Raw genomic sequence first — 144,179 nt, 5'->3', positions numbered from 1 at the left:
GTAATTGATTGTTTACCTCGGGAAACGTGGAGCGAAAGCCATCCATTGTCAGGAAAAGATCATTTATAGTCACTCATGCCTAGAAAAGCCTTATTACTCGGTTTAAATGCTTTTATAATCCCATTATTGAATTTATTTTGAAATGTTTTTACATTTTTGATTAAAACAGATTGTAATTGATTGTTTGCCTCGGGAAACATGGAGCAAAAGCCATCCATTATCAAGAAAAGATCATTTAGAGTCACTCATAACTAGAAAAGCCTTATTACTCGGTTTTAATGCTTTTATAATCCCATTATTGAATTTATTTTGAATTTTTTTTTACATTTTTTGATTAAAACAGATTGTAATTGATTGTTTACCTCGGGAAACATGGAGCGAAAGCCATCCATTGTCAGGAAAAGATCATTTATAGTCACTCATGCTTAGAAAAGCCTTATTACTCGGTTTAAATGCTTTTATAATCCCATTATTGAATTTATTTTGAATTGTTTTTACATTTTTTGATTAAAACAGATTGTAATTGATTGTTTGCCTCGGGAAACGTGGAGCAAAAGCCATCCATTGTCAAGAAAAGTTCATTTATAGTCACTCATGCTTAGAAAAGCCTTATTACTCGGTTTAAATGCTTTAATAATCCCATTATTGAATTTATTTTGAATTTTTTTTACATTTTTGATTAAAACAGATTGTAATTGATTGTTTACCTCGGGAAACATGGAGCGAAAGCCATCCATTGTCAGGAAAAGATCATTTATAGTCACTCATGCTTAGAAAAGCCTTATTACTCGGTTTAAATGCTTTTATAATCCCATTATTGAATTTATTTTGAATTGTTTTTACATTTTTTGATTAAAACAGATTGTAATTGATTGTTTGCCTCGGGAAACGTGGAGCGAAAGCCATCCATTGTCAAGAAAAGTTCATTTATAGTCACTCATGCCTATAAAATCCTTAATACTCGCTTTAAATGCTTTTATATATCCATAATTGAATTTAATTTGAATCTTTTTACATTTTTTGATTAAAACAAATTGTACTTGATTATTTACCTCGAGAAACGTGAAGCGAAAGCCATCCATTGTCAAGAAAAGATCATTTATAGTCACTCATGCCTAGAAAAGCCTTATTACTCGGTTTAAATGCTTTTATAATCCCATTACTGAATTTATTTTGAAATGTTTTTACATTTTTTGATTAAAACAGATTGTAATTGATTGTTTGCCTCGGGAAACGTGGAGCAAAAGCCATCCATTGTCAAGAAAAGATCATTTAGAGTCACTCATAACTAGAAAAGCCTTATTACTCGGTTTAAATGCTTTTATAATCCCATTATTGAATTTATTTTGAATTTTTTTTTACATTTTTTGATTAAAACAGATTGTAATTGATTGTTTACCTCGGGAAACATGGAGTGAAAGCCATCCATTGTCAAGAAAAGATCATTTATAGTCACTCATTCCTAGAAAAGCCTTATTACTCGGTTTAAATACTTTTATAATCCCATTATCGAATTTATTTTGAATTGTTTTTACATTTTTTGATTAAAACAGATTGTAATTGATTGTTTGCCTCGGGAAACGTGGAGCAAAAGCCATCCATTGTCAAGAAAAGTTCATTTATAGTCACTCATGCGTATAAAATCCTTAATACTCGCTTTAAATGCTTTTATAATTCCATAATTGAATTTAATTTGAATCTTTTTACATTTTTTGATTAAAACAAAATGTAATTGATTATTTACCTCGAGAAACGTGAAGCGAAAGCCATCCATTGTCAAGAAAAGATCATTTATAGTCACTCATGCCTAGAAAAGCCTTATTACTCGGTTTAAATGCTTTTATAATCCCATTATTGAATTTATTTTGAATTTTTTTTACATTTTTGATTAAAATAGATTGTAATTGATTGTTTATCTCGGGAAACGTGGAGCGAAAGCCATCCATTGTCAAGAAAAGATCATTTATAGTCACTCATGCCTAGAAAAGCCTTATTACTCAGTTTAAATGCTTTTATAAGCCCATTATTGAATTTATTTTGAATTTTTTTTACATTTTTGATTAAAACAGATTGTAATTGATTGTTTATCTCGGGAAACATGGAGCGAAAGCCATCCATTGTCAAGAAAAGATCATTTATAGTCACTCATGCCTAGAAAAGCCTTATTACTCGGTTTAAATGCTTTTATAATCCCATTATTGAATTTATTTTGAAATGTTTTTACATTTTTTGATTAAAAGAGATTGTAATTGATTGTTTGCCTCGGGAAACGTGGAGCAAAAGCCATCCATTGTCAAGAAAAGATCATTTAGAGTCACTCATAACTAGAAAAGCCTTATTACTCGGTTTAAATGCTTTTATAATCCCATTATTGATTTTATTTTGAATTTTTTTTTAACAGTTTTTGATTAAAACATATTGTAATTGATTGCTTACCTCAGGAAACATGGAGCGAAAGCCATCTATTGTCAATAAAAGCTCATTTATAGTCACTCATGCCTAGAAAAGCCTTATTACTTGGTTTAAATGCTTTAATAATCCCATTATTGAGATTATTTTGAATTTTTTTTAACATTTTTGATTAAAACAGATTGTAATTGATTGTTTATCTCAGGAAACGTGGAGCGAAAGCCATCCATTGTCAAGAAAAGATCATTTATAGTCACTCATGCCTAGAAAAGCCTTATTACTCGGTTTAAATACTTTTATAATCCCATTATTGAATTTATTTTGAATTGTTTTTACATTTTTTGATTAAAACAGATTGTAATTGATTGTTTGCCTCGGGAAACGTGGAGCAAAAGCCATCCATTGTCAAGAAAAGTTCATTTATAGTCACTCATGCTTAGAAAAGCCTTATTACTCGGTTTAAATGCTTTAATAATCCCATTATTGAATTTATTTTGAATTTTTTTTACATTTTTGATTAAAACAGATTGTAATTGATTGTTTATCTCGGGAAACGTGGAGCGAAAGCCATCCATGGTCAAGAAAAGATCATTTATAGTCACTCATACCTAGAAAAGCCTTATTACTCGGTTTAAATGCTTTTATAATCCCATTATTGAATTTATTTTGAATTTTTTTTACATTTTTGATTAAAACAGATTGTAATTGATTGTTTATCTCAGGAAACGCGGAGCGAAAGCCATCCATTGTCAAGAAAAGATCATTTATAGTCACTCATGCCTAGAAAAGCCTTATTACTCGGTTTAAATGCTTTTATAATCCCATTATTGAATTTATTTTGAATTTTTTTTAACAGTTTTTGATTAAAACAGATTGTAATTGATTGTTTGCCTCAGGAAACATGGAGCGAAAGCCATCCATTGTCAAGAAAAGTTCATTTATAGTCACTCATGCTTAGAAAAGCCTTATTACTCGGTTTAAATGCTTTAATAATCCCATTATTGAATTTATTTTGAATTTTTTTTACATTTTTGATTAAAACAGATTGTATTTGATTGTTTATCTCGGGAAACGTGGAGCGAAAGCCATCCATTGTCATGAAAAGATCATTTATAGTCACTCATGCCTAGAAAAGCCTTATTACTCGGTTTAAATGCTTTTATAATCCCATTATTGAATTTATTTTGAATTTTTTTTACATTTTTTGATTAAAAGAGATTGTAATTGATTGTTTGCCTCTGGAAACGTGGAGCAAAAGCCATCCATTGTCAAGAAAAGATCATTTATAGTCACTCATGCCTAGAAAAGCCTTATTACTCGGTTTAAATGCTTTTAGAATCCCATTATTGAATTTCTTTTGACCTTTTTTTACATTTTTGATTAAAACAGATTGTAATTGATTGTTTATCTCGGGAAACGTGGAGCGAAAGCCATCCATTGTCAAGAAAAGATCATTTATAGTCACTCATGCCTAGAAAAGCCTTATTACTCGGTTTAAATGCTTTTATAATCCCATTACTGAATTTATGTTGAATTTTTTTTACATTTTTGATTAAAACAGATTGTAATTGATTGTTTATCTCGGGAAACGTGGAGCGAAAGCCATCCATTGTCAAGAAAAGATCATTTATAGTCACTCATGCCTAGAAAAGCCTTATTACTCGGTTTAAATGCTTTTATAATCCCATTATTGAATTTATTTTGAAATGTTTTTACATTTTTTGATTAACAGAGATTGTAATTGATTGTTTGCCTCTGGAAACGTGGAGCAAAAGCCATCCATTGTCAAGAAAAGATCATTTATAGTCACTCATGCCTAGAAAAGCCTTATTACTGGGTTTAAATGCTTTTATAATCCCATTATTGAATTTATTTTGAATTTTTTTTACATTTTTGATTAAAACAGATTGTAATTGATTGTTTATCTCGGGAAACGTGGAGCGAAAGCCATCCATTGTCAAGAAAAGATCATTTATAGTCACTCATGCCTAGAAAAGCCTTATTACTCGGTTTAAATGCTTTTACAATCCCATTATTGAATTTAATTTGAATTTTTTTTTACATTTTTTGATTAAAACAAATTGTAATTGATTGTTTGCCTCAGGAAACATGGAGCGAAAGCCATCCATTGTCAAGAAAAGTTCATTTATAGTCACACATGCTTAGAAAAGCCTTATTACTCGGTTTAAATGCTTTAATAATCCCATTATTGAATTTATTTTGAATTTCATTTACATTTTTGATTAAAACAGATTGTAATTGATTGTTTATCTCGGGAAACGTGGAGCGAAAGCCATCCATTGTCAGGAAAAGATCATTTATAGTCACTCATGCCTAGAAAAGCCTTATTACTCGGTTTAAATGCTTTTATAATCCTATTATTGAATTTATTTTGAAATGTTTTTACATTTTTTGATTAAAACAGATTGTAATTGATTGTTTATCTTGGGAAACGTGGAGCGAAAGCCATTCATTGTCAAGAAAAGATCATTTATAGTCACTCATGCCTAGAAAAGCCTTATTACTCGGTTTAAATACTTTTATAATCCCATTATTGAATTTATTTTGAATTGTTTTTACATTTTTTGATTAAAACAGATTGTAATTGATTGTTTACCTCGGGAAACATGGAGCGAAAGCCATTCATTGTCAAGAAAAGTTCATTTATAGTCACTCATGCCTAGAAAAGCATTATTACTCGGTTTAAATGCTTTAATAATCCCATTATTGAATTTATTTTGAATTTTTTGTTTACATTTTTGATTAAAACAGATTGTAATTGATTGTTTATCTCGGGAAACGTGGAGCGAAAGCCATCCATTGTCAAGAAAAGATCATTTATAGTCACTCATGCCTAGAAAAGCCTTATTACTCGGTTTAAATGCTTTTATAATCCCATTATTGAATTTATTTTGAATTTTTTTTACATTTTTGATTAAAACAGATTGTAATTGATTGTTTATCTCGGGAAACGTGGAGCGAAAGCCATCCATTGTCAAGAAAAGATCATTTATAGTCACTCATGCCTAGAAAAGCCTTACTACTCAGTTTAAATGCTTTTATAAGCCCATTATTGAATTTATTTTGAATTTTTTTTACATTTTTGATTAAAACAGATTGTAATTGATTGTTTATCTCGGGAAACGTGGAGCGAAAGCCATCCATTGTCAAGAAAAGATCATTTATAGTCACTCATGCCTAGAAAAGCCTTATTACTCGGTTTAAATGCTTTTATAATCCCATTATTGAATTTATTTTGAAATGTTTTTACATTTTTTGATTAAAACAGATTGTAATTGATTGTTTGCCTCGGGAAACGTGGAGCAAAAGCCATCCATTGTCAAGAAAAGATCATTTAGAGTCACTCATAACTAGAAAAGCCTTATTACTCGGTTTAAATGCTTTTATAATCCCATTATTGAATTTATTTTGAATTTTTTTTTACATTTTTTGATTAAAACAGATTGTAATTGATTGTTTACCTCGGGAAACATGGAGTGAAAGCCATCCATTGTCAAGAAAAGATCATTTATAGTCACTCATTCCTAGAAAAGCCTTATTACTCGGTTTAAATACTTTTATAATCCCATTATCGAATTTATTTTGAATTGTTTTTACATTTTTTGATTAAAACAGATTGTAATTGATTGTTTGCCTCGGGAAACGTGGAGCAAAAGCCATCCATTGTCAAGAAACGTTCATTTATAGTCACTCATGCCTAGAAAAGCCTTATTACTCGGTTTAAATGCTTTTATAATTCCATAATTGAATTTAATTTGAATCTTTTTACATTTTTTGATTAAAACAAAATGTAATTGATTATTTACCTCGAGAAACGTGAAGCGAAAGCCATCCATTGTCAAGAAAAGATCATTTATAGTCACTCATGCCTAGAAAAGCCTTATTACTCGGTTTAAATGCTTTTATAATCCCATTATTGAATTTATTTTGAATTTTTTTTACATTTTTGATTAAAACAGATTGTAATTGATTGTTTATCTCGGGAAACGTGGAGCGAAAGCCATCCATTGTCAAGAAAAGATCATTTATAGTCACTCATGCCTAAAAAAGCCTTATTACTCAGTTTAAATGCTTTTATAAGCCCATTATTGAATTTATTTTGAATTTTTTTTACATTTTTTGATTAAAAGAGATTGTAATTGATTGTTTATCTCGGGAAACGTGGAGCGAAAGCCATCCATTGTCAAGAAAAGATCATTTATAGTCACTCATGCCTAGAAAAGCCTTATTACTCGGTTTAAATGCTTTTATAATCCCATTATCGAATTTATTTTGAATTTTTTTTTACATTTTTTGATTAAAACAGATTGTAATTGATTGTTTACCTCGGGAAACATGGAGCGAAAGCCATCCATTGTCAGGAAAAGATCATTTATAGTCACTCATGCTTAGAAAAGCCTTATTACTCGGTTTAAATGCTTTTATAATCCCATTATTGAATTTATTTTGAATTGTTTTTACATTTTTTGATTAAAACAGATTGTAATTGATTTTTTACCTCGGGAAACGTGGAGCGAAAGCCATCCATTGTCAAAAAAAGTTCATTTATAGTCACTCATGCCTATAAAATCCTTAATACTCGCTTTAAATGCTTTTATATATCCATAATTGAATTTAATTTGAATCTTTTTACATTTTTTGATTAAAACAAATTGTACTTGATTATTTACCTCGAGAAACGTGAAGCGAAAGCCATCCATTGTCAAGAAAAGATCATTTATAGTCACTCATGCCTAGAAAAGCCTTATTACTCGGTTTAAATGCTTTTATAATCCCATTATTGAATTTATTTTGAAATGCTTTTACATTTTTTGATTAAAACAGATTGTAATTGATTGTTTGCCTCGGGAAACGTGGAGCAAAAGCCATCCATTGTCAAGAAAAGATCATTTAGAGTCACTCATAACTAGAAAAGCCTTATTACTCGGTTTAAATGCTTTTATAATCCCATTATTGAATTTATTTTGAATTTTTTTTTACATTTTTTGATTAAAACAGATTGTAATTGATTGTTTACCTCGGGAAACATGGAGTGAAAGCCATCCATTGTCAAGAAAAGATCATTTATAGTCACTCATTCCTAGAAAAGCCTTATTACTCGGTTTAAATACTTTTATAATCCCATTATCGAATTTATTTTGAATTGTTTTTAAATTTTTTGATTAAAACAGATTGTAATTGATTGTTTGCCTCGGGAAACGTGGAGCAAAAGCCATCCATTGTCAAGAAAAGTTCATTTATAGTCACTCATGCCTATAAAATCCTTAATACTCGCTTTAAATGCTTTTATAATTCCATAATTGAATTTAATTTGAATCTTTTTACATTTTTTGATTAAAACAAAATGTAATTGATTATTTACCTCGAGAAACGTGAAGCGAAAGCCATCCATTGTCAAGAAAAGATCATTTATAGTCACTCATGCCTAGAAAAGCCTTATTACTCGGTTTAAATGCTTTTATAATCCCATTATTGAATTTATTTTGAATTTTTTTTACATTTTTGATTAAAACAGATTGTAATTGATTGTTTATCTCGGGAAACGTGAAGCGAAAGCCATCCATTGTCAAGAAAAGATCATTTATAGTCACTCATGCCTAGAAAAGCCTTATTACTCAGTTTAAATGCTTTTATAAGCCCATTATTGAATTTATTTTGAATTTTTTTTACATTTTTGATTAAAACAGATTGTAATTGATTGTTTATCTCGGGAAACGTGGAGCGAAAGCCATCCATTGTCAAGAAAAGATCATTTATAGTCACTCATGCCTAGAAAAGCCTTATTACTCGGTTTAAATGCTTTTATAATCCCATTATTGAATTTATTTTGAAATGTTTTTACATTTTTTGATTAAAACAGATTGTAATTGATTGTTTGCCTCGGGAAACGTGGAGCAAAAGCCATCCATTGTCAAGAAAAGATCATTTAGAGTCACTCATAACTAGAAAAGCCTTATTACTCGGTTTAAATGCTTTTATAATCCCATTATTGAATTTATTTTGAATTTTTTTTTACATTTTTTGATTAAAACAGATTGTAATTGATTGTTTACCTCGGGAAACATGGAGTGAAAGCCATCCATTGTCAAGAAAAGATCATTTATAGTCACTCATTCCTAGAAAAGCCTTATTACTCGGTTTAAATACTTTTATAATCCCATTATCGAATTTATTTTGAATTGTTTTTACATTTTTTGATTAAAACAGATTGTAATTGATTGTTTGCCTCGGGAAACGTGGAGCAAAAGCCATCCATTGTCAAGAAACGTTCATTTATAGTCACTCATGCCTAGAAAAGCCTTATTACTCGGTTTAAATGCTTTTATAATTCCATAATTGAATTTAATTTGAATCTTTTTACATTTTTTGATTAAAACAAAATGTAATTGATTATTTACCTCGAGAAACGTGAAGCGAAAGCCATCCATTGTCAAGAAAAGATCATTTATAGTCACTCATGCCTAGAAAAGCCTTATTACTCGGTTTAAATGCTTTTATAATCCCATTATTGAATTTATTTTGAATTTTTTTTACATTTTTGATTAAAACAGATTGTAATTGATTGTTTATCTCGGGAAACGTGGAGCGAAAGCCATCCATTGTCAAGAAAAGATCATTTATAGTCACTCATGCCTAAAAAAGCCTTATTACTCAGTTTAAATGCTTTTATAAGCCCATTATTGAATTTATTTTGAATTTTTTTTACATTTTTTGATTAAAAGAGATTGTAATTGATTGTTTATCTCGGGAAACGTGGAGCGAAAGCCATCCATTGTCAAGAAAAGATCATTTATAGTCACTCATGCCTAGAAAAGCCTTATTACTCGGTTTAAATGCTTTTATAATCCCATTATTGAATTTATTTTGAATTTTTTTTTACATTTTTTGATTAAAACAGATTGTAATTGATTGTTTACCTCGGGAAACATGGAGCGAAAGCCATCCATTGTCAGGAAAAGATCATTTATAGTCACTCATGCTTAGAAAAGCCTTATTACTCGGTTTAAATGCTTTTATAATCCCATTATTGAATTTATTTTGAATTGTTTTTACATTTTTTGATTAAAACAGATTGTAATTGATTTTTTACCTCGGGAAACGTGGAGCGAAAGCCATCCATTGTCAAAAAAAGTTCATTTATAGTCACTCATGCCTATAAAATCCTTAATACTCGCTTTAAATGCTTTTATATATCCATAATTGAATTTAATTTGAATCTTTTTACATTTTTTGATTAAAACAAATTGTACTTGATTATTTACCTCGAGAAACGTGAAGCGAAAGCCATCCATTGTCAAGAAAAGATCATTTATAGTCACTCATGCCTAGAAAAGCCTTATTACTCGGTTTAAATGCTTTTATAATCCCATTATTGAATTTATTTTGAAATGCTTTTACATTTTTTGATTAAAACAGATTGTAATTGATTGTTTACCTCGGGAAACGTGGAGCAAAAGCCATCCATTGTCAAGAAAAGATCATTTAGAGTCACTCATAACTAGAAAAGCCTTATTACTCGGTTTAAATGCTTTTATAATCCCATTATTGAATTTATTTTGAATTTTTTTTTACATTTTTTGATTAAAACAGATTGTAATTGATTGTTTACCTCGGGAAACATGGAGTGAAAGCCATCCATTGTCAAGAAAAGATCATTTATAGTCACTCATTCCTAGAAAAGCCTTATTACTCGGTTTAAATACTTTTATAATCCCATTATCGAATTTATTTTGAATTGTTTTTACATTTTTTGATTAAAACAGATTGTAATTGATTGTTTGCCTCGGGAAACGTGGAGCAAAAGCCATCCATTGTCAAGAAAAGTTCATTTATAGTCACTCATGCCTATAAAATCCTTAATACTCGCTTTAAATGCTTTTATAATTCCATAATTGAATTTAATTTGAATCTTTTTACATTTTTTGATTAAAACAAAATGTAATTGATTCTTTACCTCGAGAAACGTGAAGCGAAAGCCATCCATTGTCAAGAAAAGATCATTTATAGTCACTCATGCCTAGAAAAGCCTTATTACTCGGTTTAAATGCTTTTATAATCCCATTATTGAATTTATTTTGAATTTTTTTTACATTTTTGATTAAAACAGATTGTAATTGATTGTTTATCTCGGGAAACGTGAAGCGAAAGCCATCCATTGTCAAGAAAAGATCATTTATAGTCACTCATGCCTAGAAAAGCCTTATTACTCAGTTTAAATGCTTTTATAAGCCCATTATTGAATTTATTTTGAATTTTTTTTACATTTTTGATTAAAACAGATTGTAATTGATTGTTTATCTCGGGAAACGTGGAGCGAAAGCCATCCATTGTCAAGAAAAGATCATTTATAGTCACTCATGCCTAGAAAAGCCTTATTACTCGGTTTAAATGCTTTTATAATCCCATTATTGAATTTATTTTGAAATGTTTTTACATTTTTTGATTAAAACAGATTGTAATTGATTGTTTGCCTCGGGAAACGTGGAGCAAAAGCCATCCATTGTCAAGAAAAGATCATTTAGAGTCACTCATAACTAGAAAAGCCTTATTACTCGGTTTAAATGCTTTTATAATCCCATTATTGAATTTATTTTGAATTTTTTTTTACATTTTTTGATTAAAACAGATTGTAATTGATTGTTTACCTCGGGAAACATGGAGTGAAAGCCATCCATTGTCAAGAAAAGATCATTTATAGTCACTCATTCCTAGAAAAGCCTTATTACTCGGTTTAAATACTTTTATAATCCCATTATCGAATTTATTTTGAATTGTTTTTACATTTTTTGATTAAAACAGATTGTAATTGATTGTTTGCCTCGGGAAACGTGGAGCAAAAGCCATCCATTGTCAAGAAACGTTCATTTATAGTCACTCATGCCTAGAAAAGCCTTATTACTCGGTTTAAATGCTTTTATAATTCCATAATTGAATTTAATTTGAATCTTTTTACATTTTTTGATTAAAACAAAATGTAATTGATTATTTACCTCGAGAAACGTGAAGCGAAAGCCATCCATTGTCAAGAAAAGATCATTTATAGTCACTCATGCCTAGAAAAGCCTTATTACTCGGTTTAAATGCTTTTATAATCCCATTATTGAATTTATTTTGAATTTTTTTTACATTTTTGATTAAAACAGATTGTAATTGATTGTTTATCTCGGGAAACGTGGAGCGAAAGCCATCCATTGTCAAGAAAAGATCATTTATAGTAACTCATGCCTAAAAAAGCCTTATTACTCAGTTTAAATGCTTTTATAAGCCCATTATTGAATTTATTTTGAATTTTTTTTACATTTTTTGATTAAAAGAGATTGTAATTGATTGTTTATCTCGGGAAACGTGGAGCGAAAGCCATCCATTGTCAAGAAAAGATCATTTATAGTCACTCATGCCTAGAAAAGCCTTATTACTCGGTTTAAATGCTTTTATAATCCCATTATTGAATTTATTTTGAATTTTTTTTTACATTTTTTGATTAAAACAGATTGTAATTGATTGTTTACCTCGGGAAACATGGAGCGAAAGCCATCCATTGTCAGGAAAAGATCATTTATAGTCACTCATGCTTAGAAAAGCCTTATTACTCGGTTTAAATGCTTTTATAATCCCATTATTGAATTTATTTTGAATTGTTTTTACATTTTTTGATTAAAACAGATTGTAATTGATTTTTTACCTCGGGAAACGTGGAGCGAAAGCCATCCATTGTCAAAAAAAGTTCATTTATAGTCACTCATGCCTATAAAATCCTTAATACTCGCTTTAAATGCTTTTATATATCCATAATTGAATTTAATTTGAATCTTTTTACATTTTTTGATTAAAACAAATTGTACTTGATTATTTACCTCGAGAAACGTGAAGCGAAAGCCATCCATTGTCAAGAAAAGATCATTTATAGTCACTCATGCCTAGAAAAGCCTTATTACTCGGTTTAAATGCTTTTATAATCCCATTATTGAATTTATTTTGAAATGCTTTTACATTTTTTGATTAAAACAGATTGTAATTGATTGTTTACCTCGGGAAACGTGGAGCAAAAGCCATCCATTGTCAAGAAAAGATCATTTAGAGTCACTCATAACTAGAAAAGCCTTATTACTCGGTTTAAATGCTTTTATAATCCCATTATTGAATTTATTTTGAATTTTTTTTTACATTTTTTGATTAAAACAGATTGTAATTGATTGTTTACCTCGGGAAACATGGAGTGAAAGCCATCCATTGTCAAGAAAAGATCATTTATAGTCACTCATTCCTAGAAAAGCCTTATTACTCGGTTTAAATACTTTTATAATCCCATTATCGAATTTATTTTGAATTGTTTTTACATTTTTTGATTAAAACAGATTGTAATTGATTGTTTGCCTCGGGAAACGTGGAGCAAAAGCCATCCATTGTCAAGAAAAGTTCATTTATAGTCACTCATGCCTATAAAATCCTTAATACTCGCTTTAAATGCTTTTATAATTCCATAATTGAATTTAATTTGAATCTTTTTACATTTTTTGATTAAAACAAAATGTAATTGATTCTTTACCTCGAGAAACGTGAAGCGAAAGCCATCCATTGTCAAGAAAAGATCATTTATAGTCACTCATGCCTAGAAAAGCCTTATTACTCGGTTTAAATGCTTTTATAATCCCATTATTGAATTTATTTTGAAATGTTTTTACATTTTTTGATTAAAACAGATTGTAATTGATTGTTTGCCTCGGGAAACGTGGAGCAAAAGCCATCCATTGTCAAGAAAAGATCATTTAGAGTCACTCATAACTAGAAAAGCCTTATTACTCGGTTTAAATGCTTTTATAATCCCATTATTGAATTTATTTTGAATTTTTTTTTACATTTTTTGATTAAAACAGATTGTAATTGATTGTTTACCTCGGGAAACATGGAGTGAAAGCCATCCATTGTCAAGAAAAGATCATTTATAGTCACTCATTCCTAGAAAAGCCTTATTACTCGGTTTAAATACTTTTATAATCCCATTATCGAATTTATTTTGAATTGTTTTTACATTTTTTGATTAAAACAGATTGTAATTGATTGTTTGCCTCGGGAAACGTGGAGCAAAAGCCATCCATTGTCAAGAAACGTTCATTTATAGTCACTCATGCCTAGAAAAGCCTTATTACTCGGTTTAAATGCTTTTATAATTCCATAATTGAATTTAATTTGAATCTTTTTACATTTTTTGATTAAAACAAAATGTAATTGATTATTTACCTCGAGAAACGTGAAGCGAAAGCCATCCATTGTCAAGAAAAGATCATTTATAGTCACTCATGCCTAGAAAAGCCTTATTACTCGGTTTAAATGCTTTTATAATCCCATTATTGAATTTATTTTGAATTTTTTTTACATTTTTGATTAAAACAGATTGTAATTGATTGTTTATCTCGGGAAACGTGGAGCGAAAGCCATCCATTGTCAAGAAAAGATCATTTATAGTAACTCATGCCTAAAAAAGCCTTATTACTCAGTTTAAATGCTTTTATAAGCCCATTATTGAATTTATTTTGAATTTTTTTTACATTTTTTGATTAAAAGAGATTGTAATTGATTGTTTATCTCGGGAAACGTGGAGCGAAAGCCATCCATTGTCAAGAAAAGATCATTTATAGTCACTCATGCCTAGAAAAGCCTTATTACTCGGTTTAAATGCTTTTATAATCCCATTATTGAATTTATTTTGAATTTTTTTTTACATTTTTTGATTAAAACAGATTGTAATTGATTGTTTACCTCGGGAAACATGGAGCGAAAGCCATCCATTGTCAGGAAAAGATCATTTATAGTCACTCATGCTTAGAAAAGCCTTATTACTCGGTTTAAATGCTTTTATAATCCCATTATTGAATTTATTTTGAATTGTTTTTACATTTTTTGATTAAAACAGATTGTAATTGATTTTTTACCTCGGGAAACGTGGAGCGAAAGCCATCCATTGTCAAAAAAAGTTCATTTATAGTCACTCATGCCTATAAAATCCTTAATACTCGCTTTAAATGCTTTTATATATCCATAATTGAATTTAATTTGAATCTTTTTACATTTTTTGATTAAAACAAATTGTACTTGATTATTTACCTCGAGAAACGTGAAGCGAAAGCCATCCATTGTCAAGAAAAGATCATTTATAGTCACTCATGCCTAGAAAAGCCTTATTACTCGGTTTAAATGCTTTTATAATCCCATTATTGAATTTATTTTGAAATGCTTTTACATTTTTTGATTAAAACAGATTGTAATTGATTGTTTGCCTCGGGAAACGTGGAGCAAAAGCCATCCATTGTCAAGAAAAGATCATTTAGAGTCACTCATAACTAGAAAAGCCTTATTACTCGGTTTAAATGCTTTTATAATCCCATTATTGAATTTATTTTGAATTTTTTTTACATTTTTTGATTAAAAGAGATTGTAATTGATTGTTTATCTCGGGAAACGTGGAGCGAAAGCCATCCATTGTCAAGAAAAGATCATTTATAGTCACTCATGCCTAGAAAAGCCTTATTACTCGGTTTAAATGCTTTTATAATCCCATTATTGAATTTATTTTGAATTTTTTTTTACATTTTTTGATTAAAACAGATTGTAATTGATTGTTTACCTCGGGAAACATGGAGCGAAAGCCATCCATTGTCAGGAAAAGATCATTTATAGTCACTCATGGTTAGAAAAGCCTTATTACTCGGTTTAAATGCTTTTATAATCCCATTATTGAATTTATTTTGAATTGTTTTTACATTTTTTGATTAAAACAGATTGTAATTGATTTTTTACCTCGGGAAACGTGGAGCGAAAGCCATCCATTGTCAAAAAAAGTTCATTTATAGTCACTCATGCCTATAAAATCCTTAATACTCGCTTTAAATGCTTTTATATATCCATAATTGAATTTAATTTGAATCTTTTTACATTTTTTGATTAAAACAAATTGTACTTGATTATTTACCTCGAGAAACGTGAAGCGAAAGCCATCCATTGTCAAGAAAAGATCATTTATAGTCACTCATGCCTAGAAAAGCCTTATTACTCGGTTTAAATGCTTTTATAATCCCATTATTGAATTTATTTTGAAATGCTTTTACATTTTTTGATTAAAACAGATTGTAATTGATTGTTTACCTCGGGAAACGTGGAGCAAAAGCCATCCATTGTCAAGAAAAGATCATTTAGAGTCACTCATAACTAGAAAAGCCTTATTACTCGGTTTAAATGCTTTTATAATCCCATTATTGAATTTATTTTGAATTTTTTTTTACATTTTTTGATTAAAACAGATTGTAATTGATTGTTTACCTCGGGAAACATGGAGTGAAAGCCATCCATTGTCAAGAAAAGATCATTTATAGTCACTCATTCCTAGAAAAGCCTTATTACTCGGTTTAAATACTTTTATAATCCCATTATCGAATTTATTTTGAATTGTTTTTACATTTTTTGATTAAAACAGATTGTAATTGATTGTTTGCCTCGGGAAACGTGGAGCAAAAGCCATCCATTGTCAAGAAAAGTTCATTTATAGTCACTCATGCCTATAAAATCCTTAATACTCGCTTTAAATGCTTTTATAATTCCATAATTGAATTTAATTTGAATCTTTTTACATTTTTTGATTAAAACAAAATGTAATTGATTCTTTACCTCGAGAAACGTGAAGCGAAAGCCATCCATTGTCAAGAAAAGATCATTTATAGTCACTCATGCCTAGAAAAGCCTTATTACTCGGTTTAAATGCTTTTATAATCCCATTATTGAATTTATTTTGAATTTTTTTTACATTTTTGATTAAAACAGATTGTAATTGATTGTTTATCTCGGGAAACGTGAAGCGAAAGCCATCCATTGTCAAGAAAAGATCATTTATAGTCACTCATGCCTAGAAAAGCCTTATTACTCGGTTTAAATGCTTTTATAATCCCATTATTGAATTTATTTTGAAATGTTTTTACATTTTTGATTAAAACAGATTGTAATTGATTGTTTATCTCGGGAAACGTGGAGCGAAAGCCATCCATTGTCAAGAAAAGATCATTTATAGTCACTCATGCCTAGAAAAGCCTTATTACTCGGTTTAAATGCTTTTATAATCCCATTATTGAATTTATTTTGAATTTTTTTTACATTTTTGATTAAAACAGATTGTAATTGATTGTTTATCTCGGGAAACGTGAAGCGAAAGCCATCCATTGTCAAGAAAAGATCATTTATAGTCACTCATGCCTAGAAAAGCCTTATTACTCAGTTTAAATGCTTTTATAAGCCCATTATTGAATTTATTTTGAATTTTTTTTACATTTTTGATTAAAACAGATTGTAATTGATTGTTTATCTCGGGAAACGTGGAGCGAAAGCCATCCATTGTCAAGAAAAGATCATTTATAGTCACTCATGCCTAGAAAAGCCTTATTACTCGGTTTAAATGCTTTTATAATCCCATTATTGAATTTATTTTGAAATGTTTTTACATTTTTTGATTAAAACAGATTGTAATTGATTGTTTGCCTCGGGAAACGTGGAGCAAAAGCCATCCATTGTCAAGAAAAGATCATTTAGAGTCACTCATAACTAGAAAAGCCTTATTACTCGGTTTAAATGCTTTTATAATCCCATTATTGAATTTATTTTGAATTTTTTTTTACATTTTTTGATTAAAACAGATTGTAATTGATTGTTTACCTCGGGAAACATGGAGTGAAAGCCATCCATTGTCAAGAAAAGATCATTTATAGTCACTCATGCCTAGAAAAGCCTTATTACTCGGTTTAAATACTTTTATAATCCTATTATCGAATTTATTTTGAATTGTTTTTACATTTTTTGATTAAAACAGATTGTAATTGATTGTTTGCCTCGGGAAACGTGGAGCAAAAGCCATCCATTGTCAAGAAACGTTCATTTATAGTCACTCATGCCTAGAAAAGCCTTATTACTCGGTTTAAATGCTTTTATAATTCCATAATTGAATTTAATTTGAATCTTTTTACATTTTTTGATTAAAACAAAATGTAATTGATTATTTACCTCGAGAAACGTGAAGCGAAAGCCATCCATTGTCAAGAAAAGATCATTTATAGTCACTCATGCCTAGAAAAGCCTTATTACTCGGTTTAAATGCTTTTATAATCCCATTATTGAATTTATTTTGAATTTTTTTTACATTTTTGATTAAAACAGATTGTAATTGATTGTTTATCTCGGGAAACGTGGAGCGAAAGCCATCCATTGTCAAGAAAAGATCATTTATAGTAACTCATGCCTAAAAAAGCCTTATTACTCAGTTTAAATGCTTTTATAAGCCCATTATTGAATTTATTTTGAATTTTTTTTACATTTTTTGATTAAAAGAGATTGTAATTGATTGTTTATCTCGGGAAACGTGGAGCGAAAGCCATCCATTGTCAAGAAAAGATCATTTATAGTCACTCATGCCTAGAAAAGCCTTATTACTCGGTTTAAATGCTTTTATAATCCCATTATTGAATTTATTTTGAATTTTTTTTTACATTTTTTGATTAAAACAGATTGTAATTGATTGTTTACCTCGGGAAACATGGAGCGAAAGCCATCCATTGTCAGGAAAAGATCATTTATAGTCACTCATGCTTAGAAAAGCCTTATTACTCGGTTTAAATGCTTTTATAATCCCATTATTGAATTTATTTTGAATTGTTTTTACATTTTTTGATTAAAACAGATTGTAATTGATTTTTTACCTCGGGAAACGTGGAGCGAAAGCCATCCATTGTCAAAAAAAGTTCATTTATAGTCACTCATGCCTATAAAATCCTTAATACTCGCTTTAAATGCTTTTATATATCCATAATTGAATTTAATTTGAATCTTTTTACATTTTTTGATTAAAACAAATTGTACTTGATTATTTACCTCGAGAAACGTGAAGCGAAAGCCATCCATTGTCAAGAAAAGATCATTTATAGTCACTCATGCCTAGAAAAGCCTTATTACTCGGTTTAAATGCTTTTATAATCCCATTATTGAATTTATTTTGAAATGCTTTTACATTTTTTGATTAAAACAGATTGTAATTGATTGTTTGCCTCGGGAAACGTGGAGCAAAAGCCATCCATTGTCAAGAAAAGATCATTTAGAGTCACTCATAACTAGAAAAGCCTTATTACTCGGTTTAAATGCTTTTATAATCCCATTATTGAATTTATTTTGAATTTTTTTTTACATTTTTTGATTAAAACAGATTGTAATTGATTGTTTACCTCGGGAAACATGGAGTGAAAGCCATCCATTGTCAAGAAAAGATCATTTATAGTCACTCATTCCTAGAAAAGCCTTATTACTCGGTTTAAATACTTTTATAATCCCATTATCGAATTTATTTTGAATTGTTTTTACATTTTTTGATTAAAACAGATTGTAATTGATTGTTTGCCTCGGGAAACGTGGAGCAAAAGCCATCCATTGTCAAGAAAAGTTCATTTATAGTCACTCATGCCTATAAAATCCTTAATACTCGCTTTAAATGCTTTTATAATTCCATAATTGAATTTAATTTGAATCTTTTTACATTTTTTGATTAAAACAAAATGTAATTGATTATTTACCTCGAGAAACGTGAAGCGAAAGCCATCCATTGTCAAGAAAAGATCATTTATAGTCACTCATGCCTAGAAAAGCCTTATTACTCGGTTTAAATGCTTTTATAATCCCATTATTGAATTTATTTTGAATTTTTTTTACATTTTTGATTAAAACAGATTGTAATTGATTGTTTATCTCGGGAAACGTGAAGCGAAAGCCATCCATTGTCAAGAAAAGATCATTTATAGTCACTCATGCCTAGAAAAGCCTTATTACTCAGTTTAAATGCTTTTATAAGCCCATTATTGAATTTATTTTGAATTTTTTTTACATTTTTGATTAAAACAGATTGTAATTGATTGTTTATCTCGGGAAACGTGGAGCGAAAGCCATCCATTGTCAAGAAAAGATCATTTATAGTCACTCATGCCTAGAAAAGCCTTATTACTCGGTTTAAATGCTTTTATAATCCCATTATTGAATTTATTTTGAAATGTTTTTACATTTTTTGATTAAAAGAGATTGTAATTGATTGTTTGCCTCGGGAAACGTGGAGCAAAAGCCATCCATTGTCAAGAAAAGATCATTTAGAGTCACTCATAATTAGAAAAGCCTTATTACTCGGTTTAAATGCTTTTATAATCCCATTATTGATTTTATTTTGAATTTTTTTTTAACATTTTTTGATTAAAACATATTGTAATTGATTGCTTACCTCAGGAAACATGGAGCGAAAGCCATCTATTGTCAATAAAAGCTCATTTATAGTCACTCATGCCTAGAAAAGCCTTATTACTTGGTTTAAATGCTTTAATAATCCCATTATTGAGATTATTTAGAATTTTTTTTAACATTTTTGATTAAAACAGATTGTAATTGATTGTTTATCTCAGGAAACGTGGAGCGAAAGCCATCCATTGTCAAGAAAAGATCATTTATAGTCACTCATGCCTAGAAAAGCCTTATTACTCGGTTTAAATACTTTTATAATCCCATTATTGAATTTATTTTGAATTGTTTTTACATTTTTTGATTAAAACAGATTGTAATTGATTGTTTGCCTCGGGAAACGTGGAGCAAAAGCCATCCATTGTCAAGAAAAGTTCATTTATAGTCACTCATGCTTAGAAAAGCCTTATTACTCGGTTTAAATGCTTTAATAATCCCATTATTGAATTTATTTTGAATTTTTTTTACATTTTTGATTAAAACAGATTGTAATTGATTGTTTATCTCGGGAAACGTGGAGCGAAAGCCATCCATGGTCAAGAAAAGATCATTTATAGTCACTCATACCTAGAAAAGCCTTATTACTCGGTTTAAATGCTTTTATAATCCCATTATTGAATTTATTTTGAATTTTTTTTACATTTTTGATTAAAACAGATTGTAATTGATTGTTTATCTCAGGAAACGCGGAGCGAAAGCCATCCATTGTCAAGAAAAGATCATTTATAGTCACTCATGCCTAGAAAAGCCTTATTACTCGGTTTAAATGCTTTTATAATCCCATTATTGAATTTATTTTGAATTTTTTTAACAGTTTTTGATTAAAACAGATTGTAATTGATTGTTTGCCTCAGGAAACATGGAGCGAAAGCCATCCATTGTCAAGAAAAGTTCATTTATAGTCACTCATGCTTAGAAAAGCCTTATTACTCGGTTTAAATGCTTTAATAATCCCATTATTGAATTTATTTTGAATTTTTTTTACATTTTTGATTAAAACAGATTGTATTTGATTGTTTATCTCAGGAAACGTGGAGCGAAAGCCATCCATTGTCAAGAAAAGATCATTTATAGTCACTCATGCCTAGAAAAGCCTTATTACTCGGTTTAAATGCTTTTATAATCCCATTATTGAATTTATTTTGAATTTTTTTTACATTTTTTGATTAAAAGAGATTGTAATTGATTGTTTGCCTCTGGAAACGTGGAGCAAAAGCCATCCATTGTCAAGAAAAGATCATTTATAGTCACTCATGCCTAGAAAAGCCTTATTACTCGGTTTAAATGCTTTTAGAATCCCATTATTGAATTTGTTTTGACCTTTTTTTACATTTTTGATTAAAACAGATTGTAATTGATTGTTTATCTCGGGAAACGTGGAGCGAAAGCCATCCATTGTCAAGAAAAGATCATTTATAGTCACTCATGCCTAGAAAAGCCTTATTACTCGGTTTAAATGCTTTTATAATCCCATTATTGAATTTATTTTGAATTTTTTTTTACATTTTTTGATTAAAACAGATTGTAATTGATTGTTTACCTCGGGAAACATGGAGCGAAAGCCATCCATTGTCAGGAAAAGATCATTTATAGTCACTCATGCTTAGAAAAGCCTTATTACTCGGTTTAAATGCTTTTATAATCCCATTATTGAATTTATTTTGAATTGTTTTTACATTTTTTGATTAAAACAGATTGTAATTGATTGTTTGCCTCGGGAAACGTGGAGCAAAAGCCATCCATTGTCAAGAAAAGTTCATTTATAGTCACTCATGCTTAGAAAAGCCTTATTACTCGGTTTAAATGCTTTAATAATCCCATTATTGAATTTATTTTGAATTTTTTTTACATTTTTGATTAAAACAGATTGTAATTGATTGTTTATCTCGGGAAACGTGGAGCGAAAGCCATCCATGGTCAAGAAAAGATCATTTATAGTCACTCATACCTAGAAAAGCCTTATTACTCGGTTTAAATGCTTTTATAATCCCATTATTGAATTTATTTTGAATTTTTTTTACATTTTTGATTAAAACAGATTGTAATTGATTGTTTATCTCAGGAAACGCGGAGCGAAAGCCATCCATTGTCAAGAAAAGATCATTTATAGTCACTCATGCCTAGAAAAGCCTTATTACTCGGTTTAAATGCTTTTATAATCCCATTATTGAATTTATTTTGAATTTTTTTAACAGTTTTTGATTAAAACAGATTGTAATTGATTGTTTGCCTCAGGAAACATGGAGCGAAAGCCATCCATTGTCAAGAAAAGTTCATTTATAGTCACTCATGCTTAGAAAAGCCTTATTACTCGGTTTAAATGCTTTAATAATCCCATTATTGAATTTATTTTGAATTTTTTTTACATTTTTGATTAAAACAGATTGTATTTGATTGTTTATCTCAGGAAACGTGGAGCGAAAGCCATCCATTGTCAAGAAAAGATCATTTATAGTCACTCATGCCTAGAAAAGCCTTATTACTCGGTTTAAATGCTTTTATAATCCCATTATTGAATTTATTTTGAATTTTTTTTACATTTTTTGATTAAAAGAGATTGTAATTGATTGTTTGCCTCTGGAAACGTGGAGCAAAAGCCATCCATTGTCAAGAAAAGATCATTTATAGTCACTCATGCCTAGAAAAGCCTTATTACTCGGTTTAAATGCTTTTAGAATCCCATTATTGAATTTGTTTTGACCTTTTTTTACATTTTTGATTAAAACAGATTGTAATTGATTGTTTATCTCGGGAAACGTGGAGCGAAAGCCATCCATTGTCAAGAAAAGATCATTTATAGTCACTCATGCCTAGAAAAGCCTTATTACTCGGTTTAAATGCTTTTATAATCCCATTATTGAATTTATTTTGAATTTTTTTTTACATTTTTTGATTAAAACAGATTGTAATTGATTGTTTACCTCGGGAAACATGGAGCGAAAGCCATCCATTGTCAGGAAAAGATCATTTATAGTCACTCATGCTTAGAAAAGCCTTATTACTCGGTTTAAATGCTTTTATAATCCCATTATTGAATTTATTTTGAATTGTTTTTACATTTTTTGATTAAAACAGATTGTAATTGATTGTTTGCCTCGGGAAACGTGGAGCGAAAGCCATCCATTGTCAAGAAAAGTTCATTTATAGTCACTCATGCCTATAAAATCCTTAATACTCGCTTTAAATGCTTTTATATATCCATAATTGAATTTAATTTGAATCTTTTTACATTTTTTGATTAAAACAAATTGTACTTGATTATTTACCTCGAGAAACGTGAAGCGAAAGCCATCCATTGTCAAGAAAAGATCATTTATAGTCACTCATGCCTAGAAAAGCCTTATTACTCGGTTTAAATGCTTTTATAATCCCATTATTGAATTTATTTTGAAATGTTTTTACATTTTTTGATTAAAACAGATTGTAATTGATTGTTTGCCTCGGGAAACGTGGAGCAAAAGCCATCCATTGTCAAGAAAAGATCATTTAGAGTCACTCATAACTAGAAAAGCCTTATTACTCGGTTTAAATGCTTTTATAATCCCATTATTGAATTTATTTTGAATTTTTTTTTACATTTTTTGATTAAAACAGATTGTAATTGATTGTTTACCTCGGGAAACATGGAGTGAAAGCCATCCATTGTCAAGAAAAGATCATTTATAGTCACTCATTCCTAGAAAAGCCTTATTACTCGGTTTAAATACTTTTATAATCCCATTATCGAATTTATTTTGAATTGTTTTTACATTTTTTGATTAAAACAGATTGTAATTGATTGTTTGCCTCGGGAAACGTGGAGCAAAAGCCATCCATTGTCAAGAAAAGTTCATTTATAGTCACTCATGCCTAGAAAAGCCTTATTACTCGGTTTAAATGCTTTTATAATTCCATAATTGAATTTAATTTGAATCTTTTTACATTTTTTGATTAAAACAAAATGTAATTGATTATTTACCTAGAGAAACGTGAAGCGAAAGCCATCCATTGTCAAGAAAAGATCATTTATAGTCACTCATGCCTAGAAAAGCCTTATTACTCGGTTTAAATGCTTTTATAATCCCATTATTGAATTTATTTTGAATTTTTTTTACATTTTTGATTAAAACAGATTGTAATTGATTGTTTATCTCGGGAAACGTGGAGCGAAAGCCATCCATTGTCAAGAAAAGATCATTTATAGTCACTCATGCCTAAAAAAGCCTTATTACTCAGTTTAAATGCTTTTATAAGCCCATTATTGAATTTATTTTGAATTTTTTTTACATTTTTTGATTAAAAGAGATTGTAATTGATTGTTTATCTCGGGAAACGTGGAGCGAAAGCCATCCATTGTCAAGAAAAGATCATTTATAGTCACTCATGCCTAGAAAAGCCTTATTACTCGGTTTAAATGCTTTTATAATCCCATTATTGAATTTATTTTGAATTTTTTTTTACATTTTTTGATTAAAACAGATTGTAATTGATTGTTTACCTCGGGAAACATGGAGCGAAAGCCATCCATTGTCAGGAAAAGATCATTTATAGTCACTCATGCTTAGAAAAGCCTTATTACTCGGTTTAAATGCTTTTATAATCCCATTATTGAATTTATTTTGAATTGTTTTTACATTTTTTGATTAAAACAGATTGTAATTGATTGTTTGCCTCGGGAAACGTGGAGCGAAAGCCATCCATTGTCAAGAAAAGTTCATTTATAGTCACTCATGCCTATAAAATCCTTAATACTCGCTTTAAATGCTTTTATATATCCATAATTGAATTTAATTTGAATCTTTTTACATTTTTTGATTAAAACAAATTGTACTTGATTATTTACCTCGAGAAACGTGAAGCGAAAGCCATCCATTGTCAAGAAAAGATCATTTATAGTCACTCATGCCTAGAAAAGCCTTATTACTCGGTTTAAATGCTTTTATAATCCCATTATTGAATTTATTTTGAAATGCTTTTACATTTTTTGATTAAAACAGATTGTAATTGATTGTTTGCCTCGGGAAACGTGGAGCAAAAGCCATCCATTGTCAAGAAAAGATCATTTAGAGTCACTCATAACTAGAAAAGCCTTATTACTCGGTTTAAATGCTTTTATAATCCCATTATTGAATTTATTTTGAAATTTTTTTTACATTTTTTGATTAAAACAGATTGTAATTGATTGTTTACCTCGGGAAACATGGAGTGAAAGCCATCCATTGTCAAGAAAAGATCATTTATAGTCACTCATTCCTAGAAAAGCCTTATTACTCGGTTTAAATACTTTTATAATCCCATTATCGAATTTATTTTGAATTGTTTTTACATTTTTTGATTAAAACAGATTGTAATTGATTGTTTGCCTCGGGAAACGTGGAGCAAAAGCCATCCATTGTCAAGAAAAGTTCATTTATAGTCACTCATGCCTATAAAATCCTTAATACTCGCTTTAAATGCTTTTATAATTCCATAATTGAATTTAATTTGAATCTTTTTACATTTTTTGATTAAAACAAAATGTAATTGATTATTTACCTTGAGAAACGTGAAGCGAAAGCCATCTATTGTCAAGAAAAGATCATTTATAGTCACTCATGCCTAGAAAAGCCTTATTACTCGGTTTAAATGCTTTTATAATCCCATTATTGAATTTATTTTGAATTTTTTTTACATTTTTGATTAAAACAGATTGTAATTGATTGTTTATCTCGGGAAACGTGGAGCGAAAGCCATCCATTGTCAAGAAAAGATCATTTATAGTCACTCATGCCTAGAAAAGCCTTATTACTCAGTTTAAATGCTTTTATAAGCCCATTATTGAATTTATTTTGAATTTTTTTTACATTTTTGATTAAAACAGATTGTAATTGATTGTTTATCTCGGGAAACGTGGAGCGAAAGCCATCCATTGTCAAGAAAAGATCATTTATAGTCACTCATGCCTAGAAAAGCCTTATTACTCGGTTTAAATGCTTTTATAATCCCATTATTGAATTTATTTTGAAATGTTTTTACATTTTTTGATTAAAAGAGATTGTAATTGATTGTTTGCCTCGGGAAACGTGGAGCAAAAGCCATCCATTGTCAAGAAAAGATCATTTAGAGTCACTCATAACTAGAAAAGCCTTATTACTCGGTTTAAATGCTTTTATAATCCCATTATTGATTTTATTTTGAATTTTTTTTTAACATTTTTTGATTAAAACATATTGTAATTGATTGCTTACCTCAGGAAACATGGAGCGAAAGCCATCTATTGTCAATAAAAGCTCATTTATAGTCACTCATGCCTAGAGAAGCCTTATTACTTGGTTTAAATGCTTTAATAATCCCATTATTGAGATTATTTTGAATTTTTTTTAACATTTTTGATTAAAACAGATTGTAATTGATTGTTTATCTCAGGAAACGTGGAGCGAAAGCCATCCATTGTCAAGAAAAGATCATTTATAGTCACTCATGCCTAGAAAAGCCTTATTACTCGGTTTAAATACTTTTATAATCCCATTATTGAATTTATTTTGAATTGTTTTTACATTTTTTGATTAAAACAGATTGTAATTGATTGTTTGCCTCGGGAAACGTGGAGCAAAAGCCATCCATTGTCAAGAAAAGTTCATTTATAGTCACTCATGCTTAGAAAAGCCTTATTACTCGGTTTAAATGCTTTAATAATCCCATTATTGAATTTATTTTGATTTTTTTTTACATTTTTGATTAAAACAGATTGTAATTGATTGTTTATCTCGGGAAACGTGGAGCGAAAGCCATCCATGGTCAAGAAAAGATCATTTATAGTCACTCATACCTAGAAAAGCCTTATTACTCGGTTTAAATGCTTTTATAATCCCATTATTGAATTTATTTTGAATTTTTTTTACATTTTTTGATTAAAAGAGATTGTAATTGATTGTTTGCCTCTGGAAACGTGGAGCAAAAGCCATCCATTGTCAAGAAAAGATCATTTATAGTCACTCATGCCTAGAAAAGCCTTATTACTCGGTTTAAATGCTTTTAGAATCCCATTATTGAATTTCTTTTGACCTTTTTTTACATTTTTGATTAAAACAGATTGTAATTGATTGTTTATCTCGGGAAACGTGGAGCGAAAGCCATCCATTGTCAAGAAAAGATCATTTATAGTCACTCATGCCTAGAAAAGCCTTATTACTCGGTTTAAATGCTTTTATAATCCCATTACTGAATTTATGTTGAATTTTTTTTACATTTTTGATTAAAACAGATTGTAATTGATTGTTTATCTCGGGAAACGTGGAGCGAAAGCCATCCATTGTCAAGAAAAGATCATTTATAGTCACTCATGCCTAGAAAAGCCTTATTACTCGGTTTAAATGCTTTTATAATCCCATTATTGAATTTATTTTGAAATGTTTTTACATTTTTTGATTAAAAGAGATTGTAATTGATTGTTTGCCTCTGGAAACGTGGAGCAAAAGCCATCCATTGTCAAGAAAAGATCATTTATAGTCACTCATGCCTAGAAAAGCCTTATTACTGGGTTTAAATGCTTTTATAATCCCATTATTGAATTTATTTTGAATTTTTTTTACATTTTTGATTAAAACAGATTGTAATTGATTGTTTATCTCGGGAAACGTGGAGCGAAAGCCATCCATTGTCAAGAAAAGATCATTTATAGTCACTCATGCCTAGAAAAGCCTTATTACTCGGTTTAAATACTTTTATAATCCCATTATTGAATTTATTTTGAATTGTTTTTACATTTTTTGATTAAAACAGATTGTAATTGATTGTTTGCCTCGGGAAACGTGGAGCGAAAGCCATCCATTGTCAAGAAAAGTTCATTTATAGTCACTCATGCCTAGAAAAGCCTTATTACTCGGTTTAAATGCTTTTATAATCCCATTATTGAATTTATTTAAATTTTTTTTAACAGTTTTTGATTAAAACAGATTGTAATTGATTGTTTGCCTCAGGAAACATGGAGCGAAAGCCATCCATTGTCAAGAAAAGTTCATTTATAGTCACTCATGCTTAGAAAAGCCTTATTACTCGGTTTAAATGCTTTAATAATCCCATTATTGAATTTATTTTGAATTTTTTTTACATTTTTGATTAAAACAGATTGTATTTGATTGTTTATCTCAGGAAACGTGGAGCGAAAGCCATCCATTGTCAAGAAAAGATCATTTATAGTCACTCATGCCTAGAAAAGCCTTATTACTCGGTTTAAATGCTTTTATAATCCCATTATTGAATTTATTTTGAATTTTTTTTACATTTTTTGATTAAAAGAGATTGTAATTGATTGTTTGCCTCTGGAAACGTGGAGCAAAAGCCATCCATTGTCAAGAAAAGATCATTTATAGTCACTCATGCCTAGAAAAGCCTTATTACTCGGTTTAAATGCTTTTAGAATCCCATTATTGAATTTGTTTTGACCTTTTTTTACATTTTTGATTAAAACAGATTGTAATTGATTGTTTATCTCGGGAAACGTGGAGCGAAAGCCATCCATTGTCAAGAAAAGATCATTTATAGTCACTCATGCCTAGAAAAGCCTTATTACTCGGTTTAAATGCTTTTATAATCCCATTATTGAATTTATTTTGAATTTTTTTTTACATTTTTTGATTAAAACAGATTGTAATTGATTGTTTACCTCGGGAAACATGGAGCGAAAGCCATCCATTGTCAGGAAAAGATCATTTATAGTCACTCATGCTTAGAAAAGCCTTATTACTCGGTTTAAATGCTTTTATAATCCCATTATTGAATTTATTTTGAATTGTTTTTACATTTTTTGATTAAAACAGATTGTAATTGATTGTTTGCCTCGGGAAACGTGGAGCGAAAGCCATCCATTGTCAAGAAAAGTTCATTTATAGTCACTCATGCCTATAAAATCCTTAATACTCGCTTTAAATGCTTTTATATATCCATAATTGAATTTAATTTGAATCTTTTTACATTTTTTGATTAAAACAAATTGTACTTGATTATTTACCTCGAGAAACGTGAAGCGAAAGCCATCCATTGTCAAGAAAAGATCATTTATAGTCACTCATGCCTAGAAAAGCCTTATTACTCGGTTTAAATGCTTTTATAATCCCATTATTGAATTTATTTTGAAATGTTTTTACATTTTTTGATTAAAACAGATTGTAATTGATTGTTTGCCTCGGGAAACGTGGAGCAAAAGCCATCCATTGTCAAGAAAAGATCATTTAGAGTCACTCATAACTAGAAAAGCCTTATTACTCGGTTTAAATGCTTTTATAATCCCATTATTGAATTTATTTTGAATTTTTTTTTACATTTTTTGATTAAAACAGATTGTAATTGATTGTTTACCTCGGGAAACATGGAGTGAAAGCCATCCATTGTCAAGAAAAGATCATTTATAGTCACTCATTCCTAGAAAAGCCTTATTACTCGGTTTAAATACTTTTATAATCCCATTATCGAATTTATTTTGAATTGTTTTTACATTTTTTGATTAAAACAGATTGTAATTGATTGTTTGCCTCGGGAAACGTGGAGCAAAAGCCATCCATTGTCAAGAAAAGTTCATTTATAGTCACTCATGCCTAGAAAAGCCTTATTACTCGGTTTAAATGCTTTTATAATTCCATAATTGAATTTAATTTGAATCTTTTTACATTTTTTGATTAAAACAAAATGTAATTGATTATTTACCTAGAGAAACGTGAAGCGAAAGCCATCCATTGTCAAGAAAAGATCATTTATAGTCACTCATGCCTAGAAAAGCCTTATTACTCGGTTTAAATGCTTTTATAATCCCATTATTGAATTTATTTTGAATTTTTTTTACATTTTTGATTAAAACAGATTGTAATTGATTGTTTATCTCGGGAAACGTGGAGCGAAAGCCATCCATTGTCAAGAAAAGATCATTTATAGTCACTCATGCCTAAAAAAGCCTTATTACTCAGTTTAAATGCTTTTATAAGCCCATTATTGAATTTATTTTGAATTTTTTTTACATTTTTTGATTAAAAGAGATTGTAATTGATTGTTTATCTCGGGAAACGTGGAGCGAAAGCCATCCATTGTCAAGAAAAGATCATTTATAGTCACTCATGCCTAGAAAAGCCTTATTACTCGGTTTAAATGCTTTTATAATCCCATTATTGAATTTATTTTGAATTTTTTTTTACATTTTTTGATTAAAACAGATTGTAATTGATTGTTTACCTCGGGAAACATAGAGCGAAAGCCATCCATTGTCAGGAAAAGATCATTTATAGTCACTCATGCTTAGAAAAGCCTTATTACTCGGTTTAAATGCTTTTATAATCCCATTATTGAATTTATTTTGAATTGTTTTTACATTTTTTGATTAAAACAGATTGTAATTGATTGTTTGCCTCGGGAAACGTGGAGCGAAAGCCATCCATTGTCAAGAAAAGTTCATTTATAGTCACTCATGCCTATAAAATCCTTAATACTCGCTTTAAATGCTTTTATATATCCATAATTGAATTTAATTTGAATCTTTTTACATTTTTTGATTAAAACAAATTGTACTTGATTATTTACCTCGAGAAACGTGAAGCGAAAGCCATCCATTGTCAAGAAAAGATCATTTATAGTCACTCATGCCTAGAAAAGCCTTATTACTTGGTTTAAATGCTTTTATAATCCCATTATTGAATTTATTTTGAAATGCTTTTACATTTTTTGATTAAAACAGATTGTAATTGATTGTTTGCCTCGGGAAACGTGGAGCAAAAGCCATCCATTGTCAAGAAAAGATCATTTAGAGTCACTCATAACTAGAAAAGCCTTATTACTCGGTTTAAATGCTTTTATAATCCCATTATTGAATTTATTTTCAATTTTTTTTTACATTTTTTGATTAAAACAGATTGTAATTGATTGTTTACCTCGGGAAACATGGAGTGAAAGCCATCCATTGTCAAGAAAAGATCATTTATAGTCACTCATTCCTAGAAAAGCCTTATTACTCGGTTTAAATACTTTTATAATCCCATTATCGAATTTATTTTGAATTGTTTTTACATTTTTTGATTAAAACAGATTGTAATTGATTGTTTGCCTCGGGAAACGTGGAGCAAAAGCCATCCATTGTCAAGAAAAGTTCATTTATAGTCACTCATGCCTATAAAATCCTTAATACTCGCTTTAAATGCTTTTATAATTCCATAATTGAATTTAATTTGAATCTTTTTACATTTTTTGATTAAAACAAAATGTAATTGATTATTTACCTCGAGAAACGTGAAGCGAAAGCCATCCATTGTCAAGAAAAGATCATTTATAGTCACTCATGCCTAGAAAAGCCTTATTACTCGGTTTAAATGCTTTTATAATCCCATTATTGAATTTATTTTGAATTTTTTTTACATTTTTGATTAAAACAGATTGTAATTGATTGTTTATCTCGGGAAACGTGGAGCGAAAGCCATCCATTGTCAAGAAAAGATCATTTATAGTCACTCATGCCTAGAAAAGCCTTATTACTCAGTTTAAATGCTTTTATAAGCCCATTATTGAATTTATTTTGAATTTTTTTTACATTTTTGATTAAAACAGATTGTAATTGATTGTTTATCTCGGGAAACGTGGAGCGAAAGCCATCCATTGTCAAGAAAAGATCATTTATAGTCACTCATGCCTAGAAAAGCCTTATTACTCGGTTTAAATGCTTTTATAATCCCATTATTGAATTTATTTTGAAATGTTTTTACATTTTTTGATTAAAAGAGATTGTAATTGATTGTTTGCCTCGGGAAACGTGGAGCAAAAGCCATCCATTGTCAAGAAAAGATCATTTAGAGTCACTCATAACTAGAAAAGCCTTATTACTCGGTTTAAATGCTTTTATAATCCCATTATTGATTTTATTTTGAATTTTTTTTTAACATTTTTTGATTAAAACATATTGTAATTGATTGCTTACCTCAGGAAACATGGAGCGAAAGCCATCTATTGTCAATAAAAGCTCATTTATAGTCACTCATGCCTAGAAAAGCCTTATTACTTGGTTTAAATGCTTTAATAATCCCATTATTGAGATTATTTTGAATTTTTTTTAACATTTTTGATTAAAACAGATTGTAATTGATTGTTTATCTCAGGAAACGTGGAGCGAAAGCCATCCATTGTCAAGAAAAGATCATTTATAGTCACTCATGCCTAGAAAAGCCTTATTACTCGGTTTAAATACTTTTATAATCCCATTATTGAATTTATTTTGAATTGTTTTTACATTTTTTGATTAAAACAGATTGTAATTGATTGTTTGCCTCGGGAAACGTGGAGCAAAAGCCATCCATTGTCAAGAAAAGTTCATTTATAGTCACTCATGCTTAGAAAAGCCTTATTACTCGGTTTAAATGCTTTAATAATCCCATTATTGAATTTATTTTGATTTTTTTTTACATTTTTGATTAAAACAGATTGTAATTGATTGTTTATCTCGGGAAACGTGGAGTGAAAGCCATCCATGGTCAAGAAAAGATCATTTATAGTCACTCATACCTAGAAAAGCCTTATTACTCGGTTTAAATGCTTTTATAATCCCATTATTGAATTTATTTTGAATTTTTTTTACATTTTTGATTAAAACAGATTGTAATTGATTGTTTATCTCAGGAAACGCGGAGCGAAAGCCATCCATTGTCAAGAAAAGATCATTTATAGTCACTCATGCCTAGAAAAGCCTTATTACTCGATTTAAATGCTTTTATAATCCCATTATTGAATTTATTTTGAATTTTTTTTAACAGTTTTTGATTAAAACAGATTGTAATTGATTGTTTGCCTCAGGAAACATGGAGCGAAAGCCATCCATTGTCAAGAAAAGTTCATTTATAGTCACTCATGCTTAGAAAAGCCTTATTACTCGGTTTAAATGCTTTAATAATCCCATTATTGAATTTATTTTGAATTTTTTTTACATTTTTGATTAAAACAGATTGTATTTGATTGTTTATCTCGGGAAACGTGGAGCGAAAGCCATCCATTGTCATGAAAAGATCATTTATAGTCACTCATGCCTAGAAAAGCCTTATTACTCGGTTTAAATGCTTTTATAATCCCATTATTGAATTTATTTTGAATTTTTTTTACATTTTTTGATTAAAAGAGATTGTAATTGATTGTTTGCCTATGGAAACGTGGAGCAAAAGCCATCCATTGTCAAGAAAAGATCATTTATAGTCACTCATGCCTAGAAAAGCCTTATTACTCGGTTTAAATGCTTTTAGAATCCCATTATTGAATTTCTTTTGACCTTTTTTTACATTTTTGATTAAAACAGATTGTAATTGATTGTTTATCTCGAGAAACGTGGAGCGAAAGCCATCCATTGTCAAGAAAAGATCATTTATAGTCACTCATGCCTAGAAAAGCCTTATTACTCGGTTTAAATGCTTTTATAATCCCATTACTGAATTTATGTTGAATTTTTTTTACATTTTTGATTAAAACAGATTGTAATTGATTGTTTATCTCGGGAAACGTGGAGCGAAAGCCATCCATTGTCAAGAAAAGATCATTTATAGTCACTCATGCCTAGAAAAGCCTTATTACTCGGTTTAAATGCTTTTATAATCCCATTATTGAATTTATTTTGAAATGTTTTTACATTTTTTGATTAAAAGAGATTGTAATTGATTGTTTGCCTCTGGAAACGTGGAGCAAAAGCCATCCATTGTCAAGAAAAGATCATTTATAGTCACTCATGCCTAGAAAAGCCTTATTACTGGGTTTAAATGCTTTTATAATCCCATTATTGAATTTATTTTGAATTTTTTATACATTTTTGATTAAAACAGATTGTAATTGATTGTTTATCTCGGGAAACGTGGAGCGAAAGCCATCCATTGTCAAGAAAAGATCATTTATAGTCACTCATGCCTAGAAAAGCCTTATTACTCGGTTTAAATGCTTTTACAATCCCATTATTGAATTTAATTTGAATTTTTTTTTACATTTTTTGATTAAAACAAATTGTAATTGATTGTTTGCCTCAGGAAACATGGAGCGAAAGCCATCCATTGTCAAGAAAAGTTCATTTATAGTCACACATGCTTAGAAAAGCCTTATTACTCGGTTTAAATGCTTTAATAATCCCATTATTGAATTTATTTTGAATTTCATTTACATTTTTGATTAAAACAGATTGTAATTGATTGTTTATCTCGGGAAACGTGGAGCGAAAGCCATCCATTGTCAGGAAAAGATCATTTATAGTCACTCATGCCTAGAAAAGCCTTATTACTCGGTTTAAATGCTTTTATAATCCTATTATTGAATTTATTTTGAAATGTTTTTACATTTTTTGATTAAAACAGATTGTAATTGATTGTTTATCTTGGGAAACGTGGAGCGAAAGCCATTCATTGTCAAGAAAAGATCATTTATAGTCACTCATGCCTAGAAAAGCCTTATTACTCGGTTTAAATACTTTTATAATCCCATTATTGAATTTATTTTGAATTGTTTTTACATTTTTTGATTAAAACAGATTGTAATTGATTGTTTACCTCGGGAAACATGGAGCGAAAGCCATTCATTGTCAAGAAAAGTTCATTTATAGTCACTCATGCCTAGAAAAGCATTATTACTCGGTTTAAATGCTTTAATAATCCCATTATTGAATTTATTTTGAATTTTTTGTTTACATTTTTGATTAAAACAGATTGTAATTGATTGTTTATCTCGGGAAACGTGGAGCGAAAGCCATCCATTGTCAAGAAAAGATCATTTATAGTCACTCATGCCTAGAAAAGCCTTATTACTCGGTTTAAATGCTTTTATAATCCCATTATTGAATTTATTTTGAATTTTTTTTACATTTTTGATTAAAACAGATTGTAATTGATTGTTTATCTCGGGAAACGTGGAGCGAAAGCCATCCATTGTCAAGAAAAGATCATTTATAGTCACTCATGCCTAGAAAAGCCTTACTACTCAGTTTAAATGCTTTTATAAGCCCATTATTGAATTTATTTTGAATTTTTTTTACATTTTTGATTAAAACAGATTGTAATTGATTGTTTATCTCGGGAAACGTGGAGCGAAAGCCATCCATTGTCAAGAAAAGATCATTTATAGTCACTCATGCCTAGAAAAGCCTTATTACTCGGTTTAAATGCTTTTATAATCCCATTATTGAATTTATTTTGAAATGTTTTTACATTTTTTGATTAAAACAGATTGTAATTGATTGTTTGCCTCGGGAAACGTGGAGCAAAAGCCATCCATTGTCAAGAAAAGATCATTTAGAGTCACTCATAACTAGAAAAGCCTTATTACTCGGTTTAAATGCTTTTATAATCCCATTATTGATTTTATTTTGAATTTTTTTTTAACATTTTTTGATTAAAACATATTGTAATTGATTGTTTACCTCAGGAAACATGGAGCGAAAGCCATCTACTGTCAATAAAAGCTCATTTATAGTCACTCATGCCTAGAAAAGCCTTATTACTTGGTTTAAATGCTTTAATAATCCCATTATTGAGATTATTTTGAATTTTTTTTAACATTTTTGATTAAAACAGATTGTAATTGATTGTTTATCTCAGGAAACGTGGAGCGAAAGCCATCCATTGTCAAGAAAAGATCATTTATAGTCACTCATGCCTAGAAAAGCCTTATTACTCGGTTTAAATACTTTTATAATCCCATTATTGAATTTATTTTGAATTGTTTTTACATTTTTTGATTAAAACAGATTGTAATTGATTGTTTGCCTCGGGAAACGTGGAGCAAAAGCCATCCATTGTCAAGAAAAGTTCATTTATAGTCACTCATGCTTAGAAAAGCCTTATTACTCGGTTTAAATGCTTTAATAATCCCATTATTGAATTTATTTTGAATTTTTTTTACATTTTTGATTAAAACAGATTGTAATTGATTGTTTATCTCGGGAAACGTGGAGCGAAAGCCATCCATTGTCAAGAAAAGATCATTTATAGTCACTCATACCTAGAAAAGCCTTATTACTCGGTTTAAATGCTTTTATAATCCCATTATTGAATTTATTTTGAATTTTTTTTACATTTTTGATTAAAACAGATTGTAATTGATTGTTTATCTCAGGAAACGCGGAGCGAAAGCCATCCATTGTCAAGAAAAGATCATTTATAGTCACTCATGCCTAGAAAAGCCTTATTACTCGGTTTAAATGCTTTTATAATCCCATTATTGAATTTATTTTGAATTTTTTTTAACAGTTTTTGAATAAAACAGATTGTAATTGATTGTTTGCCTCGGGAAACATGGAGCGAAAGCCATCCATTGTCAAGAAAAGTTCATTTATAGTCACTCATGCTTAGAAAAGCCTTATTACTCGGTTTAAATGCTTTAATAATCCCATTATTGAATTTATTTTGAATTTTTTTTACATTTTTGATTAAAACAGATTGTATTTGATTGTTTATCTCGGGAAACGTGGAGCGAAAGCCATCCATTGTCAAGAAAAGATCATTTATAGTCACTCATGCCTAGAAAAGCCTTATTACTCGGTTTAAATGCTTTTATAATCCCATTACTGAATTTATGTTGAATTTTTTTTACATTTTTGATTAAAACAGATTGTAATTGATTGTTTATCTCGGGAAACGTGGAGCGAAAGCCATCCATTGTCAAGAAAAGATCATTTATAGTCACTTATGCCTAGAAAAGCCTTATTACTCGGTTTAAATGCTTTTATAATCCCATTATTGAATTTATTTTGAAATGTTTTTACATTTTTTGATTAAAAGAGATTGTAATTGATTGTTTGCCTCGGGAAACGTGGAGCAAAAGCCATCCATTGTCAAGAAAAGATCATTTAGAGTCACTCATAACTAGAAAAGCCTTATTACTCGGATTAAATGCTTTTATAATCCCATTATTGATTTTATTTTGAATTTTTTTTTAACATTTTTTGATTAAAACATATTGTAATTGATTGTTTACCTCAGGAAACATGGAGCGAAAGCCATCTACTGTCAATAAAAGCTCATTTATAGTCACTCATGCCTAGAAAAGCCTTATTACTTGGTTTAAATGCTTTAATAATCCCATTATTGAGATTATTTTGAATTTTTTTTAACATTTTTGATTAAAACAGATTGTAATTGATTGTTTATCTCAGGAAACGTGGAGCGAAAGCCATCCATTGTCAAGAAAAGATCATTTATAGTCACTCATGCCTAGAAAAGCCTTATTACTCGGTTTAAATACTTTTATAATCCCATTATTGAATTTATTTTGAATTGTTTTTACATTTTTTGATTAAAACTGATTGTAATTGATTGTTTGCCTCGGGAAACGTGGAGCAAAAGCCATCCATTGTCAAGAAAAGTTCATTTATAGTCACTCATGCTTAGAAAAGCCTTATTACTCGGTTTAAATGCTTTAATAATCCCATTATTGAATTTATTTTGAATTTTTTTTACATTTTTGATTAAAACAGATTGTAATTGATTGTTTATCTCGGGAAACGTGGAGCGAAAGCCATCCATTGTCAAGAAAAGATCATTTATAGTCACTCATACCTAGAAAAGCCTTATTACTCGGTTTAAATGCTTTTATAATCCCATTATTGAATTTATTTTGAATTTTTTTTACATTTTTGATTAAAACAGATTGTAATTGATTGTTTATCTCAGGAAACGCGGAGCGAAAGCCATCCATTGTCAAGAAAAGATCATTTATAGTCACTCATGCCTAGAAAAGCCTTATTACTCGGTTTAAATGCTTTTATAATCCCATTATTGAATTTATTTTGAATTTTTTTTAACAGTTTTTGATTAAAACAGATTGTAATTGATTGTTTGCCTCGGGAAACATGGAGCGAAAGCCATCCATTGTCAAGAAAAGTTCATTTATAGTCACTCATGCTTAGAAAAGCCTTATTACTCGGTTTAAATGCTTTAATAATCCCATTATTGAATTTATTTTGAATTTTTTTTACATTTTTGATTAAAACAGATTGTATTTGATTGTTTATCTCGGGAAACGTGGAGCGAAAGCCATCCATTGTCAAGAAAAGATCATTTATAGTCACTCATGCCTAGAAAAGCCTTATTACTCGGTTTAAATTCTTTTATAATCCCATTATTGAATTTATTTTGAATTTTTTTTACATTTTTTGATTAAAAGAGATTGTAATTGATTGTTTGCCTCTGGAAACGTGGAGCAAAAGCCATCCATTGTCAAGAAAAGATCATTTATAGTCACTCATGCCTAGAAAAGCCTTATTACTCGGTTTAAATGCTTTAATAATCCCATTATTGAATTTATTTTGAAATGTTTTTACATTTTTTGATTAAAAGAGATTGTAATTGATTGTTTATCTCGGGAAACGTGGAGCGAAAGCCATCCATTGTCAAGAAAAGATCATTTATAGTCACTCATGCCTAGAAAAGCCTTATTACTCGGTTTAAATGCTTTTATAATCCCATTACTGAATTTATGTTGAATTTTTTTTACATTTTTGATTAAAACAGATTGTAATTGATTGTTTGCCTCGGGAAACATGGAGCGAAAGCCATCCATTGTCAAGAAAAGTTCATTTATAGTCACTCATGCTTAGAAAAGCCTTATTACTCGGTTTAAATGCTTTAATAATCCCATTATTGAATTTATTTTGAATTTTTTTTACATTTTTTTATTAAAACAGATTGTAATTGATTGTTTATCTCGGGAAACGTGGAGCGAAAGCCATCCATTGTCAAGAAAAGATCATTTATAGTCACTCATGCCTAGAAAAGCCTTATTACTCGGTTTAAATGCTTTTATAATCCCATTATTGAATTTATTTTGAAATGTTTTTACATTTTTTGATTAAAAGAGATTGTAATTGATTGTTTATCTCTGGAAACGTGGAGCGAAAGCCATCCATTGTCAAGAAAAGATCATTTATAGTCACTCATGCCTAGAAAAGCCTTATTACTCGGTTTAAATGCTTTTATAATCCCATTATTGAATTTAATTTGAATTTTTTTTTTCACATTTTTTCATTAAAACATATTGTAATTGATTGTTTACCTCAGGAAACATGGAGCGAAAGCCATCTACTGTCAATAAAAGCTCATTTATAGTCACTCATGCCTAGAAAAGCCTTATTACTTGGTTTAAATGCTTTAATAATCCCATTATTGAGATTATTTTGAATTTTTTTTAACATTTTTGATTAAAACAGATTGTAATTGATTGTTTATCTCAGGAAACGTGGAGCGAAAGCCATCCATTGTCAAGAAAAGATCATTTATAGTCACTCATGCCTAGAAAAGCCTTATTACTCGGTTTAAATACTTTTATAATCCCATTATTGAATTTATTTTGAATTGTTTTTACATTTTTTGATTAAAACTGATTGTAATTGATTGTTTGCCTCGGGAAACGTGGAGCAAAAGCCATCCATTGTCAAGAAAAGTTCATTTATAGTCACTCATGCTTAGAAAAGCCTTATTACTCGGTTTAAATGCTTTAATAATCCCATTATTGAATTTATTTTGAATTTTTTTTACATTTTTGATTAAAACAGATTGTAATTGATTGTTTATCTCGGGAAACGTGGAGCGAAAGCCATCCATTGTCAAGAAAAGATCATTTATAGTCACTCATACCTAGAAAAGCCTTATTACTCGGTTTAAATGCTTTTATAATCCCATTATTGAATTTATTTTGAATTTTTTTTACATTTTTGATTAAAACAGATTGTAATTGATTGTTTATCTCAGGAAACGCGGAGCGAAAGCCATCCATTGTCAAGAAAAGATCATTTATAGTCACTCATGCCTAGAAAAGCCTTATTACTCGGTTTAAATGCTTTTATAATCCCATTATTGAATTTATTTTGAATTTTTTTTAACAGTTTTTGATTAAAACAGATTGTAATTGATTGTTTGCCTCGGGAAACATGGAGCGAAAGCCATCCATTGTCAAGAAAAGTTCATTTATAGTCACTCATGCTTAGAAAAGCCTTATTACTCGGTTTAAATGCTTTAATAATCCCATTATTGAATTTATTTTGAATTTTTTTTACATTTTTGATTAAAACAGATTGTATTTGATTGTTTATCTCGGGAAACGTGGAGCGAAAGCCATCCATTGTCAAGAAAAGATCATTTATAGTCACTCATGCCTAGAAAAGCCTTATTACTCGGTTTAAATTCTTTTATAATCCCATTATTGAATTTATTTTGAATTTTTTTTACATTTTTTGATTAAAAGAGATTGTAATTGATTGTTTGCCTCTGGAAACGTGGAGCAAAAGCCATCCATTGTCAAGAAAAGATCATTTATAGTCACTCATGCCTAGAAAAGCCTTATTACTCGGTTTAAATGCTTTAATAATCCCATTATTGAATTTATTTTGAAATGTTTTTACATTTTTTGATTAAAAGAGATTGTAATTGATTGTTTATCTCGGGAAACGTGGAGCGAAAGCCATCCATTGTCAAGAAAAGATCATTTATAGTCACTCATGCCTAGAAAAGCCTTATTACTCGGTTTAAATGCTTTTATAATCCCATTACTGAATTTATGTTGAATTTTTTTTACATTTTTGATTAAAACAGATTGTAATTGATTGTTTGCCTCGGGAAACATGGAGCGAAAGCCATCCATTGTCAAGAAAAGTTCATTTATAGTCACTCATGCTTAGAAAAGCCTTATTACTCGGTTTAAATGCTTTAATAATCCCATTATTGAATTTATTTTGAATTTTTTTTACATTTTTTTATTAAAACAGATTGTAATTGATTGTTTATCTCGGGAAACGTGGAGCGAAAGCCATCCATTGTCAAGAAAAGATCATTTATAGTCACTCATGCCTAGAAAAGCCTTATTACTCGGTTTAAATGCTTTTATAATCCCATTATTGAATTTATTTTGAAATGTTTTTACATTTTTTGATTAAAAGAGATTGTAATTGATTGTTTATCTCTGGAAACGTGGAGCGAAAGCCATCCATTGTCAAGAAAAGATCATTTATAGTCACTCATGCCTAGAAAAGCCTTATTACTCGGTTTAAATGCTTTTATAATCCCATTATTGAATTTAATTTGAATTTTTTTTTTCACATTTTTTCATTAAAACATATTGTAATTGATTGTTTACCTCAGGAAACATGGAGCGAAAGCCATCCATTGTCAAGAAAAGTTCATTTATAGTCACTCATGCTTAGAAAAGCTTTATGACTCGGTTTAAATGCTTTAATAATCCCATTATTGAATTTATTTTGAATTTTTTTTACATTTTTTTATTAAAACAGATTGTAATTGATTGTTTATCTCGGGAAACGTGGAGCGAAAGCCATCCATTGTCAAGAAAAGATCATTTATAGTCACTCATGCCTAGAAAAGCCTTATTACTCGGTTTAAATGCTTTTATAATCCCATTATTGAATTTATTTTGAAATGTTTTTACATTTTTTGATTAAAAGAGATTGTAATTGATTGTTTGCCTCTGGAAACGTGGAGCAAAAGCCATCCATTGTCAAGAAAAGATCATTTAGAGTCACTCATAACTAGAAAAGCCTTATTACTCGGTTTAAATGCTTTTATAATCCCATTATTGAATTTATTTTGAATTTTTTTTTAACATTTTTTTATTAAAACAGATTGTAATTGATTGTTTACCTCAGGAAACATGGAGCGAAAGCCATCCATTGTCAAGAAAAGATCATTTAGAGTCACTCATAACTAGAAAAGCCTTATTACTCGGTTTAAATGCTTTTATAATCCCATTATTGAATTTATTTTGAATTTTTTTTACATTTTTGATTAAAACAGATTGTAATTGATTGTTTATCTCGGGAAACGTGGAGCGAAAGCCATCCATTGTCAAGAAAAGATCATTTATAGTCACTCATGCCTAGAAAAGCCTTATTACTCGGTTTAAATACTTTTATAATCCCATTATTGAATTTATTTTGAATTGTTTTTACATTTTTTGATTAAAACATATTGTAATTGATTGTTTGCCTCGGGAAACGTGGAGCAAAAGCCATCCATTGTCAAGAAAAGTTCATTTATAGTCACTCATGCCTATAAAATCCTTAATACTCGTTTTAAATGCTTTTATAATTCCATAATTGAATTTAATTTGAATCTTTTTACATTTTTTGATTAAAACAAAATGTAATTGATTATTTACCTCGAGAAACGTGAAGCGAAAGCCATCCATTGTCAAGAAAAGATCATTTATAGTCACTCATGCCTAGAAAAGCCTTATTACTCGGTTTAAATGCTTTTATAATCCCATTATTGAATTTATTTTGAATTGTTTTTACATTTTTTTATTAAAACAGATTGTAATCGATTGTTTGCCTCAGGAAACGTGGAGCAAAAGCCATCCATTGTCAAGAAAAGTTCATTTATAGTCACTCATGCCTATAAAATCCTTAATACTCGCTTTAAATGCTTTTATAATTCCATAATTGAATTTAATTTGAATCTTTTTACATTTTTTGATTAAAACAAAATGTAATTGATTATTTACCTCGAGAAACGTGAAGCGAAAGCCATCCATTGTCAAGAAAAGATCATTTATAGTCACTCATGCCTAGAAAAGCCTTATTACTCGGTTTAAATGCTTTTATAATCCCATTATTGAATTTATTTTGAATTGTTTTTACATATTTTGATTAAAACAGATTGTAATTGATTGTTTGCCTCGGGAAACGTGGAGCGAAAGCCATCAATTGTCAGGAAAAGATCATTTATAGTCACTCATGCCTAGAAAAGCCTTATTACTCGGTTTAAATGCTTTTATAATCCCATTATTAAATTTATTTTGAAATGTTTTTACATTTTTTGATTAAAACAGATTGTAATTGATTGTTTACCTCGGGAAACGTGGAGCAAAAGCCAACCATTGTCAAGAATAGATCATTTAGAGTCACTCATGCTTAGAAAAGATCATTTAGAGTCACTCATAACTAGAAAAGCCTTATTACTCGGTTTAAATGCTTTTATAATCCCATTATTGAATTTATTTTGAATTTTTTTTTTACATTTTTTTATTAAAACATATTGTAATTGATTGTTTACCTCGGGAAACATGGAGCGAAAGCCATCCATTGTCAAGAAAAGTTCATTTATAGTCACTCATGCGTAGAAAAGCCTTATTACTCGGTTTAAATGCTTTAATAATCCCATTATTGAATTTATTTTGATTTTTTTTTTACATTTTTGATTAAAACAGATTGTAATTGATTGTTTATCTCGGGAAACGTGGAGCGAAAGCCATCAATTGTCAAGAAAAGATCATTTATAGTCACTCATGCCTAGAAAAGCCTTATTACTCGGTTTAAATACTTTTATAATCCCATTATTGAATTTATTTTGAATTGTTTTTACATATTTTGATTAAAACAGATTGTAATTGATTGTTGGCCTCGGGAAACGTGGAGCGAAAGCCATCAATTGTCAGGAAAAGATCATTTATAGTCACACATGCCTAGAAAAGCCTTATTACTCGGTTTAAATGCTTTTATAATCCCATTATTAAATTTATTTTGAAATGTTTTTACATTTTTTGATTAAAACAGATTGTAATTGATTGTTTACCTCGGGAAACGTGGAGCAAAAGCCAACCATTGTCAAGAATAGATCATTTAGAGTCACTCATGCTTAGAAAAGATCATTTAGAGTCACTCATAACTAGAAAAGCCTTATTACTCGGTTTAAATGCTTTTATAATCCCATTATTGAATTTATTTTGAATTTTTTTTTTACATTTTTTTATTAAAACATATTGTAATTGATTGTTTACCTCGGGAAACATGGAGCGAAAGCCATCCATTGTCAAGAAAAGTTCATTTATAGTCACTCATGCGTAGAAAAGCCTTATTACTCGGTTTAAATGCTTTTATAATCCCATTATTGAATTTCTTTTGAATTTTTTTTTACATTTTTGATTAAAACAGATTGTAATTGATTGTTTATCTCGGGAAACGTGGAGCGAAAGCCATCCATTGTCAAGAAAAGATCATTTATAGTCACTCATGCCTAGAAAAGCCTTATTACTCGGTTTAAATACTTTTATAATCCCATTATTGAATTTATTTTGAATTGTTTTTACATATTTTGATTAAAACAGATTTTAATTGATTGTTGGCCTCGGGAAACGTGGAGCGAAAGCCATCATTTGTCAGGAAAAGATCATTTATAGTCACTCATGCCTAGAAAAGCCTTATTACTCGGTTTAAATGCTTTTATAATCTCATTATTAAATTTATTTTGAAATGTTTTTACATTTTTTGATTAAAACAGATTGTAATTGATTGTTTACCTCGGGAAACGTGGAGCAAAAGCCAACCATTGTCAAGAATAGATCATTTAGAGACACTCATGCTTAGAAAAGATCATTTAGAGTCACTCATAACTAGAAAAGCCTTATTACTCGGTTTAAATGCTTTTACAATCCCATTATTGAATTTAATTTGAATTTTTTTTTACATTTTTTGATTAAAACAAATTGTAATTGATTGTTTGCCTCAGGAAACATGGAGCGAAAGCCATCCATTGTCAAGAAAAGATCATTTATAGTCACACATGCTTAGAAAAGCCTTATTACTCGGTTTAAATGCTTTAATAATCCCATTATTGAATTTATTTTGAATTTCTTTTACATTTTTGATTAAAACAGATTGTAATTGATTTTTTATCTCGGGAAACGTGGAGCGAAAGCCATCCATTGTCAGGAAAAGATCATTTATAGTCACTCATGCCTAGAAAAGCCTTATTACTCGGTTTAAATGCTTTTATAATCCTATTATTGAATTTATTTTGAAATGCTTTTACATTTTTTGATTAAAACAGATTGTAATTGATTGTTTATCTTGGGAAACGTGGAGCGAAAGCCATTCATTGTCAAGAAAAGATCATTTATAGTCACTCATGCCTAGAAAAGCCTTATTACTCGGTTTAAATACTTTTATAATCCCATTATTGAATTTATTTTGAATTGTTTTTACATTTTTTGATTAAAACAGATTGTAATTGATTGTTTACCTCGGGAAACATGGAGCGAAAGCCATTCATTGTCAAGAAAAGTTCATTTATAGTCACTCATGCCTAGAAAAGCCTTATTACTCGGTTTAAATGCTTTAATAATCCCATTATTGAATTTATTTTGAATTTTTTTTTTACATTTTTGATTACAACAGATTGTAATTGATTGTTTATCTCGGGAAACGTGGAGCGAAAGCCATCCATTGTCAAGAAAAGATCATTTATAGTAACTTATGCCTAGAAAAGCCTTATTACTCGGTTTAAATACTTTTATAATCCCATTATTGAATTTATTTTGAATTGTTTTTACATTTTTTGATTAAAACAGATTGTAATTGATTGTTTGCCTCGGGAAACGTGGAGCGAAAGCCATCCATTGTCAGGAAAAGATCATTTATAGTCACTCATGCCTAGAAAAGCCTTATTACTCGGTTTAAATGCTTTTATAATCCCATTATTGAATTTATTTTGAATTGTTTTTACATTTTTTGTTTAAAATAGATTGTAATTGATTGTTTGCCTCGGGAAACGTGGAGCGAAAGCCATCCATTGTCAGGAAAAGATCATTTATAGTCACTCATGCCTAGAAAAGCCTTATTACTCGGTTTAAATGCTTTTATAATCCCATTATTGAATTTATTTTGAAATGTTTTTACATTTTTTGATTAAAACAGATTGTAATTGATTGTTTGCCTCGGGAAACATGGAGCAAAAGCCATCCATTATCAAGAAAAGATCATTTAGAGTCACTCATAACTAGAAAAGCCTTATTACTCGGTTTAAATGCTTTTATAATCTCATTATTAAATTTATTTTGAAATGTTTTTACATTTTTTGATTAAAACAGATTGTAATTGATTGTTTACCTCGGGAAACGTGGAGCAAAAGCCAACCATTGTCAAGAATAGATCATTTAGAGACACTCATGCTTAGAAAAGATCATTTAGAGTCACTCATAACTAGAAAAGCCTTATTACTCGGTTTAAATGCTTTTATAATCCCATTATTGAATTTATTTTGAATTTTTTTTTTACATTTTTTTATTAAAACATATTGTAATTGATTGTTTACCTCGGGAAACATGGTGCGAAAGCCATCCATTGTCAAGAAAAGTTCATTTATAGTCACTCATGCGTAGAAAAGCCTTATTACTCGGTTTAAATGCTTTAATAATCCCATTATTGAATTTATTTTGAATTTTTTTTTACATTTTTGATTAAAACAGATTGTAATTGATTGTTTATCTCGGGAAACGTGGAGCGAAAGCCATCCATTGTCAAGAAAAGATCATTTATAGTCACTCATCCCTAGAAAAGCCTTATTACTCGGTTTAAATGCTTTTATAATCCCATTATTGAATTTATTTTGAATTGTTTTTACATTTTTTGATTAAAACAGATTGTAATTGATTGTTTATCTCGGGAAACGTGGAGCGAAAGCCATCCATTGTCAAGAAAAGATCATTTATAGTCACTTATGCCTAGAAAAGCCTTATTACTCGGTTTAAATACTTTTATAATCCCATTATTGAATTTATTTTGAATTGTTTTTACATTTTTTGATTAAAACAGATTGTAATTGATTGTTTGCCTCGGGAAACGTGGAGCGAAAGCCATCCATTGTCAGGAAAAGATCATTTATAGTCACTCATGCCTAGAAAAGCCTTATTACTCGGTTTAAATGCTTTTATAATCCCATTATTGAATTTATTTTGAATTGTTTTTACATTTTTTGTTTAAAATAGATTGTAATTGATTGTTTGCCTCGGGAAACGTGAAGCGAAAGCCATCCATTGTCAGGAAAAGATCATTTATAGTCACTCATGCCTAGAAAAGCCTTATTACTCGGTTTAAATGCTTTTATAATCCCATTATTGAATTTATTTTGAAATGTTTTTACATTTTTTGATTAAAACAGATTGTAATTGATTGTTTGCCTCGGGAAACATGGAGCAAAAGCCATCCATTATCAAGAAAAGATCATTTAGAGTCACTCATAACTAGAAAAGCCTTATTACTCGGTTTTAATGCTTTTATAATCCCATTATTGAATTTATTTTGAATTTTTTTTTACATTTTTTGATTAAAACAGATTGTAATTGATTGTTTACCTCGGGAAACATGGAGCGAAAGCCATCCATTGTCAGGAAAAGATCATTTATAGTCACTCATGCTTAGAAAAGCCTTATTACTCGGTTTAAATGCTTTTATAATCCCATTATTGAATTTATTTTGAATTGTTTTTACATTTTTTGATTAAAACAGATTGTAATTGATTGTTTGCCTCGGGAAACGTGGAGCGAAAGCCATCCATTGTCAAGAAAAGTTCATTTATAGTCACTCATGCCTATAAAATCCTTAATACTCGCTTTAAATGCTTTTATATATCCATAATTGAATTTAATTTGAATCTTTTTACATTTTTTGATTAAAACAAATTGTACTTGATTATTTACCTCGAGAAACGTGAAGCGAAAGCCATCCATTGTCAAGAAAAGATCATTTATAGTCACTCATGCCTAGAAAAGCCTTATTACTCGGTTTAAATGCTTTTATAATCCCATTATTGAATTTATTTTGAAATGTTTTTACATTTTTTGATTAAAACAGATTGTAATTGATTGTTTGCCTCGGGAAACGTGGAGCAAAAGCCATCCATTGTCAAGAAAAGATCATTTAGAGTCACTCATAACTAGAAAAGCCTTATTACTCGGTTTAAATGCTTTTATAATCCCATTATTGAATTTATTTTGAATTTTTTTTTACATTTTTTGATTAAAACAGATTGTAATTGATTGTTTACCTCGGGAAACATGGAGTGAAAGCCATCCATTGTCAAGAAAAGATCATTTATAGTCACTCATTCCTAGAAAAGCCTTATTACTCGGTTTAAATACTTTTATAATCCCATTATCGAATTTATTTTGAATTGTTTTTACATTTTTTGATTAAAACAGATTGTAATTGATTGTTTGCCTCGGGAAACGTGGAGCAAAAGCCATCCATTGTCAAGAAAAGTTCATTTATAGTCACTCATGCCTATAAAATCCTTAATACTCGCTTTAAATGCTTTTATAATTCCATAATTGAATTTAATTTGAATCTTTTTACATTTTTTGATTAAAACAAAATGTAATTGATTATTTACCTCGAGAAACGTGAAGCGAAAGCCATCCATTGTCAAGAAAAGATCATTTATAGTCACTCATGCCTAGAAAAGCCTTATTACTCGGTTTAAATGCTTTTATAATCCCATTATTGAATTTATTTTGAATTTTTTTTACATTTTTGATTAAAACAGATTGTAATTGATTGTTTATCTCGGGAAACGTGGAGCGAAAGCCATCCATTGTCAAGAAAAGATCATTTATAGTCACTCATGCCTAGAAAAGCCTTATTACTCAGTTTAAATGCTTTTATAAGCCCATTATTGAATTTATTTTGAATTTTTTTTACATTTTTGATTAAAACAGATTGTAATTGATTGTTTATCTCGGGAAACGTGGAGCGAAAGCCATCCATTGTCAAGAAAAGATCATTTATAGTCACTCATGCCTAGAAAAGCCTTATTACTCGGTTTAAATGGTTTTATAATCCCATTATTGAATTTATTTTGAAATGTTTTTACATTTTTTGATTAAAAGAGATTGTAATTGATTGTTTGCCTCGGGAAACGTGGAGCAAAAGCCATCCATTGTCAAGAAAAGATCATTTAGAGTCACTCATAACTAGAAAAGCCTTATTACTCGGTTTAAATGCTTTTATAATCCCATTATTGATTTTATTTTGAATTTTTTTTTAACATTTTTTGATTAAAACATATTGTAATTGATTGCTTACCTCAGGAAACATGGAGCGAAAGCCATCTATTGTCAATAAAAGCTCATTTATAGTCACTCATGCCTAGAAAAGCCTTATTACTTGGTTTAAATGCTTTAATAATCCCATTATTGAGATTATTTTGAATTTTTTTTAACATTTTTGATTAAAACAGATTGTAATTGATTGTTTATCTCAGGAAACGTGGAGCGAAAGCCATCCATTGTCAAGAAAAGATCATTTATAGTCACTCATGCCTAGAAAAGCCTTATTACTCGGTTTAAATACTTTTATAATCCCATTATTGAATTTATTTTGAATTGTTTTTACATTTTTTGATTAAAACAGATTGTAATTGATTGTTTGCCTCGGGAAACGTGGAGCAAAAGCCATCCATTGTCAAGAAAAGTTCATTTATAGTCACTCATGCTTAGAAAAGCCTTATTACTCGGTTTAAATGCTTTAATAATCCCATTATTGAATTTATTTTGAATTTCTTTTACATTTTTGATTAAAACAGATTGTAATTGATTTTTTATCTCGGGAAACGTGGAGCGAAAGCCATCCATTGTCAGGAAAAGATCATTTATAGTCACTCATGCCTAGAAAAGCCTTATTACTCGGTTTAAATGCTTTTATAATCCTATTATTGAATTTATTTTGAAATGTTTTTACATTTTTTGATTAAAACAGATTGTAATTGATTGTTTATCTTGGGAAACGTGGAGCGAAAGCCATTCATTGTCAAGAAAAGATCATTTATAGTCACTCATGCCTAGAAAAGCCTTATTACTCGGTTTAAATACTTTTATAATCCCATTATTGAATTTATTTTGAATTGTTTTTACATTTTTTGATTAAAACAGATTGTAATTGATTGTTTACCTCGGGAAACATGGAGCGAAAGCCATTCATTGTCAAGAAAACTTCATTTATAGTCACTCATGCCTAGAAAAGCCTTATTACTCGGTTTAAATGCTTTAATAATCCCATTATTGAATTTATTTTGAATTTTTTTTTTACATTTTTGATTAAAACAGATTGTAATTGATTGTTTATCTCGGGAAACGTGGAGCGAAAGCCATCCATTGTCAAGAAAAGATCATTTATAGTAACTTATGCCTAGAAAAGCCTTATTACTCGGTTTAAATACTTTTATAATCCCATTATTGAATTTATTTTGAATTGTTTTTACATTTTTTGATTAAAACAGATTGTAATTGATTGTTTGCCTCGGGAAACGTGGAGCGAAAGCCATCCATTGTCAGGAAAAGATCATTTATAGTCACTCATGCCTAGAAAAGCCTTATTACTCGGTTTAAATGCTTTTATAATCCCATTATTGAATTTATTTTGAATTGTTTTTACATTTTTTGTTTAAAATAGATTGTAATTGATTGTTTGCCTCGGGAAACGTGGAGCGAAAGCCATCCATTGTCAGGAAAAGATCATTTATAGTCACTCATGCCTAGAAAAGCCTTATTACTCGGTTTAAATGCTTTTATAATCCCATTATTGAATTTATTTTGAAATGTTTTTACATTTTTTGATTAAAACAGATTGTAATTGATTGTTTGCCTCGGGAAACATGGAGCAAAAGCCATCCATTATCAAGAAAAGATCATTTAGAGTCACTCATAACTAGAAAAGCCTTATTACTCGGTTTTAATGCTTTTATAATCCCATTATTGAATTTATTTTGAATTTTTTTTTACATTTTTTGATTAAAACAGATTGTAATTGATTGTTTACCTCGGGAAACATGGAGCGAAAGCCATCCATTGTCAGGAAAAGATCATTTATAGTCACTCATGCTTAGAAAAGCCTTATTACTCGGTTTAAATGCTTTTATAATCCCATTATTGAATTTATTTTGAATTGTTTTTACATTTTTTGATTAAAACAGATTGTAATTGATTGTTTGCCTCGGGAAACGTGGAGCGAAAGCCATCCATTGTCAAGAAAAGTTCATTTATAGTCACTCATGCCTATAAAATCCTTAATACTCGCTTTAAATGCTTTTATATATCCATAATTGAATTTAATTTGAATCTTTTTACATTTTTTGATTAAAACAAATTGTACTTGATTATTTACCTCGAGAAACGTGAAGCGAAAGCCATCCATTGTCAAGAAAAGATCATTTATAGTCACTCATGCCTAGAAAAGCCTTATTACTCGGTTTAAATGCTTTTATAATCCCATTATTGAATTTATTTTGAAATGTTTTTACATTTTTTGATTAAAACAGATTGTAATTGATTGTTTGCCTCGGGAAACGTGGAGCAAAAGCCATCCATTGTCAAGAAAAGATCATTTAGAGTCACTCATAACTAGAAAAGCCTTATTACTCGGTTTAAATGCTTTTATAATCCCATTATTGAATTTATTTTGAATTTTTTTTTACATTTTTTGATTAAAACAGATTGTAATTGATTGTTTACCTCGGGAAACATGGAGTGAAAGCCATCCATTGTCAAGAAAAGATCATTTATAGTCACTCATTCCTAGAAAAGCCTTATTACTCGGTTTAAATACTTTTATAATCCCATTATCGAATTTATTTTGAATTGTTTTTACATTTTTTGATTAAAACAGATTGTAATTGATTGTTTGCCTCGGGAAACGTGGAGCAAAAGCCATCCATTGTCAAGAAAAGTTCATTTATAGTCACTCATGCCTATAAAATCCTTAATACTCGCTTTAAATGCTTTTATAATTCCATAATTGAATTTAATTTGAATCTTTTTACATTTTTTGACTAAAACAAAATGTAATTGATTATTTACCTCGAGAAACGTGAAGCGAAAGCCATCCATTGTCAAGAAAAGATCATTTATAGTCACTCATGCCTAGAAAAGCCTTATTACTCGGTTTAAATGCTTTTATAATCCCATTATTGAATTTATTTTGAATTTTTTTTACATTTTTGATTAAAACAGATTGTAATTGATTGTTTATCTCGGGAAACGTGGAGCGAAAGCCATCCATTGTCAAGAAAAGATCATTTATAGTCACTCATGCCTAGAAAAGCCTTATTACTCAGTTTAAATGCTTTTATAAGCCCATTATTGAATTTATTTTGAATTTTTTTTACATTTTTGATTAAAACAGATTGTAATTGATTGTTTGCCTCGGGAAACGTGGAGCAAAAGCCATCCATTGTCAAGAAAAGATCATTTAGAGTCACTCATAACTAGAAAAGCCTTATTACTCGGTTTAAATGCTTTTATAATCCCATTATTGAATTTATTTTGAATTTTTTTTACATTTTTGATTAAAACAGATTGTAATTGATTGTTTATCTCGGGAAACGTGGAGCGAAAGCCATCCATTGTCAAGAAAAGATCATTTATAGTCACTCATGCCTAGAAAAGCCTTATTACTCAGTTTAAATGCTTTTATAAGCCCATTATTGAATTTATTTTGAATTTTTTTTACATTTTTGATTAAAACAGATTGTAATTGATTGTTTATCTCGGGAAACGTGGAGCGAAAGCCATCCATTGTCAAGAAAAGATCATTTATAGTCACTCATGCCTAGAAAAGCCTTATTACTCGGTTTAAATGCTTTTATAATCCCATTATTGAATTTATTTTGAAATGTTTTTACATTTTTTGATTAAAAGAGATTGTAATTGATTGTTTGCCTCGGGAAACGTGGAGCAAAAGCCATCCATTGTCAAGAAAAGATCATTTAGAGTCACTCATAACTAGAAAAGCCTTATTACTCGGTTTAAATGCTTTTATAATCCCATTATTGATTTTATTTTGAATTTTTTTTTAACATTTTTTGATTAAAACATATTGTAATTGATTGCTTACCTCAGGAAACATGGAGCGAAAGCCATCTATTGTCAATAAAAGCTCATTTATAGTCACTCATGCCTAGAAAAGCCTTATTACTTGGTTTAAATGCTTTAATAATCCCATTATTGAGATTATTTTGAATTTTTTTTAACATTTTTGATTAAAACAGATTGTAATTGATTGTTTATCTCAGGAAACGTGGAGCGAAAGCCATCCATTGTCAAGAAAAGATCATTTATAGTCACTCATGCCTAGAAAAGCCTTATTACTCGGTTTAAATACTTTTATAATCCCATTATTGAATTTATTTTGAATTGTTTTTACATTTTTTGATTAAAACAGATTGTAATTGATTGTTTGCCTCGGGAAACGTGGAGCAAAAGCCATCCATTGTCAAGAAAAGTTCATTTATAGTCACTCATGCTTAGAAAAGCCTTATTACTCGGTTTAAATGCTTTAATAATCCCATTATTGAATTTATTTTGAATTTCTTTTACATTTTTGATTAAAACAGATTGTAATTGATTTTTTATCTCGGGAAACGTGGAGCGAAAGCCATCCATTGTCAGGAAAAGATCATTTATAGTCACTCATGCCTAGAAAAGCCTTATTACTCGGTTTAAATGCTTTTATAATCCTATTATTGAATTTATTTTGAAATGTTTTTACATTTTTTGATTAAAACAGATTGTAATTGATTGTTTATCTTGGGAAACGTGGAGCGAAAGCCATTCATTGTCAAGAAAAGATCATTTATAGTCACTCATGCCTAGAAAAGCCTTATTACTCGGTTTAAATACTTTTATAATCCCATTATTGAATTTATTTTGAATTGTTTTTACATTTTTTGATTAAAACAGATTGTAATTGATTGTTTACCTCGGGAAACATGGAGCGAAAGCCATTCATTGTCAAGAAAACTTCATTTATAGTCACTCATGCCTAGAAAAGCCTTATTACTCGGTTTAAATGCTTTAATAATCCCATTATTGAATTTATTTTGAATTTTTTTTTTACATTTTTGATTAAAACAGATTGTAATTGATTGTTTATCTCGGGAAACGTGGAGCGAAAGCCATCCATTGTCAAGAAAAGATCATTTATAGTAACTTATGCCTAGAAAAGCCTTATTACTCGGTTTAAATACTTTTATAATCCCATTATTGAATTTATTTTGAATTGTTTTTACATTTTTTGATTAAAACAGATTGTAATTGATTGTTTGCCTCGGGAAACGTGGAGCGAAAGCCATCCATTGTCAGGAAAAGATCATTTATAGTCACTCATGCCTAGAAAAGCCTTATTACTCGGTTTAAATGCTTTTATAATCCCATTATTGAATTTATTTTGAATTGTTTTTACATTTTTTGTTTAAAATAGATTGTAATTGATTGTTTGCCTCGGGAAACGTGGAGCGAAAGCCATCCATTGTCAGGAAAAGATCATTTATAGTCACTCATGCCTAGAAAAGCCTTATTACTCGGTTTAAATGCTTTTATAATCCCATTATTGAATTTATTTTGAAATGTTTTTACATTTTTTGATTAAAACAGATTGTAATTGATTGTTTGCCTCGGGAAACATGGAGCAAAAGCCATCCATTATCAAGAAAAGATCATTTAGAGTCACTCATAACTAGAAAAGCCTTATTACTCGGTTTTAATGCTTTTATAATCCCATTATTGAATTTATTTTGAATTTTTTTTTACATTTTTTGATTAAAACAGATTGTAATTGATTGTTTACCTCGGGAAACATGGAGCGAAAGCCATCCATTGTCAGGAAAAGATCATTTATAGTCACTCATGCTTAGAAAAGCCTTATTACTCGGTTTAAATGCTTTTATAATCCCATTATTGAATTTATTTTGAATTGTTTTTACATTTTTTGATTAAAACAGATTGTAATTGATTGTTTGCCTCGGGAAACGTGGAGCGAAAGCCATCCATTGTCAAGAAAAGTTCATTTATAGTCACTCATGCCTATAAAATCCTTAATACTCGCTTTAAATGCTTTTATATATCCATAATTGAATTTAATTTGAATCTTTTTACATTTTTTGATTAAAACAAATTGTACTTGATTATTTACCTCGAGAAACGTGAAGCGAAAGCCATCCATTGTCAAGAAAAGATCATTTATAGTCACTCATGCCTAGAAAAGCCTTATTACTCGGTTTAAATGCTTTTATAATCCCATTATTGAATTTATTTTGAAATGTTTTTACATTTTTTGATTAAAACAGATTGTAATTGATTGTTTGCCTCGGGAAACATGGAGCAAAAGCCATCCATTGTCAAGAAAAGATCATTTAGAGTCACTCATAACTAGAAAAGCCTTATTACTCGGTTTAAATGCTTTTATAATCCCATTATTGAATTTATTTTGAATTTTTTTTTACATTTTTTGATTAAAACAGATTGTAATTGATTGTTTACCTCGGGAAACATGGAGTGAAAGCCATCCATTGTCAAGAAAAGATCATTTATAGTCACTCATTCCTAGAAAAGCCTTATTACTCGGTTTAAATACTTTTATAATCCCATTATCGAATTTATTTTGAATTGTTTTTACATTTTTTGATTAAAACAGATTGTAATTGATTGTTTGCCTCGGGAAACGTGGAGCAAAAGCCATCCATTGTCAAGAAAAGTTCATTTATAGTCACTCATGCCTATAAAATCCTTAATACTCGCTTTAAATGCTTTTATAATTCCATAATTGAATTTAATTTGAATCTTTTTACATTTTTTGATTAAAACAAAATGTAATTGATTATTTACCTCGAGAAACGTGAAGCGAAAGCCATCCATTGTCAAGAAAAGATCATTTATAGTCACTCATGCCTAGAAAAGCCTTATTACTCGGTTTAAATGCTTTTATAATCCCATTATTGAATTTATTTTGAATTTTTTTTACATTTTTGATTAAAACAGATTGTAATTGATTGTTTATCTCGGGAAACGTGGAGCGAAAGCCATCCATTGTCAAGAAAAGATCATTTATAGTCACTCATGCCTAGAAAAGCCTTATTACTCAGTTTAAATGCTTTTATAAGCCCATTATTGAATTTATTTTGAATTTTTTTTACATTTTTGATTAAAACAGATTGTAATTGATTGTTTATCTCGGGAAACGTGGAGCGAAAGCCATCCATTGTCAAGAAAAGATCATTTATAGTCACTCATGCCTAGAAAAGCCTTATTACTCGGTTTAAATGCTTTTATAATCCCATTATTGAATTTATTTTGAAATGTTTTTACATTTTTTGATTAAAAGAGATTGTAATTGATTGTTTGCCTCGGGAAACGTGGAGCAAAAGCCATCCATTGTCAAGAAAAGATCATTTAGAGTCACTCATAACTAGAAAAGCCTTATTACTCGGTTTAAATGCTTTTATAATCCCATTATTGATTTTATTTTGAATTTTTTTTTAACATTTTTTGATTAAAACATATTGTAATTGATTGCTTACCTCAGGAAACATGGAGCGAAAGCCATCTATTGTCAATAAAAGCTCATTTATAGTCACTCATGCCTAGAAAAGCCTTATTACTTGGTTTAAATGCTTTAATAATCCCATTATTGAGATTATTTTGAATTTTTTTTAACATTTTTGATTAAAACAGATTGTAATTGATTGTTTATCTCAGGAAACGTGGAGCGAAAGCCATCCATTGTCAAGAAAAGATCATTTATAGTCACTCATGCCTAGAAAAGCCTTATTACTCGGTTTAAATACTTTTATAATCCCATTATTGAATTTATTTTGAATTGTTTTTACATTTTTTGATTAAAACAGATTGTAATTGATTGTTTGCCTCGGGAAACGTGGAGCAAAAGCCATCCATTGTCAAGAAAAGTTCATTTATAGTCACTCATGCTTAGAAAAGCCTTATTACTCGGTTTAAATGCTTTAATAATCCCATTATTGAATTTATTTTGAATTTTTTTTACATTTTTGATTAAAACAGATTGTAATTGATTGTTTATCTCGGGAAACGTGGAGCGAAAGCCATCCATGGTCAAGAAAAGATCATTTATAGTCACTCATACCTAGAAAAGCCTTATTACTCGGTTTAAATGCTTTTATAATCCCATTATTGAATTTATTTTGAATTTTTTTTACATTTTTGATTAAAACAGATTGTAATTGATTGTTTATCTCAGGAAACGCGGAGTGAAAGCCATCCATTGTCAAGAAAAGATCATTTATAGTCACTCATGCCTAGAAAAGCCTTATTACTCGGTTTAAATGCTTTTATAATCCCATTATTGAATTTATTTTGAATTTTTTTTAACAGTTTTTGATTAAAACAGATTGTAATTGATTGTTTGCCTCAGGAAACATGGAGCGAAAGCCATCCATTGTCAAGAAAAGTTCATTGATAGTCACTCATGCTTAGAAAAGCCTTATTACTCGGTTTAAATGCTTTAATAATCCCATTATTGAATTTATTTTGAATTTTTTTTACATTTTTGATTAAAACAGATTGTATTTGATTGTTTATCTCTGGAAACGTGGAGCGAAAGCCATCCATTGTCATGAAAAGATCATTTATAGTCACTCATGCCTAGAAAAGCCTTATTACTCGGTTTAAATGCTTTTATAATCCCATTATTGAATTTATTTTGAATTTTTTTTACATTTTTTGATTAAAAGAGATTGTAATTGATTGTTTGCCTCTGGAAACGTGGAGCAAAAGCCATCCATTGTCAAGAAAAGATCATTTATAGTCACTCATGCCTAGAAAAGCCTTATTACTCGGTTTAAATGCTTTTAGAATCCCATTATTGAATTTGTTTTGACCTTTTTTTACATTTTTGATTAAAACAGATTGTAATTGATTGTTTATCTCGGGAAACGTGGAGCGAAAGCCATCCATTGTCAAGAAAAGATCATTTATAGTCACTCATGCCTAGAAAAGCCTTATTAGTCGGTTTAAATGCTTTTATAATCCCATTACTGAATTTATGTTGAATTTTTTTTACATTTTTGATTAAAACAGATTGTAATTGATTGTTTATCTCGGGAAACGTGGAGCGAAAGCCATCCATTGTCAAGAAAAGATCATTTATAGTCACTCATGCCTAGAAAAGCCTTATTACTCGGTTTAAATGCTTTTATAATCCCATTATTGAATTTATTTTGAAATATTTTTACATTTTTTGATTAAAAGAGATTGTAATTGATTGTTTGCCTCTGGAAACGTGGAGCAAAAGCCATTCATTGTCAAGAAAAGATCATTTATAGTCACTCATGCCTAGAAAAGCCTTATTACTGGGTTTAAATGCTTTTATAATCCCATTATTGAATTTATTTTGAATTTTTTTTACATTTTTGATTAAAACAGATTGTAATTGATTGTTTATCTCGGGAAACGTGGAGCGAAAGCCATCCATTGTCAAGAAAAGATCATTTATAGTCACTCATGCCTAGAAAAGCCTTATTACTCGGTTTAAATGCTTTTATAATCCCATTATTGAATTTATTTTGATTTTTTTTTTGCATTTTTTGATTAAAACAGATTGTAATTGATTGTTTACCTCGGGAAACATGGAGCGAAAGCCATCCATTGTCAAGAAAAGATCATTTATAGTCACTCATGCTTAGAAAAGCCTTATTACTCGGTTTAAATGCTTTAATAATCCCATTATTGAATTTATTTTGAATTTTTTTTACATTTTTGATTAAAACAGATTGTAATTGATTGTTTATCTCGGGAAACGTGGAGCGAAAGCCATCCATTGTCAAGAAAAGATCATTTATAGTCACTCATGCCTAGAAAAGCCTTATTACTCGGTTTAAATGCTTTTATAATCCCATTATTTAATTTATTTTGAATTTTTTTTACATTTTTGATTAAAACAGATTGTAATTGATTGTTTATCTCGGGAAACGTGGAGCGAAAGCCATCCATTGTCAAGAAAAGATCATTTATAGTCACTCATGCCTAGAAAAGCCTTATTACTCGGTTTAAATACTTTTATAATCCCATTATCGAATTTATTTTGAATTGTTTTTACATTTTTTGATTAAAACAGATTGTAATTGATTGTTTGCCTCGGGAAACGTGGAGCAAAAGCCATCCATTGTCAAGAAAAGTTCATTTATAGTCACTCATGCCTATAAAATCCTTAATACTCGCTTTAAATGCTTTTATAATTCCATAATTGAATTTAATTTGAATCTTTTTACATTTTTTGATTAAAACAAAATGTAATTGATTATTTACCTCGAGAAACGTGAAGCGAAAGCCATCCATTGTCAAGAAAAGATCATTTATAGTCACTCATGCCTAGAAAAGCCTTATTACTCGGTTTAAATGCTTTTATAATCCTATTATTGAATTTATTTTGAATTTTTTTTACATTTTTGATTAAAACAGATTGTAATTGATTGTTTATCTCGGGAAACGTGGAGCGAAAGCCATCCATTGTCAAGAAAAGATCATTTATAGTCACTCATGCCTAGAAAAGCCTTATTACTCAGTTTAAATGCTTTTATAAGCCCATTATTGAATTTCTTTTGAATTTTTTTTACATTTTTGATTAAAACAGATTGTAATTGATTGTTTATCTCGGGAAACGTGGAGCGAAAGCCATCCATTGTCAAGAAAAGATCATTTATAGTCACTCATGCCTAGAAAAGCCTTATTACTCGGTTTAAATGCTTTTATAATCCCATTATTGAATTTATGTTGAATTTTTTTTACATTTTTGATTAAAACAGATTGTAATTGATTGTTTATCTCGGGAAACGTGGAGCGAAAGCCATCCATTGTCATGAAAAGATCATTTATAGTCACTCATGCCTAGAAAAGCCTTATTACTCGGTTTAAATGCTTTTATAATCCCATTATTGAATTTATTTTGAATTTTTTTTACATTTTTTGATTAAAAGAGATTGTAATTGATTGTTTGCCTCTGGAAACGTGGAGCAAAAGCCATCCATTGTCAAGAAAAGATCATTTATAGTCACTCATGCCTAGAAAAGCCTTATTACTCGGTTTAAATGCTTTTATAATCCCATTACTGAATTTATGTTGAATTTTTTTTACATTTTTGATTAAAACAGATTGTAATTGATTGTTTATCTCGGGAAACGTGGAGCGAAAGCCATCCATTGTCAAGAAAAGATCATTTAGAGTCACTCATAACAAGAAAAGCCTTATTACTCGGTTTAAATGCTTTTATAATCCCATTATTGAATTTATTTTGAATTTTTTTTTACATTTTTTGATTAGAACATATTGTAATTGATTCTTTGCCTCAGAAAACATGGAGCGAAAGCCATCCATTGTCAAGAAAAGATCATTTAGAGTCACTCATAACTAGAAAAGCCTTATTACTCGGTTTAAATGCTTTTATAATCCCATTATTGAATTTATTTTGAATTTTTTTTACATTTTTGATTAAAACAGATTGTAATTGATTGTTTATCTCGGGAAACGTGGAGCGAAAGCCATCCATTGTCAAGAAAAGATCATTTATAGTCACTCGTACCTAGAAAAGCCTTATTACTCGGTTTAAATGCTTTTATAATCCCATTATTGAATTTATTTTGAATTTTTTTTACATTTTTTATTAAAACAGATTGTAATTGATTGTTTATCTCAGGAAACGCGGAGCGAAAGCCATCCATTGTCAGGAAAAGATCATTTATAGTCATTCATGCCTAGAAAAGCCTTATTACTCGGTTTAAATGCTTTTATAATCCCATTATTGAATTTATTTTGAATTTTTTTTAACAGTTTTTGATTAAAACAGATTGTAATTGATTGTTTGCCTCAGGAAACATGGAGCGAAAGCCATCCATTGTCAAGAAAAGTTCATTTATAGTCACTCATGCTTAGAAAACCCTTTTTACTCGGTTTAAATGCTTTAATAATCCCATTATTGAATTTATTTTGAATTTTTTTTACATTTTTGATTAAAACAGATTGTATTTGATTGTTTATCTCGGGAAACGTGGAGCGAAAGCCATCCATTGTCATGAAAAGATCATTTATAGTCACTCATGCCTAGAAAAGCCTTATTACTCGGTTTAAATGCTTTTATAATCCCATTATTGAATTTATTTTGAATTTTTTTTACATTTTTTGATTAAAAGAGATTGTAATTGATTGTTTGCCTCTGGAAACGTGGAGCAAAAGCCATCCATTGTCAAGAAAAAGATCATTTATAGTCACTCATGCCTAGAAAAGCCTTATTACTCGGTTTAAATGCTTTTAGAATCCCATTATTGAATTTGTTTTGACCTTTTTTTACATTTTTGATTAAAACAGATTGTAATTGATTGTTTATCTCGGGAAACGTGGAGAGAAAGCCATCCATTGTCAAGAAAAGATCATTTATAGTCACTCATGCCTAGAAAAGCCTTATTACTCGGTTTAAATGCTTTTATAATCCCATTACTGAATTTATGTTGAATTTTTTTTACATTTTTGATTAAAACAGATTGTAATTGATTGTTTATCTCGGGAAACGTGGAGCGAAAGCCATCCATTGTCAAGAAAAGATCATTTATAGTCACTCATGCCTAGAAAAGCCTTATTACTCGGTTTAAATGCTTTTATAATCCCATTATTGAATTTATTTTGAATTTTTTTTACATTTTTGATTAAAAGAGATTGTAATTGATTGTTTGCCTCGGGAAACGTGGAGCAAAAGCCATCCATTGTCAAGAAAAGATCATTTAGAGTCACTCATAACTAGAAAAGCCTTATTACTCGGTTTAAATGCTTTTATAATCCCATTATTGATTTTATTTTGAATTTTTTTTTAACATTTTTTGATTAAAACATATTGTAATTGATTGCTTACCTCAGGAAACATGGAGCGAAAGCCATCTATTGTCAATAAAAGCTCATTTATAGTCACTCATGCCTAGAAAAGCCTTATTACTTGGTTTAAATGCTTTAATAATCCCATTATTGAGATTATTTTGAATTTTTTTTAACATTTTTGATTAAAACAGATTGTAATTGATTGTTTATCTCAGGAAACGTGGAGCGAAAGCCATCCATTGTCAAGAAAAGATCATTTATAGTCACTCATGCCTAGAAAAGCCTTATTACTCGGTTTAAATACTTTTATAATCCCATTATTGAATTTATTTTGAATTGTTTTTACATTTTTTGATTAAAACAGATTGTAATTGATTGTTTGCCTCGGGAAACGTGGAGCAAAAGCCATCCATTGTCAAGAAAAGTTCATTTATAGTCACTCATGCTTAGAAAAGCCTTATTACTCGGTTTAAATGCTTTAATAATCCCATTATTGAATTTATTTTGAATTTTTTTTACATTTTTGATTAAAACAGATTGTAATTGATTGTTTATCTCGGGAAACGTGGAGCGAAAGCCATCCATGGTCAAGAAAAGATCATTTATAGTCACTCATACCTAGAAAAGCCTTATTACTCGGTTTAAATGCTTTTATAATCCCATTATTGAATTTATTTTGAATTTTTTTTACATTTTTGATTAAAACAGATTGTAATTGATTGTTTATCTCAGGAAACGCGGAGTGAAAGCCATCCATTGTCAAGAAAAGATCATTTATAGTCACTCATGCCTAGAAAAGCCTTATTACTCGGTTTAAATGCTTTTATAATCCCATTATTGAATTTATTTTGAATTTTTTTTAACAGTTTTTGATTAAAACAGATTGTAATTGATTGTTTGCCTCAGGAAACATGGAGCGAAAGCCATCCATTGTCAAGAAAAGTTCATTGATAGTCACTCATGCTTAGAAAAGCCTTATTACTCGGTTTAAATGCTTTAATAATCCCATTATTGAATTTATTTTGAATTTTTTTTACATTTTTGATTAAAACAGATTGTATTTGATTGTTTATCTCTGGAAACGTGGAGCGAAAGCCATCCATTGTCATGAAAAGATCATTTATAGTCACTCATGCCTAGAAAAGCCTTATTACTCGGTTTAAATGCTTTTATAATCCCATTATTGAATTTATTTTGAATTTTTTTTACATTTTTTGATTAAAAGAGATTGTAATTGATTGTTTGCCTCTGGAAACGTGGAGCAAAAGCCATCCATTGTCAAGAAAAGATCATTTATAGTCACTCATGCCTAGAAAAGCCTTATTACTCGGTTTAAATGCTTTTAGAATCCCATTATTGAATTTGTTTTGACCTTTTTTTACATTTTTGATTAAAACAGATTGTAATTGATTGTTTATCTCGGGAAACGTGGAGCGAAAGCCATCCATTGTCAAGAAAAGATCATTTATAGTCACTCATGCCTAGAAAAGCCTTATTAGTCGGTTTAAATGCTTTTATAATCCCATTACTGAATTTATGTTGAATTTTTTTTACATTTTTGATTAAAACAGATTGTAATTGATTGTTTATCTCGGGAAACGTGGAGCGAAAGCCATCCATTGTCAAGAAAAGATCATTTATAGTCACTCATGCCTAGAAAAGCCTTATTACTCGGTTTAAATGCTTTTATAATCCCATTATTGAATTTATTTTGAAATATTTTTACATTTTTTGATTAAAAGAGATTGTAATTGATTGTTTGCCTCTGGAAACGTGGAGCAAAAGCCATTCATTGTCAAGAAAAGATCATTTATAGTCACTCATGCCTAGAAAAGCCTTATTACTGGGTTTAAATGCTTTTATAATCCCATTATTGAATTTATTTTGAATTTTTTTTACATTTTTGATTAAAACAGATTGTAATTGATTGTTTATCTCGGGAAACGTGGAGCGAAAGCCATCCATTGTCAAGAAAAGATCATTTATAGTCACTCATGCCTAGAAAAGCCTTATTACTCGGTTTAAATGCTTTTATAATCCCATTATTGAATTTATTTTGATTTTTTTTTTGCATTTTTTGATTAAAACAGATTGTAATTGATTGTTTACCTCGGGAAACATGGAGCGAAAGCCATCCATTGTCAAGAAAAGATCATTTATAGTCACTCATGCTTAGAAAAGCCTTATTACTCGGTTTAAATGCTTTAATAATCCCATTATTGAATTTATTTTGAATTTTTTTTACATTTTTGATTAAAACAGATTGTAATTGATTGTTTATCTCGGGAAACGTGGAGCGAAAGCCATCCATTGTCAAGAAAAGATCATTTATAGTCACTCATGCCTAGAAAAGCCTTATTACTCGGTTTAAATGCTTTTATAATCCCATTATTTAATTTATTTTGAATTTTTTTTACATTTTTGATTAAAACAGATTGTAATTGATTGTTTATCTCGGGAAACGTGGAGCGAAAGCCATCCATTGTCAAGAAAAGATCATTTATAGTCACTCATGCCTAGAAAAGCCTTATTACTCGGTTTAAATACTTTTATAATCCCATTATCGAATTTATTTTGAATTGTTTTTACATTTTTTGATTAAAACAGATTGTAATTGATTGTTTGCCTCGGGAAACGTGGAGCAAAAGCCATCCATTGTCAAGAAAAGTTCATTTATAGTCACTCATGCCTATAAAATCCTTAATACTCGCTTTAAATGCTTTTATAATTCCATAATTGAATTTAATTTGAATCTTTTTACATTTTTTGATTAAAACAAAATGTAATTGATTATTTACCTCGAGAAACGTGAAGCGAAAGCCATCCATTGTCAAGAAAAGATCATTTATAGTCACTCATGCCTAGAAAAGCCTTATTACTCGGTTTAAATGCTTTTATAATCCTATTATTGAATTTATTTTGAATTTTTTTTACATTTTTGATTAAAACAGATTGTAATTGATTGTTTATCTCGGGAAACGTGGAGCGAAAGCCATCCATTGTCAAGAAAAGATCATTTATAGTCACTCATGCCTAGAAAAGCCTTATTACTCAGTTTAAATGCTTTTATAAGCCCATTATTGAATTTCTTTTGAATTTTTTTTACATTTTTGATTAAAACAGATTGTAATTGATTGTTTATCTCGGGAAACGTGGAGCGAAAGCCATCCATTGTCAAGAAAAGATCATTTATAGTCACTCATGCCTAGAAAAGCCTTATTACTCGGTTTAAATGCTTTTATAATCCCATTATTGAATTTATGTTGAATTTTTTTTACATTTTTGATTAAAACAGATTGTAATTGATTGTTTATCTCGGGAAACGTGGAGCGAAAGCCATCCATTGTCATGAAAAGATCATTTATAGTCACTCATGCCTAGAAAAGCCTTATTACTCGGTTTAAATGCTTTTATAATCCCATTATTGAATTTATTTTGAATTTTTTTTACATTTTTTGATTAAAAGAGATTGTAATTGATTGTTTGCCTCTGGAAACGTGGAGCAAAAGCCATCCATTGTCAAGAAAAGATCATTTATAGTCACTCATGCCTAGAAAAGCCTTATTACTCGGTTTAAATGCTTTTATAATCCCATTACTGAATTTATGTTGAATTTTTTTTACATTTTTGATTAAAACAGATTGTAATTGATTGTTTATCTCGGGAAACGTGGAGCGAAAGCCATCCATTGTCAAGAAAAGATCATTTAGAGTCACTCATAACAAGAAAAGCCTTATTACTCGGTTTAAATGCTTTTATAATCCCATTATTGAATTTATTTTGAATTTTTTTTTACATTTTTTGATTAGAACATATTGTAATTGATTCTTTGCCTCAGAAAACATGGAGCGAAAGCCATCCATTGTCAAGAAAAGATCATTTAGAGTCACTCATAACTAGAAAAGCCTTATTACTCGGTTTAAATGCTTTTATAATCCCATTATTGAATTTATTTTGAATTTTTTTTACATTTTTGATTAAAACAGATTGTAATTGATTGTTTATCTCGGGAAACGTGGAGCGAAAGCCATCCATTGTCAAGAAAAGATCATTTATAGTCACTCGTACCTAGAAAAGCCTTATTACTCGGTTTAAATGCTTTTATAATCCCATTATTGAATTTATTTTGAATTTTTTTTACATTTTTTATTAAAACAGATTGTAATTGATTGTTTATCTCAGGAAACGCGGAGCGAAAGCCATCCATTGTCAGGAAAAGATCATTTATAGTCATTCATGCCTAGAAAAGCCTTATTACTCGGTTTAAATGCTTTTATAATCCCATTATTGAATTTATTTTGAATTTTTTTTAACAGTTTTTGATTAAAACAGATTGTAATTGATTGTTTGTCTCAGGAAACATGGAGCGAAAGCCATCCATTGTCAAGAAAAGTTCATTTATAGTCACTCATGCTTAGAAAACCCTTTTTACTCGGTTTAAATGCTTTAATAATCCCATTATTGAATTTATTTTGAATTTTTTTTACATTTTTGATTAAAACAGATTGTATTTGATTGTTTATCTCGGGAAACGTGGAGCGAAAGCCATCCATTGTCATGAAAAGATCATTTATAGTCACTCATGCCTAGAAAAGCCTTATTACTCGGTTTAAATGCTTTTATAATCCCATTATTGAATTTATTTTGAATTTTTTTTACATTTTTTGATTAAAAGAGATTGTAATTGATTGTTTGCCTCTGGAAACGTGGAGCAAAAGCCATCCATTGTCAAGAAAAAGATCATTTATAGTCACTCATGCCTAGAAAAGCCTTATTACTCGGTTTAAATGCTTTTAGAATCCCATTATTGAATTTGTTTTGACCTTTTTTTACATTTTTGATTAAAACAGATTGTAATTGATTGTTTATCTCGGGAAACGTGGAGAGAAAGCCATCCATTGTCAAGAAAAGATCATTTATAGTCACTCATGCCTAGAAAAGCCTTATTACTCGGTTTAAATGCTTTTATAATCCCATTACTGAATTTATGTTGAATTTTTTTTACATTTTTGATTAAAACAGATTGTAATTGATTGTTTATCTCGGGAAACGTGGAGCGAAAGCCATCCATTGTCAAGAAAAGATCATTTATAGTCACTCATGCCTAGAAAAGCCTTATTACTCGGTTTAAATGCTTTTATAATCCCATTATTGAATTTATTTTGAATTTTTTTTACATTTTTGATTAAAACAGATTGTAATTGATTGTTTATCTCGGGAAACGTGGAGCGAAAGCCATCCATTGTCAAGAAAAGATCATTTATAGTCACTCATGCCTAGAAAAGCCTTATTACTCGGTTTAAATACTTTTATAATCCCATTATTGAATTTATTTTGAATTGTTTTTACATTTTTTGATTAAAATATATTGTAATTGATTGTTTGCCTCGGGAAACGTGGAGCAAAAGCCATCCATTGTCAAGAAAAGTTCATTTATAGTCACTCATGCCTATAAAATCCTTAATACTCGCTTTAAATGCTTTTATAATTCCATAATTGAATTTAATTTGAATCTTTTTACATTTTTTGATTAAAACAAAATGTAATTGATTATTTACCTCGAGAAACGTGAAGCGAAAGCCATCCATTGTCAAGAAAAGATCATTTATAGTCACTCATGCCTAGAAAAGCCTTATTACTCGGTTTAAATGCTTTTATAATCCCATTATTGAATTTATTTTGAATTGTTTTTACATTTTTTTATTAAAACAGATTGTAATCGATTGTTTGCCTCAGGAAACGTGGAGCAAAAGCCATCCATTGTCAAGAAAAGTTCATTTATAGTCACTCATGCCTATAAAATCCTTAATACTCGCTTTAAATGCTTTTATAATTCCATAATTGAATTTAATTTGAATCTTTTTACATTTTTTGATTAAAACAAAATGTAATTGATTATTTACCTCGAGAAACGTGAAGCGAAAGCCATCCATTGTCAAGAAAAGATCATTTATAGTCACTCATGCCTAGAAAAGCCTTATTACTCGGTTTAAATGCTTTTATAATCCCATTATTGAATTTATTTTGAATTGTTTTTACATATTTTGATTAAAACAGATTGTAATTGATTGTTTGCCTCGGGAAACGTGGAGCGAAAGCCATCAATTGTCAGGAAAAGATCATTTATAGTCACTCATGCCTAGAAAAGCCTTATTACTCGGTTTAAATACTTTTATAATCCCATTATTGAATTTATTTTGAATTGTTTTTACATATTTTGATTAAAACAGATTGTAATTGATTGTTTATCTCGGGAAACGTGGAGCGAAAGCCATCCATTGTCAAGAAAAGATCATTTATAGTCACTCATGCCTAGAAAAGCCTTATTACTCGGTTTAAATGCTTTTAGAATCCCATTATTGAATTTGTTTTGACCTTTTTTTACATTTTTGATTAAAACAGATTGTAATTGATTGTTTATCTCGGGAAACGTGGAGCGAAAGCCATCCATTGTCAAGAAAAGATCATTTATAGTCACTCATGCCTAGAAAAGCCTTATTACTCGGTTTTAATACTTTTATAATCCCATTATTGAATTTATTTTGAATTGTTTTTATATTTTTTGATTGAAACAGATTGTAATTGATTGTTTGCCTCGGGAAACGTGGAGCGAAAGCCATCCATTGTCAAGAAAAGATCATTTATAGTCACTCATGCCTAGAAAAGCCTTATTACTCGGTTTAAATGCTTTTATAATCCCATTATTGAATTTATTTTGAATTGTTTTTACATTTTTTGATTAAAACAGATTGTAATTGATTGTTTGCCTCGAGAAACGTGGAGCGAAAGCCATCCATTCTCAGGAAAAGATCATTTATAGTCACTCATGCCTAGAAAAGCCTTATTACTCGGTTTAAATGCTTTTATAATCCCATTATTGAATTTATTTTGAATTGTTTTTACATTTTTTGATTAAAACAGATTGTAATTGATTGTTTGCCTCGGGAAACGTGGAGCGAAAGCCATCCATTGTCAAGAAAAGTTCATTTATAGTCACTCATGCCTATAAAATCCTTAATACTCGCTTTAAATGCTTTTATATATCCATAATTGAATTTAATTTGAATCTTTTTACATTTTTTGATTAAAACAAATTGTACTTGATTATTTACCTCGAGAAACGTGAAGCGAAAGCCATCCATTGTCAAGAAAAGATCATTTATAGTCACTCATGCCTAGAAAAGCCTTATTACTCGGTTTAAATGCTTTTATAATCCCATTATTGAATTTAATTTGAATTTTTTTTTACATTTTTTGATTAAAACATATTGTAATTGATTGTTTGCCTCAGGAAACGTGGAGCGAAAGCCATCCATTGTCAAGAAAAGTTCATTTATAGTCAATCATGCTTAGAAAAGCCTTATTACTCGGTTTAAATGCTTTAATAATCCCATTATTGAATTTATTTTGAATTTTTTTTTACATTTTTGATTAAAACAGATTGTAATTGATTGTTTATCTCGGGAAACGTGGAGCGAAAGCCATCCATTGTCAAAAAAAGATCATTTATAGTCACTCATGCCTAGAAAAGCCTTATTACTCGGTTTAAATGCTTTTATAATCCCATTATTAAATTTATTTTGAAATGTTTTTACATTTTTTGATTAAAACAGATTGTAATTGATTGTTTACCTCGGGAAACGTGGAGCAAAAGCCAACCATTGCCAAGAATAGATCATTTAGAGTCACTCATGCTTAGAAAAGATCATTTAGAGTCACCCATAACTAGAAAAGCCTTATTACTCGGTTTAAATGCTTTTATAATCCCATTATTGAATTTATTTTGAATTTTTTTTTAAAATTTTTTTATTAAAACATATTGTAATTGATTGTTTACCTCGGGAAACATGGAGCGAAAGCCATCCATTGTCAAGAAAAGTTCATTTATAGTCACTCATGCGTAGAAAAGCCTTATTACTCGGTTTAAATGCTTTAATAATCCCATTATTGAATTTATTTTGAATTTTTTTTACATTTTTGATTAAAACAGATTGTAATTGATTGTTTATCTCGGGAAACGTGGAGCGAAAGCCATCCATTGTCAAGAAAAGATCATTTATAGTCACTCATGCCTAGAAAAGCCTTATTACTCGGTTTAAATACTTTTATAATCCCATTATTGAATTTATTTTGAATTGTTTTTACATATTTTGATTAAAACAGATTGTAATTGATTGTTGGCCTCGGGAAACGTGGAGCGAAAGCCATCAATTGTCAGGAAAAGATCATTTATAGTCACTCATGCCTAGAAAAGCCTTATTACTCGGTTTAAATGCTTTTATAATCCCATTATTAAATTTATTTTGAAATGTTTTTACATTTTTTGATTAAAACAGATTGTAATTGATTGTTTACCTCGGGAAACGTGAAGCAAAAGCCAACCATTGTCAAGAATAGATCATTTAGAGTCACTCATGCTTAGAAAAGATCATTTAGAGTCACTCATAACTAGAAAAGCCTTATTACTCGGTTTAAATGCTTTTATAATCCCATTATTGAATTTATTTTGATTTTTTTTTTTACATTTTTTTATTAAAACATATTGTAATTGATTGTTTACCTCGGGAAACATGGAGCGAAAGCCATCCATTGTCAAGAAAAGTTCATTTATAGTCACTCATGCGTAGAAAAGCCTTATTACTCGGTTTAAATGCTTTAATAATCCCATTATTGAATTTATTTTGAATTTTTTTTAACATTTTTGATTAAAACAGATTGTAATTGATTGTTTATCTCGGGAAACGTGGAGCGAAAGCCATCCATTGTCAAGAAAAGATCATTTATAGTCACTCATGCCTAGAAAAGCCTTATTACTCGGTTTAAGTACTTTTATAATCCCATTATTGAATTTATTTTGAATTGTTTTTACATTTTTTGATTAAAACAGATTGTAATTGATTGTTTACCTCGGGAAACATGGAGCGAAAGCCATCCATTGTCAAGAAAAGTTCATTTATAGTCACTCATGCCTAGAAAAGCCTTATTACTCGGTTTAAATACTTTTATAATCCCATTATTGAATTTATTTTGAATTGTTTTTACATTTTTTGATTAAAACAGATTGTAATTGATTGTTTGCCTGGGGAAACGTGGAGCAAAAGTCATCCATTGTCAAGAAAAGATCATTTAGAGTCACTCATAACAAGAAAAGCCTTATTACTCGGTTTAAATGCTTTTATAATCCCATTATTGAATTTATTTTGAATTTTTTTTTATATTTTTTGATTAAAACATATTGTAATTGATTCTTTGCCTCAGGAAACATGGAGCGAAAGCCATCCATTGTCAAGAAAAGTTCATTTATAGTCACACATGCTTAGAAAAGCCTTATTACTCGGTTTAAATGCTTTAATAATCCCATTATTGAATTTATTTTGAATTTCTTTTACATTTTTGATTAAAACAGATTGTAATTGATTGTTTATCTCGAAAAACGTGGAGCGAAAGCCATCCATTGTCAGGAAAAGATCATTTATAGTCACTCATGCCTAGAAAAGCCTTATTACTCGGTTTAAATGCTTTTATAATCCTATTATTGAATTTATTTTGAAATGTTTTGACATTTTTTAATTAAAACAGATTGTAATTGATTGTTTATCTTGGGAAACGTGGAGCGAAAGCCATTCAATGTCAAGAAAAGATCATTTATAGTCACTCATGCCTAGAAAAGCCTTATTACTCGGTTTAAATACTTTTATAATCCCATTATTGAATTTATTTTGAATTGTTTTTACATTTTTTGATTAAAACAGATTGTAATTCATTGTTTACCTCGGGAAACATGGAGCGAAAGCCATTCATTGTCAAGAAAAGTTCATTTATAGTCACTCATGCCTAGAAAAGCCTTATTACTCGGTTTAAATGCTTTAATAATCCCATTATTGAATTTATTTTGAATTTTTTTTAACATTTTTGATTAAAACAGATTGTAATTGATTGTTTATCTCGGGAAACGTGGAGCGAAAGCCATCCATTGTCAAAAAAAGATCATTTATAGTCACTCATGCCTAGAAAAGCCTTATTACTCGGTTTAAGTACTTTTATAATCCCATTATTGAATTTATTTTGAATTGTTTTTACATTTTTTGATTAAAACAGATTGTAATTGATTGTTTACCTCGGGAAACATGGAGCGAAAGCCATCCATTGTCAAGAAAAGTTCATTTATAGTCACTCATGCCTAGAAAAGCCTTATTACTCGGTTTAAATACTTTTATAATCCCATTATTGAATTTATTTTGAATTGTTTTTACATTTTTTGATTAAAACAGATTGTAATTGATTGTTTGCCTCGGGAAACGTGGAGCAAAAGTCATCCATTGTCAAGAAAAGATCATTTAGAGTCACTCATAACAAGAAAAGCCTTATTACTCGGTTTAAATGCTTTTATAATCCCATTATTGAATTTATTTTGAATTTTTTTTATATTTTTCGATTAAAACATATTGTAATTGATTCTTTGCCTCAGGAAACATGGAGCGAAAGCCATCCATTGTCAAGAAAAGTTCATTTATAGTCACACATGCTTAGAAAAGCCTTATTACTCGGTTTAAATGCTTTAATAATCTCATTATTGAATTTATTTTGAATTTCTTTTACATTTTTGATTAAAACAGATTGTAATTGATTGTTTATCTCGGGAAACGTGGAGCGAAAGCCATCCATTGTCAGAAAAAGATCATTTATAGTCACTCATGCCTAGAAAAGCCTTATTACTCGGTTTAAATGCTTTTATAATCCTATTATTGAATTTATTTTGAAATGTTTTTACATTTTTTGATTAAAACAGATTGTAATTGATTGTTTATCTTGGGAAACGTGGAGCGAAAGCCATTCATTGTCAAGAAAAGATCATTTATAGTCACTCATGCCTAGAAAAGCCTTATTACTCGGTTTAAATACTTTTATAATCCCATTATTGAATTTATTTTGAATTGTTTTTACATTTTTTGATTAAAACAGATTGTAATTGATTGTTTGCCTCGGGAAACGTGGAGCGAAAGCCATCCATTGTCAAGAAAAGATCATTTATAGTCACTCATGCCTAGAAAAGCCTTATTACTCGGTTTAAATGCTTTAATAATCCCATTATTGAATTTATTTTGAATTTTTTTTTACATTTTTGATTAAAACAGATTGTAAATGATTGTTTATCTCGGGAAACGTGGAGCGAAAGCCATCCATTGTCAAGAAAAGATCATTTATAGTCACTCATGCCTAGAAAAGCCTTATTACTCGGTTTAAATACTTTTATAATCCCATTATTAAATTTATTTTGAATTGTTTTTACATTTTTTGATTAAAACAGATTGTAATTGATTGTTTGCCTCGGGAAACGTGGAGCGAAAGCCATCCATTGTCAAGAAAAGATCATTTATAGTCACTCATGCCTAGAAAAGCCTTATTACTCGGTTTAAATACTTTTATAATCCCATTATTGAATTTATTTTGAATTGTTCTTACATTTTTTGATTAAAACAGATTGTAATTCATTGTTTACCTCGGGAAACATGGAGCGAAAGCCATTCATTGTCAAGAAAAGTTCATTTATAGTCACTCATGCCTAGAAAAGCCTTATTACTCGGTTTAAATGCTTTAATAATCCCATTATTGAATTTATTTTGAATTTTTTTTTACATTTTTGATTAAAACAGATTGTAATTGATTGTTTATCTCGGGAAACGTGGAGCGAAAGCCATCCATTGTCAAGAAAAGATCATTTATAGTCACTCATGCCTAGAAAAGCCTTATTACTCGGTTTAAATACTTTTATAATCCCATTATTGAATTTATTTTGAATTGTTTTTACATTTTTTGATTAAAACAGATTGTAATTGATTGTTTGCCTCGGGAAACGTGGAGCGAAAGCCATCCATTGTCAAGAAAAGATCATTTATAGTCACTCATGCCTAGAAAAGCCTTATTACTCGGTTTAAATGCTTTTATAATCCCATTAGTGAATTTATTTTGAATTGTTTTTACATTTTTTGATTAAAACAGATTGTAATTGATTGTTTGCCTCGGGAAACGTGGAGCGAAAGCCATCCATTGTCAGGAAAAGATCATTTATAGTCACTCATGCCTAGAAAAGCCTTATTACTCGGTTTAAATGCTTTTATAATCCCATTATTGAATTTATTTTGAATTGTTTTTACATTTTTTGATTAAAACAGATTGTAATTGATTGTTTGCCTCGGGAAACGTGGAGCGAAAGCCATCCATTGTCAAGAAAAGTTCATTTATAGTCACTCATGCTTAGAAAAGCCTTATTACTCGGTTTAAATGCTTTTAGAATCCCATTATTGAATTTGTTTTGACCTTTTTTTACATTTTTGATTAAAACAGATTGTAATTGATTGTTTATCTCGGGAAACGTGGAGCGAAAGCCATCCATTGTCAAGAAAAGATCATTTATAGTCACTCATGCCTAGAAAAGCCTTATTACTCGGTTTAAATGCTTTTATAATCCCATTACTGAATTTATGTTGAATTTTTTTTACATTTTTGATTAAAACAGATTGTAATTGATTGTTTATCTCGGGAAACGTGGAGCGAAAGCCATCCATTGTCAAGAAAAGATCATTTATAGTCACTCATGCCTAGAAAAGCCTTATTACTCGGTTTAAATACTTTTATAATCCCATTATTGAATTTATTTTGAAATGTTTTTACATTTTTTGATTAAAAGAGATTGTAATTGATTGTTTGCCTCTGGAAACGTGGAGCAAAAGCCATCCATTGTCAAGAAAAGATCATTTATAGTCACTCATGCCTAGAAAAGCCTTATTACTGGGTTTAAATGCTTTTATAATCCCATTATTGAATTTATTTTGAATTTTTTTTACATTTTTGATTAAAACAGATTGTAATTGATTGTTTATCTCGGGAAACGTGGAGCGAAAGCCATCCATTGTCAAGAAAAGATCATTTATAGTCACTCATGCCTAGAAAAGCCTTATTACTCGGTTTAAATGCTTTTAGAATCCCATTATTGAATTTGTTTTGACCTTTTTTTACATTTTTGATTAAAACAGATTGTAATTGATTGTTTATCTCGGGAAACGTGGAGCGAAAGCCATCCATTGTCAAGAAAAGATCATTTATAGTCACTCATGCCTAGAAAAGCCTTATTACTCGGTTTAAATACTTTTATAATCCCATTATTGAATTTATTTTGAATTGTTTTTATATTTTTTGATTAAAACAGATTGTAATTGATTGTTTGCCTCGGGAAACGTGGAGCGAAAGCCATCCATTGTCAAGAAAAGATCATTTATAGTCACTCATGCCTAGAAAAGCCTTATTACTCGGTTTAAATGCTTTTATAATCCCATTATTGAATTTATTTTGAATTGTTTTTACATTTTTTGATTAAAACAGATTGTAATTGATTGTTTGCCTCGAGAAACGTGGAGCGAAAGCCATCCATTGTCAGGAAAAGATCATTTATAGTCACTCATGCCTAGAAAAGCCTTATTACTCGGTTTAAATGCTTTTATAATCCCATTATTGAATTTATTTTGAATTGTTTTTACATTTTTTGATTAAAACAGATTGTAATTGATTGTTTGCCTCGGGAAACGTGGAGCGAAAGCCATCCATTGTCAAGAAAAGTTCATTTATAGTCACTCATGCCTATAAAATCCTTAATACTCGCTTTAAATGCTTTTATATATCCATAATTGAATTTAATTTGAATCTTTTTACATTTTTTGATTAAAACAAATTGTACTTGATTATTTACCTCGAGAAACGTGAAGCGAAAGCCATCCATTGTCAAGAAAAGATCATTTATAGTCACTCATGCCTAGAAAAGCCTTATTACTCGGTTTAAATGCTTTTATAATCCCATTATTGAATTTAATTTGAATTTTTTTTTACATTTTTTGATTAAAACATATTGTAATTGATTGTTTGCCTCAGGAAACATGGAGCGAAAGCCATCCATTGTCAAGAAAAGTTCATTTATAGTCACTCATGCTTAGAAAAGCCTTATTACTCGGTTTAAATGCTTTAATAATCCCATTATTGAATTTATTTTGAATTTTTTTTTACATTTTTGATTAAAACAGATTGTAATTGATTGTTTATCTCGGGAAACGTGGAGCGAAAGCCATCCATTGTCAAAAAAAGATCATTTATAGTCACTCATGCCTAGAAAAGCCTTATTACTCGGTTTAAATGCTTTTATAATCCCATTATTAAATTTATTTTGAAATGTTTTTACATTTTTTGATTAAAACAGATTGTAATTGATTGTTTACCTCGGGAAACGTGGAGCAAAAGCCAACCATTGCCAAGAATAGATCATTTAGAGTCACTCATGCTTAGAAAAGATCATTTAGAGTCACCCATAACTAGAAAAGCCTTATTACTCGGTTTAAATGCTTTTATAATCCCATTATTGAATTTATTTTGAATTTTTTTTAAAATTTTTTTATTAAAACATATTGTAATTGATTGTTTACCTCGGGAAACATGGAGCGAAAGCCATCCATTGTCAAGAAAAGTTCATTTATAGTCACTCATGCGTAGAAAAGCCTTATTACTCGGTTTAAATGCTTTAATAATCCCATTATTGAATTTATTTTGAATTTTTTTTACATTTTTGATTAAAACAGATTGTAATTGATTGTTTATCTCGGGAAACGTGGAGCGAAAGCCATCCATTGTCAAGAAAAGATCATTTATAGTCACTCATGCCTAGAAAAGCCTTATTACTCGGTTTAAATACTTTTATAATCCCATTATTGAATTTATTTTGAATTGTTTTTACATATTTTGATTAAAACAGATTGTAATTGATTGTTGGCCTCGGGAAACGTGGAGCGAAAGCCATCAATTGTCAGGAAAAGATCATTTATAGTCACTCATGCCTAGAAAAGCCTTATTACTCGGTTTAAATGCTTTTATAATCCCATTATTAAATTTATTTTGAAATGTTTTTACATTTTTTGATTAAAACAGATTGTAATTGATTGTTTACCTCGGGAAACGTGGAGCAAAAGCCAACCATTGTCAAGAATAGATCATTTAGAGTCACTCATGCTTAGAAAAGATCATTTAGAGTCACTCATAACTAGAAAAGCCTTATTACTCGGTTTAAATGCTTTTATAATCCCATTATTGAATTTATTTTGAATTTTTTTTTTACATTTTTTTATTAAAACATATTGTAATTGATTGTTTACCTCGGGAAACATGGAGCGAAAGCCATCCATTGTCAAGAAAAGTTCATTTATAGTCACTCATGCGTAGAAAAGCCTTATTACTCGGTTTAAATGCTTTAATAATCCCATTATTGAATTTATTTTGAATTTTTTTTAACATTTTTGATTAAAACAGATTGTAATTGATTGTTTATCTCGGGAAACGTGGAGCGAAAGCCATCCATTGTCAAAAAAAGATCATTTATAGTCACTCATGCCTAGAAAAGCCTTATTACTCGGTTTAAGTACTTTTATAATCCCATTATTGAATTTATTTTGAATTGTTTTTACATTTTTTGATTAAAACAGATTGTAATTGATTGTTTACCTCGGGAAACATGAAGCGAAAGCCATCCATTGTCAAGAAAAGTTCATTTATAGTCACTCATGCCTAGAAAAGCCTTATTACTCGGTTTAAATACTTTTATAATCCCATTATTGAATTTATTTTGAATTGTTTTTACATTTTTTGATTAAAACAGATTGTAATTGATTGTTTGCCTGGGGAAACGTGGAGCAAAAGTCATCCATTGTCAAGAAAAGATCATTTAGAGTCACTCATAACAAGAAAAGCCTTATTACTCGGTTTAAATGCTTTTATAATCCCATTATTGAATTTATTTTGAATTTTTTTTTATATTTTTTGATTAAAACATATTGTAATTGATTCTTTGCCTCAGGAAACATGGAGCGAAAGCCATCCATTGTCAAGAAAAGTTCATTTATAGTCACACATGCTTAGAAAAGCCTTATTACTCGGTTTAAATGCTTTAATAATCCCATTATTGAATTTATTTTGAATTTCTTTTACATTTTTGATTAAAACAGATTGTAATTGATTGTTTATCTCGAAAAACGTGGAGCGAAAGCCATCCATTGTCAGGAAAAGATCATTTATAGTCACTCATGCCTAGAAAAGCCTTATTACTCGGTTTAAATGCTTTTATAATCCTATTATTGAATTTATTTTGAAATGTTTTGACATTTTTTGATTAAAACAGATTGTAATTGATTGTTTATCTTGGGAAACGTGGAGCGAAAGCCATTCATTGTCAAGAAAAGATCATTTATAGTCACTCATGCCTAGAAAAGCCTTATTACTCGGTTTAAATACTTTTATAATCCCATTATTGAATTTATTTTGAATTGTTTTTACATTTTTTGATTAAAACAGATTGTAATTCATTGTTTACCTCGGGAAACATGGAGCGAAAGCCATTCATTGTCAAGAAAAGATCATTTATAGTCACTCATGCCTAGAAAAGCCTTATTACTCGGTTTAAATGCTTTAATAATCCCATTATTGAATTTATTTTGAATTTTTTTTTACATTTTTGATTAAAACAGATTGTAATTGATTGTTTATCTCGGGAAACGTGGAGCGAAAGCCATCCATTGTCAACAAAAGATCATTTATAGTCACTCATGCCTAGAAAAGCCTTATTACTCGGTTTAAATACTTTTATAATCCCATTATTGAATTTATTTTGAATTGTTTTTACATTTTTTGATTAAAACAGATTGTAATTGATTGTTTGCCTCGGGAAACGTGGAGCGAAAGCCATCCATTGTCAGGAAAAGATCATTTATAGTCACTCATGCCTAGAAAAGCCTTATTACTCGGTTTAAATACTTTTATAATCCCATTATTGAATTTATTTTGAATTGTTTTTACATTTTTTGATTAAAACAGATTGTAATTGATTGTTTGCCTCGGGAAACGTGGAGCGAAAGCCATCCATTGTCAAGAAAAGTTCATTTATAGTCACTCATGCTTAGAAAAGCCTTATTACTCGGTTTAAATGCTTTTAGAATCCCATTATTGAATTTGTTTTGACCTTTTTTTACATTTTTGATTAAAACAGATTGTAATTGATTGTTTATCTCGGGAAACGTGGAGCGAAAGCCATCCATTGTCAAGAAAAGATCATTTATAGTCACTCATGCCTAGAAAAGCCTTATTACTCGGTTTAAATGCTTTTATAATCCCATTACTGAATTTATGTTGAATTTTTTTTACATTTTTGATTAAAACAGATTGTAATTGATTGTTTATCTCGGGAAACGTGGAGCGAAAGCCATCCATTGTCAAGAAAAGATCATTTATAGTCACTCATGCCTAGAAAAGCCTTATTACTCGGTTTAAATGCTTTTATAATCCCATTATTGAATTTATTTTGAAATGTTTTTACATTTTTTGATTAAAAGAGATTGTAATTGATTGTTTGCCTCTGGAAACGTGGAGCAAAAGCCATCCATTGTCAAGAAAAGATCATTTATAGTCACTCATGCCTAGAAAAGCCTTATTACTGGGTTTAAATGCTTTTATAATCCCATTATTGAATTTATTTTGAATTTTTTTTACATTTTTGATTAAAACAGATTTTAATTGATTGTTTATCTCGGGAAACGTTGAGCGAAAGCCATCCATTGTCAAGAAAAGATCATTTATAGTCACTCATGCCTAGAAAAGCCTTATTACTCGGTTTAAATGCTTTTAGAATCCCATTATTGAATTTGTTTTGACCTTTTTTTACATTTTTGATTAAAACAGATTGTAATTGATTGTTTATCTCGGGAAACGTGGAGCGAAAGCCATCCATTGTCAAGAAAAGATCATTTATAGTCACTCATACCTAGAAAAGCCTTATTACTCGGTTTAAATGCTTTTATAATCCCATTATTGAATTTATTTTGAATTGTTTTTACATATTTTGATTAAAACAGATTGTAACTGATTGTTTGCCTCGGGAAACGTGGAGCGAAAGCCATCAATTGTCAGGAAAAGATCATTTATAGTCACTCATGCCTAGAAAAGCCTTATTACTCGGTTTAAATGCTTTTATAATCCCATTAGTGAATTTATTTTGAATTGTTTTTACATTTTTTGATTAAAATAGATTGTAATTGATTGTTTGCCTCGGGAAACGTGGAGCGAAAGCCATCCATTGTCAGGAAAAGATCATTTATAGTCACTCATGCCTAGAAAAGCCTTATTACTCAGTTTAAATGCTTTTAGAATCCCATTATTGAATTTGTTTTGACCTTTTTTTACATTTTTGATTAAAACAGATTGTAATTGATTGTTTATCTCGGGAAACGTGGAGCGAAAGCCATCCATTGTCAAGAAAAGATCATTTATAGTCACTCATGCCTAGAAAAGCCTTATTACTCGGTTTAAATACTTTTATAATCCCATTATTGAATTTATTTTGAATTGTTTTTACATTTTTTGATTAAAACAGATTGTAATTGATTGTTTGCCTCGGGAAACGTGGAGCGAAAGCCATCCATTGTCAAGAAAAGATCATTTATAGTCACTCATGCCTAGAAAAGCCTTATTACTCGGTTTAAATGCTTTTATAATCCCATTAGTGAATTTATTTTGAATTGTTTTTACATTTTTTGATTAAAACAGATTGTAATTGATTGTTTGCCTCGGGAAACGTGGAGCGAAAGCCATCCATTGTCAGGAAAAGATCATTTATAGTCACTCATGCCTAGAAAAGCCTTATTACTCGGTTTAAATGCTTTTATAATCCCATTATTGAATTTATTTTGAATTGTTTTTACATTTTTTGATTAAAACAGATTGTAATTGATTGTTTGCCTCGGGAAACGTGGAGCGAAAGCCATCCATTGTCAAGAAAAGTTCATTTATAGTCACTCATGCCTATAAAATCCTTAATACTCGCTTTAAATGCTTTTATATATCCATAATTGAATTTAATTTGAATCTTTTTACATTTTTTGATTAAAACAAATTGTACTTGATTATTTACCTCGAGAAACGTGAAGCGAAAGCCATCCATTGTCAAGAAAAGATCATTTATAGTCACTCATGCCTAGAAAAGCCTTATTACTCGGTTTAAATGCTTTTATAATCCCATTATTGAATTTAATTTGAATTTTTTTTTACATTTTTTGATTAAAACATATTGTAATTGATTGTTTGCCTCAGGAAACATGGAGCGAAAGCCATCCATTGTCAAGAAAAGTTCATTTATAGTCACTCATGCTTAGAAAAGCCTTATTACTCGGTTTAAATGCTTTAATAATCCCATTATTGAATTTATTTTGAATTTTTTTTTACATTTTTGATTAAAACAGATTGTAATTGATTGTTTATCTCGGGAAACGTGGAGCGAAAGCCATCCATTGTCAAAAAAAGATCATTTATAGTCACTCATGCCTAGAAAAGCCTTATTACTCGGTTTAAATGCTTTTATAATCCCATTATTAAATTTATTTTGAAATGTTTTTACATTTTTTGATTAAAACAGATTGTAATTGATTGTTTACCTCGGGAAACGTGGAGCAAAAGCCAACCATTGCCAAGAATAGATCATTTAGAGTCACTCATGCTTAGAAAAGATCATTTAGAGTCACCCATAACTAGAAAAGCCTTATTACTCGGTTTAAATGCTTTTATAATCCCATTATTGAATTTATTTTGAATTTTTTTTTTAAATTTTTTTATTAAAACATATTGTAATTGATTGTTTACCTCGGGAAACATGGAGCGAAAGCCATCCATTGTCAAGAAAAGTTCATTTATAGTCACTCATGCGTAGAAAAGCCTTATTACTCGGTTTAAATGCTTTAATAATCCCATTATTGAATTTATTTTGAATTTTTTTTACATTTTTGATTAAAACAGATTGTAATTGATTGTTTATCTCGGGAAACGTGGAGCGAAAGCCATCCATTGTCAAGAAAAGATCATTTATAGTCACTCATGCCTAGAAAAGCCTTATTACTCGGTTTAAATACTTTTATAATCCCATTATTGAATTTATTTTGAATTGTTTTTACATATTTTGATTAAAACAGATTGTAATTGATTGTTGGCCTCGGGAAACGTGGAGCAAAAGCCATCAATTGTCAGGAAAAGATCATTTATAGTCACCCATGCCTAGAAAAGCCTTATTACTCGGTTTAAATGCTTTTATAATCCCATTATTAAATTTATTTTGAAATGTTTTTACATTTTTTGATTAAAACAGATTGTAATTGATTGTTTACCTCGGGAAACGTGGAGCAAAAGCCAACCATTGTCAAGAATAGATCATTTAGAGTCACTCATGCTTAGAAAAGATCATTTAGAGTCACTCATAACTAGAAAAGCCTTATTACTCGGTTTAAATGCTTTTATAATCCCATTATTGAATTTATTTTGAATTTTTTTTTTACATTTTTTTATTAAAACATATTGTAATTGATTGTTTACCTCGGGAAACATGGAGCGAAAGCCATCCATTGTCAAGAAAAGTTCATTTATAGTCACTCATGCGTAGAAAAGCCTTATTACTCGGTTTAAATGCTTTAATAATCCCATTATTGAATTTATTTTGAATTTTTTTTAACATTTTTGATTAAAACAGATTGTAATTGATTGTTTATCTCGGGAAACGTGGAGCGAAAGCCATCCATTGTCAAAAAAAGATCATTTATAGTCACTCATGCCTAGAAAAGCCTTATTACTCGGTTTAAGTACTTTTATAATCCCATTATTGAATTTATTTTGAATTGTTTTTACATTTTTTGATTAAAACAGATTGTAATTGATTGTTTACCTCGGGAAACATGGAGCGAAAGCAATCAATGGTCAAGAAAAGTTCATTTATAGTCACTCATGCCTAGAAAAGCCTTATTACTCGGTTTAAATACTTTTATAATCCCATTATTGAATTTATTTTGAATTGTTTTTACATTTTTTGATTAAAACAGATTGTAATTGATTGTTTGCCTCGGGAAACGTGGAGCAAAAGTCATCCATTGTCAAGAAAAGATCATTTAGAGTCACTCATAACAAGAAAAGCCTTATTACTCGGTTTAAATGCTTTTATAATCCCATTATTGAATTTATTTTGAATTTTTTTTTATATTTTTTGATTAAAACATATTGTAATTGATTCTTTGCCTCAGGAAACATGGAGCGAAAGCCATCCATTGTCAAGAAAAGTTCATTTATAGTCACACATGCTTAGAAAAGCCTTATTACTCGGTTTAAATGCTTTAATAATCCCATTATTGAATTTATTTTGAATTTCTTTTACATTTTTGATTAAAACAGATTGTAATTGATTGTTTATCTCGAAAAACGTGGAGCGAAAGCCATCCATTGTCAGGAAAAGATCATTTATAGTCACTCATGCCTAGAAAAGCCTTATTACTCGGTTTAAATGCTTTTATAATCCTATTATTGAATTTATTTTGAAATGTTTTGACATTTTTTGATTAAAACAGATTGTAATTGATTGTTTATCTTGGGAAACGTGGAGCGAAAGCCATTCATTGTCAAGAAAAGATCATTTATAGTCACTCATGCCTAGAAAACCCTTATTACTCGGTTTAAATACTTTTATAATCCCATTATTGAATTTATTTTGAATTGTTTTTACATTTTTTGATTAAAACAGATTGTAATTCATTGTTTACCTCGGGAAACATGGAGCGAAAGCCATTCATTGTCAAGAAAAGATCATTTATAGTCACTCATGCCTAGAAAAGCCTTATTACTCGGTTTAAATGCTTTAATAATCCCATTATTGAATTTATTTTGAATTTTTTTTTACATTTTTGATTAAAACAGATTGTAATTGATTGTTTATCTCGGGAAACGTGGAGCGAAAGCCATCCATTGTCAACAAAAGATCATTTATAGTCACTCATGCCTAGAAAAGCCTTATTACTCGGTTTAAATACTTTTATAATCCCATTATTGAATTTATTTTGAATTGTTTTTACATTTTTTGATTAAAACAGATTGTAATTGATTGTTTGCCTCGGGAAACGTGGAGCGAAAGCCATCCATTGTCAGGAAAAGATCATTTATAGTCACTCATGCCTAGAAAAGCCTTATTACTCGGTTTAAATACTTTTATAATCCCATTATTGAATTTATTTTGAATTGTTTTTACATTTTTTGATTAAAACAGATTGTAATTGATTGTTTGCCTCGGGAAACGTGGAGCGAAAGCCATCCATTGTCAAGAAAAGTTCATTTATAGTCACTCATGCTTAGAAAAGCCTTATTACTCGGTTTAAATGCTTTTAGAATCCCATTATTGAATTTGTTTTGACCTTTTTTTACATTTTTGATTAAAACAGATTGTAATTGATTGTTTATCTCGGGAAACGTGGAGCGAAAGCCATCCATTGTCAAGAAAAGATCATTTATAGTCACTCATGCCTAGAAAAGCCTTATTACTCGGTTTAAATGCTTTTATAATCCCATTACTGAATTTATGTTGAATTTTTTTTACATTTTTGATTAAAACAGATTGTAATTGATTGTTTATCTCGGGAAACGTGGAGCGAAAGCCATCCATTGTCAAGAAAAGATCATTTATAGTCACTCATGCCTAGAAAAGCCTTATTACTCGGTTTAAATGCTTTTATAATCCCATTATTGAATTTATTTTGAAATGTTTTTACATTTTTTGATTAAAAGAGATTGTAATTGATTGTTTGCCTCTGGAAACGTGGAGCAAAAGCCATCCATTGTCAAGAAAAGATCATTTATAGTCACTCATGCCTAGAAAAGCCTTATTACTGGGTTTAAATGCTTTTATAATCCCATTATTGAATTTATTTTGAATTTTTTTTACATTTTTGATTAAAACAGATTTTAATTGATTGTTTATCTCGGGAAACGTGGAGCGAAAGCCATCCATTGTCAAGAAAAGATCATTTATAGTCACTCATGCCTAGAAAAGCCTTATTACTCGGTTTAAATGCTTTTAGAATCCCATTATTGAATTTGTTTTGACCTTTTTTTACATTTTTTATTAAAACAGATTGTAATTGATTGTTTATCTCGGGAAACGTGGAGCGAAAGCCATCCATTGTCAAGAAAAGATCATTTATAGTCACTCATGCCTAGAAAAGCCTTATTACTCGGTTTAAATGCTTTTATAATCCCATTATTGAATTTATTTTGAATTGTTTTTACATATTTTGATTAAAACAGATTGTAACTGATTGTTTGCCTCGGGAAACGTGGAGCGAAAGCCATCAATTGTCAGGAAAAGATCATTTATAGTCACTCATGCCTAGAAAAGCCTTATTACTCGGTTTAAATGCTTTTATAATCCCATTATTAAATTTATTTTGAAATGTTTTTACATTTTTTGATTAAAACAGATTGTAGTTGATTGTTTACCTCGGGAAACGTGGAGCAAAAGCCAACCATTGTCAAGAATAGATCATTTACAGTCACTCATGCTTAGAAAAGATCATTTAGAGTCACTCATAACTAGAAAAGCCTTATTACTCGGTTTAAATGCTTTTATAATCCCATTATTGAATTTATTTTGAATTTTTTTTTAACATTTTTTGATTAAAACAGACTGTAATTGATTGTTTATCTCGGGAAACGTGGAGCGAAAGCCATCCATTGTCAAGAAAAGATCATTTATAGTCACTCATGCCTAGAAAAGCCTTATTACTCGGTTTAAGTGCTTTTATAATCCCATTATTGAATTTATTTTGAATTTTTTTTACATTTTTGATTAAAACAGATTGTAATTGATTGTTTATCTCGGGAAACGTGGAGCGAAAGCCATCCATTGTCAAGAAAAGATCATTTATAGTCACTCATGCCTAGAAAAGCCTTATTACTCAGTTTAAATGCTTTTAGAATCCCATTATTGAATTTGTTTTGACCTTTTTTTACATTTTTGATTAAAACAGATTGTAATTGATTGTTTATCTCGGGAAACGTGGAGCGAAAGCCATCCATTGTCAAGAAAAGATCATTTATAGTCACTCATGCCTAGAAAAGCCTTATTACTCGGTTTAAATACTTTTATAATCCCATTATTGAATTTATTTTGAATTGTTTTTACATTTTTTGATTAAAACAGATTGTAATTGATTGTTTGCCTCGGGAAACGTGGAGCGAAAGCCATCCATTGTCAAGAAAAGATCATTTATAGTCACTCATGCCTAGAAAAGCCTTATTACTCGGTTTAAATGCTTTTATAATCCCATTAGTGAATTTATTTTGAATTGTTTTTACATTTTTTGATTAAAACAGATTGTAATTGATTGTTTGCCTCGGGAAACGTGGAGCGAAAGCCATCCATTGTCAAGAAAAGATCATTTATAGTCACTCATGCCTAGAAAAGCCTTATTACTCGGTTTAAATGCTTTTATAATCCCATTATTGAATTTATTTTGAAATATTTTTACATTTTTTGATTAAAAGAGATTGTAATTGATTGTTTGCCTCTGGAAACGTGGAGCAAAAGCCATTCATTGTCAAGAAAAGATCATTTATAGTCACTCATGCCTAGAAAAGCCTTATTACTGGGTTTAAATGCTTTAATAATCCCATTATTGAATTTATTTTGAATTTTTTTTTACATTTTTGATTAAAACAGATTGTAATTGATTGTTTATCTCGGGAAACGTGGAGCGAAAGCCATCCATTGTCAAGAAAAGATCATTTATAGTCACTCATGCCTAGAAAAGCCTTATTACTCGGTTTAAATACTTTTATAATCCCATTATTGAATTTATTTTGAATTGTTTTTACATTTTTTGATTAAAACAGATTGTAATTGATTGTTTGCCTCGGGAAACGTGGAGCGAAAGCCATCCATTGTCAAGAAAAGATCATTTATAGTCACTCATGCCTAGAAAAGCCTTATTACTCGGTTTAAATGCTTTTATAATCCCATTAGTGAATTTATTTTGAATTGTTTTTACATTTTTTGATTAAAACAGATTGTAATTGATTGTTTGCCTCGGGAAACGTGGAGCGAAAGCCATCCATTGTCAGGAAAAGATCATTTATAGTCACTCATGCCTAGAAAAGCCTTATTACTCGGTTTAAATGCTTTTATAATCCCATTATTGAATTTATTTTGAATTGTTTTTACATTTTTTGATTAAAACAGATTGTAATTGATTGTTTGCCTCGGGAAACGTGGAGCGAAAGCCATCCATTGTCAAGAAAAGTTCATTTATAGTCACTCATGCTTAGAAAAGCCTTATTACTCGGTTTAAATGCTTTTAGAATCCCATTATTGAATTTGTTTTGACCTTTTTTTACATTTTTGATTAAAACAGATTGTAATTGATTGTTTATCTCGGGAAACGTGGAGCGAAAGCCATCCATTGTCAAGAAAAGATCATTTATAGTCACTCATGCCTAGAAAAGCCTTATTACTCGGTTTAAATGCTTTTATAATCCCATTACTGAATTTATGTTGAATTTTTTTTACATTTTTGATTAAAACAGATTGTAATTGATTGTTTATCTCGGGAAACGTGGAGCGAAAGCCATCCATTGTCAAGAAAAGATCATTTATAGTCACTCATGCCTAGAAAAGCCTTATTACTCGGTTTAAATACTTTTATAATCCCATTATTGAATTTATTTTGAAATGTTTTTACATTTTTTGATTAAAAGAGATTGTAATTGATTGTTTGCCTCTGGAAACGTGGAGCAAAAGCCATCCATTGTCAAGAAAAGATCATTTATAGTCACTCATGCCTAGAAAAGCCTTATTACTGGGTTTAAATGCTTTTATAATCCCATTATTGAATTTATTTTGAATTTTTTTTACATTTTTGATTAAAACAGATTGTAATTGATTGTTTATCTCGGGAAACGTGGAGCGAAAGCCATCCATTGTCAAGAAAAGATCATTTATAGTCACTCATGCCTAGAAAAGCCTTATTACTCGGTTTAAATGCTTTTAGAATCCCATTATTGAATTTGTTTTGACCTTTTTTTACATTTTTGATTAAAACAGATTGTAATTGATTGTTTATCTCGGGAAACGTGGAGCGAAAGCCATCCATTGTCAAGAAAAGATCATTTATAGTCACTCATGCCTAGAAAAGCCTTATTACTCGGTTTAAATACTTTTATAATCCCATTATTGAATTTATTTTGAATTGTTTTTATATTTTTTGATTAAAACAGATTGTAATTGATTGTTTGCCTCGGGAAACGTGGAGCGAAAGCCATCCATTGTCAAGAAAAGATCATTTATAGTCACTCATGCCTAGAAAAGCCTTATTACTCGGTTTAAATGCTTTTATAATCCCATTATTGAATTTATTTTGAATTGTTTTTACATTTTTTGATTAAAACAGATTGTAATTGATTGTTTGCCTCGAGAAACGTGGAGCGAAAGCCATCCATTGTCAGGAAAAGATCATTTATAGTCACTCATGCCTAGAAAAGCCTTATTACTCGGTTTAAATGCTTTTATAATCCCATTATTGAATTTATTTTGAATTGTTTTTACATTTTTTGATTAAAACAGATTGTAATTGATTGTTTGCCTCGGGAAACGTGGAGCGAAAGCCATCCATTGTCAAGAAAAGTTCATTTATAGTCACTCATGCCTATAAAATCCTTAATACTCGCTTTAAATGCTTTTATATATCCATAATTGAATTTAATTTGAATCTTTTTACATTTTTTGATTAAAACAAATTGTACTTGATTATTTACCTCGAGAAACGTGAAGCGAAAGCCATCCATTGTCAAGAAAAGATCATTTATAGTCACTCATGCCTAGAAAAGCCTTATTACTCGGTTTAAATGCTTTTATAATCCCATTATTGAATTTAATTTGAATTTTTTTTTACATTTTTTGATTAAAACATATTGTAATTGATTGTTTGCCTCAGGAAACATGGAGCGAAAGCCATCCATTGTCAAGAAAAGTTCATTTATAGTCACTCATGCTTAGAAAAGCCTTATTACTCGGTTTAAATGCTTTAATAATCCCATTATTGAATTTATTTTGAATTTTTTTTTACATTTTTGATTAAAACAGATTGTAATTGATTGTTTATCTCGGGAAACGTGGAGCGAAAGCCATCCATTGTCAAAAAAAGATCATTTATAGTCACTCATGCCTAGAAAAGCCTTATTACTCGGTTTAAATGCTTTTATAATCCCATTATTAAATTTATTTTGAAATGTTTTTACATTTTTTGATTAAAACAGATTGTAATTGATTGTTTACCTCGGGAAACGTGGAGCAAAAGCCAACCATTGCCAAGAATAGATCATTTAGAGTCACTCATGCTTAGAAAAGATCATTTAGAGTCACCCATAACTAGAAAAGCCTTATTACTCGGTTTAAATGCTTTTATAATCCCATTATTGAATTTATTTTGAATTTTTTTTAAAATTTTTTTATTAAAACATATTGTAATTGATTGTTTACCTCGGGAAACATGGAGCGAAAGCCATCCATTGTCAAGAAAAGTTCATTTATAGTCACTCATGCGTAGAAAAGCCTTATTACTCGGTTTAAATGCTTTAATAATCCCATTATTGAATTTATTTTGAATTTTTTTTACATTTTTGATTAAAACAGATTGTAATTGATTGTTTATCTCGGGAAACGTGGAGCGAAAGCCATCCATTGTCAAGAAAAGATCATTTATAGTCACTCATGCCTAGAAAAGCCTTATTACTCGGTTTAAATACTTTTATAATCCCATTATTGAATTTATTTTGAATTGTTTTTACATATTTTGATTAAAACAGATTGTAATTGATTGTTGGCCTCGGGAAACGTGGAGCGAAAGCCATCAATTGTCAGGAAAAGATCATTTATAGTCACTCATGCCTAGAAAAGCCTTATTACTCGGTTTAAATGCTTTTATAATCCCATTATTAAATTTATTTTGAAATGTTTTTACATTTTTTGATTAAAACAGATTGTAATTGATTGTTTACCTCGGGAAACGTGGAGCAAAAGCCAACCATTGTCAAGAATAGATCATTTAGAGTCACTCATGCTTAGAAAAGATCATTTAGAGTCACTCATAACTAGAAAAGCCTTATTACTCGGTTTAAATGCTTTTATAATCCCATTATTGAATTTATTTTGAATTTTTTTTTTACATTTTTTTATTAAAACATATTGTAATTGATTGTTTACCTCGGGAAACATGGAGCGAAAGCCATCCATTGTCAAGAAAAGTTCATTTATAGTCACTCATGCGTAGAAAAGCCTTATTACTCGGTTTAAATGCTTTAATAATCCCATTATTGAATTTATTTTGAATTTTTTTTAACATTTTTGATTAAAACAGATTGTAATTGATTGTTTATCTCGGGAAACGTGGAGCGAAAGCCATCCATTGTCAAAAAAAGATCATTTATAGTCACTCATGCCTAGAAAAGCCTTATTACTCGGTTTAAGTACTTTTATAATCCCATTATTGAATTTATTTTGAATTGTTTTTACATTTTTTGATTAAAACAGATTGTAATTGATTGTTTACCTCGGGAAACATGAAGCGAAAGCCATCCATTGTCAAGAAAAGTTCATTTATAGTCACTCATGCCTAGAAAAGCCTTATTACTCGGTTTAAATACTTTTATAATCCCATTATTGAATTTATTTTGAATTGTTTTTACATTTTTTGATTAAAACAGATTGTAATTGATTGTTTGCCTGGGGAAACGTGGAGCAAAAGTCATCCATTGTCAAGAAAAGATCATTTAGAGTCACTCATAACAAGAAAAGCCTTATTACTCGGTTTAAATGCTTTTATAATCCCATTATTGAATTTATTTTGAATTTTTTTTTATATTTTTTGATTAAAACATATTGTAATTGATTCTTTGCCTCAGGAAACATGGAGCGAAAGCCATCCATTGTCAAGAAAAGTTCATTTATAGTCACACATGCTTAGAAAAGCCTTATTACTCGGTTTAAATGCTTTAATAATCCCATTATTGAATTTATTTTGAATTTCTTTTACATTTTTGATTAAAACAGATTGTAATTGATTGTTTATCTCGAAAAACGTGGAGCGAAAGCCATCCATTGTCAGGAAAAGATCATTTATAGTCACTCATGCCTAGAAAAGCCTTATTACTCGGTTTAAATGCTTTTATAATCCTATTATTGAATTTATTTTGAAATGTTTTGACATTTTTTGATTAAAACAGATTGTAATTGATTGTTTATCTTGGGAAACGTGGAGCGAAAGCCATTCATTGTCAAGAAAAGATCATTTATAGTCACTCATGCCTAGAAAAGCCTTATTACTCGGTTTAAATACTTTTATAATCCCATTATTGAATTTATTTTGAATTGTTTTTACATTTTTTGATTAAAACAGATTGTAATTCATTGTTTACCTCGGGAAACATGGAGCGAAAGCCATTCATTGTCAAGAAAAGATCATTTATAGTCACTCATGCCTAGAAAAGCCTTATTACTCGGTTTAAATGCTTTAATAATCCCATTATTGAATTTATTTTGAATTTTTTTTTACATTTTTGATTAAAACAGATTGTAATTGATTGTTTATCTCGGGAAACGTGGAGCGAAAGCCATCCATTGTCAACAAAAGATCATTTATAGTCACTCATGCCTAGAAAAGCCTTATTACTCGGTTTAAATACTTTTATAATCCCATTATTGAATTTATTTTGAATTGTTTTTACATTTTTTGATTAAAACAGATTGTAATTGATTGTTTGCCTCGGGAAACGTGGAGCGAAAGCCATCCATTGTCAGGAAAAGATCATTTATAGTCACTCATGCCTAGAAAAGCCTTATTACTCGGTTTAAATACTTTTATAATCCCATTATTGAATTTATTTTGAATTGTTTTTACATTTTTTGATTAAAACAGATTGTAATTGATTGTTTGCCTCGGGAAACGTGGAGCGAAAGCCATCCATTGTCAAGAAAAGTTCATTTATAGTCACTCATGCTTAGAAAAGCCTTATTACTCGGTTTAAATGCTTTTAGAATCCCATTATTGAATTTGTTTTGACCTTTTTTTACATTTTTGATTAAAACAGATTGTAATTGATTGTTTATCTCGGGAAACGTGGAGCGAAAGCCATCCATTGTCAAGAAAAGATCATTTATAGTCACTCATGCCTAGAAAAGCCTTATTACTCGGTTTAAATGCTTTTATAATCCCATTACTGAATTTATGTTGAATTTTTTTTACATTTTTGATTAAAACAGATTGTAATTGATTGTTTATCTCGGGAAACGTGGAGCGAAAGCCATCCATTGTCAAGAAAAGATCATTTATAGTCACTCATGCCTAGAAAAGCCTTATTACTCGGTTTAAATGCTTTTATAATCCCATTATTGAATTTATTTTGAAATGTTTTTACATTTTTTGATTAAAAGAGATTGTAATTGATTGTTTGCCTCTGGAAACGTGGAGCAAAAGCCATCCATTGTCAAGAAAAGATCATTTATAGTCACTCATGCCTAGAAAAGCCTTATTACTGGGTTTAAATGCTTTTATAATCCCATTATTGAATTTATTTTGAATTTTTTTTACATTTTTGATTAAAACAGATTTTAATTGATTGTTTATCTCGGGAAACGTTGAGCGAAAGCCATCCATTGTCAAGAAAAGATCATTTATAGTCACTCATGCCTAGAAAAGCCTTATTACTCGGTTTAAATGCTTTTAGAATCCCATTATTGAATTTGTTTTGACCTTTTTTTACATTTTTGATTAAAACAGATTGTAATTGATTGTTTATCTCGGGAAACGTGGAGCGAAAGCCATCCATTGTCAAGAAAAGATCATTTATAGTCACTCATACCTAGAAAAGCCTTATTACTCGGTTTAAATGCTTTTATAATCCCATTATTGAATTTATTTTGAATTGTTTTTACATATTTTGATTAAAACAGATTGTAACTGATTGTTTGCCTCGGGAAACGTGGAGCGAAAGCCATCAATTGTCAGGAAAAGATCATTTATAGTCACTCATGCCTAGAAAAGCCTTATTACTCGGTTTAAATGCTTTTATAATCCCATTAGTGAATTTATTTTGAATTGTTTTTACATTTTTTGATTAAAATAGATTGTAATTGATTGTTTGCCTCGGGAAACGTGGAGCGAAAGCCATCCATTGTCAGGAAAAGATCATTTATAGTCACTCATGCCTAGAAAAGCCTTATTACTCAGTTTAAATGCTTTTAGAATCCCATTATTGAATTTGTTTTGACCTTTTTTTACATTTTTGATTAAAACAGATTGTAATTGATTGTTTATCTCGGGAAACGTGGAGCGAAAGCCATCCATTGTCAAGAAAAGATCATTTATAGTCACTCATGCCTAGAAAAGCCTTATTACTCGGTTTAAATACTTTTATAATCCCATTATTGAATTTATTTTGAATTGTTTTTACATTTTTTGATTAAAACAGATTGTAATTGATTGTTTGCCTCGGGAAACGTGGAGCGAAAGCCATCCATTGTCAAGAAAAGATCATTTATAGTCACTCATGCCTAGAAAAGCCTTATTACTCGGTTTAAATGCTTTTATAATCCCATTAGTGAATTTATTTTGAATTGTTTTTACATTTTTTGATTAAAACAGATTGTAATTGATTGTTTGCCTCGGGAAACGTGGAGCGAAAGCCATCCATTGTCAGGAAAAGATCATTTATAGTCACTCATGCCTAGAAAAGCCTTATTACTCGGTTTAAATGCTTTTATAATCCCATTATTGAATTTATTTTGAATTGTTTTTACATTTTTTGATTAAAACAGATTGTAATTGATTGTTTGCCTCGGGAAACGTGGAGCGAAAGCCATCCATTGTCAAGAAAAGTTCATTTATAGTCACTCATGCCTATAAAATCCTTAATACTCGCTTTAAATGCTTTTATATATCCATAATTGAATTTAATTTGAATCTTTTTACATTTTTTGATTAAAACAAATTGTACTTGATTATTTACCTCGAGAAACGTGAAGCGAAAGCCATCCATTGTCAAGAAAAGATCATTTATAGTCACTCATGCCTAGAAAAGCCTTATTACTCGGTTTAAATGCTTTTATAATCCCATTATTGAATTTAATTTGAATTTTTTTTTACATTTTTTGATTAAAACATATTGTAATTGATTGTTTGCCTCAGGAAACATGGAGCGAAAGCCATCCATTGTCAAGAAAAGTTCATTTATAGTCACTCATGCTTAGAAAAGCCTTATTACTCGGTTTAAATGCTTTAATAATCCCATTATTGAATTTATTTTGAATTTTTTTTTACATTTTTGATTAAAACAGATTGTAATTGATTGTTTATCTCGGGAAACGTGGAGCGAAAGCCATCCATTGTCAAAAAAAGATCATTTATAGTCACTCATGCCTAGAAAAGCCTTATTACTCGGTTTAAATGCTTTTATAATCCCATTATTAAATTTATTTTGAAATGTTTTTACATTTTTTGATTAAAACAGATTGTAATTGATTGTTTACCTCGGGAAACGTGGAGCAAAAGCCAACCATTGCCAAGAATAGATCATTTAGAGTCACTCATGCTTAGAAAAGATCATTTAGAGTCACCCATAACTAGAAAAGCCTTATTACTCGGTTTAAATGCTTTTATAATCCCATTATTGAATTTATTTTGAATTTTTTTTTTAAATTTTTTTATTAAAACATATTGTAATTGATTGTTTACCTCGGGAAACATGGAGCGAAAGCCATCCATTGTCAAGAAAAGTTCATTTATAGTCACTCATGCGTAGAAAAGCCTTATTACTCGGTTTAAATGCTTTAATAATCCCATTATTGAATTTATTTTGAATTTTTTTTACATTTTTGATTAAAACAGATTGTAATTGATTGTTTATCTCGGGAAACGTGGAGCGAAAGCCATCCATTGTCAAGAAAAGATCATTTATAGTCACTCATGCCTAGAAAAGCCTTATTACTCGGTTTAAATACTTTTATAATCCCATTATTGAATTTATTTTGAATTGTTTTTACATATTTTGATTAAAACAGATTGTAATTGATTGTTGGCCTCGGGAAACGTGGAGCAAAAGCCATCAATTGTCAGGAAAAGATCATTTATAGTCACCCATGCCTAGAAAAGCCTTATTACTCGGTTTAAATGCTTTTATAATCCCATTATTAAATTTATTTTGAAATGTTTTTACATTTTTTGATTAAAACAGATTGTAATTGATTGTTTACCTCGGGAAACGTGGAGCAAAAGCCAACCATTGTCAAGAATAGATCATTTAGAGTCACTCATGCTTAGAAAAGATCATTTAGAGTCACTCATAACTAGAAAAGCCTTATTACTCGGTTTAAATGCTTTTATAATCCCATTATTGAATTTATTTTGAATTTTTTTTTTACATTTTTTTATTAAAACATATTGTAATTGATTGTTTACCTCGGGAAACATGGAGCGAAAGCCATCCATTGTCAAGAAAAGTTCATTTATAGTCACTCATGCGTAGAAAAGCCTTATTACTCGGTTTAAATGCTTTAATAATCCCATTATTGAATTTATTTTGAATTTTTTTTAACATTTTTGATTAAAACAGATTGTAATTGATTGTTTATCTCGGGAAACGTGGAGCGAAAGCCATCCATTGTCAAAAAAAGATCATTTATAGTCACTCATGCCTAGAAAAGCCTTATTACTCGGTTTAAGTACTTTTATAATCCCATTATTGAATTTATTTTGAATTGTTTTTACATTTTTTGATTAAAACAGATTGTAATTGATTGTTTACCTCGGGAAACATGGAGCGAAAGCAATCAATGGTCAAGAAAAGTTCATTTATAGTCACTCATGCCTAGAAAAGCCTTATTACTCGGTTTAAATACTTTTATAATCCCATTATTGAATTTATTTTGAATTGTTTTTACATTTTTTGATTAAAACAGATTGTAATTGATTGTTTGCCTCGGGAAACGTGGAGCAAAAGTCATCCATTGTCAAGAAAAGATCATTTAGAGTCACTCATAACAAGAAAAGCCTTATTACTCGGTTTAAATGCTTTTATAATCCCATTATTGAATTTATTTTGAATTTTTTTTTATATTTTTTGATTAAAACATATTGTAATTGATTCTTTGCCTCAGGAAACATGGAGCGAAAGCCATCCATTGTCAAGAAAAGTTCATTTATAGTCACACATGCTTAGAAAAGCCTTATTACTCGGTTTAAATGCTTTAATAATCCCATTATTGAATTTATTTTGAATTTCTTTTACATTTTTGATTAAAACAGATTGTAATTGATTGTTTATCTCGAAAAACGTGGAGCGAAAGCCATCCATTGTCAGGAAAAGATCATTTATAGTCACTCATGCCTAGAAAAGCCTTATTACTCGGTTTAAATGCTTTTATAATCCTATTATTGAATTTATTTTGAAATGTTTTGACATTTTTTGATTAAAACAGATTGTAATTGATTGTTTATCTTGGGAAACGTGGAGCGAAAGCCATTCATTGTCAAGAAAAGATCATTTATAGTCACTCATGCCTAGAAAACCCTTATTACTCGGTTTAAATACTTTTATAATCCCATTATTGAATTTATTTTGAATTGTTTTTACATTTTTTGATTAAAACAGATTGTAATTCATTGTTTACCTCGGGAAACATGGAGCGAAAGCCATTCATTGTCAAGAAAAGATCATTTATAGTCACTCATGCCTAGAAAAGCCTTATTACTCGGTTTAAATGCTTTAATAATCCCATTATTGAATTTATTTTGAATTTTTTTTTACATTTTTGATTAAAACAGATTGTAATTGATTGTTTATCTCGGGAAACGTGGAGCGAAAGCCATCCATTGTCAACAAAAGATCATTTATAGTCACTCATGCCTAGAAAAGCCTTATTACTCGGTTTAAATACTTTTATAATCCCATTATTGAATTTATTTTGAATTGTTTTTACATTTTTTGATTAAAACAGATTGTAATTGATTGTTTGCCTCGGGAAACGTGGAGCGAAAGCCATCCATTGTCAGGAAAAGATCATTTATAGTCACTCATGCCTAGAAAAGCCTTATTACTCGGTTTAAATACTTTTATAATCCCATTATTGAATTTATTTTGAATTGTTTTTACATTTTTTGATTAAAACAGATTGTAATTGATTGTTTGCCTCGGGAAACGTGGAGCGAAAGCCATCCATTGTCAAGAAAAGTTCATTTATAGTCACTCATGCTTAGAAAAGCCTTATTACTCGGTTTAAATGCTTTTAGAATCCCATTATTGAATTTGTTTTGACCTTTTTTTACATTTTTGATTAAAACAGATTGTAATTGATTGTTTATCTCGGGAAACGTGGAGCGAAAGCCATCCATTGTCAAGAAAAGATCATTTATAGTCACTCATGCCTAGAAAAGCCTTATTACTCGGTTTAAATGCTTTTATAATCCCATTACTGAATTTATGTTGAATTTTTTTTACATTTTTGATTAAAACAGATTGTAATTGATTGTTTATCTCGGGAAACGTGGAGCGAAAGCCATCCATTGTCAAGAAAAGATCATTTATAGTCACTCATGCCTAGAAAAGCCTTATTACTCGGTTTAAATGCTTTTATAATCCCATTATTGAATTTATTTTGAAATGTTTTTACATTTTTTGATTAAAAGAGATTGTAATTGATTGTTTGCCTCTGGAAACGTGGAGCAAAAGCCATCCATTGTCAAGAAAAGATCATTTATAGTCACTCATGCCTAGAAAAGCCTTATTACTGGGTTTAAATGCTTTTATAATCCCATTATTGAATTTATTTTGAATTTTTTTTACATTTTTGATTAAAACAGATTTTAATTGATTGTTTATCTCGGGAAACGTGGAGCGAAAGCCATCCATTGTCAAGAAAAGATCATTTATAGTCACTCATGCCTAGAAAAGCCTTATTACTCGGTTTAAATGCTTTTAGAATCCCATTATTGAATTTGTTTTGACCTTTTTTTACATTTTTTATTAAAACAGATTGTAATTGATTGTTTATCTCGGGAAACGTGGAGCGAAAGCCATCCATTGTCAAGAAAAGATCATTTATAGTCACTCATGCCTAGAAAAGCCTTATTACTCGGTTTAAATGCTTTTATAATCCCATTATTGAATTTATTTTGAATTGTTTTTACATATTTTGATTAAAACAGATTGTAACTGATTGTTTGCCTCGGGAAACGTGGAGCGAAAGCCATCAATTGTCAGGAAAAGATCATTTATAGTCACTCATGCCTAGAAAAGCCTTATTACTCGGTTTAAATGCTTTTATAATCCCATTATTAAATTTATTTTGAAATGTTTTTACATTTTTTGATTAAAACAGATTGTAGTTGATTGTTTACCTCGGGAAACGTGGAGCAAAAGCCAACCATTGTCAAGAATAGATCATTTACAGTCACTCATGCTTAGAAAAGATCATTTAGAGTCACTCATAACTAGAAAAGCCTTATTACTCGGTTTAAATGCTTTTATAATCCCATTATTGAATTTATTTTGAATTTTTTTTTAACATTTTTTGATTAAAACAGACTGTAATTGATTGTTTATCTCGGGAAACGTGGAGCGAAAGCCATCCATTGTCAAGAAAAGATCATTTATAGTCACTCATGCCTAGAAAAGCCTTATTACTCGGTTTAAGTGCTTTTATAATCCCATTATTGAATTTATTTTGAATTTTTTTTACATTTTTGATTAAAACAGATTGTAATTGATTGTTTATCTCGGGAAACGTGGAGCGAAAGCCATCCATTGTCAAGAAAAGATCATTTATAGTCACTCATGCCTAGAAAAGCCTTATTACTCAGTTTAAATGCTTTTAGAATCCCATTATTGAATTTGTTTTGACCTTTTTTTACATTTTTGATTAAAACAGATTGTAATTGATTGTTTATCTCGGGAAACGTGGAGCGAAAGCCATCCATTGTCAAGAAAAGATCATTTATAGTCACTCATGCCTAGAAAAGCCTTATTACTCGGTTTAAATACTTTTATAATCCCATTATTGAATTTATTTTGAATTGTTTTTACATTTTTTGATTAAAACAGATTGTAATTGATTGTTTGCCTCGGGAAACGTGGAGCGAAAGCCATCCATTGTCAAGAAAAGATCATTTATAGTCACTCATGCCTAGAAAAGCCTTATTACTCGGTTTAAATGCTTTTATAATCCCATTAGTGAATTTATTTTGAATTGTTTTTACATTTTTTGATTAAAACAGATTGTAATTGATTGTTTACCTCGGGAAACGTGGAGCGAAAGCCATCCATTGTCAGGAAAAGATCATTTATAGTCACTCATGCCTAGAAAAGCCTTATTACTCGGTTTAAATGCTTTTATAATCCCATTATTGAATTTATTTTGAATTGTTTTTACATTTTTTGATTAAAACATATTGTAATTGATTGTTTGCCTCAGGAAACATGGAGCGAAAGCCATCCATTGTCAAGAAAAGTTCATTTATAGTCACTCATGCTTAGAAAAGCCTTATTACTCGGTTTAAATGCTTTAATAATCCCATTATTGAATTTATTTTGAATTTTTTTTTACATTTTTGATTAAAACAGATTGTAATTGATTGTTTATCTCGGGAAACGTGGAGCGAAAGCCATCCATTGTCAAAAAAAGATCATTTATAGTCACTCATGCCTAGAAAAGCCTTATTACTCGGTTTAAATGCTTTTATAATCCCATTATTAAATTTATTTTGAAATGTTTTTACATTTTTTGATTAAAACAGATTGTAATTGATTGTTTACCTCGGGAAACGTGGAGCAAAAGCCAACCATTGCCAAGAATAGATCATTTAGAGTCACTCATGCTTAGAAAAGATCATTTAGAGTCACCCAAAACTAGAAAAGCCTTATTACTCGGTTTAAATGCTTTTATAATCCCATTATTGAATTTATTTTGAATTTTTTTTTTAAATTTTTTTATTAAAACATATTGTAATTGATTGTTTACCTTGGGAAACATGGAGCGAAAGCCATCCATTGTCAAGAAAAGTTCATTTATAGTCACTCATGCGTAGAAAAGCCTTATTACTCGGTTTAAATGCTTTAATAATCCCATTATTGAATTTAATTTGAATCTTTTTACATTTTTTGATTAAAACAAATTGTACTTGATTATTTACCTCGAGAAACGTGAAGCGAAAGCCATCCATTGTCAAGAAAAGATCATTTATAGTCACTCATGCCTAGAAAAGCCTTATTACTCGGTTTAAATGCTTTTATAATCCCATTATTGAATTTAATTTGAATTTTTTTTTACATTTTTTGATTAAAACATATTGTAATTGATTGTTTGCCTCAGGAAACATGGAGCGAAAGCCATCCATTGTCAAGAAAAGTTCATTTATAGTCACTCATGCTTAGAAAAGCCTTATTACTCGGTTTAAATGCTTTAATAATCCCATTATTGAATTTATTTTGAATTTTTTTTTACATTTTTGATTAAAACAGATTGTAATTGATTGTTTATCTCGGGAAACGTGGAGCGAAAGCCATCCATTGTCAAAAAAAGATCATTTATAGTCACTCATGCCTAGAAAAGCCTTATTACTCGGTTTAAATGCTTTTATAATCCCATTATTAAATTTATTTTGAAATGTTTTTACATTTTTTGATTAAAACAGATTGTAATTGATTGTTTACCTCGGGAAACGTGGAGCAAAAGCCAACCATTGCCAAGAATAGATCATTTAGAGTCACTCATGCTTAGAAAAGATCATTTAGAGTCACCCATAACTAGAAAAGCCTTATTACTCGGTTTAAATGCTTTTATAATCCCATTATTGAATTTATTTTGAATTTTTTTTTTAAATTTTTTTATTAAAACATATTGTAATTGATTGTTTACCTTGGGAAACATGGAGCGAAAGCCATCCATTGTCAAGAAAAGTTCATTTATAGTCACTCATGCGTAGAAAAGCCTTATTACTCGGTTTAAATGCTTTAATAATCCCATTATTGAATTTATTTTGAATTTTTTTTACATTTTTGATTAAAACAGATTGTAATTGATTGTTTATCTCGGGAAACGTGGAGCGAAAGCCATCCATTGTCAAGAAAAGATCATTTATAGTCACTCATGCCTAGAAAAGCCTTATTACTCGGTTTAAATACTTTTATAATCCCATTATTGAATTTATTTTGAATTGTTTTTACATATTTTGATTAAAACAGATTGTAATTGATTGTTGGCCTCGGGAAACGTGGAGCGAAAGCCATCAATTGTCAGGAAAAGATCATTTATAGTCACTCATGCCTAGAAAAGCCTTATTACTCGGTTTAAATACTTTTATAATCCCATTATTAAATTTATTTTGAAATGTTTTTACATTTTTTGATTAAAACAGATTGTAATTGATTGTTTACCTCGGGAAACGTGGAGCAAAAGCCAACCATTGTCAAGAATAGATCATTTAGAGTCACTCATGCTTAGAAAAGATCATTTAGAGTCACTCATAACTAGAAAAGCCTTATTACTCGGTTTAAATGCTTTTATAATCCCATTATTGAATTTATTTTGAATTTTTTTTTACATTTTTTTATTAAAACATATTGTAATTGATTGTTTACCTCGGGAAACATGGAGCGAAAGCCATCCATTGTCAAGAAAAGTTCATTTATAGTCACTCATGCGTAGAAAAGCCTTATTACTCGGTTTAAATGCTTTAATAATCCCATTATTGAATTTATTTTGAATTTTTTTTAACATTTTTGATTAAAACAGATTGTAATTGATTGTTTATCTCGGGAAACGTGGAGCGAAAGCCATCCATTGTCAAAAAAAGATCATTTATAGTCACTCATGCCTAGAAAAGCCTTATTACTCGGTTTAAATACTTTTATAATCCCATTATTGAATTTATTTTGAATTGTTTTTACATTTTTTCATTAAAACAGATTGTAATTGATTGTTTACCTCGGGAAACATGGAGCGAAAGCCATCCATTGTCAAGAAAAGTTCATTTATAGTCACTCATGCCTAGAAAAGCCTTATTACTCGGTTTAAATACTTTTATAATCCCATTATTGAATTTATTTTGAATTGTTTTTACATTTTTTGATTAAAACAGATTGTAATTGATTGTTTGCCTCGGGAAACGTGGAGCAAAAGTCATCCATTGTCAAGAAAAGATCATTTAGAGTCACTCATAACAAGAAAAGCCTTATTACTCGGTTTAAATGCTTTTATAATCCCATTATTGAATTTATTTTGAATTTTTTTTTACATTTTTTGATTAAAACATATTGTAATTGATTCTTTGCCTCAGGAAACATGGAGCGAAAGCCATCCATTGTCAAGAAAAGTTCATTTATAGTCACACATGCTTAGAAAAGCCTTATTACTCGGTTTAAATGCTTTAATAATCCCATTATTGAATTTATTTTGAATTTCTTTTACATTTTTGATTAAAACAGATTGTAATTGATTGTTTCTCTCGGGAAACGTGGAGCGAAAGCCATCCATTATCAGGAAAAGATCATTTATAGTCACTCATGCCTAGAAAAGCCTTATTACTCGGTTTAAATGCTTTTATAATCCTATTATTGAATTTATTTTGAAATGTTTTTACATTTTTGGATTAAAACAGATTGTAATTGATTGTTTATCTTGGGAAACGTGGAGCGAAAGCCATTCATTGTCAAGAAAAGATCATTTATAGTCACTCATGCCTAGAAAAGCCATATTACTCAGTTTAAATACTTTTATAATCCCATTATTAAATTTATTTTGAATTGTTTTTACATTTTTTGATTAAAACAGATTGTAATTCATTGTTTACCTCGGGAAACATGGAGCGAAAGCCATTCATTGTCAAGAAAAGTTCATTTATAGTCACTCATGCCTAGAAAAGCCTTATTACTCGGTTTAAATACTTTTATAATCCCATTATTGAATTTATTTTGAATTGTTTTTACATTTTTTGATTAAAACAGATTGTAATTGATTGTTTGCCTCGGGAAACGTGGAGCGAAAGCCATCCATTGTCAAGAAAAGATCATTTATAGTCACTCATGCCTAGAAAAGCCTTATTACTCGGTTTAAATGCTTTTATAATCCCATTAGTGAATTTATTTTGAATTGTTTTTACATTTTTTGATTAAAACAGATTGTAATTGATTGTTTGCCTCGGGAAACGTGGAGCGAAAGCCATCCATTGTCAGGAAAAGATCATTTATAGTCACTCATGCCTAGAAAAGCCTTATTACTCGGTTTAAATGCTTTTATAATCCCATTATTGAATTTATTTTGAATTGTTTTTACATTTTTTGATTAAAACAGATTGTAATTGATTGTTTGCCTCGGGAAACGTGGAGCGAAAGCCATCCATTGTCAAGAAAAGTTCATTTATAGTCACTCATGCCTATAAAATCCTTAATACTCGCTTTAAATGCTTTTATATATCCATAATTGAATTTAATTTGAATCTTTTTACTTTTTTTGATTAAAACAAATTGTCCTTGATTATTTACCTCGAGAAACGTGAAGCGAAAGCCATCCATTGTCAAGAAAAGATCATTTATAGTCACTCATGCCTAGAAAAGCCTTATTACTCGGTTTAAATGCTTTTATAATCCCATTATTGAATTTATTTTGAAATGTTTTTACATTTTTTGATTAAAAGAGATTGTAATTGATTGTTTGCCCCGGGAAACGTGGAGCAAAAGCCATCCATTGTCAAGAAAAGTTCATTTATAGTCACTCATGCCTATAAAATCCTTAATACTCGCTTTAAATGCTTTTATAATTCCATAATTGAATTTAATTTGAATCTTTTTACATTTTTTGATTAAAACAAAATGTAATTGATTATTTACCTCGAGAAACGTGAAGCGAAAGCCATCCATTGTCAAGAAAAGATCATTTATAGTCACTCATGCCTAGAAAAGCCTTATTACTCGGTTTAAATGCTTTTATAATCCGATTATTGAATTTATTTTGAATTTTTTTTACATTTTTGATTAAAACAGATTGTAATTGATTGTTTATCTCGGGAAACGTGGAGCGAAAGCCATCCATTGTCAAGAAAAGATCATTTATAGTCACTCATGCCTAGAAAAGCCTTATTACTCAGTTTAAAAGCTTTTATAATCCCATTATTGAATTTATTTTGAATTTTTTTTACATTTTTGATTAAAACAGATTGTAATTGATTGTTTATCTCGGGAAACGTGGAGCGAAAGCCATCCATTGTCAAGAAAAGATCATTTATAGTCACTCATGCCTAGAAAAGCCTTATTACTCGGTTTAAATGCTTTTATAATCCCATTATTGAATTTATTTTGAAATGTTTTTACATTTTTTGATTAAAAGAGATTGTAATTGATTGTTTGCCTCGGGAAACGTGGAGCAAAAGCCATCCATTGTCAAGAAAAGATCATTTAGAGTCACTCATAACTAGAAAAGCCTTATTACTCGGTTTAAATGCTTTTATAATCCCATTATTGATTTTATTTTGAATTTTTTTTTAACATTTTTTGATTAAAACATATTGTAATTGATTGTTTACCTCAGGAAACATGGAGCGAAAGCCATCTATTGTCAAGAAAAGCTCATTTATAGTCACTCATGCCTAGAAAAGCCTTATTACTTGGTTTAAATGCTTTAATAATCCCATTATTGAATTTATTTTTAATTTTTTTTAACATTTTTGATTAAAACAGATTGTAATTGATTGTTTATCTCGGGCAACGTGGAGCGAAAGCCATCCATTGTCAAGAAAAGATCATTTATAGTCACTCATGCCTAGAAAAGCCTTATTACTCGGTTTAAATACTTTTATAATCCCATTATTGAATTTATTTTGAATTGTTTTTACATTTTTTGATTAAAACAGATTGTAATTGATTGTTTACCTCGGGAAACGTGGAGCAAAAGCCATCCATTGTCAAGAAAAGTTCATTTATAGTCACTCATGCCTATAAAATCCTTAATACTCGCTTTAAATGCTTTTATAATTCCATAATTGAATTTAATTTGAATCTTTTTACATTTTTTGATTAAAACAAAATGTAATTGATTATTTACCTCGAGAAACGTGAAGCGAAAGCCATCCATTGTCAAGAAAAGATCATTTATAGTCACTCATGCCTAGAAAAGCCTTATTACTCGATTTAAATGCTTTTATAATCCCATTATTGAATTTATTTTGAATTGTTTTTACATTTTTTTATTAAAACAGATTGTAATCGATTGTTTGCCTCGGGAAACGTGGAGCAAAAGCCATCCATTGTCAAGAAAAGTTCATTTATAGTCACTCATGCCTATAAAATCCTTAATACTCGCTTTAAATGCTTTTATAATTCCATAATTGAATTTAATTTGAATCTTTTTACATTTTTTTATTAAAACAAATTGTACTTGATTATTTACCTCGAGAAACGTGAAGCGAAAGCCATCCATTGTCAAGAAAAGATCATTTATAGTCACTCATGCCTAGAAAAGCCTTATTACTCGGTTTAAATGCTTTTATAATCCCATTATTGAATTTATTTTGAAATGTTTTTACATTTTTTGATTAAAAGAGATTGTAATTGATTGTTTGCCTCGGGAAACGTGGAGCAAAAGCCATCCATTGTCAAGAAAAGATCATTTAGAGTCACTCATAACTAGAAAAGCCTTATTACTCGGTTTAAATGCTTTTATAATCCCATTATTGATTTTATTTTGAATTTTTTTTTAACATTTTTTGATTAAAACATATTGTAATTGATTGTTTACCTCAGGAAACATGGAGCGAAAGCCATCTATTGTCAAGAAAAGCTCATTTATAGTCACTCATGCCTAGAAAAGCCTTATTAATTGGTTTAAATGCTTTAATAATCCCATTATTGAATTTATTTTTAATTTTTTTTAACATTTTTGATTAAAACAGATTGTAATTGATTGTTTATCTCGGGCAACGTGGAGCGAAAGCCATCCATTGTCAAGAAAAGATCATTTATAGTCACTCATGCCTAGAAAAGCCTTATTACTCGGTTTAAATACTTTTATAATCCCATTATTGAATTTATTTTGAATTGTTTTTACATTTTTTGATTAAAACAGATTGTAATTGATTGTTTACCTCGGGAAACGTGGAGCAAAAGCCATCCATTGTCAAGAAAAGTTCATTTATAGTCACTCATGCCTATAAAATCCTTAATACTCGCTTTAAATGCTTTTATAATTCCATAATTGAATTTAATTTGAATCTTTTTACATTTTTTGATTAAAACAAAATGTAATTGATTATTTTCCTCGAGAAACGTGAAGCGAAAGCCATCCATTGTCAAGAAAAGATCATTTATAGTCACTCATGCCTAGAAAAGCCTTATTACTCGATTTAAATGCTTTTATAATCCCATTATTGAATTTATTTTGAATTGTTTTTACATTTTTTTATTAAAACAGATTGTAATCGATTGTTTGCCTCGGGAAACGTGGAGCAAAAGCCATCCATTGTCAAGAAAAGTTCATTTATAGTCACTCATGCCTATAAAATCCTTAATACTCGCTTTAAATGCTTTTATAATTCCATAATTGAATTTAATTTGAATCTTTTTACATTTTTTGATTAAAACAAAATGTAATTGATTATTTACCTCGAGAAACGTGAAGCGAAAGCCATCCATTGTCAAGAAAAGATCATTTATAGTCACTCATGCCTAGAAAAGCCTTATTACTCGGTTTAAATGCTTTTATAATCCCATTATTGAATTTATTTTGAATTTTTTTTACATTTTTGATTAAAACAGATTGTAATTGATTGTTTATCTCGGGAAACGTGGAGCGAAAGCCATCCATTGTCAAGAAAAGATCATTTATAGTCACTCATGCCTAGAAAAGCCTTATTACTCGGTTTAAATGCTTTTATAATCCCATTATTGAATTTATTTTGAAATGTTTTTACATTTTTTGATTAAAAGAGATTGTAATTGATTGTTTGCCTCGGGAAACGTGGAGCAAAAGCCATCCATTGTGAAGAAAAGATCATTTAGAGTCACTCATAACTAGAAAAGCCTTATTACTCGGTTTAAATGCTTTTATAATCCCATTATTGATTTTATTTTGAATTTTTTTTTAACATTTTTTGATTAAAACATATTGTAATTGATTGTTTACCTCAGGAAACATGGAGCGAAAGCCATCTATTGTCAAGAAAAGCTCATTTATAGTCACTCATGCCTAGAAAAGCCTTATTACTTGGTTTAAATGCTTTTATAATCCCATTATTGAATTTATTTTAAATTTTTTTTTACATTTTTGATTAAAACAGATTGTAATTGATTGTTTACCTCGGGAAACATGGAGCGAAAGCCATCCATTGTCAAGAAAAGATCATTTATAGTCACTCATTCCTAGAAAAGCCTTATTACTCGGTTTAAATACTTTTATAATTCCATTATCGAATTTATTTTGAATTGTTTTTACATTTTTTGATTAAAACAGATTGTAATTGATTGTTTGCCTCGGGAAACGTGGAGCAAAAGCCATCCATTGTCAAGAAAAGTTCATTTATAGTCACTCATGCCTATAAAATCCTTAATACTCGCTTTAAATGCTTTTATAATTCCATAATTGAATTTAATTTGAATCTTTTTACATTTTTTGATTAAAACAAAATGTAATTGATTATTTACCTCGAGAAACGTGAAGCGAAAGCCATCCATTGTCAAGAAAAGATCATTTATAGTCACTCATGCCTAGAAAAGCCTTATTACTCGGTTTAAATGCTTTTATAATCCCATTATTGAATTTATTTTGAATTTTTTTTACATTTTTGATTAAAACAGATTGTAATTGATTGTTTATCTCGGGAAACGTGGAGCGAAAGCCATCCATTGTCAAGAAAAGATCATTTATAGTCACTCATGCCTAGAAAAGCCTTATTACTCAGTTTAAAAGCTTTTATAATCCCATTATTGAATTTATTTTGAATTTTTTTTACATTTTTGATTAAAACAGATTGTAATTGATTGTTTATCTCGGGAAACGTGGAGCGAAAGCCATCCATTGTCAAGAAAAGATCATTTATAGTCACTCATGCCTAGAAAAGCCTTATTACTCGGTTTAAATGCTTTTATAATCCCATTATTGAATTTATTTTGAAATGTTTTTACATTTTTTGATTAAAAGAGATTGTAATTGATTGTTTGCCTCGGGAAACGTGGAGCAAAAGCCATCCATTGTCAAGAAAAGATCATTTAGAGTCACTCATAACTAGAAAAGCCTTATTACTCGGTTTAAATGCTTTTATAATCCCATTATTGATTTTATTTTGAATTTTTTTTTAACATTTTTTGATTAAAACATATTGTAATTGATTGTTTACCTCAGGAAACATGGAGCGAAAGCCATCTATTGTCAAGAAAAGCTCATTTATAGTCACTCATGCCTAGAAAAGCCTTATTACTTGGTTTAAATGCTTTAATAATCCCATTATTGAATTTATTTTTAATTTTTTTTAACATTTTTGATTAAAACAGATTGTAATTGATTGTTTATCTCGGGCAACGTGGAGCGAAAGCCATCCATTGTCAAGAAAAGATCATTTATAGTCACTCATGCCTAGAAAAGCCTTATTACTCGGTTTAAATACTTTTATAATCCCATTATTGAATTTATTTTGAATTGTTTTTACATTTTTTGATTAAAACAGATTGTAATTGATTGTTTACCTCGGGAAACGTGGAGCAAAAGCCATCCATTGTCAAGAAAAGTTCATTTATAGTCACTCATGCCTATAAAATCCTTAATACTCGCTTTAAATGCTTTTATAATTCCATAATTGAATTTAATTTGAATCTTTTTACATTTTTTGATTAAAACAAAATGTAATTGATTATTTACCTCGAGAAACGTGAAGCGAAAGCCATCCATTGTCAAGAAAAGATCATTTATAGTCACTCATGCCTAGAAAAGCCTTATTACTCGATTTAAATGCTTTTATAATCCCATTATTGAATTTATTTTGAATTGTTTTTACATTTTTTTATTAAAACAGATTGTAATCGATTGTTTGCCTCGGGAAACGTGGAGCAAAAGCCATCCATTGTCAAGAAAAGTTCATTTATAGTCACTCATGCCTATAAAATCCTTAATACTCGCTTTAAATGCTTTTATAATTCCATAATTGAATTTAATTTGAATCTTCTTACATTTTTTTATTAAAACAAATTGTACTTGATTATTTACCTCGAGAAACGTGAAGCGAAAGCCATCCATTGTCAAGAAAAGATCATTTATAGTCACTCATGCCTAGAAAAGCCTTATTACTCGGTTTAAATGCTTTTATAATCCCATTATTGAATTTATTTTGAAATGTTTTTACATTTTTTGATTAAAAGAGATTGTAATTGATTGTTTACCTCGGGAAACGTGGAGCAAAAGCCATCCATTGTCAAGAAAAGATCATTTAGAGTCACTCATAACTAGAAAAGCCTTATTACTCGGTTTAAATGCTTTTATAATCCCATTATTGATTTTATTTTGAATTTTTTTTTAACATTTTTTGATTAAAACATATTGTAATTGATTGTTTACCTCAGGAAACATGGAGCGAAAGCCATCTATTGTCAAGAAAAGCTCATTTATAGTCACTCATGCCTAGAAAAGCCTTATTAATTGGTTTAAATGCTTTAATAATCCCATTATTGAATTTATTTTTAATTTTTTTTAACATTTTTGATTAAAACAGATTGTAATTGATTGTTTATCTCGGGCAACGTGGAGCGAAAGCCATCCATTGTCAAGAAAAGATCATTTATAGTCACTCATGCCTAGAAAAGCCTTATTACTCGGTTTAAATACTTTTATAATCCCATTATTGAATTTATTTTGAATTGTTTTTACATTTTTTGATTAAAACAGATTGTAATTGATTGTTTACCTCGGGAAACGTGGAGCAAAAGCCATCCATTGTCAAGAAAAGTTCATTTATAGTCACTCATGCCTATAAAATCCTTAATACTCGCTTTAAATGCTTTTATAATTCCATAATTGAATTTAATTTGAATCTTTTTACATTTTTTGATTAAAACAAAATGTAATTGATTATTTACCTCGAGAAACGTGAAGCGAAAGCCATCCATTGTCAAGAAAAGATCATTTATAGTCACTCATGCCTAGAAAAGCCTTATTACTCGATTTAAATGCTTTTATAATCCCATTATTGAATTTATTTTGAATTGTTTTTACATTTTTTTATTAAAACAGATTGTAATCGATTGTTTGCCTCGGGAAACGTGGAGCAAAAGCCATCCATTGTCAAGAAAAGTTCATTTATAGTCACTCATGCCTATAAAATCCTTAATACTCGCTTTAAATGCTTTTATAATTCCATAATTGAATTTAATTTGAATCTTTTTACATTTTTTGATTAAAACAAAATGTAATTGATTATTTACCTCGAGAAACGTGAAGCGAAAGCCATCCATTGTCAAGAAAAGATCATTTATAGTCACTCATGCCTAGAAAAGCCTTATTACTCGGTTTAAATGCTTTTATAATCCCATTATTGAATTTATTTTGAATTTTTTTTACATTTTTGATTAAAACAGATTGTAATTGATTGTTTATCTCGGGAAACGTGGAGCGAAAGCCATCCATTGTCAAGAAAAGATCATTTATAGTCACTCATGCCTAGAAAAGCCTTATTACTCGGTTTAAATGCTTTTATAATCCCATTATTGAATTTATTTTGAAATGTTTTTACATTTTTTGATTAAAAGAGATTGTAATTGATTGTTTGCCTCGGGAAACGTGGAGCAAAAGCCATCCATTGTGAAGAAAAGATCATTTAGAGTCACTCATAACTAGAAAAGCCTTATTACTCGGTTTAAATGCTTTTATAATCCCATTATTGATTTTATTTTGAATTTTTTTTTAACATTTTTTGATTAAAACATATTGTAATTGATTGTTTACCTCAGGAAACATGGAGCGAAAGCCATCTATTGTCAAGAAAAGCTCATTTATAGTCACTCATGCCTAGAAAAGCCTTATTACTTGGTTTAAATGCTTTTATAATCCCATTATTGAATTTATTTTAAATTTTTTTTTACATTTTTTGATTAAAACAGATTGTAATTGATTGTTTACCTCGGGAAACATGGAGCGAAAGCCATCCATTGTCAAGAAAAGATCATTTATAGTCACTCATTCCTAGAAAAGCCTTATTACTCGGTTTAAATACTTTTATAATTCCATTATCGAATTTATTTTGAATTGTTTTTACATTTTTTGATTAAAACAGATTGTAATTGATTGTTTGCCTCGGGAAACGTGGAGCAAAAGCCATCCATTGTCAAGAAAAGTTCATTTATAGTCACTCATGCCTATAAAATCCTTAATACTCGCTTTAAATGCTTTTATAATTCCATAATTGAATTTAATTTGAATCTTTTTACATTTTTTGATTAAAACAAAATGTAATTGATTATTTACCTCGAGAAACGTGAAGCGAAAGCCATCCATTGTCAAGAAAAGATCATTTATAGTCACTCATGCCTAGAAAAGCCTTATTACTCGGTTTAAATGCTTTTATAATCCCATTATTGAATTTATTTTGAATTTTTTTTACATTTTTGATTAAAACAGATTGTAATTGATTGTTTATCTCGGGAAACGTGGAGCGAAAGCCATCCATTGTCAAGAAAAGATCATTTATAGTCACTCATGCCTAGAAAAGCCTTATTACTCGGTTTAAATGCTTTTATAATCCCATTATTGAATTTATTTTGAAATGTTTTTACATTTTTTGATTAAAAGAGATTGTAATTGATTGTTTGCCTCGGGAAACGTGGAGCAAAAGCCATCCATTGTCAAGAAAAGATCATTTAGAGTCACTCATAACTAGAAAAGCCTTATTACTCGGTTTAAATGCTTTTATAATCCCATTATTGATTTTATTTTGAATTTTTTTTTAACATTTTTTGATTAAAACATATTGTAATTGATTGTTTACCTCAGGAAACATGGAGCGAAAGCCATCTATTGTCAAGAAAAGCTCATTTATAGTCACTCATGCCTAGAAAAGCCTTATTACTTGGTTTAAATGCTTTAATAATCCCATTATTGAATTTATTTTTAATTTTTTTTAACATTTTTGATTAAAACAGATTGTAATTGATTGTTTATCTCGGGAAACGTGGAGCGAAAGCCATCCATTGTCAAGAAAAGATCATTTATAGTCACTCATGCCTAGAAAAGCCTTATTACTCGGTTTAAATACTTTTATAATCCTTATATTGAATTTGTTTTGAATTGTTTTTACATTTTTTGATTAAAACAGATTGTAATTGATTGTTTGCCTCGGGAAAGGTGGAGCGAAAGCCATCCATTGTCAGGAAAAGATCATTTATAGTCACTCATGCCTAGAAAAGCCTTATTACTCGGTTTAAATACTTTTATAATCCCATTATTGAATTTATTTTGAATTGTTTTTACATTTTTTGATTAAAACAGATTGTAATTGATTGTTTGCCTCGGGAAACGTGGAGCGAAAGCCATCCATTGTCAGGAAAAGATCATTTATAGTCACTCATGCCTAGAAAAGCCTTATTACTCGGTTTAATTGCTTTTATAATCCCATTATTGAATTTATTTTGAAATGTTTTTACAGTTTTTGATTAAAGCAGATTGTAATTGATTGTTTGCCTCGGGAAACGTGGAGCAAAAGCCATCCATTGTCAAGAAACGATCATTTAGAGTCACTCATAACTAGAAAAGCCTTATTACTCGGTTTAAATGCTTTTATAATCGCATTATTGAATTTATTTTGAATTTTTTTTTACATTTTTTGATTAAAACAGATTGTAATTGATTGTTTACCTCAGGAAACATGGAGCGAAAGCCATCTATTGTCAAGAAAAGCTCATTTATAGTCACTCATGCGTAGAAAAGCCTTATTACTTGGTTTAAATGCTTTAATAATCCCATTATTGAATTTATTTTTAATTTTTTTTACATTTTTGATTAAAACAGATTGTAATTGATTGTTTATCTCGGGAAACGTGGAGCGAAAGCCATCCATTGTCAAGAAAAGATCATTTATAGTCACTCATGCCTAGAAAAGCCTTATTACTCAGTTTAAAAGCTTTTATAATCCCATTATTGAATTTATTTTGAATTTTTTTTACATTTTTGATTAAAACAGATTGTAATTGATTGTTTATCTCGGGAAACGTGGAGCGAAAGCCATCCATTGTCAAGAAAAGATCATTTATAGTCACTCATGCCTAGAAAAGCCTTATTACTCGGTTTAAATGCTTTTATAATCCCATTATTGAATTTATTTTGAAATGTTTTTACATTTTTTGATTAAAAGAGATTGTAATTGATTGTTTGCCTCGGGAAACGTGGAGCAAAAGCCATCCATTGTCAAGAAAAGATCATTTAGAGTCACTCATAACTAGAAAAGCCTTATTACTCGGTTTAAATGCTTTTATAATCCCATTATTGATTTTATTTTGAATTTTTTTTTAACATTTTTTGATTAAAACATATTGTAATTGATTGTTTACCTCAGGAAACATGGAGCGAAAGCCATCTATTGTCAAGAAAAGCTCATTTATAGTCACTCATGCCTAGAAAAGCCTTATTACTTGGTTTAAATGCTTTAATAATCCCATTATTGAATTTATTTTTAATTTTTTTTAACATTTTTGATTAAAACAGATTGTAATTGATTGTTTATCTCGGGCAACGTGGAGCGAAAGCCATCCATTGTCAAGAAAAGATCATTTATAGTCACTCATGCCTAGAAAAGCCTTATTACTCGGTTTAAATACTTTTATAATCCCATTATTGAATTTATTTTGAATTGTTTTTACATTTTTTGATTAAAACAGATTGTAATTGATTGTTTACCTCGGGAAACGTGGAGCAAAAGCCATCCATTGTCAAGAAAAGTTCATTTATAGTCACTCATGCCTATAAAATCCTTAATACTCGCTTTAAATGCTTTTATAATTCCATAATTGAATTTAATTTGAATCTTTTTACATTTTTTGATTAAAACAAAATGTAATTGATTATTTACCTCGAGAAACGTGAAGCGAAAGCCATCCATTGTCAAGAAAAGATCATTTATAGTCACTCATGCCTAGAAAAGCCTTATTACTCGATTTAAATGCTTTTATAATCCCATTATTGAATTTATTTTGAATTGTTTTTACATTTTTTTATTAAAACAGATTGTAATCGATTGTTTGCCTCGGGAAACGTGGAGCAAAAGCCATCCATTGTCAAGAAAAGTTCATTTATAGTCACTCATGCCTATAAAATCCTTAATACTCGCTTTAAATGCTTTTATAATTCCATAATTGAATTTAATTTGAATCTTTTTACATTTTTTTATTAAAACAAATTGTACTTGATTATTTACCTCGAGAAACGTGAAGCGAAAGCCATCCATTGTCAAGAAAAGATCATTTATAGTCACTCATGCCTAGAAAAGCCTTATTACTCGGTTTAAATGCTTTTATAATCCCATTATTGAATTTATTTTGAAATGTTTTTACATTTTTTGATTAAAAGAGATTGTAATTGATTGTTTGCCTCGGGAAACGTGGAGCAAAAGCCATCCATTGTCAAGAAAAGATCATTTAGAGTCACTCATAACTAGAAAAGCCTTATTACTCGGTTTAAATGCTTTTATAATCCCATTATTGATTTTATTTTGAATTTTTTTTTAACATTTTTTGATTAAAACATATTGTAATTGATTGTTTACCTCAGGAAACATGGAGCGAAAGCCATCTATTGTCAAGAAAAGCTCATTTATAGTCACTCATGCCTAGAAAAGCCTTATTAATTGGTTTAAATGCTTTAATAATCCCATTATTGAATTTATTTTTAATTTTTTTTAACATTTTTGATTAAAACAGATTGTAATTGATTGTTTATCTCGGGCAACGTGGAGCGAAAGCCATCCATTGTCAAGAAAAGAACATTTATAGTCACTCATGCCTAGAAAAGCCTTATTACTCGGTTTAAATACTTTTACAATCCCATTATTGAATTTATTTTGAATTGTTTTTACATTTTTTGATTAAAACAGATTGTAATTGATTGTTTACCTCGGGAAACGTGGAGCAAAAGCCATCCATTGTCAAGAAAAGTTCATTTATAGTCACTCATGCCTATAAAATCCTTAATACTCGCTTTAAATGCTTTTATAATTCCATAATTGAATTTAATTTGAATCTTTTTACATTTTTTGATTAAAACAAAATGTAATTGATTATTTACCTCGAGAAACGTGAAGCGAAAGCCATCCATTGTCAAGAAAAGATCATTTATAGTCACTCATGCCTAGAAAAGCCTTATTACTCGATTTAAATGCTTTTATAATCCCATTATTGAATTTATTTTGAATTGTTTTTACATTTTTTTATTAAAACAGATTGTAATCGATTGTTTGCCTCGAGAAACGTGGAGCAAAAGCCATCCATTGTCAAGAAAAGTTCATTTATAGTCACTCATGCCTATAAAATCCTTAATACTCGCTTTAAATGCTTTTATAATTCCATAATTGAATTTAATTTGAATCTTTTTACATTTTTTGATTAAAACAAAATGTAATTGATTATTTACCTCGAGAAACGTGAAGCGAAAGCCATCCATTGTCAAGAAAAGATCATTTATAGTCACTCATGCCTAGAAAAGCCTTATTACTCGGTTTAAATGCTTTTATAATCCCATTATTGAATTTATTTTGAATTTTTTTTACATTTTTGATTAAAACAGATTGTAATTGATTGTTTATCTCGGGAAACGTGGAGCGAAAGCCATCCATTGTCAAGAAAAGATCATTTATAGTCACTCATGCCTAGAAAAGCCTTATTACTCGGTTTAAATGCTTTTATAATCCCATTATTGAATTTATTTTGAAATGTTTTTACATTTTTTGATTAAAAGAGATTGTAATTGATTGTTTGCCTCGGGAAACGTGGAGCAAAAGCCATCCATTGTGAAGAAAAGATCATTTAGAGTCACTCATAACTAGAAAAGCCTTATTACTCGGTTTAAATGCTTTTATAATCCCATTATTGATTTTATTTTGAATTTTTTTTTAACATTTTTTGATTAAAACATATTGTAATTGATTGTTTACCTCAGGAAACATGGAGCGAAAGCCATCTATTGTCAAGAAAAGCTCATTTATAGTCACTCATGCCTAGAAAAGCCTTATTACTTGGTTTAAATGCTTTTATAATCCCATTATTGAATTTATTTTAAATTTTTTTTTACATTTTTTGATTAAAACAGATTGTAATTGATTGTTTACCTCGGGAAACATGGAGCGAAAGCCATCCATTGTCAAGAAAAGATCATTTATAGTCACTCATTCCTAGAAAAGCCTTATTACTCGGTTTAAATACTTTTATAATTCCATTATCGAATTTATTTTGAATTGTTTTTACATTTTTTGATTAAAACAGATTGTAATTGATTGTTTGCCTCGGGAAACGTGGAGCAAAAGCCATCCATTGTCAAGAAAAGTTCATTTATAGTCACTCATGCCTATAAAATCCTTAATACTCGCTTTAAATGCTTTTATAATTCCATAATTGAATTTAATTTGAATCTTTTTACATTTTTTGATTAAAACAAAATGTAATTGATTATTTACCTCGAGAAACGTGAAGCGAAAGCCATCCATTGTCAAGAAAAGATCATTTATAGTCACTCATGCCTAGAAAAGCCTTATTACTCGGTTTAAATGCTTTTATAATCCCATTATTGAATTTATTTTGAATTTTTTTTACATTTTTGATTAAAACAGATTGTAATTGATTGTTTATCTCGGGAAACGTGGAGCGAAAGCCATCCATTGTCAAGAAAAGATCATTTATAGTCACTCATGCCTAGAAAAGCCTTATTACTCGGTTTAAATGCTTTTATAATCCCATTATTGAATTTATTTTGAAATGTTTTTACATTTTTTGATTAAAAGAGATTGTAATTGATTGTTTGCCTCGGGAAACGTGGAGCAAAAGCCATCCATTGTCAAGAAAAGATCATTTAGAGTCACTCATAACTAGAAAAGCCTTATTACTCGGTTTAAATGCTTTTATAATCCCATTATTGATTTTATTTTGAATTTTTTTTTAACATTTTTTGATTAAAACATATTGTAATTGATTGTTTACCTCCGGAAACATGGAGCGAAAGCCATCTATTGTCAAGAAAAGCTCATTTATAGTCACTCATGCCTAGAAAAGCCTTATTACTTGGTTTAAATGCTTTAATAATCCCATTATTGAATTTATTTTTAATTTTTTTTAACATTTTTGATTAAAACAGATTGTAATTGATTGTTTATCTCGGGAAACGTGGAGCGAAAGCCATCCATTGTCAAGAAAAGATCATTTATAGTCACTCATGCCTAGAAAAGCCTTATTACTCGGTTTAAATACTTTTATAATCCTTATATTGAATTTGTTTTGAATTGTTTTTACATTTTTTGATTAAAACAGATTGTAATTGATTGTTTGCCTCGGGAAACGTGGAGCGAAAGCCATCCATTGTCAGGAAAAGATCATTTATAGTCACTCATGCCTAGAAAAGCCTTATTACTCGGTTTAAATACTTTTATAATCCCATTATTGAATTTATTTTGAATTGTTTTTACATTTTTTGATTAAAACAGATTGTAATTGATTGTTTGCCTCGGGAAACGTGGAGCGAAAGCCATCCATTGTCAGGAAAAGATCATTTATAGTCACTCATGCCTAGAAAAGCCTTATTACTCGGTTTAATTGCTTTTATAATCCCATTATTGAATTTATTTTGAAATGTTTTTACAGTTTTTGATTAAAGCAGATTGTAATTGATTGTTTGCCTCGGGAAACGTGGAGCAAAAGCCATCCATTGTCAAGAAACGATCATTTAGAGTCACTCATAACTAGAAAAGCCTTATTACTCGGTTTAAATGCTTTTATAATCGCATTATTGAATTTATTTTGAATTTTTTTTTACATTTTTTGATTAAAACAGATTGTAATTGATTGTTTACCTCGGGAAACATGGAGCGAAAGCCATCCATTGTCAAGAAAAGATCATTTATAGTCACTCATGCCTAGAAAAGCCTTATTACTCGGTTTAAATACTTTTATAATCCAATTATTGAATTTATTTTGAATTGTTTTTACATTTTTTGATTAAAACAGATTGTAATTGATTGTTTGCCTCGGGAAACGTGGAGCGAAAGCCATCCATTGTCAGGAAAAGATCATTTATTGTTACTCATGCCTAGAAAAGCCTTATTACTCGGTTTAAATACTTTTATAATCCCATTATTGAATTTATTTTGAATTGTTTTTACATTTTTTGATTAAAACAGATTGTAATTGATTGTTTGCCTCGGGAAACGTGGAGCGAAAGCCATCCATTGTCAGGAAAAGATCATTTATAGTCACTCATGCCTAGAAAAGCCTTATTACTCGGTTTAAATACTTTTATAATCTCATTATTGAATTTATTTTGAATTGTTTTTACATTTTTTGATTAAAACAGATTGTAATTGATTGTTTGCCTCGGGAAACGTGGAGCGAAAGCCATCCATTGTCAGGAAAAGATCATTTATAGTCACTCATGCCTAGAAAAGCCTTATTACTCGGTTTAAATGCTTTTATAATCCCATTATTGAATTTATTTTGAATTGTTTTTACATTTTTTGATAAAAACAGATTGTAATTGATTGTTTACCTCGGGAAACGTGGAGCGAAAGCCATCCATTGTCAGGAAAAGATCATTTATAGTCACTCATGCCTAGAAAAGCCTTATTACTCGGTTTAAATGCTTTTATAATCCCATTATTGAATTTATTTTGAAATGTTTTTACATTTTTTAATTAAAACAGATTGTAATTGATTGTTTGCCTCGAGAAACGTGGAGCAAAAGCCATCCATTATCAAGAAAAGATCATTTAGAGTCACTCATAACTAGAAAAGCCTTATTACTCGGTTTTAATGCTTTTATAATCCCATTATTGAATTTATTTTGAAATGTTTTTACATTTTTTGATTAAAAGAGATTGTAATTGATTGTTTGCCTCTGGAAACGTGGAGCAAAAGCCATCAATTGTCAAGAAAAGATCATTTGGAGTCACTCATAACTAGAAAAGCCTTATTACTCGGTTTAAATACTTTTATAATCCCATTATTGAATTTATTTTGAAATTTATTTTAAAATTTTTGATTAAAACATATTGTAATTGATTGTTTACCTCAGGAAACATGGAGCGAAAGCCATCTATTGTCAAGAAAAGCTCATTTATAGTCACTCATGCCTAGAAAAGCCTTATTACTTGGTTTAAATGCTTTAATAATCCCATTATTGAATTTATTTTTAATTTTTTTTAACATTTTTGATTAAAACAGATTGTAATTGATTGTTTATCTCGGGAAACGTGGAGCGAAAGCCATCCATTGTCAAGAAAAGATCATTTATAGTCACTCATGCCTAGAAAAGCCTTATTACTCGGTTTAAATACTTTTATAATCCTTATATTGAATTTGTTTTGAATTGTTTTTACATTTTTTGATTAAAACAGATTGTAATTGATTGTTTGCCTCGGGAAACGTGGAGCGAAAGCCATCCATTGTCAGGAAAAGATCATTTATAGTCACTCATGCCTAGAAAAGCCTTATTACTCGGTTTAAATACTTTTATAATCCCATTATTGAATTTATTTTGAATTGTTTTTACATTTTTTGATTAAAACAGATTGTAATTGATTGTTTGCCTCGGGAAACGTGGAGCGAAAGCCATCCATTGTCAGGAAAAGATCATTTATAGTCACTCATGCCTAGAAAAGCCTTATTACTCGGTTTAATTGCTTTTATAATCCCATTATTGAATTTATTTTGAAATGTTTTTACAGTTTTTGATTAAAGCAGATTGTAATTGATTGTTTGCCTCGGGAAACGTGGAGCAAAAGCCATCCATTGTCAAGAAAAGATCATTTAGAGTCACTCATAACTAGAAAAGCCTTATTACTCGGTTTAAATGCTTTTATAATCGCATTATTGAATTTATTTTGAATTTTTTTTTACATTTTTTGATTAAAACAGATTGTAATTGATTGTTTACCTCGGGAAACATGGAGCGAAAGCCATCCATTGTCAAGAAAAGATCATTTATAGTCACTCATGCCTAGAAAAGCCTTATTACTCGGTTTAAATACTTTTATAATCCAATTATTGAATTTATTTTGAATTGTTTTTACATTTTTTGATTAAAACAGATTGTAATTGATTGTTTGCCTCGGGAAACGTGGAGCGAAAGCCATCCATTGTCAGGAAAAGATCATTTATTGTTACTCATGCCTAGAAAAGCCTTATTACTCGGTTTAAATACTTTTATAATCCCATTATTGAATTTATTTTGAATTGTTTTTACATTTTTTGATTAAAACAGATTGTAATTGATTGTTTGCCTCGGGAAACGTGGAGCGAAAGCCATCCATTGTCAGGAAAAGATCATTTATAGTCACTCATGCCTAGAAAAGCCTTATTACTCGGTTTAAATACTTTTATAATCTCATTATTGAATTTATTTTGAATTGTTTTTACATTTTTTGATTAAAACAGATTGTAATTGATTGTTTGCCTCGGGAAACGTGGAGCGAAAGCCATCCATTGTCAGGAAAAGATCATTTATAGTCACTCATGCCTAGAAAAGCCTTATTACTCGGTTTAAATGCTTTTATAATCCCATTATTGAATTTATTTTGAATTGTTTTTACATTTTTTGATAAAAACAGATTGTAATTGATTGTTTACCTCGGGAAACGTGGAGCGAAAGCCATCCATTGTCAGGAAAAGATCATTTATAGTCACTCATGCCTAGAAAAGCCTTATTACTCGGTTTAAATGCTTTTATAATCCCATTATTGAATTTATTTTGAAATGTTTTTACATTTTTTAATTAAAACAGATTGTAATTGATTGTTTGCCTCGGGAAACGTGGAGCAAAAGCCATCCATTATCAAGAAAAGATCATTTAGAGTCACTCATAACTAGAAAAGCCTTATTACTCGGTTTTAATGCTTTTATAATCCCATTATTGAATTTATTTTGAATTTTTTTTTACATTTTTTGATTAAAACAGATTGTAATTGATTATTTACCTCGGGAAACATGGAGCGAAAGCCATCCACTGTCAAGAAAAGATCATTTATAGTCACTCATGCCTAGAAAAGCCTTATTACTCGGTTTAAATACTTTTATAATCCAATTATTGAATTTATTTTGAATTGTTTTTACATTTTTTGATTAAAACAGATTGTAATTGATTGTTTGCCTCGGGAAACGTGGAGCGAAAGCCATCCATTGTCAGGAAAAGATCATTTATTGTTACTCATGCCTAGAAAAGCCTTATTACTCGGTTTAAATACTTTTATAATCCCATTATTGAATTTATTTTGAATTGTTTTTACATTTTTTGATTAAAACAGATTGTAATTGATTGTTTGCCTCGGGAAACGTGGAGCGAAAGCCATCCATTGTCAGGAAAAGATCATTTATAGTCACTCATGCCTAGAAAAGCCTTATTACTCGGTTTAAATACTTTTATAATCTCATTATTGAATTTATTTTGAATTGTTTTTACATTTTTTGATTAAAACAGATTGTAATTGATTGTTTGCCTCGGGAAACGTGGAGCGAAAGCCATCCATTGTCAGGAAAAGATCATTTATAGTCACTCATGCCTAGAAAAGCCTTATTACTCGGTTTAAATGCTTTTATAATCCCATTATTGAATTTATTTTGAATTGTTTTTACATTTTTTGATAAAAACAGATTGTAATTGATTGTTTACCTCGGGAAACGTGGAGCGAAAGCCATCCATTGTCAGGAAAAGATCATTTATAGTCACTCATGCCTAGAAAAGCCTTATTACTCGGTTTAAATGCTTTTATAATCCCATTATTGAATTTATTTTGAAATGTTTTTACATTTTTTAATTAAAACAGATTGTAATTGATTGTTTGCCTCGAGAAACGTGGAGCAAAAGCCATCCATTATCAAGAAAAGATCATTTAGAGTCACTCATAACTAGAAAAGCCTTATTACTCGGTTTTAATGCTTTTATAATCCCATTATTGAATTTATTTTGAAATGTTTTTACATTTTTTGATTAAAAGAGATTGTAATTGATTGTTTGCCTCTGGAAACGTGGAGCAAAAGCCATCAATTGTCAAGAAAAGATCATTTGGAGTCACTCATAACTAGAAAAGCCTTATTACTCGGTTTAAATACTTTTATAATCCCATTATTGAATTTATTTTGAAATTTATTTTAAAATTTTTGATTAAAACATATTGTAATTGATTGTTTACCTCAGGAAACATGGAGCGAAAGCCATCTATTGTCAAGAAAAGCTCATTTATAGTCACTCATGCCTAGAAAAGCCTTATTACTTGGTTTAAATGCTTTAATAATCCCATTATTGAATTTATTTTTAATTTTTTTTAACATTTTTGATTAAAACAGATTGTAATTGATTGTTTATCTCGGGAAACGTGGAGCGAAAGCCATCCATTGTCAAGAAAAGATCATTTATAGTCACTCATGCCTAGAAAAGCCTTATTACTCGGTTTAAATACTTTTATAATCCTTATATTGAATTTGTTTTGAATTGTTTTTACATTTTTTGATTAAAACAGATTGTAATTGATTGTTTGCCTCGGGAAACGTGGAGCGAAAGCCATCCATTGTCAGGAAAAGATCATTTATAGTCACTCATGCCTAGAAAAGCCTTATTACTCGGTTTAAATACTTTTATAATCCCATTATTGAATTTATTTTGAATTGTTTTTACATTTTTTGATTAAAACAGATTGTAATTGATTGTTTGCCTCGGGAAACGTGGAGCGAAAGCCATCCATTGTCAGGAAAAGATCATTTATAGTCACTCATGCCTAGAAAAGCCTTATTACTCGGTTTAATTGCTTTTATAATCCCATTATTGAATTTATTTTGAAATGTTTTTACAGTTTTTGATTAAAGCAGATTGTAATTGATTGTTTGCCTCGGGAAACGTGGAGCAAAAGCCATCCATTGTCAAGAAAAGATCATTTAGAGTCACTCATAACTAGAAAAGCCTTATTACTCGGTTTAAATGCTTTTATAATCGCATTATTGAATTTATTTTGAATTTTTTTTTACATTTTTTGATTAAAACAGATTGTAATTGATTGTTTACCTCGGGAAACATGGAGCGAAAGCCATCCATTGTCAAGAAAAGATCATTTATAGTCACTCATGCCTAGAAAAGCCTTATTACTCGGTTTAAATACTTTTATAATCCAATTATTGAATTTATTTTGAATTGTTTTTACATTTTTTGATTAAAACAGATTGTAATTGATTGTTTGCCTCGGGAAACGTGGAGCGAAAGCCATCCATTGTCAGGAAAAGATCATTTATTGTTACTCATGCCTAGAAAAGCCTTATTACTCGGTTTAAATACTTTTATAATCCCATTATTGAATTTATTTTGAATTGTTTTTACATTTTTTGATTAAAACAGATTGTAATTGATTGTTTGCCTCGGGAAACGTGGAGCGAAAGCCATCCATTGTCAGGAAAAGATCATTTATAGTCACTCATGCCTAGAAAAGCCTTATTACTCGGTTTAAATACTTTTATAATCTCATTATTGAATTTATTTTGAATTGTTTTTACATTTTTTGATTAAAACAGATTGTAATTGATTGTTTGCCTCGGGAAACGTGGAGCGAAAGCCATCCATTGTCAGGAAAAGATCATTTATAGTCACTCATGCCTAGAAAAGCCTTATTACTCGGTTTAAATGCTTTTATAATCCCATTATTGAATTTATTTTGAATTGTTTTTACATTTTTTGATAAAAACAGATTGTAATTGATTGTTTACCTCGGGAAACGTGGAGCGAAAGCCATCCATTGTCAGGAAAAGATCATTTATAGTCACTCATGCCTAGAAAAGCCTTATTACTCGGTTTAAATGCTTTTATAATCCCATTATTGAATTTATTTTGAAATGTTTTTACATTTTTTAATTAAAACAGATTGTAATTGATTGTTTGCCTTGGGAAACGTGGAGCAAAAGCCATCCATTATCAAGAAAAGATCATTTAGAGTCACTCATAACTAGAAAAGCCTTATTACTCGGTTTTAATGCTTTTATAATCCCATTATTGAATTTATTTTGAATTTTTTTTTACATTTTTTGATTAAAACAGATTGTAATTGATTATTTACCTCGGGAAACATGGAGCGAAAGCCATCCACTGTCAAGAAAATATCATTTATAGTCACTCATGCCTAGAAAAGCCTTATTACTCGGTTTAAATACTTTTATAATCCAATTATTGAATTTATTTTGAATTGTTTTTACATTTTTTGATTAAAACAGATTGTAATTGATTGTTTGCCTCGGGAAACGTGGAGCGAAAGCCATCCATTGTCAGGAAAAGATCATTTATTGTTACTCATGCCTAGAAAAGCCTTATTACTCGGTTTAAATACTTTTATAATCCCATTATTGAATTTATTTTGAATTGTTTTTACATTTTTTGATTAAAACAGATTGTAATTGATTGTTTGCCTCGGGAAACGTGGAGCGAAAGCCATCCATTGTCAGGAAAAGATCATTTATAGTCACTCATGCCTAGAAAAGCCTTATTACTCGGTTTAAATACTTTTATAATCTCATTATTGAATTTATTTTGAATTGTTTTTACATTTTTTGATTAAAACAGATTGTAATTGATTGTTTGCCTCGGGAAACGTGGAGCGAAAGCCATCCATTGTCAGAAAAAGATCATTTATAGTCACTCATGCCTAGAAAAGCCTTATTACTCGGTTTAAATGCTTTTATAATCCCATTATTGAATTTATTTTGAATTGTTTTTACATTTTTTGATAAAAACAGATTGTAATTGATTGTTTACCTCGGGAAACGTGGAGCGAAAGCCATCCATTGTCAGGAAAAGATCATTTATAGTCACTCATGCCTAGAAAAGCCTTATTACTCGGTTTAAATGCTTTTATAATCCCATTATTGAATTTATTTTGAAATGTTTTTACATTTTTTAATTAAAACAGATTGTAATTGATTGTTTGCCTCGAGAAACGTGGAGCAAAAGCCATCCATTATCAAGAAAAGATCATTTAGAGTCACTCATAACTAGAAAAGCCTTATTACTCGGTTTTAATGCTTTTATAATCCCATTATTGAATTTATTTTGAAATGTTTTTACATTTTTTGATTAAAAGAGATTGTAATTGATTGTTTGCCTCTGGAAACGTGGAGCAAAAGCCATCAATTGTCAAGAAAAGATCATTTGGAGTCACTCATAACTAGAAAAGCCTTATTACTCGGTTTAAATACTTTTATAATCCCATTATTGAATTTATTTTGAAATTTTTTTTAACATTTTTTGATTAAAACATATTGTAATTGATTGTTTACCTCAGGAAACATGGAGCGAAAGCCATCTATTGTCAAGAAAAGCTCATTTATAGTCACTCATGCCTAGAAAAGCCTTATTACTTGGTTTAAATGCTTTAATAATCCCATTATTGAATTTATTTTTAATTTTTTTTAACATTTTTGATTAAAACAGATTGTAATTGATTGTTTATCTCGGGAAACGTGGAGCGAAAGCCATCCATTGTCAAGAAAAGATCATTTATAGTCACTCATGCCTAGAAAAGCCTTATTACTCGGTTTAAATACTTTTATAATCCTTATATTGAATTTGTTTTGAATTGTTTTTACATTTTTTGATTAAAACAGATTGTAATTGATTGTTTGCCTCGGGAAACGTGGAGCGAAAGCCATCCATTGTCAGGAAAAGATCATTTATAGTCACTCATGCCTAGAAAAGCCTTATTACTCGGTTTAAATACTTTTATAATCCCATTATTGAATTTATTTTGAATTGTTTTTACATTTTTTGATTAAAACAGATTGTAATTGATTGTTTGCCTCGGGAAACGTGGAGCGAAAGCCATCCATTGTCAGGAAAAGATCATTTATAGTCACTCATGCCTAGAAAAGCCTTATTACTCGGTTTAATTGCTTTTATAATCCCATTATTGAATTTATTTTGAAATGTTTTTACAGTTTTTGATTAAAGCAGATTGTAATTGATTGTTTGCCTCGGGAAACGTGGAGCAAAAGCCATCCATTGTCAAGAAAAGATCATTTAGAGTCACTCATAACTAGAAAAGCCTTATTACTCGGTTTAAATGCTTTTATAATCGCATTATTGAATTTATTTTGAATTTTTTTTTACATTTTTTGATTAAAACAGATTGTAATTGATTGTTTACCTCGGGAAACATGGAGCGAAAGCCATCCATTGTCAAGAAAAGATCATTTATAGTCACTCATGCCTAGAAAAGCCTTATTACTCGGTTTAAATACTTTTATAATCCAATTATTGAATTTATTTTGAATTGTTTTTACATTTTTTGATTAAAACAGATTGTAATTGATTGTTTGCCTCGGGAAACGTGGAGCGAAAGCCATCCATTGTCAGGAAAAGATCATTTATTGTTACTCATGCCTAGAAAAGCCTTATTACTCGGTTTAAATACTTTTATAATCCCATTATTGAATTTATTTTGAATTGTTTTTACATTTTTTGATTAAAACAGATTGTAATTGATTGTTTGCCTCGGGAAACGTGGAGCGAAAGCCATCCATTGTCAGGAAAAGATCATTTATAGTCACTCATGCCTAGAAAAGCCTTATTACTCGGTTTAAATACTTTTATAATCTCATTATTGAATTTATTTTGAATTGTTTTTACATTTTTTGATTAAAACAGATTGTAATTGATTGTTTGCCTCGGGAAACGTGGAGCGAAAGCCATCCATTGTCAGGAAAAGATCATTTATAGTCACTCATGCCTAGAAAAGCCTTATTACTCGGTTTAAATGCTTTTATAATCCCATTATTGAATTTATTTTGAATTGTTTTTACATTTTTTGATAAAAACAGATTGTAATTGATTGTTTACCTCGGGAAACGTGGAGCGAAAGCCATCCATTGTCAGGAAAAGATCATTTATAGTCACTCATGCCTAGAAAAGCCTTATTACTCGGTTTAAATGCTTTTATAATCCCATTATTGAATTTATTTTGAAATGTTTTTACATTTTTTAATTAAAACAGATTGTAATTGATTGTTTGCCTCGGGAAACGTGGAGCAAAAGCCATCCATTATCAAGAAAAGATCATTTAGAGTCACTCATAACTAGAAAAGCCTTATTACTCGGTTTTAATGCTTTTATAATCCCATTATTGAATTTATTTTGAATTTTTTTTTACATTTTTTGATTAAAACAGATTGTAATTGATTATTTACCTCGGGAAACATGGAGCGAAAGCCATCCACTGTCAAGAAAAGATCATTTATAGTCACTCATGCCTAGAAAAGCCTTATTACTCGGTTTAAATACTTTTATAATCCAATTATTGAATTTATTTTGAATTGTTTTTACATTTTTTGATTAAAACAGATTGTAATTGATTGTTTGCCTCGGGAAACGTGGAGCGAAAGCCATCCATTGTCAGGAAAAGATCATTTATTGTTACTCATGCCTAGAAAAGCCTTATTACTCGGTTTAAATACTTTTATAATCCCATTATTGAATTTATTTTGAATTGTTTTTACATTTTTTGATTAAAACAGATTGTAATTGATTGTTTGCCTCGGGAAACGTGGAGCGAAAGCCATCCATTGTCAGGAAAAGATCATTTATAGTCACTCATGCCTAGAAAAGCCTTATTACTCGGTTTAAATACTTTTATAATCTCATTATTGAATTTATTTTGAATTGTTTTTACATTTTTTGATTAAAACAGATTGTAATTGATTGTTTGCCTCGGGAAACGTGGAGCGAAAGCCATCCATTGTCAGGAAAAGATCATTTATAGTCACTCATGCCTAGAAAAGCCTTATTACTCGGTTTAAATGCTTTTATAATCCCATTATTGAATTTATTTTGAATTGTTTTTACATTTTTTGATAAAAACAGATTGTAATTGATTGTTTACCTCGGGAAACGTGGAGCGAAAGCCATCCATTGTCAGGAAAAGATCATTTATAGTCACTCATGCCTAGAAAAGCCTTATTACTCGGTTTAAATGCTTTTATAATCCCATTATTGAATTTATTTTGAAATGTTTTTACATTTTTTAATTAAAACAGATTGTAATTGATTGTTTGCCTCGAGAAACGTGGAGCAAAAGCCATCCATTATCAAGAAAAGATCATTTAGAGTCACTCATAACTAGAAAAGCCTTATTACTCGGTTTTAATGCTTTTATAATCCCATTATTGAATTTATTTTGAAATGTTTTTACATTTTTTGATTAAAAGAGATTGTAATTGATTGTTTGCCTCTGGAAACGTGGAGCAAAAGCCATCAATTGTCAAGAAAAGATCATTTGGAGTCACTCATAACTAGAAAAGCCTTATTACTCGGTTTAAATACTTTTATAATCCCATTATTGAATTTATTTTGAAATTTATTTTAAAATTTTTGATTAAAACATATTGTAATTGATTGTTTACCTCAGGAAACATGGAGCGAAAGCCATCTATTGTCAAGAAAAGCTCATTTATAGTCACTCATGCCTAGAAAAGCCTTATTACTTGGTTTAAATGCTTTAATAATCCCATTATTGAATTTATTTTTAATTTTTTTTAACATTTTTGATTAAAACAGATTGTAATTGATTGTTTATCTCGGGAAACGTGGAGCGAAAGCCATCCATTGTCAAGAAAAGATCATTTATAGTCACTCATGCCTAGAAAAGCCTTATTACTCGGTTTAAATACTTTTATAATCCTTATATTGAATTTGTTTTGAATTGTTTTTACATTTTTTGATTAAAACAGATTGTAATTGATTGTTTGCCTCGGGAAACGTGGAGCGAAAGCCATCCATTGTCAGGAAAAGATCATTTATAGTCACTCATGCCTAGAAAAGCCTTATTACTCGGTTTAAATACTTTTATAATCCCATTATTGAATTTATTTTGAATTGTTTTTACATTTTTTGATTAAAACAGATTGTAATTGATTGTTTGCCTCGGGAAACGTGGAGCGAAAGCCATCCATTGTCAGGAAAAGATCATTTATAGTCACTCATGCCTAGAAAAGCCTTATTACTCGGTTTAATTGCTTTTATAATCCCATTATTGAATTTATTTTGAAATGTTTTTACAGTTTTTGATTAAAGCAGATTGTAATTGATTGTTTGCCTCGGGAAACGTGGAGCAAAAGCCATCCATTGTCAAGAAAAGATCATTTAGAGTCACTCATAACTAGAAAAGCCTTATTACTCGGTTTAAATGCTTTTATAATCGCATTATTGAATTTATTTTGAATTTTTTTTTACATTTTTTGATTAAAACAGATTGTAATTGATTGTTTACCTCGGGAAACATGGAGCGAAAGCCATCCATTGTCAAGAAAAGATCATTTATAGTCACTCATGCCTAGAAAAGCCTTATTACTCGGTTTAAATACTTTTATAATCCAATTATTGAATTTATTTTGAATTGTTTTTACATTTTTTGATTAAAACAGATTGTAATTGATTGTTTGCCTCGGGAAACGTGGAGCGAAAGCCATCCATTGTCAGGAAAAGATCATTTATTGTTACTCATGCCTAGAAAAGCCTTATTACTCGGTTTAAATACTTTTATAATCCCATTATTGAATTTATTTTGAATTGTTTTTACATTTTTTGATTAAAACAGATTGTAATTGATTGTTTGCCTCGGGAAACGTGGAGCGAAAGCCATCCATTGTCAGGAAAAGATCATTTATAGTCACTCATGCCTAGAAAAGCCTTATTACTCGGTTTAAATACTTTTATAATCTCATTATTGAATTTATTTTGAATTGTTTTTACATTTTTTGATTAAAACAGATTGTAATTGATTGTTTGCCTCGGGAAACGTGGAGCGAAAGCCATCCATTGTCAGGAAAAGATCATTTATAGTCACTCATGCCTAGAAAAGCCTTATTACTCGGTTTAAATGCTTTTATAATCCCATTATTGAATTTATTTTGAATTGTTTTTACATTTTTTGATAAAAACAGATTGTAATTGATTGTTTACCTCGGGAAACGTGGAGCGAAAGCCATCCATTGTCAGGAAAAGATCATTTATAGTCACTCATGCCTAGAAAAGCCTTATTACTCGGTTTAAATGCTTTTATAATCCCATTATTGAATTTATTTTGAAATGTTTTTACATTTTTTAATTAAAACAGATTGTAATTGATTGTTTGCCTTGGGAAACGTGGAGCAAAAGCCATCCATTATCAAGAAAAGATCATTTAGAGTCACTCATAACTAGAAAAGCCTTATTACTCGGTTTTAATGCTTTTATAATCCCATTATTGAATTTATTTTGAATTTTTTTTTACATTTTTTGATTAAAACAGATTGTAATTGATTATTTACCTCGGGAAACATGGAGCGAAAGCCATCCACTGTCAAGAAAATATCATTTATAGTCACTCATGCCTAGAAAAGCCTTATTACTCGGTTTAAATACTTTTATAATCCAATTATTGAATTTATTTTGAATTGTTTTTACATTTTTTGATTAAAACAGATTGTAATTGATTGTTTGCCTCGGGAAACGTGGAGCGAAAGCCATCCATTGTCAGGAAAAGATCATTTATTGTTACTCATGCCTAGAAAAGCCTTATTACTCGGTTTAAATACTTTTATAATCCCATTATTGAATTTATTTTGAATTGTTTTTACATTTTTTGATTAAAACAGATTGTAATTGATTGTTTGCCTCGGGAAACGTGGAGCGAAAGCCATCCATTGTCAGGAAAAGATCATTTATAGTCACTCATGCCTAGAAAAGCCTTATTACTCGGTTTAAATACTTTTATAATCTCATTATTGAATTTATTTTGAATTGTTTTTACATTTTTTGATTAAAACAGATTGTAATTGATTGTTTGCCTCGGGAAACGTGGAGCGAAAGCCATCCATTGTCAGAAAAAGATCATTTATAGTCACTCATGCCTAGAAAAGCCTTATTACTCGGTTTAAATGCTTTTATAATCCCATTATTGAATTTATTTTGAATTGTTTTTACATTTTTTGATAAAAACAGATTGTAATTGATTGTTTACCTCGGGAAACGTGGAGCGAAAGCCATCCATTGTCAGGAAAAGATCATTTATAGTCACTCATGCCTAGAAAAGCCTTATTACTCGGTTTAAATGCTTTTATAATCCCATTATTGAATTTATTTTGAAATGTTTTTACATTTTTTAATTAAAACAGATTGTAATTGATTGTTTGCCTCGAGAAACGTGGAGCAAAAGCCATCCATTATCAAGAAAAGATCATTTAGAGTCACTCATAACTAGAAAAGCCTTATTACTCGGTTTTAATGCTTTTATAATCCCATTATTGAATTTATTTTGAAATGTTTTTACATTTTTTGATTAAAAGAGATTGTAATTGATTGTTTGCCTCTGGAAACGTGGAGCAAAAGCCATCAATTGTCAAGAAAAGATCATTTGGAGTCACTCATAACTAGAAAAGCCTTATTACTCGGTTTAAATACTTTTATAATCCCATTATTGAATTTATTTTGAAATTTTTTTTAACATTTTTTGATTAAAACATATTGTAATTGATTGTTTACCTCAGGAAACATGGAGCGAAAGCCATCTATTGTCAAGAAAAGCTCATTTATAGTCACTCATGCCTAGAAAAGCCTTATTACTTGGTTTAAATGCTTTAATAATCCCATTATTGAATTTATTTTTAATTTTTTTTAACATTTTTGATTAAAACAGATTGTAATTGATTGTTTATCTCGGGAAACGTGGAGCGAAAGCCATCCATTGTCAAGAAAAGATCATTTATAGTCACTCATGCCTAGAAAAGCCTTATTACTCGGTTTAAATACTTTTATAATCCTTATATTGAATTTGTTTTGAATTGTTTTTACATTTTTTGATTAAAACAGATTGTAATTGATTGTTTGCCTCGGGAAACGTGGAGCGAAAGCCATCCATTGTCAGGAAAAGATCATTTATAGTCACTCATGCCTAGAAAAGCCTTATTACTCGGTTTAAATACTTTTATAATCCCATTATTGAATTTATTTTGAATTGTTTTTACATTTTTTGATTAAAACAGATTGTAATTGATTGTTTGCCTCGGGAAACGTGGAGCGAAAGCCATCCATTGTCAGGAAAAGATCATTTATAGTCACTCATGCCTAGAAAAGCCTTATTACTCGGTTTAATTGCTTTTATAATCCCATTATTGAATTTATTTTGAAATGTTTTTACAGTTTTTGATTAAAGCAGATTGTAATTGATTGTTTGCCTCGGGAAACGTGGAGCAAAAGCCATCCATTGTCAAGAAAAGATCATTTAGAGTCACTCATAACTAGAAAAGCCTTATTACTCGGTTTAAATGCTTTTATAATCGCATTATTGAATTTATTTTGAATTTTTTTTTACATTTTTTGATTAAAACAGATTGTAATTGATTGTTTACCTCGGGAAACATGGAGCGAAAGCCATCCATTGTCAAGAAAAGATCATTTATAGTCACTCATGCCTAGAAAAGCCTTATTACTCGGTTTAAATACTTTTATAATCCAATTATTGAATTTATTTTGAATTGTTTTTACATTTTTTGATTAAAACAGATTGTAATTGATTGTTTGCCTCGGGAAACGTGGAGCGAAAGCCATCCATTGTCAGGAAAAGATCATTTATTGTTACTCATGCCTAGAAAAGCCTTATTACTCGGTTTAAATACTTTTATAATCCCATTATTGAATTTATTTTGAATTGTTTTTACATTTTTTGATTAAAACAGATTGTAATTGATTGTTTGCCTCGGGAAACGTGGAGCGAAAGCCATCCATTGTCAGGAAAAGATCATTTATAGTCACTCATGCCTAGAAAAGCCTTATTACTCGGTTTAAATACTTTTATAATCTCATTATTGAATTTATTTTGAATTGTTTTTACATTTTTTGATTAAAACAGATTGTAATTGATTGTTTGCCTCGGGAAACGTGGAGCGAAAGCCATCCATTGTCAGGAAAAGATCATTTATAGTCACTCATGCCTAGAAAAGCCTTATTACTCGGTTTAAATGCTTTTATAATCCCATTATTGAATTTATTTTGAATTGTTTTTACATTTTTTGATAAAAACAGATTGTAATTGATTGTTTACCTCGGGAAACGTGGAGCGAAAGCCATCCATTGTCAGGAAAAGATCATTTATAGTCACTCATGCCTAGAAAAGCCTTATTACTCGGTTTAAATGCTTTTATAATCCCATTATTGAATTTATTTTGAAATGTTTTTACATTTTTTAATTAAAACAGATTGTAATTGATTGTTTGCCTCGGGAAACATGGAGCGAAAGCCATCCATTATCAAGAGAAGATCATTTAGAGTCACTCATAACTAGAAAAGCCTTATTACTCGGTTTTAATGCTTTTATAATCCCATTATTGAATTTATTTTGAATTGTTTTTACATTTTTTGATTAAAACAGATTGTAATTGATTGTTTACCTCGGGAAACATGGAGCGAAAGCCATCCATTGTCAAGAAAAGATCATTTATAGTCACTCATGCCTAGAAAAGCCTTATTACTCGGTTTAAATACTTTTATAATCCCATTATTGAATTTATTTTGAATTGTTTTTACATTTTTTGATTAAAACAGATTGTAATTGATTGTTTGCCTCGGGAAACGTGGAGCGAAACCCATCCATTGTCAGGAAAAGATCATTTATTGTTACTCATGCCTAGAAAAGCCTTATTACTCGGTTTAAATACTTTTATAATCCCATTATTGAATTTATTTTGAATTGTTTTTACATTTTTTGATTAAAACAGATTGTAATTGATTGTTTGCCTCGGGAAACGTGGAGCGAAAGCCATCCATTGTCAGGAAAAGATCATTTATAGTCACTCATGCCTAGAAAAGCCTTATTACTCGGTTTAAATACTTTTATAATCTCATTATTGAATTTATTTTGAATTGTTTTTACATTTTTTGATTAAAACAGATTGTAATTGATTGTTTGCCTCGGGAAACGTGGAGCGAAAGCCATCCATTGTCAGGAAAAGATCATTTATAGTCACTCATGCCTAGAAAAGCCTTATTACTCGGTTTAAATGCTTTTATAATCCCATTATTGAATTTATTTTGAATTGTTTTTACATTTTTTGATAAAAACAGATTGTAATTGATTGTTTACCTCGGGAAACGTGGAGCGAAAGCCATCCATTGTCAGGAAAAGATCATTTATAGTCACTCATGCCTAGAAAAGCCTTATTACTCGGTTTAAATGCTTTTATAATCCCATTATTGAATTTATTTTGAAATGTTTTTACATTTTTTAATTAAAACAGATTGTAATTGATTGTTTGCCTCGAGAAACGTGGAGCAAAAGCCATCCATTATCAAGAAAAGATCATTTAGAGTCACTCATAACTAGAAAAGCCTTATTACTCGGTTTTAATGCTTTTATAATCCCATTATTGAATTTATTTTGAAATGTTTTTACATTTTTTGATTAAAAGAGATTGTAATTGATTGTTTGCCTCTGGAAACGTGGAGCAAAAGCCATCAATTGTCAAGAAAAGATCATTTGGAGTCACTCATAACTAGAAAAGCCTTATTACTCGGTTTAAATACTTTTATAATCCCATTATTGAATTTATTTTGAAATTTATTTTAAAATTTTTGATTAAAACATATTGTAATTGATTGTTTACCTCAGGAAACATGGAGCGAAAGCCATCTATTGTCAAGAAAAGCTCATTTATAGTCACTCATGCCTAGAAAAGCCTTATTACTTGGTTTAAATGCTTTAATAATCCCATTATTGAATTTATTTTTAATTTTTTTTAACATTTTTGATTAAAACAGATTGTAATTGATTGTTTATCTCGGGAAACGTGGAGCGAAAGCCATCCATTGTCAAGAAAAGATCATTTATAGTCACTCATGCCTAGAAAAGCCTTATTACTCGGTTTAAATACTTTTATAATCCTTATATTGAATTTGTTTTGAATTGTTTTTACATTTTTTGATTAAAACAGATTGTAATTGATTGTTTGCCTCGGGAAACGTGGAGCGAAAGCCATCCATTGTCAGGAAAAGATCATTTATAGTCACTCATGCCTAGAAAAGCCTTATTACTCGGTTTAAATACTTTTATAATCCCATTATTGAATTTATTTTGAATTGTTTTTACATTTTTTGATTAAAACAGATTGTAATTGATTGTTTGCCTCGGGAAACGTGGAGCGAAAGCCATCCATTGTCAGGAAAAGATCATTTATAGTCACTCATGCCTAGAAAAGCCTTATTACTCGGTTTAATTGCTTTTATAATCCCATTATTGAATTTATTTTGAAATGTTTTTACAGTTTTTGATTAAAGCAGATTGTAATTGATTGTTTGCCTCGGGAAACGTGGAGCAAAAGCCATCCATTGTCAAGAAAAGATCATTTAGAGTCACTCATAACTAGAAAAGCCTTATTACTCGGTTTAAATGCTTTTATAATCGCATTATTGAATTTATTTTGAATTTTTTTTTACATTTTTTGATTAAAACAGATTGTAATTGATTGTTTACCTCGGGAAACATGGAGCGAAAGCCATCCATTGTCAAGAAAAGATCATTTATAGTCACTCATGCCTAGAAAAGCCTTATTACTCGGTTTAAATACTTTTATAATCCAATTATTGAATTTATTTTGAATTGTTTTTACATTTTTTGATTAAAACAGATTGTAATTGATTGTTTGCCTCGGGAAACGTGGAGCGAAAGCCATCCATTGTCAGGAAAAGATCATTTATTGTTACTCATGCCTAGAAAAGCCTTATTACTCGGTTTAAATACTTTTATAATCCCATTATTGAATTTATTTTGAATTGTTTTTACATTTTTTGATTAAAACAGATTGTAATTGATTGTTTGCCTCGGGAAACGTGGAGCGAAAGCCATCCATTGTCAGGAAAAGATCATTTATAGTCACTCATGCCTAGAAAAGCCTTATTACTCGGTTTAAATACTTTTATAATCTCATTATTGAATTTATTTTGAATTGTTTTTACATTTTTTGATTAAAACAGATTGTAATTGATTGTTTGCCTCGGGAAACGTGGAGCGAAAGCCATCCATTGTCAGGAAAAGATCATTTATAGTCACTCATGCCTAGAAAAGCCTTATTACTCGGTTTAAATGCTTTTATAATCCCATTATTGAATTTATTTTGAATTGTTTTTACATTTTTTGATAAAAACAGATTGTAATTGATTGTTTACCTCGGGAAACGTGGAGCGAAAGCCATCCATTGTCAGGAAAAGATCATTTATAGTCACTCATGCCTAGAAAAGCCTTATTACTCGGTTTAAATGCTTTTATAATCCCATTATTGAATTTATTTTGAAATGTTTTTACATTTTTTAATTAAAACAGATTGTAATTGATTGTTTGCCTCGGGAAACGTGGAGCAAAAGCCATCCATTATCAAGAAAAGATCATTTAGAGTCACTCATAACTAGAAAAGCCTTATTACTCGGTTTTAATGCTTTTATAATCCCATTATTGAATTTATTTTGAATTTTTTTTTACATTTTTTGATTAAAACAGATTGTAATTGATTATTTACCTCGGGAAACATGGAGCGAAAGCCATCCACTGTCAAGAAAAGATCATTTATAGTCACTCATGCCTAGAAAAGCCTTATTACTCGGTTTAAATACTTTTATAATCCAATTATTGAATTTATTTTGAATTGTTTTTACATTTTTTGATTAAAACAGATTGTAATTGATTGTTTGCCTCGGGAAACGTGGAGCGAAAGCCATCCATTGTCAGGAAAAGATCATTTATTGTTACTCATGCCTAGAAAAGCCTTATTACTCGGTTTAAATACTTTTATAATCCCATTATTGAATTTATTTTGAATTGTTTTTACATTTTTTGATTAAAACAGATTGTAATTGATTGTTTGCCTCGGGAAACGTGGAGCGAAAGCCATCCATTGTCAGGAAAAGATCATTTATAGTCACTCATGCCTAGAAAAGCCTTATTACTCGGTTTAAATACTTTTATAATCTCATTATTGAATTTATTTTGAATTGTTTTTACATTTTTTGATTAAAACAGATTGTAATTGATTGTTTGCCTCGGGAAACGTGGAGCGAAAGCCATCCATTGTCAGAAAAAGATCATTTATAGTCACTCATGCCTAGAAAAGCCTTATTACTCGGTTTAAATGCTTTTATAATCCCATTATTGAATTTATTTTGAATTGTTTTTACATTTTTTGATAAAAACAGATTGTAATTGATTGTTTACCTCGGGAAACGTGGAGCGAAAGCCATCCATTGTCAGGAAAAGATCATTTATAGTCACTCATGCCTAGAAAAGCCTTATTACTCGGTTTAAATGCTTTTATAATCCCATTATTGAATTTATTTTGAAATGTTTTTACATTTTTTAATTAAAACAGATTGTAATTGATTGTTTGCCTCGAGAAACGTGGAGCAAAAGCCATCCATTATCAAGAAAAGATCATTTAGAGTCACTCATAACTAGAAAAGCCTTATTACTCGGTTTTAATGCTTTTATAATCCCATTATTGAATTTATTTTGAAATGTTTTTACATTTTTTGATTAAAAGAGATTGTAATTGATTGTTTGCCTCTGGAAACGTGGAGCAAAAGCCATCAATTGTCAAGAAAAGATCATTTGGAGTCACTCATAACTAGAAAAGCCTTATTACTCGGTTTAAATACTTTTATAATCCCATTATTGAATTTATTTTGAAATTTTTTTTAACATTTTTTGATTAAAACATATTGTAATTGATTGTTTACCTCAGGAAACATGGAGCGAAAGCCATCTATTGTCAAGAAAAGCTCATTTATAGTCACTCATGCCTAGAAAAGCCTTATTACTTGGTTTAAATGCTTTAATAATCCCATTATTGAATTTATTTTTAATTTTTTTTAACATTTTTGATTAAAACAGATTGTAATTGATTGTTTATCTCGGGAAACGTGGAGCGAAAGCCATCCATTGTCAAGAAAAGATCATTTATAGTCACTCATGCCTAGAAAAGCCTTATTACTCGGTTTAAATACTTTTATAATCCTTATATTGAATTTGTTTTGAATTGTTTTTACATTTTTTGATTAAAACAGATTGTAATTGATTGTTTGCCTCGGGAAACGTGGAGCGAAAGCCATCCATTGTCAGGAAAAGATCATTTATAGTCACTCATGCCTAGAAAAGCCTTATTACTCGGTTTAAATACTTTTATAATCCCATTATTGAATTTATTTTGAATTGTTTTTACATTTTTTGATTAAAACAGATTGTAATTGATTGTTTGCCTCGGGAAACGTGGAGCGAAAGCCATCCATTGTCAGGAAAAGATCATTTATAGTCACTCATGCCTAGAAAAGCCTTATTACTCGGTTTAATTGCTTTTATAATCCCATTATTGAATTTATTTTGAAATGTTTTTACAGTTTTTGATTAAAGCAGATTGTAATTGATTGTTTGCCTCGGGAAACGTGGAGCAAAAGCCATCCATTGTCAAGAAAAGATCATTTAGAGTCACTCATAACTAGAAAAGCCTTATTACTCGGTTTAAATGCTTTTATAATCGCATTATTGAATTTATTTTGAATTTTTTTTTACATTTTTTGATTAAAACAGATTGTAATTGATTGTTTACCTCGGGAAACATGGAGCGAAAGCCATCCATTGTCAAGAAAAGATCATTTATAGTCACTCATGCCTAGAAAAGCCTTATTACTCGGTTTAAATACTTTTATAATCCAATTATTGAATTTATTTTGAATTGTTTTTACATTTTTTGATTAAAACAGATTGTAATTGATTGTTTGCCTCGGGAAACGTGGAGCGAAAGCCATCCATTGTCAGGAAAAGATCATTTATTGTTACTCATGCCTAGAAAAGCCTTATTACTCGGTTTAAATACTTTTATAATCCCATTATTGAATTTATTTTGAATTGTTTTTACATTTTTTGATTAAAACAGATTGTAATTGATTGTTTGCCTCGGGAAACGTGGAGCGAAAGCCATCCATTGTCAGGAAAAGATCATTTATAGTCACTCATGCCTAGAAAAGCCTTATTACTCGGTTTAAATACTTTTATAATCTCATTATTGAATTTATTTTGAATTGTTTTTACATTTTTTGATTAAAACAGATTGTAATTGATTGTTTGCCTCGGGAAACGTGGAGCGAAAGCCATCCATTGTCAGGAAAAGATCATTTATAGTCACTCATGCCTAGAAAAGCCTTATTACTCGGTTTAAATGCTTTTATAATCCCATTATTGAATTTATTTTGAATTGTTTTTACATTTTTTGATAAAAACAGATTGTAATTGATTGTTTACCTCGGGAAACGTGGAGCGAAAGCCATCCATTGTCAGGAAAAGATCATTTATAGTCACTCATGCCTAGAAAAGCCTTATTACTCGGTTTAAATGCTTTTATAATCCCATTATTGAATTTATTTTGAAATGTTTTTACATTTTTTAATTAAAACAGATTGTAATTGATTGTTTGCCTCGGGAAACATGGAGCGAAAGCCATCCATTATCAAGAGAAGATCATTTAGAGTCACTCATAACTAGAAAAGCCTTATTACTCGGTTTTAATGCTTTTATAATCCCATTATTGAATTTATTTTGAATTGTTTTTACATTTTTTGATTAAAACAGATTGTAATTGATTGTTTACCTCGGGAAACATGGAGCGAAAGCCATCCATTGTCAAGAAAAGATCATTTATAGTCACTCATGCCTAGAAAAGCCTTATTACTCGGTTTAAATACTTTTATAATCCCATTATTGAATTTATTTTGAATTGTTTTTACATTTTTTGATTAAAACAGATTGTAATTGATTGTTTGCCTCGGGAAACGTGGAGCGAAACCCATCCATTGTCAGGAAAAGATCATTTATTGTTACTCATGCCTAGAAAAGCCTTATTACTCGGTTTAAATACTTTTATAATCCCATTATTGAATTTATTTTGAATTGTTTTTACATTTTTTGATTAAAACAGATTGTAATTGATTGTTTGCCTCGGGAAACGTGGAGCGAAAGCCATCCATTGTCAGGAAAAGATCATTTATAGTCACTCATGCCTAGAAAAGCCTTATTACTCGGTTTAAATACTTTTATAATCTCATTATTGAATTTATTTTGAATTGTTTTTACATTTTTTGATTAAAACAGATTGTAATTGATTGTTTGCCTCGGGAAACGTGGAGCGAAAGCCATCCATTGTCAGGAAAAGATCATTTATAGTCACTCATGCCTAGAAAAGCCTTATTACTCGGTTTAAATGCTTTTATAATCCCATTATTGAATTTATTTTGAATTGTTTTTACATTTTTTGATAAAAACAGATTGTAATTGATTGTTTACCTCGGGAAACGTGGAGCGAAAGCCATCCATTGTCAGGAAAAGATCATTTATAGTCACTCATGCCTAGAAAAGCCTTATTTCTCGGTTTAAATGCTTTTATAATCCCATTATTGAATTTATTTTGAAATGTTTTTACATTTTTTAATTAAAACAGATTGTAATTGATTGTTTGCCTCGAGAAACGTGGAGCAAAAGCCATCCATTATCAAGAAAAGATCATTTAGAGTCACTCATAACTAGAAAAGCCTTATTACTCGGTTTTAATGCTTTTATAATCCCATTATTGAATTTATTTTGAAATGTTTTTACATTTTTTGATTAAAAGAGATTGTAATTGATTGTTTGCCTCTGGAAACGTGGAGCAAAAGCCATCAATTGTCAAGAAAAGATCATTTGGAGTCACTCATAACTAGAAAAGCCTTATTACTCGGTTTAAATACTTTTATAATCCCATTATTGAATTTATTTTGAAATTTTTTTTAACATTTTTTGATTAAAACATATTGTAATTGATTGTTTACCTCAGGAAACATGGAGCGAAAGCCATCTATTGTCAAGAAAAGCTCATTTATAGTCACTCATGCCTAGAAAAGCCTTATTACTTGGTTTAAATGCTTTAATAATCCCATTATTGAATTTATTTTTAATTTTTTTTAACATTTTTGATTAAAACAGATTGTAATTGATTGTTTATCTCGGGAAACGTGGAGCGAAAGCCATCCATTGTCAAGAAAAGATCATTTATAGTCACTCATGCCTAGAAAAGCCTTATTACTCGGTTTAAATACTTTTATAATCCTTATATTGAATTTGTTTTGAATTGTTTTTACATTTTTTGATTAAAACAGATTGTAATTGATTGTTTGCCTCGGGAAACGTGGAGCGAAAGCCATCCATTGTCAGGAAAAGATCATTTATAGTCACTCATGCCTAGAAAAGCCTTATTACTCGGTTTAAATACTTTTATAATCCCATTATTGAATTTATTTTGAATTGTTTTTACATTTTTTGATTAAAACAGATTGTAATTGATTGTTTGCCTCGGGAAACGTGGAGCGAAAGCCATCCATTGTCAGGAAAAGATCATTTATAGTCACTCATGCCTAGAAAAGCCTTATTACTCGGTTTAATTGCTTTTATAATCCCATTATTGAATTTATTTTGAAATGTTTTTACAGTTTTTGATTAAAGCAGATTGTAATTGATTGTTTGCCTCGGGAAACGTGGAGCAAAAGCCATCCATTGTCAAGAAAAGATCATTTAGAGTCACTCATAACTAGAAAAGCCTTATTACTCGGTTTAAATGCTTTTATAATCGCATTATTGAATTTATTTTGAATTTTTTTTTACATTTTTTGATTAAAACAGATTGTAATTGATTGTTTACCTCGGGAAACATGGAGCGAAAGCCATCCATTGTCAAGAAAAGATCATTTATAGTCACTCATGCCTAGAAAAGCCTTATTACTCGGTTTAAATACTTTTATAATCCAATTATTGAATTTATTTTGAATTGTTTTTACATTTTTTGATTAAAACAGATTGTAATTGATTGTTTGCCTCGGGAAACGTGGAGCGAAAGCCATCCATTGTCAGGAAAAGATCATTTATTGTTACTCATGCCTAGAAAAGCCTTATTACTCGGTTTAAATACTTTTATAATCCCATTATTGAATTTATTTTGAATTGTTTTTACATTTTTTGATTAAAACAGATTGTAATTGATTGTTTGCCTCGGGAAACGTGGAGCGAAAGCCATCCATTGTCAGGAAAAGATCATTTATAGTCACTCATGCCTAGAAAAGCCTTATTACTCGGTTTAAATACTTTTATAATCTCATTATTGAATTTATTTTGAATTGTTTTTACATTTTTTGATTAAAACAGATTGTAATTGATTGTTTGCCTCGGGAAACGTGGAGCGAAAGCCATCCATTGTCAGGAAAAGATCATTTATAGTCACTCATGCCTAGAAAAGCCTTATTACTCGGTTTAAATGCTTTTATAATCCCATTATTGAATTTATTTTGAATTGTTTTTACATTTTTTGATAAAAACAGATTGTAATTGATTGTTTACCTCGGGAAACGTGGAGCGAAAGCCATCCATTGTCAGGAAAAGATCATTTATAGTCACTCATGCCTAGAAAAGCCTTATTACTCGGTTTAAATGCTTTTATAATCCCATTATTGAATTTATTTTGAAATGTTTTTACATTTTTTAATTAAAACAGATTGTAATTGATTGTTTGCCTCGGGAAACGTGGAGCAAAAGCCATCCATTATCAAGAAAAGATCATTTAGAGTCACTCATAACTAGAAAAGCCTTATTACTCGGTTTTAATGCTTTTATAATCCCATTATTGAATTTATTTTGAATTTTTTTTTACATTTTTTGATTAAAACAGATTGTAATTGATTATTTACCTCGGGAAACATGGAGCGAAAGCCATCCACTGTCAAGAAAAGATCATTTATAGTCACTCATGCCTAGAAAAGCCTTATTACTCGGTTTAAATACTTTTATAATCCAATTATTGAATTTATTTTGAATTGTTTTTACATTTTTTGATTAAAACAGATTGTAATTGATTGTTTGCCTCGGGAAACGTGGAGCGAAAGCCATCCATTGTCAGGAAAAGATCATTTATTGTTACTCATGCCTAGAAAAGCCTTATTACTCGGTTTAAATACTTTTATAATCCCATTATTGAATTTATTTTGAATTGTTTTTACATTTTTTGATTAAAACAGATTGTAATTGATTGTTTGCCTCGGGAAACGTGGAGCGAAAGCCATCCATTGTCAGGAAAAGATCATTTATAGTCACTCATGCCTAGAAAAGCCTTATTACTCGGTTTAAATACTTTTATAATCTCATTATTGAATTTATTTTGAATTGTTTTTACATTTTTTGATTAAAACAGATTGTAATTGATTGTTTGCCTCGGGAAACGTGGAGCGAAAGCCATCCATTGTCAGAAAAAGATCATTTATAGTCACTCATGCCTAGAAAAGCCTTATTACTCGGTTTAAATGCTTTTATAATCCCATTATTGAATTTATTTTGAATTGTTTTTACATTTTTTGATAAAAACAGATTGTAATTGATTGTTTACCTCGGGAAACGTGGAGCGAAAGCCATCCATTGTCAGGAAAAGATCATTTATAGTCACTCATGCCTAGAAAAGCCTTATTACTCGGTTTAAATGCTTTTATAATCCCATTATTGAATTTATTTTGAAATGTTTTTACATTTTTTAATTAAAACAGATTGTAATTGATTGTTTGCCTCGAGAAACGTGGAGCAAAAGCCATCCATTATCAAGAAAAGATCATTTAGAGTCACTCATAACTAGAAAAGCCTTATTACTCGGTTTTAATGCTTTTATAATCCCATTATTGAATTTATTTTGAAATGTTTTTACATTTTTTGATTAAAAGAGATTGTAATTGATTGTTTGCCTCTGGAAACGTGGAGCAAAAGCCATCAATTGTCAAGAAAAGATCATTTGGAGTCACTCATAACTAGAAAAGCCTTATTACTCGGTTTAAATACTTTTATAATCCCATTATTGAATTTATTTTGAAATTTTTTTTAACATTTTTTGATTAAAACATATTGTAATTGATTGTTTACCTCAGGAAACATGGAGCGAAAGCCATCTATTGTCAAGAAAAGCTCATTTATAGTCACTCATGCCTAGAAAAGCCTTATTACTTGGTTTAAATGCTTTAATAATCCCATTATTGAATTTATTTTTAATTTTTTTTAACATTTTTGATTAAAACAGATTGTAATTGATTGTTTATCTCGGGAAACGTGGAGCGAAAGCCATCCATTGTCAAGAAAAGATCATTTATAGTCACTCATGCCTAGAAAAGCCTTATTACTCGGTTTAAATACTTTTATAATCCTTATATTGAATTTGTTTTGAATTGTTTTTACATTTTTTGATTAAAACAGATTGTAATTGATTGTTTGCCTCGGGAAACGTGGAGCGAAAGCCATCCATTGTCAGGAAAAGATCATTTATAGTCACTCATGCCTAGAAAAGCCTTATTACTCGGTTTAAATACTTTTATAATCCCATTATTGAATTTATTTTGAATTGTTTTTACATTTTTTGATTAAAACAGATTGTAATTGATTGTTTGCCTCGGGAAACGTGGAGCGAAAGCCATCCATTGTCAGGAAAAGATCATTTATAGTCACTCATGCCTAGAAAAGCCTTATTACTCGGTTTAATTGCTTTTATAATCCCATTATTGAATTTATTTTGAAATGTTTTTACAGTTTTTGATTAAAGCAGATTGTAATTGATTGTTTGCCTCGGGAAACGTGGAGCAAAAGCCATCCATTGTCAAGAAAAGATCATTTAGAGTCACTCATAACTAGAAAAGCCTTATTACTCGGTTTAAATGCTTTTATAATCGCATTATTGAATTTATTTTGAATTTTTTTTTACATTTTTTGATTAAAACAGATTGTAATTGATTGTTTACCTCGGGAAACATGGAGCGAAAGCCATCCATTGTCAAGAAAAGATCATTTATA

Source organism: Theobroma cacao, chromosome 3 (assembly GCF_053813885.1).
Source record: "Theobroma cacao isolate CCN51 chromosome 3, ASM5381388v1, whole genome shotgun sequence".
Classification (NCBI taxonomy): Eukaryota; Viridiplantae; Streptophyta; class Magnoliopsida; order Malvales; family Malvaceae; genus Theobroma; species Theobroma cacao.
Note: the sequence above shows the minus strand (reverse complement) of the source record.